The sequence below is a fragment of the Myotis daubentonii genome, chromosome 2 (assembly GCF_963259705.1).
Source record: "Myotis daubentonii chromosome 2, mMyoDau2.1, whole genome shotgun sequence".
Lineage (NCBI taxonomy): Eukaryota > Metazoa > Chordata > Mammalia > Chiroptera > Vespertilionidae > Myotis > Myotis daubentonii.
Window position 1 is genome coordinate 40,869,999 of NC_081841.1, and position 144,179 is coordinate 41,014,177.

At 37.2% G+C, this 144,179-nt stretch overlaps 1 protein-coding gene and 1 pseudogene across 1 annotated transcript; one reads left to right on the plus strand and one right to left on the minus strand.

Moving 5' to 3' along the window:
* Window positions 1-25,614: 25,614 nt before the first annotated feature.
* On the minus strand, window positions 25,615-95,404 carry SYT10 (synaptotagmin 10). The gene is made up of 7 exons (XM_059680966.1): window positions 95,158-95,404; window positions 77,676-78,036; window positions 60,353-60,920; window positions 35,306-35,426; window positions 31,999-32,170; window positions 29,182-29,311; window positions 25,615-25,978 (listed from the first exon to the last, which is right to left on the minus strand). The coding sequence occupies exons 1-7, from the start codon at window positions 95,306-95,308 to the stop codon at window positions 25,907-25,909; spliced, it is 1,575 nt and encodes a 524-aa protein (XP_059536949.1). The 5' UTR covers window positions 95,309-95,404; the 3' UTR covers window positions 25,615-25,906.
* On the plus strand, window positions 75,816-75,925 carry LOC132229096 (U2 spliceosomal RNA; annotated as a pseudogene).
* Window positions 95,405-144,179: the final 48,775 nt, after the last annotated feature.

Genomic DNA, 144,179 nt, shown 5'->3' on the forward strand with positions numbered 1-144,179 from the left:
TTTGACCAGAATTGAACCTGGGACCCTTTAGTCTGCAGGCTGACGCTCTATCCACTGAGCCAAACCGGCTAGGGCAGTGATGGCGAACCTTTTGAGCTCGGCGTGTCAGCATTTTGAAAAACCCTAACTTAACTCTGGTGCCGTGTCACATATAAAAATTTTTTGATATTTGCAACCATAGTAAAACAAAGATTTATATTTTTGATATTTATTTTATATATTTAAATTCCATTTAACAAAGAAAAATCAACCAAAAAATGAGTTCGCATGTCATAGGTTCACCATCACTGGGCTAGGGCGACTTCTATATCTTTTGAATGTGATAAGATAACATAGTTTTGTGTATTATATCTATTAAGTACATATCAGATAGCAGGCAGTCTATTTGAGGAGGCAATGTTGAATAAGGCATCCTCTGTTAAGAGGATGTTTGTTGAGTGAATGAACAATGAGTGCATGAATAAATGACCCGCGTGGAAGATGAGAAAGTTTTTCTCCTCTGGAAAATTTAAGGCAAAGTTGCATACATATGACCCTCTACCCCTAGTGTATTGTTTACTGGATCTTCTGAGAAGTTCTTCTAAATCTTAGTAGACTCTACTGGTGGCTTAGGAAACAATAGGAGGTCTAGACAGATTTAAATTGGTGTGAGCTTCCAAAGGTACCTAAAAAGAAAATTTGCAAACTCATTACTGACAGGTCAGATCCAAGATGCAAGACTGCAATTCCTTGCTGCTTATTAAAATTTTGATCCTTTCAGTTAAGTTAAATAAGTTTTTAATTGGTTACTAGCATTTGACATAGAGATTCTGGCTGCTCTTTAAAATATGGAAGAGGTCAATGGGGGAAAAAGAGACATATGTAATGCTTTCAACAATAAAGAATTAAAAAAATGATATTCATTTACAAGGCAACAATCTGCTATAGCTAATAAGCTGCTGACCTCTTTAGATGAAGTATCTGATTTGGTCCCCGCCTCACCTGTTTCAATCATTTATATTCCCTGCCTGGCTCTGGGAGGCATTTGAGTTTTTGACATCTCTTTTAAGGGCTTGGAAGCAGCCCGTTTCAGGAGGTGGAAACAGGGCCATGTCAAGGTGATAATTGCCCTCAGAGAACACACAGAACTCGGGGTGTTTCTTCTGTGGCTCCTTTGCCTTGTCCCCTGCTGTGGGTGATATTTTCTTGAAAAAATGATGGATTGACGGACTGACCTCAAGAGTCACTGTGACTCCTTAATTACAAACCCCTGAAAACCTTTCAGCCTCGTGGAGCTCACACTGTTTGTTCAACTGGCCAGGCTTCCATTTGCTGCTATTGGACTGGCCGTTTCCTAAAAGGGGACCCGTAGAGTTAAGGAATAAACATGGAAGCCACTGGGTCGATCCAAAATATAAATGCTTCATGTCATGATCTTGACTAATACTCTTTGGATTCCTGTTGCAAATGAGTAATGTCTACACCCCTCTTTAGCTGCTCCCACTGCTCCTGGCCCTCTCAGTCGTAGCTCCATTATAATCTTATGCTACTTTATCCCATTCACTTTGCTTCAGGCAACAGCTGTAGGTCTCCCGCAGGTTTTGGATGTCTGTATTAAAGGTTTGGAAGCAGTCTCTTCGGAGAGGTGGAGAACAGGGCTATTTCAGTGTAATAATTTGCTCTGAAAGGACATTGATCCCAGCGTGTCTTCTTCAGGTTCCTCCAGTCTCTTCATTGCCTATGGGATTGACTTTTACTGTTGACTTTCATCTTAGCTGTCTCTTGTTCTCTTCTTACCTTGTAGGTCTCGGCTTAAATGTGCCATCCTCTAAAAGGTCTTCTTTGATTATCATATTCAAAGTGGGTTCACTCATTTACTCTTCACCATATTGATATCTTTATATTTAACCCAGCTATTAATTAACTGGAAAGAAACAAAGGGAAACTCAAATATTATAGGCATTCCCAGTAAAATCTGGATGACTCAGGAAAGATAGTTGACTTTTGGCCACATCTAAAAGCAGGTCACTGACCAGAATGGGTGTGGCCACTGCAAGGGTGGGAAATCTGCGATACAGAAGCTCTTGAACAAAGGTCCCTCTCTTATACTCTCGCCTGCTCTTGCTGCTCAGCCTGACTGCTGGCTTGTAGTGCTCTCACACTCTGCACTCACCCACAGGGCCCACAGCCATGTGGACCCCACATACAATGGACTGATGGACTCGAACTAGCCTGGTGCTGTGCAAGGTCCTCCATGGAATGGAAACTTTGGACTCTGACTCTACTTCTAGATCTGCTCAATCCCCAGCTGCACCTTTTCCAGGACTGGTTTGAGGGAAAAGGGACTTTGCAACTTGAGGAATGTAATTCCATGCAAATAAAGCTTCCTATCATATCTCATTCTCCTGTGGGGGCCTCTAGGAATTCATATTCTAGTGGCACCCCATGAATCCTACTCCCACTAGCAACAGAGAAGGGCAATCCACCCCATTCTCTGATAACAATATCGCCTTATTTATTTTTATCTTAGCATTTATCACAATCTGGAATTATCTTTTTATTTATTTTTATTGTCTATCTCTCTACCTCAGATCTGTATGCAAACTCTCTGACCACAGCAACTTTATGTATCTTCTTACTGATATATTCTTAGCACCAAAACAGTGCCTGGCTTATAGCTGTCATTTTGAGAAAGGTAAAAGAATGAATAAATATGTACCACATGTTGAGTCTTTTTTGTTACTTTGTAATTTCTGTCTCCAATTTCTAGAAATAAACTATATTATTGGAGGACATTATATTAAATATTTTCACTCTGGGTATAAACTAAACTGAGAGTGCCAAAGTATGGAAGAAGGTTATCATTTACTCGAATTAAATATTGATTTAATGTTCTTAAAATAGAAATCAACAGTGCCATACACTTCTACTTCTCCCATGATTCCTTTTGAAGGTCATAAGTTTAAAAACACGAGAGTAAACTTTGTGGATAAGATTGTGTCAATTTAATTTGAAGCACATTTATTTGAGAGGCATGTCACATGAACACTATAATTACCAAATAGGTTTTAATATATAATTAAAATTATTTTAAGTCAAACTCTGAGATTATAACAGCCAGTACTTTATTTTCTACATTCATTGGCATTCTATAATTCTAAAATAAATTTATTCTTTTTAAAAGTCAAGTTGACTTTCAGAGGATGTTGTAGGTCTTGAAACGCTCACCTTTACATTTTCTCTAAACTGAATCTATTCAACCTCCTCTGTAGGTATAGACATACTCCATTCTTAAGGATAGAGAAATTTAGGAATCTGTGCCATTTGCATATCCACTCAGTATTGAGTCAGCTTTTGCTGTTTCCAATATAACATGAGATTCCCCAAGAGTTAGTGGTAAGATTTACCACCCCAATGCCATGGTCAGTCGGCTCCTTTTTTGGCTGTGTCCATCTTTTGGGTCATCTATCCTTTGCCTTCCCCACTATTGTTCTAGATCTTAGTTTTTACTCCAACTTATATCAGTTTTCATCTTACTCTATACCCATAGGACATGCAGTTATGTATATGGTTGGTTTTTCACACTAGTCTACTTTTATTGTGTTTCACTTGTTTTTAGTTATTATATCAAGCTTTGAATTTCTCTTACAAATAATCCCCAAATGAAAAATACTAGATATCATTATATTTATATAATGGACTCTGACTTTCAAGTTGAGTCTCATTAGAAACAGAGTGTTAATGTTTTCAGGTGTCCTTATTTTGATCATGATTCCCCTGGTGAGTTAATCTCTAGTCATCTCATTTTGATCATGGTTCCTTTGGTGAGTTACTCTGTAGTCATCTCACCTCTTATTGATTTAGCTTTCTTGTTTCTAATTCTCTTAGGTCCACAGAAATGCCATTGCCTTCCTTATTTATGCTCACAGCATTACCTGATACAAGTTCCACAGGGGATCTCATCTAAAATCAGACCAAACACCAGTGTTATTCTATCTCAAAGTATTTTCCTTCACTTCATTATTGGTTACCTTGAGTTCTAGTTTTAGCAAATCTTTATTCCCTGCAATAGTGCTTGTTGACTATCAAGCTGGGAGGGTTATTTCTGTGATTAAAATTTCATAGTTTCTTACATCTAAGTTCTTTGCTAGAGAGAACATTGAATATTCTCTGGAGGAAAAAGAAACAGCAAAATAATTTTTGTGTGTGCAGAAATTTACCATTACAAATTCTAAGGCATGCTCTTTCATTAGTTCTCTTCAGGTGAATCAGAGTAATGGTAATAAGCTGCTTAGCTAAAATCAGGTTTGACAATTTGTATTTATAATAATAAAATGCTCTGTAATAATATTTTTGATATATGCAGGATGATTTTTTTCATTCAGATTTTAATTTTCTGGACCAAATAGAAAATAAAATCGAGACAATTAAAACAAGAATATGCTATATGAAAAATTTAGTCCTACATTATGCTATTTCTAGCCTTTCTATGGTTTGTTGATTCTGCTAAAATGATCATGTTCCTCAGAATTTTTTCTTAATTAAACCAAAGATATTTTGTGCAATTAAAAATTTGGAGGAGGAACCTTAATTGAATTAAGAATTGACTATAAGGACACATATGTTTTTTTTTTTTAATTATGTTCAATTTGTTTTTTTTTGTTTTGTTTTTATTTATTTATTTTTATTTTATTGCTTAAAGTATTACAAAGGGTATTACATATGTGTCCATTTTATCCCCCCGCCCTAGACAGTCCCCTAGCCTCCCCTATTCCCCAGTGTCTTATGTCCATTGGTTATGCTTATATGCATGCATACAAGTCCTTTAGTTGATCTCTTACCCCCCTACCTCCTGCCCCCCAACCCTCCCCGGCCTTCCCGCTGCAGTTTGACAATCTGATTGAGGCAGCTCTGCCTCTGTATCTATTATTGTTCAAAAGTTTATAATGGTCTCTATTGTCCATGAATGAGTGAGATCATGTGGTATTTTTCCTTTATTGACTGGCTTATTTCACTTAGCATAATGCTCTCCAGTTCCATCCATGACGTTGCAAATGGTACGAGTTCCTTCCTTTTTACAGCAGCATAGTATTCCATCGTGTAGATGTACCACAGTTTTCTAATCCATTCATCTACTGATGGGCACTTAGGCTGTTTCCAAATCTTAGCTATGGTGAATTGTGCTGCTATGAACATAGGGGTGCATATGTCCTTTCTGATTGGTGTTTCCGGTTTCTTGGGATATATAAGAATTGACTATAAGGACACATATGTAATACCTTAATCAATAAAGAAAAAAACATTTTTTATAATCCTGACATGTGCCTAGTTCTATATTGTTTACTACAGGAGTGGGCAAAAGTAGATTTATGGTTGTGAGTACACAAAACACAGAGTTTATTCTTGTATTATTATTGTGAACAACTATAAACCTACATTTTCAAACCCCTGTATGAAGAAATTCATGGTCTTTGCTGCTGCAAATTTATTAACCATGACAAGGAAACAAGTAGAAAGTGCAATTCATTATAGATATTATTAAGTTATAACATAGAAGCTGAAAGATTTTTAAAAGCCTGCATGTTGGAATCTTAAGGGGACATTAATTAAGGGGTGTGTAATTTTGATTATCTTTAAAGGGATGTAGGAATTAAATTACTGGATGGGTGAGGAGGAAAAAAGAGAGGATGTAGTAGAAAAGAAGCCAGTTTTCATCAAAGGGTGTGCAAACTTTTTCCTTCTGGGGCTGTAAATTTTTGTCGAATCCCCAAATTTCATTCGACCAACCCTCCACAATGGGTATAGTGATTCCTTCAGAACTCTAGGATTTCCAGGTTTCTTGCTGTTCACAGGAATGAACAGGCTTCATGGGGTGATTTATACCAACTGAATTAGAACACCTTCAATGTTTTTCAATTTTGCCACATGTGTTGAGACACAGCCTTAGCTCTGGAAGTTATTTAGATTGTATTTCAATAATAGGAGGTTAACTGGTAAGGTCACATTGTGACTCAGAGAGGAAAGACAAAATGTTCTGAGCCAGATAATGAAATAAAGTGAGACATATGGTCAGGCTTGTTTCAGGTACTAGCATCTGAAACATATTTTGTATTTTGGAGAAAAACAACAACAACATTTGGTTAAATATGTCATACGAAAGAAGTAACATGTGATGCTGACAATTTTTGCATATAGCATGCATTAAATTTTAAGTAGCTCCAAACAGGAGGGTTTTTAAAAAAACATATTTTTATTGATTTCAGAGAGGAAGGGACATACAGAAACATCAATGATGAGAAAGAATCATTGATCAGTTGCCTCTTGCATGCCCCCTACTGGGGATCAAGCCCACAACCCGGGTATGTGCCCTGACCGGGAATGGAACAGTTACCTCCTGGTTCATAGTTTGACACTCAACCACTGAGCAACACTGGCTAGGCAAGGAGGGGGATTTTAATATCAAATAGAAATATTTAAGATTAGTGGCTTCTGGGAAGTTAGGGAAAATGATTTAGGACCATTTAACTTGGAATTTGTTCTCTTGTTATCAAAATTCAGAAGCTATAGGACCTTCCCAGTGCTATGTTGTATATATGAAAGAAATTGAAAATAGAAATGCAGAGGTACAAAGAGGATTAAGCTAACTAGAGACAGAGACATACATAGAGACAGGTAAACTGAGAGAGAATAAGGCAAAGGGAAAGAGAGAGACAGGATGATGAGTAAAATACGAATTATCAGCTCTTTCCTTTAATTCAATACTTATGCTATGTCCCCCCAAAAACCCAATTCATTGTTGAAGACTTAACCTCCAATGTCACTATATTTAGAGATAGAGCCTTTAAGGAGATAATTACGATTAAGTGAGGTCATAGGCTAGATCCTTAATCCAATAGGACTAGTATTCTTCTTCTAAGAAGAAGATACACCGGAAATCTCTCCCTCTTTCTCTTTCCCTCTGTGTCCACAAAGGCAAGGTCACATAAAGGACACAGTGAGAAGGTGGCCATCTTTAAGCCAGGAAGAGAAGCCTTACAGGAAACCAACCCTGGTGGCACCTTAATCTTGGACTTCCATCCCTCAGAACTGTAAGAAAATAAACGTATGTTGCTTAAGCCACCCAGTTGGTGGTATTTTCTATAGCAGCCTGACCAGACCTAAAACACCCAGTATGTCAGTAAAGAAATAGTATGCTTTGCAGAACTGGTTGCAGTATCCAGGAGTTAGGAAGGCAGGCTGGGGCATTACCTGGAGATTGGTGGCTGCACCCCTTTTCTGTTCCCTGTATTGTACTCAGCAGGCATACCTCAGAGTTTCAATCTGAGAAGTAAAGCCCAGAAGGAGCTGGGAGGTACCTTCTCCATGAAATGTATACACTACACTTTTGCTTAAACCTGCTGGGTGAGCATAAAATTCAAATATAAAACACCACTATCTGCCCCTCTCCCCTAAACAAAACCTCAAACCAAGAACTTTGTGTGAACATGTAGACATGACTGTGAATCCTGCCTTCCCTGGGTCTACGCTGTCTGAGCCATGAGGCTGAAAAACAAAGAACATAGCATTAACCTGAGATCAGACAGCATCAAGGTGCATTTAGGGTAGGAGACCAGAAGCCTTGCTTTCTAGCTCGTGAACATTGATATACCTATCAAAATCATCTTTGTTGCTGAAACCGGTTTGGCTCAGTGGATAGAGCGTCAACCTGCGGACTGAAAGGTCCCAGGTTTGATTCCAGTCAAGGGCATGTACCTGGGTTGCGGGCACATCCCCAGTAGGAGGTGTGCAGGAGGCAGCTGATCGATGTTTCTAACTCTCTATCTCTCTCCCTTCCTCTCTGTAAAAAAATCAATAAAATATATTTTTAAAAAAATCATCTTTGTCTTCCTTAATGTGACACTATCATTGCATTAGACCAGGGGTCCTCAAACTACGGCCCACGGGCCACATGCAAATACAAATATTGTATTTGTTCCCGTTTTGTTTTTTTACTTCAAAATAAGATATGTGCAGTGTGCATAGGAATTTGTTCATAGTTTTTTTTTTTTTTTTAAACTATAGTCTGGCCCTCCAACGGTCTGAGGGACAGTGAACTGGCCCTCTGTTTAAAAAGTTTGAGGACCCCTGCATCAGACAGTTCAATACAACCAAGTCTTAAAAAAAATTAAGTTTAAAACATATTATTAATAAAAGATTCTATGAATACATAGGAAGTTATTCCAGTCTTGTTCTGTTAACACATGTAATCCAGTGCCCAATGTAATGCTTACAAGTTGCTTTCAGAATCTCTTCATGTTTTCATTGGGCAGGAGGTTCTGTGTGAGGGGTTCACTCAGCCCCTTATGTTCTGACATGGGGACTTTGGAGGACCTTGGGAGGCACCCAAACTGCTGTGTTCAGGGTGGGTCCCTACTGGCAAAGTTAGATCAAAGCAAGTTTATTCTGGAACAAGAGCCACAGCAGCAACTTCTAATCTCGTATCTTTTAGAATGTAAGAAAGTTCTCAAGATGAAGACTTGGAAAGAGGAGAAAGGGAGCAAGAGGGAGGGTGAAGGGAAGTGAGGGACAATCTGGGCTAAGTGAAGCAGCCATGTCTGCCTATATCTAGTCTATCGTCCTTAGAACATAATGGCTTAGTAGTCAAGAGGAGCTCAATTTTTTTTCCACAGGGGTGCACATGTGCACATTCAGGGAAGACCCTACAGAGCATCCAGATCTGTGGAAATAAGCTGAGTCATCTGCCATAAATATCTGTGTGCTTCTAAAGCCAAACTAAAACAACAAATACAAAATAAAATAAAACAAAAAAAACCTATCACCATTTCTTCTTATACCCCTTGCTTCTTCACATCAAATAAACAAGCAAACAAACAAATCAAATCGTATCCTTGAATAGCTAAACCACTTTCTTTCCAGTATGGAGAAATGAGATGAGCATCTTCATTTGTGTCTAAGTGGAGGTGACACCACACCTGAGTTCCTTCCATTTTGCTAGCACAGTGGGTATGCATTAGGCCACTGAGCAGTTCAGAAAGATCATGAGCTGCATTCCCACCCGGTTACAGTAACATTCCCTAAATTCAGTTCTATTGCAAATCCAATCTCCACCCCTTCTTCCAAGAGATCAAAGTGAGTATTCTGTGGTTGGAATACATCAGCAAGGGTCCAAGCAGCATTACAGCATTGGAAGACTCACTCCCTGCTAGGTGACACTCAGTTTAGAGTTGGCTGTGGCGCCAGAGAAGTCTTGTAAATCAGTAGGGAGCTTAACCAATGGGAATGGGTGGTGCTTCCTCCACAGTAACTGGGGAAGGTCAGCTTTTCTGTAGCTGCCAAGTCCTTGAATAAAATGCCTCCTGAGAGTGATCCTTTGCTTCAAAATCCCTCATTCCTGTCATGTCAGGCCTTCTCATCCTGGCTCAGCTCCCCACCACCCAGCCTATAGAACTTGTTCTAGTCTCACAGGAGTGGAAGCGGCAGAAAACTCTGCCTTAATTTCACAAAGTCATCTCTGTGCCCCAATGAGTATTGGCTTTTGAAACAAAAAAGCCAAGAAGAAACTCTTTTTTTTTTCCTCCTGTCATGTTTTTCCCCTGAGAAAATGATCATGGAAAATGTAGCTGCTTTGACTGTGGCAAACAGAAGAAGAAAGAGGTGAGAAAAAGTAAACTCCAAGGAGGAAGGAAAAAGCAACAACATTGCTAAACCTCTAAAAATAGTTTCCTCTCATGCTTGTTGGGCCACTGGTTGTATTCATGTATGCATGTACAATGCTGCAAGATCCTTTCTAGTTCCTTCAGAAGGAATTTCAAGAACTGGTGAACAATTGGAGCATGTTTACGAATGTCACACAGGCTTAATTAAACCATGGAGAAAGAAGTAAAATCATTGGATCAGTAGTTGTCAATAAGAATGACATTCTCCCAGGATGTCATAGTCCTATCTTATTTAATGAGAAAAGACCAGGGGTGCTATTGTCCTGAAATATTCAGGGGCAGCCTTCACAAGAAAGAATTGTTCAGTATTCTGCATAATTTTCAATTGATCTACAGAACATCAGATAGATAAAGATCTACTCATAATTATCTAAACTTAGAACTTACCTCTGTTTTACATGTAAACCCAAAGTATTTTTGCATAGCGTTGAAATACATTTAATTTTCCAGGAATAATGCTATTGAGGGAAGATTACACTTTACTTTTAAATTTGCTGAGAGTTGTTAACCATTTGGAAAAATCATGCCTCCAAAGATAAATGGTGCTCTTTAGCTTTAGTTCTAAGTCCAAGCATCTGACTACATTATATATTGTAGTCATGCCCAGACAATTCCATGTTTAAAGATCTATTATTTTATTACAAACTAGGGGCTTGATGCTCGAAATGCATGCAAGAGGCTTGGCCCTCGCAGCTGCGGCAGCTTGCCTCAGCCCTCACAGCCCTGGCTTTGTCTGGAAGGACGTTTGGCTATCTGATCTAATTAGCATATTACGCTTTTATTATTATAGATAACTTTCTTTCATGTGTTCTTTTATCTTAAAGTAAATATTTTGTATGCTTAGAACAGAGTCCAGAGAGATCAGATTCAAGCTCATGGTTGTTGTCTCCCAGTGGAGTCACATGTTTAATTCTTCCAGCCACAACATGCATGAAGTGTTGCTAACTCACTTAGACCATGGCACCCAGGATTTTTATTGGGGGTCAGTCACATAGTTATGGAACACCTATATGGCTGACCTTACTCAGTCTCCAGCAACTCCAAGATCAAATTGACACTATGTGACCCCATAAATTACTTTGTTAACATAAACTGTCTGCTGTGACCCAAAGCCATAGATAGGTAAACAAAGACACTCTTTTCAGGCATAAGATTCTAAGGGCTTAGATATTACCTTCCTGGAGCCAGTCAAGGGCCAAACCTTTGTTTGGAATGTGCAAGGTTTGGACAACCCAGGCCTGTTGAGTTAATCCTTTACCGCGTGCTATCAATTTCATTTCAGAACATGAAATATTATATTAGGGATTATAATCACTGCGTTGAATGTAGAACGAGATAGAGAGACAATAGAACAAAATCTTATACTCTGGGAGGAAAGGAAAAGTCCCCCCCCCCCTTTCAGCCTCCTTAAGGTGGTGGAGTACAACTTTCAGAATATGCGTCTTTGGAGTTGGGCTTCTGGACTAAAAACCTGACCCTACTATTTATAACTAGTGTGATTCAGGGGAGGCTGTTGAAATGTTCCATGGCTGTTTATCTGTTAGTAAACTAGAGTTGTAAATGCTCCTACCAAAAACATAGTCAATTATGGATAAATGGTTCTTAATAAGCACTCAAAGTCTGTTAGGACTACTAATTGTATTAGCTCTCCTAAAAGAAGAAATGGGATAACCAAATTCAGAAAGCAAAGGAAGGTTCATGGTCATTTGAAGTTTGGGAAGTGGTACCTTTTCAGGTTGGGGTTTTGGAGGGCTCTTGCTCTCAGTCTTTCTCCCAAATAATGAAAGGAACACATGCTATTGGAGATGAGTTCTGAATTCTGGGGAATGAGAAGCCAAGATAATGTGTCATTTATCTTCTGAGGGTTTGCTTTGTGCTTTTGGTTAAAGAGAAGAGAAGAGGGGAGAGAGAGAGAGAGAGAGAGAGAGAGAGAGAGAGAGAGAGAGAGAGAGAGAGAGAGAGAGAGAGAGAGAGAGAGAGCTTAAAGCAAAACCTCTTTTTTAAATTCCTAAATTGTCCCAATTTATTCTCTAAGATACAAATAAGGGAGAGAGATTCAGGGCAGAAGCTCAAGTGATAAACATATTGGTGCCTCTCCCTTTGAGAGGCTTAGAACAGAGGCTGCGTATGGCACCCTCCACACACATGACAGTTAATGGACAGCCTGAACTCATAAGACTTTTCTTACTGAGGGTGAACAAATCACATTACATAGAGAGATTCTGAACTGCTTTAGTCATTGCTTTCACATTATAGACACAAGTGATAAGAGTATGAGAATGATTCATTTAGCCAAAATGGGTTACATAAATTGACTTGTCAAAAACAACTTAGAACAAGAGAATCAATTAATTGAAGACTGTATGACACCTCAGCTAAAGAGTCTCCATTGATGGAGGAGGAACATACCACTTAATCCAAAGGTAAGTGTCATCAAGCAGCAGAAAATGAAAATACCTACTTTGTGTTAGAGAGCTTGCTTTCTAGGTTAGCCCACAGGGCAAGGGGGTGGTTCTTGGGGATGAAGAGACTCATGCTCCCAACCCTCACTAAAAGCTATTAATTTTTCTTCTTTTGGGGGAAAAACTGTTAACTTTTTCAGAGAATTGAAGTTGGATAATTAAGCTGTTGGATAATGTGATTTCATAAAAGAAACATTTCCTAGGACCTTTCCACAGCTGTCACTTAAAGATATCAAGAAATCTTCTCCTCTTGCCCCATCACAAACCACAGGGCATCTTTTCCAAACTTCAGCAACCCTGGGAAGCTGAGAGCCAGCCATCCTCCAGGAACTACTGAAGTGAAATCTGCTGCTTGGCATTCCTGTGGTTCTAGACAGCCTAGTCATTCTCAACCACTTTCAAGTTCACATTCTCATGCTCTGGGGCTTCTCTGCTATTCTAGTCCCTCACACCTTTTACACTCTCCTTTCACTGTGTGTGCCATTTGCTATTCCTCATCCACGATCAGCAAAATATTGTATAGCCTCAGTGTCTTCCACATGTTTGCCTTATGCTGACCTCCTCCTGGTTGCTCATCTGCTCACATTCATCTCTAGGTCAGATCATATGAAACACTTAAGCTACTATGCCTTGGCCACCTGCCTGAAGTGGTGTTATTTTGTCCACCTGAGAGTTCACCTCCCCATGTTCATCCTGTACCTTTTGTTCAACCTTAAAATAGCTAATTTAGAAATTTCACTTAAGGCCACGACTTCTTATATTACTTGTAAGCTTATATAGCCTATTGGCATAATTGTTTTTCCCCAATTTGATTAAGATATAATTGACATATAATGTTGTTTAAGTTTGAGAAGTATACTGTACCAATTTGATTGATAGGTGTAGATATTACAAAATGATTACTACAATAGGTTAGTGAACACATGTAACTTTCTCATGTTCTTCAGTAACTATTTTAGAATTTTCCTCTATATCCTTAAACACCTTACTTCCATGTTACTCTCAGCAAATGATTTGGACTACTTGCCATAGACATTGAGATCTTTCCTTCACCTTAAACCAAGTGTGAGGAAAATATTTTTTAATCTCCCCTCCTCCATCAAAAATACTCCTCCTTCAGTGTTCTCTGTTTCACTCTTGTATCCTTACAGTCTATTTTCTCAATATTTAAAAAGTGTAAACCTGAAACTCTCCTGTCTGTGGGGATCCCATTTTCCTATTAGAAAGTCCAAATGATTAGTAGTCATACCGCTGCATAAGCTGGCTCCCACCTCGCTATCTCTCCAGCCTCACTGCTAATCTTTTTGTTCCATCCATAGTCAGCATCTTTTATTTCTTCTAATATACTCAGAGTCTTTGCACAGGCACTACTCTCTGTTTTCCATCACACCTACCACCTTTTCAGACTTCATGACTCAACTAAAATATCCCTTCTTCTAATGAAATTTCCATTGACCAAGCTCCAGCAGACTAGGTTAGGTCTAGCTGTTACACAGTATTAAAAAGTTGCATGTCTCAATTAGAAGTATTGATTAAAATCTCTTTCCCACCTCAACTTATGCTCTATAATGGTAGAGTCCGGATCAATTTTGTTTACTCATATAGATGATCAATAACATCCGTGAAAAAAGTGAATGGCCTGGTTGGCGTGGCTCAGCCGGTGAGTATTCATCTATGAACCAGGACAGGAGGTCATGGTTCAATTCTCAATCTGGACACATGCCCAGGTTGTGGGCTGGATCCCCAGTAGGGGGCATGTAGGAGGCAGCCGATCGATAATTCTCAATCATCATTGATGTGTCTATTTGTCTCTCCCCCTCCCTTCCTCTCTGTGAAGTCAATAAAAAGTATACACTTTTTAAAAAGTGAAGGAATGACTTTAAATCAGCCTGTTTACTACACTTTAAAAATTGCAAAATATTTAAAGAACTCATACAACACAACAACAAAACCCAAAAAATCTAATTAAAAAATGGGCAGAGGACCTGAACAGACATTTCTCCCAAGAAGACATACAAATGGCCAACAGATATATGAAAAGCTGCTCAACTTCCTAGATTTTAGGGAAATGCCCAGCAATCATATTATATTTCCCCCAGGCTGATCACCCTCCACTCTCAATACCACCCCACACCTGCTAGAATGGCTATTATCAACAAGATAAATAATAACAAGTGTTCAAGAGGTTGTGGAGAAAAAGGAATCCTCATTGACTGCTGGTGAGAATGTAAAATGATATAGCTGCTATGGAAAAGAGTATGGAGGTACCTCAAAAATTAAGAATACAGTTACCATATGACACGATAACCTATTTTCTGAGTATCTACATGAAACATTTGAAAACATTTATTTGTAAAGATATATGCACCCCTAGGTCATTGTGGCATTATTCACAGTGGCCAAGACATGGAAACAACTGAAGTGTTCTTTGATAGAAAGTTGGATAAAGAAGATGTGTTACATACATACAATGGAATACTATTCAGCCATAAGAAAAGATGAAATATTGCCATTTGCAACAACATGGATAAATCTTGAGACTATCATGCCAAGCAAAATAAATCAGACAGAAAGAGTAAAGAACCATATGATTTCACTATGTAGAGCAGGGGTCCTCAAACTTTTTAAACAGGGGGCCAGTTCACTGTCCTTCAGACCGTTGGAGGGCCGGACTATAGCTTTAAAAAACAAACAAACTATGAACAAATTCCTATGCACACTGCACATACCTTATTTTGAAGTAAAAAACCAAAACGGGAACAAATACAATATTTGTATTTGCATGTGGCCTGCAGGCCGTAGTTTGAGGACCCCTGATATAGAGTATAAAACTGAAAGTAACAAATGAACAAACAAGACAAACAAACAAAAAGTCATAGACAACAGTGGTTACCAGAGGGAAAGGGGAGTGAGGGGGTATTATGGGTAAAAAAGGTCAAATATATGGCTATGGAAGGGAATTTGACTTTGGGTGGTAAACAGTGCAATACACAGATGATGTATCATAGAATTGAACACTTGAAACCCATATACTTTTATTAACCAATATTGTCACAATAAATTTAATTTAAAAAACACCCCTACAATTATTTCCTTTTTATTGTGACTAACAGCAGTATAATTTTCTTTTCTCATAGAAGACATAAATAACTGCAGTCCTTCTATTTTTTCAATTTCATGCCTTGCTCTTGGGTCACTAGCTCCTATTTTTCCAGCTTACTTTCTTTGTTAATCCTATTCCATCAAATTCTGTGCCTATACCCCTGAAGCTGAGCATGACTGGAGAAAATTACACAGCCATGCTAACTGTTCCTAGTTTAAATTCATGGCCACAAACCTTGAAGTAAAGATTAATTCTACCCAGCAATCATATTACATTTCCCCCAGGCTGCTCACCCTCCACTCTCCTGGAAGATTTTCTCATCTCGTCCTTTCTCAGGATTTTAAAAAAAATCTTTACTGTTGAAAGTATTATATATGTCCCCTTTTATCTCCCATTGATCTCTTCTAGCCTTCCCTCTCCCCCACCCCCATCCCCAGACCTTCACCACCCTATTGTCAGTGACCATGGGTTATGTATATATGCATACCAGTTCTTTGGTTAGTCTCTTCCCACCTACACAACCTCCCTTCCCTTCCCTTTGGGTTTCCACAGTCTGTTCTTTGCTTCTATGTCTCTGGATCTATTTTATTCATCAGTTTATTTTGAATACTTACCTGTGGACTTCCCCCTCAACTGACATCCTTGCTTCCTTCTCCCCTGAGAACACTGAAGCATTCAAAGGAGTGCTTCCCTATGTCCCACCACCATATCTGCTAATCTACCAACACCTGTAGCTAAAAGCTCTGACAACACATTGGTGCATGAGCTGCCCCTGCACCTGATTTAGGTGGAGCCTTCCTCTGGTGCATTTGACCTCAGCTCCTCTCACTCAGGTAAAGACATTGGTCCAGAAATCTGCCCCCCCACTTCTTGTATTATGTTTTCCCGGTTTACACTGTTATTCTCAAAAGTGTGATGTTATTTTTCTCATCTGAAAAAAAATTTAAATCTTTGATCCCACTTTCCCCACCAAATACAGTTCCATTCTTCTGCTCTTTACAGAATCTCATGTTCACTGACTCAAAATCCCTCACCTCTAATTTATCTCTTAACCCCCTGCTTTCCCTCTCCCAGCCAGATGTTGGCCCTTCCATTGTCTGACTCTCTGACTAGAATTTAATTCCCTTAAGATCACAGATTTTGATTATTTTTGATCATTTACACATTTTACAACTCAAGAAAAATGGCTGACAGAGTAGCTGCTCAGTAGGTATTTATTGAATGAACTAATGACTAAAGGATTTGTGTTAAGATTTAAGCTACAGCCGAGACCGGTTTAGCTCAGTGGATAGAGCGTCGACCTGCGGACTGAAAGGTCCCAGGTTCGATTCCGGTCAAGGGCATGTATCTGGGTTGCAGGCACATCCCCAGTAGGAGATGTGCAGGAGGCAGCTGGTCGATGTTTCTCTTTCATCGATGTTTCTAACTCTCTATCTCTCTCCCTTCCTCTCTGTAAAAAGTCAATAAAATATATTAAAAAAAAAGATTTAAGCTACAGCAAGTGTAAAAATATTTTTTTAAGTTGAATAAATATTAGTTTTCATATTTCATGATATGTAGAGACTAGGATGTCAGACTTTGGAATGAGTTAACCATGTGTTCAAAGCTGTGCTCTAGTATTAACTACATGTATATCCACTCAATTAATCTGAGCCTCAATTTTCACACCTTAAAATAGTCATCATAGTACATCACAGGGATTTTGGTACAGATTAGGGATAGGTTTGCAATGAGCACAGTGCTAGGTGCATGGTACATGTTCTGTATGTTTTAGGCAATATGTCCAACTTAATAAAAATCTAATTATTGACTCTACCTTTCAATTACAGCTTCTGGGTAAGATGACTGTAGCTTTCAGTACTGCTTCTCCCTTATTATTCAGGTAATAGCATTTGTGCATTCTGGGAGGCATCATTATATAGGCTATAGTGTGATTGATGCCTCCAGGAGTTGTGCAATTTGGTGGCTTGTTTGTGTCTTGCGTTTTCATAATGATCCTTACATATTAGGTCTTTTACTTTCTGGTTTGTGTTCCCATCACTGACTCAGGTTTAGTTTCCCATTCAAAGTAACATTTTCAGTCATATATGAGCTGAAATTTATCAAAGAAAAATAGTTGATCATGAAAATACACATAAGCTAAGTAATTAGACTCACTAAATGCATTCACAGTGGGAACTGATTCTGTTTAAGCAATATACACTTGCATTTGGAACTTTGGATGATTATTTTTTTATTATTTGGGAAGAAAGTGAGTTTAAAAAACATGAAAACTGTCAAGTGTCTTATTTGTGGTTACTATTCAAATTTTTGGTTGTATTCTCTGTAGACATTAATGAACATGCCTTCCCTTTGTTCTGTATTATTTTATGTGAATAGAAGAAAAATGTTTAAATATAGCACAAAAAGGAATTTTAAACAATCCACACTAATAAAATACAAAGATGCTAATTGACTGTACCTTTGCTATGCCCACCAGCCAATCAGAAGAGTATGCAAATTAACCAAACAAAGATGGTGGTTAATTTGCATACACAGGCGCCCAGTGAAGACTGAAGACAGTGTAGAAGGAAGCCAAGCACTGCAGAAGGGAGCCAAGCGGCGGAGAAGGGAACGGATCAGAGGTAGCAGAAACGGGAGCGGAGCTGAGGCAGTGGACATGGGAGGGAGCAAAGTGGGGGAGATGGGAGGGAGACGAGGCGATGGGGAAGGGAGGGAGCTGAGGCAGTGGACATGGGAGGGAGCAAAGTGGGGGAGAAGGGAGGGAGCCGAGGCAGCGGAGACGGGAGGGAGATGAGGCGATGGGGAAGGGAGGGAGCTGAGGCAGTGGAGATGGGAGGGAGGGGAAGCAGAGGACACGGAAGGGAGCCTAGGCAGTGGGGAAGGGAGGGAGTCGAGGCAGCGGACACAGGAGAGAGCTAAGCGGCGGGGAAGGGAGGGAGCCGAGGCGATGGGGAAGGGAGGGAGCTGAGGCAGCAGACATGGGAGGGAGGCAAAGCAGTTGACATGGGAGGGAGCCGAGGTGGCCGGGAATGGAGGGAGCCGAGGCAGCAGAGACGGGAGGGAGTGAAGCCCGCCTCCGGCTTCGCTCCCTTCTCTGCTTCGCTCTGGCCTCAGGAAGCCCTGTTCTTGCAGGAATCTTCCTGCAACGGGCCTCTAGTAGCATAAATAATGACTTATCCATGAATTGGATGTTTTTCAAATTCTTTCATATACACCAGTGGTGACAGCCCAAAATTACCTAGAAAATTGTCAGTATAACAACTCATACATTTTAAGAGTTCATTAATTTTTAATTACATTTGCTTTCTACTTCTCACATGTTTTTCAATGTGTACATTTTTCATTCATATATAGTATAAATTGTCTTTACAGATTATAACCTAATATTATACCTTCTGCTTTGCAGAATGGAGATCAGTTTGAGAGGTGGTCATAGAAAGAATTTATCTCAATTAAAAAGAAAACTAGAATAAAAACCTCTATAAATCAATTAGGAAGACAATTCTAACAGAAGAATGGGAAAAAATCTTAAACAATGAAATCCAAATTGTCAATCAATATATATGAAAAAATGATCAATACCACTAGAAAAAAATTTTAAAACACTGATGAGATACCATGTTTGTCATGTGCAAATTGGCAAAGATTCAAATAATAATGTCATGTATTTATCAGAGTATTTAGAAACTCATGTATTGTTAGTGGGAATATAGATTTTTATTATAAATATATACATATATTTTATTATAAATATACACATATATTTACAATATGTATTATTGTAAATATAAATGTATACACTTCCTAAAAATTAAATATAAATGCTTCCTGGGGAAATATTTAGAAATATTAACAAGAAGTGACCATGTGTTTTCAGAAGCTTAGATTTCAATCAGGCTCCCCCATTTTTTGGAAGTAAAGACTTAAGCAAGGACTGACAAGTCAGATCATCGACTCTTCTTTACCCTGCATTCTATACAGATTTATTTATTTGCTTCTTTGAGCTATATTTCTTTCATAACAATGATTCTAGGTACAGAACATCTGCTTTTTCAACGAATATAACTTCTTTGAGCCAGTGCTGTATTGATTACCTAGTTGCTACAAACATTCCTTATGAAAATATTTTTTGAAAATTTGAGGCAGAGCAGAAACAAACAAAAAGTAACCCCAACTAATGGATCACCTGCTAAGGTATTTATAGGGACTTTTTCCAGATGAAAAAATGTAACTAATATGTGTAAGTGGTATTTACCTCTTTTAACACTTGACTAATGATTGTTTAATTACCCCTTAATGGAAATTATCCAGGACCTTAAATTAATAATTTTCTGATAAAATGTATGTATTAAGTAAAGTATTTAAGACAGTGGTTTTCAACCTTCTGGCCCTTTAAATACAGTTCCTCAAGTTGTGACCCAACCATAAAATTATTTTCGTTGTTACTTCATAACTGTTATGTTGTTACCGTTATGAATCGTAATGTAAATATCTGATATGCAGGATGGTCTTAGGCGACCCCTGTGAAAGGGTCATTCGATCACCAAAGAGGTCGCGACCCACAGGTTGAGAACCGCTGATTTAAGATACAGACAGTTGCTTGAACTGTTGAAATATTGATACATGGGTTACACTGCTCTCTCCTGAGTGCCAAAAAGATGACTAATAAAGAAACACTTAACAACACAGATGTCTCAAAATTAGATATGAAAAGTTATTTTCTTCAAAGACAGACAAAAATAATTTATATTCACTTTATTTATTTTTTCAAAATACATATGAAACAGTAAAATTATATTTCAAGTGCTTTTCCATTTTCTTTTACAAAAGTAATCATAAACTGTACACTTCATAACAGCTTTGAGGTTTCATTGTTACATAATTCATCTGAACCTGACAAATATGTTCACACATTCTAAAGAAGACATTGTAAAAATACTGAAATGTGTACATCTTTTAAAGGTGGTTGCAAAACATTTGTTCTCAGAAATACAATTATATGCTGTCAAGTTTCACAAATGGCTGGTTACTGTGTACAAAAGCCAGAAACACGAATTTCAAACGATTTTAAAATTTTTCTTCTATAATACGGAAGTCAACGATATTGATTTGAACAATGGTTACGTATTACATCACAAAATTCAGTTAAAAAGTCACCTTATGAACAATGACTGAAGGATACAAAGCAGGATTAAATATGATGGATCCAAATTATTCAATTTTCATGGTTGCTGTCAGTTTAGAATAATTGGAAAATATATTGGATTATTCATTAGTGAAATCACTACATTTACAATGTCAGGCAGTTTTTTTTCTATTTTGACTTCTTCATTCTTCATAATAAAATGAAGGTCTCACTTCATTGTAATCCATAATTTATCCCTATTTTGCAGATAAACCAAATCACATTTTTCAGTTGAAAAGGTCAATAAAAAGTTAATGCAAATGATATAAACCTGGGTTGAACTTTCTGTTTACAAAAAATTATAAATGCAAATATTTTGTGTCTGGTCTACTTGCTTCTTTCTTATACAGTTATAGAATTTATAAAGCTAGTCACACTGGGGGTTATTGTGTTTTTTAAAATAGAAAGCTTAGAGGGTCTTTTTAAAGAAAAAAAGCAAAAAGATTTATAATAAAACCCACAAACAATCTATATAAATATAAAAAAATGCAATTTTTTTATAGTAAATGATTCTATGGCCAATTTGCACATAGCTTTAGGAATGATAGGGATATTTTTGGTTCACAAACTTTATTCTACAGCAAAATTCTAGTTAAACATAATTTCATGTATTGGTGTTCAAATGGGGAAAATTTTCTTTGAAAGACAGAAAAAGACAAAAATTCAATGTATTTATCTTTCAACGTTGAGACTTCTCTTAACAATTTCGACTCATTTCTATAACATGCATTGTTTTCTAACAAATTAGTTTTTGAGGGAACAAAACATGAAATTGAATAATTGAAATCCACCAACCTGTACAGTAAATAGGGATTCTGTGCATAGCAGATGCAAATCACAACATAATTTCCAAAGAAAATGGCCTATTTTTACCCTTTCATGACAAGATCAGGCATAGTTTGCTCTTTGGAGAGGTTCTCTTGACCCAGGTGAGCTTAAAAGTTATTGTCAGTTTGAGATGAAAGTGTTTCCATATAAATACTATCTCCATCTCTAGATCAGTCAATATCAAGTCACTTCCAGTGTTTCAGCATAGATAAAAATAGGATTATTCTCATCAATTCCTCCTTGTAGGGGTATATTTAAATCATTTCAGGCAGGAAAACATCTGTTTTTCTCTTAAACATCTTCCACTTTTTCTTCCAATCACCATTTCTAGTATTTAAAATGTTGGCATTCAATAAATCATTAAATCCCATCTCAAACCTTAATTTACTGATTTTTTTAAAGTCTCTATGGCATGAAATTGTCATCCCATCAAGTCAAACCCTGGTTACCTATCTTCATGATGAACAGGGCAAAAATAAAAACAATTCTTTGATGAGAAACACTTGAACTGAAATTAGTTAAATGCCTCTGTTCAAATATACATATTTTTTGGTGAACTGTTAATGGCAGAAGACAATGCATCTTTTATTAAATTACAATTCACTCTAATTAATGTAGGATTGAGTCAATGTCGGAAATCTTTTAATGAAAGCGAAAATTCTTACTTTAAAGAGCATCACTGAATAACGTATTAGAAACAGCATTTAGTTTAATTAGCTCTGCTGCCTATGTAAAATTCAAATTCACTATTTTCTTTACATAATGGGTCATAATAGGTTCAGATGAATCATATCCTGAGCCATTTCACTAACTAATGAAATACTGTGTCATGGGTTGCTGTTTTTGGAATAATATTAGAGGATTCACTTTCCATTAAAAGTTAAAATACCAAGGAGTTTTTTGTTTTGCATTTAAATGTGTTTATTTCCATATGCTATAACGCATTCGTTTACCACTTATTTATATAGATTCTTACTTTATTTTATGTTCCTTGCTTTTGTATAATTTCTTATTGGCAGCAATACATTTTTAGCCTGGAAACTGAGTGTATCAATTGAAGTACCTTGGAATAACTGGAGTTGTTTCAAAAACAAGTTGTAAAGAAAACAGATCTCCACATTTTCACTTAGATTTAAGAGAATCTCTTTGTTACATCCTTATCAACTCTAGTTTTCTTTTTAAAATTATCGGGTTATTAAATTACCTGATCATAGTCACAATTAAGGTAGCAAAAAAAAAAAAATTCACATGGAACTCCAGTCTATGAAAACATTCATTCTGAGATAATAATATCAAGTACTCTTTTTAAAGAAGTAATTTAAGAAATTACCACGTGTTCAATGTTAAGATTTTGTATCTTTTTATTTGTAATAGTCCTTTGGCTCTTTGGATAACTCATTCTGAAATAACTTACAATTTGTTTTATGGATAGTAAAATTTGATAAAACAGCGGAAGTTTGGCTTTTTCATTTTTGAAACAGTTAATCATTAAGTGAAAGCCTTAAGACATTGATAGTTCTTTACCGAGTCTGCAAAATGTTTAAATAAGAAACATCACAGGAGAATAAACACAGGTGAAAATGTCAATTAAATATCACAACCAAACAGGTTCAAATATATTTGCTTTTATCTAAAACCTGAGTCAGTATTGATCAGTGTGATCTCCCTGCAGTAACTAGAACATGCACTCACTCCTCAAAACAGCATAAGAAAGTGGGTGCTTGGCTCTGCCTTCCTGTGTCTTATTCCCTGGCAAAAGTCTGGGTGAAATATTCACTCAACTGTGAATGTATGAATATCATGAGTTTTTCATGAAAATGAAGTATCAGAAACAGAGCTGGTCTGACCAAAAAATTAAAATTGTCAAGAAAAATATTTTTAAGGAGCCAGTGTAAAAAAAAAGTCAATTGTTGTGAATTCTGTGAGATTACATATTCCACAAACACTAATGCTCTTTTCATATTCAGTTTCCTCATTCTTCTGATCACTTAGTGAATCAGGTAAAATAAATAAATAAATGACCCCAAAAGAACATCGGTGTTGTTATGCGAACGAATCAACATTGGCTCCTTTTTCCTAGACTTAAGTTTGGCAAGTCCCTGAATAAATCCCTGAAAATTAGGTATTCATTACATACCTGAACTGCAACTTCATAATGTGTCAGTGTTATCATTAAAATGTGGTATCCCACACAAACTAGTGGAGGAAATCTGTAACATCAAACCTTATTTTAAACACATTTCACCTTCAATCACAAGTAGAAAGAGGATACATTCTGGTTGTATGAACACGTGGCTGTGTAGAGTGAGGCGGTGTTGTATTGAAAAGTGGTGGGATTACAATTTTATAATATGAACTATCATTTTAAATGATTATGCTTTATCAATATGAGTGTAAACCTCTCTCATGTATTGCATGAAAGACGACTTGTGGTGAATTTTCTCTCCTTAATCCCTCTCCCAGAATTAACAAATCCTCTGGCATCACAGATTTAACAAATCCTCTGGCATGCTGAGTTTATTTTAATCCATGGGAAATATTTCTTAAAAATTATCTTTAAAACTTACTTTAATCTACAATCCTGTTTGGCTGATGGCATCTTATTTGTCATCACAAGCACTGGCTTTTTCTTTATATGAGGCAAAGAAAAGCATGAGCTTTAAGAATGAGTATACAGTCCTGAAAATATCTTTGCAGATGAAAATAATTATTATACTCACTTAGGAAATATATTTACTAATTAATTGTAAGCTTCAGCTACATCTACTAATAAAACAAGTGCCTCCAAAAATGTCATTTTATTAAGAGGATAACTTGTCTTTCCATATGACAATTGTTATTTCCCAGTAAAATAAAGAATTCCAAAATGGGAGTGTCATATTCAGTGATTCTGTCTACAGCAATGATTCTTTTAGACTTGATAAGGTAGCCAGGTATTTTCAAACACGTTTCTTCTATAGTTTTCAATTAGAAAATTTGGCTAGAAATACTCATTTTCATTAGGATGGTAATAAGCATTTGAAAAATTTTAGGAAATTGTGTTTGCCTTTACAATGTTAAAAGTGTAAATTCCATCTTAATGAACAGTGATGCCATCATTTATGAGAGATGCCAATAAACAAAATTTCAAATCTTTTAAAACTTTTTACTTTTTAATATTTAGAAATATGGGATAAAAATTTTATAATTCCTAATACAAACTTCTCATTTTGATGAAGGTGTTTTAATATATTAAGTACAGATTTTCTTGCCTTTTTGATGTATTCTTTTAACCTCCTATCTTGGGATAAGCTTGAAATATGCACTATCCACAGGTCAAATCTCAAAACAAGGTTGGGTTGTTCAATATAGATACCTTCCAAGAGGGCTGAGAAGTACGACAATAAAAAGTTGACATGATGTCAAAGAAAGTTCTGTCTTGTAAAAACATTTGCATAGTTTTTACCGCTAGTGGCCTGATCCTTGATCCTTATTTAAGGCAAATGCCTTTTATGAAAGGACTGTGGTTCTGGGCCGTGAGAATTTATTTTTATTAAATGTTGAAATTGTATTATTTATGGTATATTTCTATAATTTGCTGAAAAATAGGTCATCCTTTTCTTTAAGAAAATACCCAATTTTAACAATTAGCTTCTGATTGGGTTTGAAAGTCACCAGTACTGTGTACAACCTAAATGACAGTGAGCACAGACATTTATTGTACCTTTGGTGTCTGTTAGTATGGTCTGTCAGAAACACAAGATCTCCACGAACGCTTCATGTCACAAAATATACATCACAGTACTTGAAAACCTTACGAACACAAAAAATGAACAAATTCTAATTCTATTCATTTAAGAATACTAGTGCTACATTTGAGATTAAGATTATTAGAATTTTAAAATATCAGTTAAACAGTGTAACAGATGTGTGAACTAATGTAACATTATGACGGTATAAAATGATAGCCCAAGTGGCTCAACCTCCACTTTCCAGTTACTAAATATTACTTTTTACATTTATATTCAAAATGTTTCTTTAAATTATAGCTTTAACTGTATGTTTTAAACAATAAGCTTGAGAGACAACGTTCTGAGTTTAGCAGAGCCAAACCTCATCAAGAAAATAATTTTTCTGAGAATGAAAGACTATCAGAAAAGTAACATTAATTTGATGGCACAAGGATTTAATCCTGTGCAAATTATGTTCAAAATTTCCATTAAAGCTTATATAGAAATATGTGCATAATGAGAAATGAACAGCTTAATAAAATCCAAACCATACATATGTGACATGCTACTTTATATAATAGCAGCATAGACTCTATTAAAATTTAGATAAGTATCGATTCTTTTTTAAAATGTATTTCTTTGCTTATTCAAAGGATTACAACCTAATAAAACACTCTGTGCTAATAGGCATGTGACAAGAAGAATAAAACGCCTCGTGGAAGTAAGGACTATCTGTTTTCAAGTAAAGTATATCAAGATGTCCAAAGTTAATACACAGACAAAAAAGTAAATGAAAAATTGCACAAGTTCGTTTACTACCAGGATATATTTTGAATGAGGAAATCAAACCTTCTGCTTTTTTTCTGATCTGATGAGCACATGTCCTGGGTCCTCATGACAATGATCTTATTTTGGAGGCATTACGGTGTGGAAGGTGGTTTGGGAGATGAACAGGATCCTTGACTATCAAAACTGTTCGCCCGGCCAGGTAACTGAAAGATAATAATTTCATAATGTATGACCTAGTATAAAAATAAAGTGGGTAATTATTGCTACCTTTTATTTATTTAAAAAATATATTTTTATTGATTTCAGGGAAAAAGGGAGAGAGAGGGAGGGAGGGAGGGAGAGAGAGGGAGAGAGAGAGAGAGAGAGACATCAATGATGAGAGAGAGAGGTAGAAACATCAATGGGCTGCCCCCTGCACTCCTCCTACTGCAGATCAAGCCTGCACCCTGGGCACGTGCCCTGACTGGGAATTGAACCTTGACCTCCTGGTTCATAGGTCAACACTCAACTATTGAGCCACACTGGCTGGGCTGTTGCTACCTTTTAACAGTGAATATTCACTCATGATATGCAAGCCTGTGAAGAGAAAATATACATAACGCCCCCTGCCCTCCACAACTCAGCTCCTCAGGGCCCATGAGAGGACACAAATATCTCACAGAGATGCAGGCAGGGTGTGGTACCCAGATGGGATGCAGAGCAGCCTGGCATGGACAACTACTCCTTTCACATTCTATGACAGGTGCCTAGTTCTTATTGTAAAGTAACTATTGGTTTACTATAATGGGGAGGGGGCAATTGCTAGGTAAATGCAATAAGAGATTCTAGACACAAGAGACTGCATTTCACTGGCTCTAAAGCAGGAAGTGACTTTTATAGGAGCAATTCATGAGATGACAGGGACTAAGTTTGGCAAATGGGAGCCACAAGTGATGAAGAATAATTTCTCTCAGTCCCCAAATATTATGTGTATTTTAAAAGTTTAGTTACAACAGAATAAATTTGTGATTATCTGGTAGAAGTAACCAGATTTTCTAAATGATGCTTTAGTCTCTGTCCCACCAACTTACCCAGCTCTCGAATTATTCCCTTCTAATTTTAATCCTTTCTCTGGCAACAAAACACATAATTACACACGCATCACTTTCACACAGTGCAAAATCTAGCCAGTTCTTAGGTCTCTAGTCCATATGTTCTGTTTGACCATTGAATGTAGGTACAGGAGTTGGAAAAAAGGTGCTGTTTGCTGGAGAAAGTATATTTACATAATATTTTAGTCCACTTGTCCTCTGATACTCCACTGCTAGAAAAATATCTGGGATCTTCTGATATCCATATTGCAGCTTATTTTTCCTGTATATCCTACAATGACTGACACAAACACATGCCTAGTCCATAGCTCCCCTTCATCAGGTACATGAATAACTGCTTATTAAATAGTCATATGTCATTATCATATGCCCTGGGTTGCACAACATATGCCCTTTCATTAAAGTTCTTGCTCACGTTACCTCATTTCTCCCTACATAATGCCTGTGAAGTCTGAGGGGCATGCATTTCCATTTTCATTAACTCTGGAGAAATGCAACTGTAGGCAGAGGGAGTGGTCTGCCCAGGATTATCCAGCCAGAGGAGCAAGGATTAGAATCCATGTCTCCCCTTCAGTGTGGTTCTCTGCCCAGCAAATTTTACTCCCATGTCTAGATTCTTAAAATTAATATATACTTTGCACCCAGCCAGTGTGAACCAGGGATCACTGGTTTGATTTCCGCTTGGGGCACATGCCCAGGTTGTGGGCATGATCCCCAGTGGAGGGTGAGCAGGAGGCAGCCCATTGATGTTTCTCCCTCTCATCAGTCTTCCTATCTCTCTATCCCCTTCCTTTCATCTCTCTCTTTCTTTAAAAAAATCAATAAAAACATATTTTAAAAAAGAAAAGAAATTAATATTCACTTTTCAATCCTTAAATAAAAACAAAGATGAAAATCAGGAAAATGATCGTAAATGTACAATAAGCAGTAGAGTATACTTTAGACAAAAACACCATTGAAATAAAATACAACCTTCCCAAGGCTCACTGAAATATTTAGAGGATATATTGTCTATCTTTCTGAACCACTCTAGGGGAAAGTGCTGTGCACATGTGCATTTGTGTAAGTGTCTGACTTTTAAATGATGATGTGAGGTAAACGTGTGAAACACACACATATAAGCAGATATCTATGATGGCAGCTCACCTCTGTTATCTGGGCATGCAATATTCATACCACATTCATCCAGTTTTCTCTATCATGTCCTGAGTAACATGGCCAAGGTCACATTTTTGTGACTAAGCTAAGATTAGAACCTGAGCCCGTTGACAGTTAATAGTTAATTACACTGCACGCAGTGCCAGAACAAGAAGCAGAATTGTAACCACAGCGAGACAACAATACATCATCTACTTACCATGTGGTTATCATAACTGTTCTTTTTATTGAACTGCATAAATTCTATCATCTGCCACAAATCCTTTTGCCAACATGCATCACCTTTCAGTTAACTAGGCCAGATCAATGACTTACTCTGTGACTCTCCCAGAGGCTCCGCAATTGTCTTTTCATCTAGCAACATTCAGTGTTTCCAGTAGACTGACAATTAACTTTACGGCTAAAAATCCGGATAGAAGCTGGTATCGATATCCATTCTGGTTAAATAACCTATTATTATAATCAAAGCTAACACTGCGTCACACTCAGGGCTAAGAATTCAACATCCAGCCTTTTATTTAGTTTTACTCTCTCAGTTTACTACTATTACAGAGTCATAGCAGAGCTTCGGTTAAAGTAACTCACCCCAAGCTTCTCCAATATGTAGTCACACAGCACAGGCACGCTTTGGTCTCAAGCAAGCTGACGCCTCTATATTTAAAAAATCTGTGAGCACTTTTACTTCCTGGCCAGAGTTGGGGTAGATATACCTGTCCTTTTACACAGATGAGTGGTATTCATTGACAGGACCTCTATTTAGGGTTTCTGGAGAAGTTTAGGTGAGGTGGCAGTTTTCACAAAAGAAAAGCACCAACATTCCTTTTCCAGTTAGGAATGAATTTACTGGAGTACCCCACCATTCAGTGATGTAAGTTTTCCCACTATGCAAAGAAAATAATAGACTTGCAGTTTTTAGGGGCTTACTGTCCAAAGGAATTTCAAACCCAGAAAGGTGAGTGTTTTTGGGGAATCCAACAAGGCACACAGAACTTTGAATACTGGATGACAGAGTCTCTGGGACAAAGCAAGAGCAACATTGGTGTGGTGTTTTTTTAAAAAATAGGTGAATATATAAAACATCAGAGAATGATTGGAGATAACATATTTAAGCAAAAGAGATTTTAAATAGAGAGTAGGTGTCAGGGAATCACGCTCACCTCCAGCAAGGGGTGCCAATGTGTTATTGGTTTTCGGTGATAGGCCAGCATTTCATTCCAGTGGTCTCGCCCAAGGCCCTCAGCATCCAGTCCTGTTCTACACACCCCTATGACCTCATTGTGTCCTACCCTGCAATTCAGAGAATGTTACATTTTCATTTCCATATTCAAAGATACATGGAATTTCACACATCTTAGCAGAATTTTAAACATATGATTAAAACACTAGATTTTGTGGCAGGTTCTAAATGATTTTGCAAATCAAATTACTTAGGGCAAGTAAAAAAAAATTAAGTAAACTAGAAGTTACTAAACAGAAGCAGCATTCGAAAATGAATTTGTAAAGGTGCACATACAAACCATTTTAGTGCTCCGTAACTTGAGCACGTTGCACAATAATAGACGTCGTGTGAATGAGGAATGCCAGCTGGTCCTTACCTATATGATGAGTTTCTTTCTTGGAAGCAATCCAATTAACATTAAGTTATGTGAATCACAATCTTGTTCTTTCCACAAGGCTTAGTGTTTTGTAATGATGCTCATATTTCTCACCAAGACCTCAATATCCACTTTTTTTGGTATAAATGATCATATTTAATTGACTAAATGATATGTCAGTGAATGTTATACTTGTACTATAATTAAACAGGGCAAGACTATGTTCAATACCACAAAACTTGATTTATCATTGCATAGCAGCAGAGCATACTGAACAACATTCCTATTTTCCATCCATGTCCTGTTTTTACAGCAACAAATCAAAATAATAATGACGGTTAATAATTTGGGAGCTTATTATATGCCAGACACTGTTCTAAATAATTTAAAGGTACTGCCTCACTAAATCCTCCCACCAAGACAATGAATATCATCACCATCATCTCATTTTACAGACAGAGACAAACACCCCGAAGTGCAGGGACCTGCCTGCCTTTACACGCTTAGTAAAAGGTCGAGGCAGCATTTGAATTGAGACAATGGACGTAAGTGTGCAAGTGGTTAGGTTGCTTCTCAAGAATGGAGTATAATTTAAAGGCATTTCTAAAGGTTATTTTGACAGACATCTCTAAGAAGACTTTGAGATGATTTTTTAGGACATTTCATTACTTTCTTCCTGTCATTGATATTGATTTTTATGTTTACTATCATTTTCCTCAATATTAAGTTTCCCAAACAAACATACTTTTTAAAAATATATTTTATTGATTTTTTACATAAAGGAAGAGAGAGAGATAGAGTTAGAAACATCGATGAGAGAGAAACATCGATCAGCCTGCCTCCTGCATACGCCCCACCGGGGATGTGCCCGCAATCAAGGTACATGCCCTTGGCCGGAATCGAACCTGGGACCATTCAGTCCCCAGGCCAATGCTCTATCCACTGAGTCAAACCGGTTAGGGCCAAACATACTTTTAAAAATAAGTTGTTTTTTTTTCATCTTCCTGTTTTGTATATTGTCAGGATCCATTTCCCTAAACTTGTCTGAATGACAAATTCTCAATTGGATCTCCCTGCAATCACTGTGGTGAGAAATCAATAGGAGTCATTTTCTTGGTAAAGCAGGACAAGGGCTACCAATGAAAACAGCACAACATATTTAGCTTTTGAAATTTCAACGGACTCAAGAGCGCTCTCTTTCTTAGGATAGCTTTCTTTGTAAACTGTGATATAATTTAATTTCAAATATTAGATGATACATGTCATTTTATTTTTCACTGCTTCATTTTGTTAGCTCTGAGCCAGAAGATAACATATTAATTTCTCGAGGTTATAGGGTCCTGGTTACTACCATTTTCATGGTCCTATACAGATGACATTCTTTTAAAATATTTATATATGTGTGTTCCATTCCACTTGTGTTATTATTAGAACAAAATAAATGTAACAAGATACTGTCTATTGCTGATAATTTTGTAGGTTAAACATACAATAGTCCTTTCCAAAAAGAATTTATAAATCTGAAAAGCAAAACAATAGAAAGAAGTATAGAGCAAGGACCAAAGAAGAGTTATGAATGTTTAAGGTGGGACAAGAGTTCAGAGGAAGGAGAGGCAGGTTAGTGGAGAAAGACACAGAAGTGGTGTCTTGAGCACGGCTGTAAGGCATGGGTGGGATGAGATACACAGAGCAAGGTGATACTATCTCAGACACGGGAAGGGTAGGAAGATAAAGGTTAGGGCTGCAGTAGGGGGAACCTTCAGAGCTGTACCTGGGAGTTTGCAATTTCTCTCATGAAAGGACAAGTGACTCCGTGTGTGTGAGCTGGAAGAGCTGTCCACAAAGCAATGTTTTAAGATAGATGTCAGAGCATCAAGGCTGCATTCCTATGGCCGCTATTCAGCTTCTCCTCTTAATGCTCACTGTTCACAGTTCCATATTATGCTGATGTTTTACAAACGGGAAAAACAAATCCCCAAGAGATTGCATAACTTTCCCTTTCACACAGCCAGTTAATGATAGAGCACTGATAAGAATCATAATATTCATATTCCAGCCCAGTTGGGAAAACAAACTCCGTTGATTTTAATTTCTGTTGTCACTGTCAAAAGGCTTCACACAGTGCTTTCTATAATGTGCTCCATACTGCGTCTGTCTGTACCCATTCTTTCACCAGCCCCAGGTGTCCCATTCTTCAACTTAACAGTGACTTCTTTTGGAGAAGAAGAAGAAAAAAAAGAAATATTATAACATGGAATAAATGAGTTTTGAAGGAATAACTTTTTCTTCTTCCAATTGACATTAAAACCGCTATAGTGGACTATGGTTTGCATATAACTAAACATGACTGTTCATCAGTGAGGACACGGATACACGTACCTGTCATAATCCATGACCGCGATGGAGAGGCTGACCTGCTCCACATTCTCCGGAGGGATGTCAAAAATAATGGCCTCATTGTACACAGGGTTTAGAGTGTTTTTCTTTGTAGTTGTTTTCCTCTTTTTTAATCTTCGACCCTCACACATCAGAGACACTTTGACATAAGGATCTAGGAGTGGGAAGGTCATTTTGTTAAAAGTAATGGTACGAAGTAGAAATAAAATTGCTGTTAGTTGTTACAAAGAAAAGTGGCATTTAAGCTAGTTAGTATTACCAGTTTTAAATTCAAATGATTTACTTGGGGGCAGTAGACTCTCTAGGACTTCTTACTTTAAATAAAAGCATTTATCTTGAACGAACTTGAAAATAATTAACTTGATCTCACTATTCGTACCGTAACAGAAAACTCACTCATTTCTCAAGAGCCAATCCAGAGCTATAATGTCACAGCTATTTAAGGACACAGCTTGTTAGAAGTGATTTCTAAGGAATGGAATCCTAACAAGTAAGATTAATTATATTAAAGTTAATTTCTTTCAAAATAATTTATAATAAGAATACTAAAACGTATGAAAGAGCAACACTATCTAGACCAGTCTATATAATCACAAGTTGAAATTAGAAAGCAACAACTACAATAGCTGGCATTTTCTTCAATCGTTGGAAAAGATACTACAATCAGAGGTCTCATTTTAATCATAGCATTAGTGCTTAATAAAGAGCTCAGATTGAAGAAATGATTACTACACATAATTATTAGGTGCTCAAGAGTATACAAAAAGAGGGCAATATGTGCCTTAAAGATGGCCACAAGGAAGGTTTCTGTTATGACATTGTTTATATGATGCCAACTGGAAAGAGAAAAATATAGTTGGGTTATATTTTTATGGGCCAAGGGATCTTAACAAGTTTTGCCCAGCTGATTGTCTCTACTGTCTTACTCCTGACACCTTCTGTAGAACAACTGCTACAGTACTATAGAAAGTTATGTAGTATTACACAAAAGTTTCTTTAAAAGCCTTTACTTTTTTATAGAAAGGAGGCATGGCTTTGGGAAGGGGTGTTGGCATGGTAGATGGTTAAAATAATACATTTCTAAGCTCTATCTTTATGTTTTTATTTTCTGGTCATCCTCCAACTATAGCACCACCACCTTTTCTCTTTCCACCAATGTAATAATACATCTTATTTCCTTAGAATAGGTCAAAATGATGGCAATATTAATTTAGTTGAGCAAATTAATGTTTTTTGAGCTCTAGAAAAATGTACCTATGTATTTTATAAGCATATCCTCCAAGGGTTAAAAACATATTTTGAGGCTAGAATTGAGGTATGGAGAAGAAAACAAGGTGAAAGGACAATGTTCAATGGCTGTTTTCCATTTATTTTTATTTATTTTGCAAAAAATAATAATATATGTGTATATATTTAGATTTTTCAATAACTGGAAATACGTTCTAAGAAAGAAGCTCATTTTTTGTGATCTATTTTTGTGTATGAGCCCATAGGCCTAGGCATTTCATTAACAATGGGAACAAGCCCTGATTTATCCTTCCATGCCCTCATCATGTCTCTGATGACATTTCTCTACTCTACTCATGACAAGGATAATTTACTGGCTCCTGAGTTGATGCACAAGCCTTTTGTGAGAATTAATGAGGTGGTGTTCTCAAAGCACGCACTCATCTCATAAAAAGCCTCATATAAATAAAAAGTAATCTTGTACTTAATTACAACTTTGATGCTGTTTGCTTGTCTCAAAATTTGATCTCTTTTGATTCATGGTAGAAAGAATAGAATAAACAATAATTTGTGAGTACACTGTTTTACTGAAGTTCTTCAACATTTGTTGACCCAATAATTTTTCTTGGGTTATTTAAAAATAAATGTGGAATTTACTTACTTTCTTTCTACATTTATATATCCACTATGTATTGCAAATTTAAAAAAAAATGCATAGGCCCCTGAACTCAGACAGTGGGCTGGTGAGGGCCTGGGGTGGGGAGCGGGAGGGGGCTGTAGGGGGTCAATGGGAGAAAAAAGGGACATATGTAGTACTTTCAACAGTAAAGATTAGAAAAAATAAAATAAACATGAACAATAAAATGGCAACAAATACAATAAATAAATAAATAAATAAATAAATAAATAAATAAATAGTAAATCATGACATAGTTCAAAATTCAAGTTGCTAGAAAAGGATGTGCAATAAGAAGTCTCCCTCCCATCTGTCTCCATACCTCTCAACTCCAACCCCAATTTTTTTTTGTGTACCCCTCCAGTACTTATTTATGCAAATTTAGCAACATGAACATATATCCTAAAAATTCCCATTCTTACATAGAAGGGAGCATGATATCCATACTTACATTTGCATCTCATTCTTTTAATTTATATACTAAATCCTGTCCCTCTTTCCACACTAGAATTTAGAGTTCCCTCAGGCTTTTTGTAATGCAAATTTAGGGGGCATTTTTGTTCTTAAGAACCACAACATTATAAATTGCCCATCCCCATGTCATACTTTACTGTATCTCCATTACTATTTGTTATTTCTGTTCATTTCAACAAGTGGTTATTGACCTCCCTACTCTGCTCTCATTTTTCCTCCCCCAGAGTATGCCAAAGGTCACATATTTAGCTATAAATAATCCTCCAGAACTGCAGTGATATAAGTGAAGGGATAAAAGTTAGCCCACACAAAAATTTCCTTCAAGAATGTTTTTAAGAAACTTCAAGAAGCATTTATTTATTTTATTATTTCTTTCCATCCCTTATAACATACTTCCAATTATTGGCAAATTTTTAGTTAGGTAGTAAGAATGCAAATGCAAATGGTGGTCTTGAAACCTGGTTATTCCTCTGCAGATCAGGTTGGGAAATAAATTCAGCCTAAATATGTTTTCAAGTGGCCCCCAGTCATAGACTAATGCAAGTTCGAAGTGCATGCCTTCAAGTCCAAGAATCTTCTTTTATAAGCAAGTGATTAGCTGAAAGTAGGGAAGTGGGTGGTAAATCACATACTTTTCAGAAAGAGTTAATCAGTAGAGGAAGAAATAAAAATAAAAACCCAAGTTCAAAGTCAATCTATTTGGTAATACCTTTTAAAAATTTTGTGATGATAATGCAAATAAAAGAGGTGATTTGGAGCACTTTAGTTGGTAATCTCTTTTTCCACTTTTATAGTACCCCAATACAGACAAATGAACTCATTAATTCCACCACTACACATACTTTTCGGTAGGTACATGTACTATTTTATTTGGGAATGTATCCTTGGCTCACTAACCACTTGTGTGCTTACCTGATGCGCCAGTAATATCCATAGCCTTCAGATTTCTGCACTTGATGACTGTCAATGTCATACGTCCAGCAGTTGGCAAATAACAAAGGGAAAACATGATTTCACCCAGGTCTACGCTTTCCTAGAAAGGCAATTGGTAATGTTAGCAATTTCAAACACCAGAGAGTGAATACAAAATGTAACTGAAGGGGTTAAGTAAAAAATCACTTTAATAGAATATTTGAATGTCAGTTTAAATTGTTTTATTGAGGATATAAATAACATTGTGAGAAAGCTGTTCCATGTGGAGAAAGAAAAGAGAATATATCCTATCTCAGATACTTACTTAACATCTCTACTTGTATTTCTTTTTTAAAAAATATATTTTTATTGGTTTCAGAGAGGAAGAGAAGGGAGAGATAGAAACATCAATGGTGAGAGAGAATCCCTGATTGGCTGCTCCTACATGCCCCCTATTGGGGATCTAGCCTGCAACTGGGAATGTGCCCCCACCAGGAACTGAACAATGAACTCCTGGTTCATAGGTTGAAGCTCAACCACTGAGGCATGCCAGCCAGGCTCCACTTGTATTTTTAACAGGAATCTCAAACTTAATAGAGTCAAAACCAGACTGTTGATTCCACTCATTCCCTATCATCTTCTGAAACCAATGCCTCTGTCAGTCTTTCCATAATCAGCAAATAGTAGCATAATTCATCCAGAAGCTGGAGCCAAAAACCTAGCAGTCACTTTTATTCTTATCTTCCCCTCATGCCTACATCCAACCGATGTCTTATCTACATTATCTACAAAATGTATCCCAAATTACTGAGTTTCTTTTCAACTATATTACTACCATTCAAGCCATTAGCACCTCTTACCAGGATTATTTCATTAGTCTCTAAAACTGATCTCCCATTTCAGGAATTAACCTTCATACAGTGGTCAATGAGGTTATTTATTAATACAAATCAAATTATTTCACTTTCGTACTTAATACCATCTAAAGGCTCATGACTATACTGTAATAAAACTAAAATTATTTACCCTGGCATAGAAGTGGGGTAACTATAAATCCTGGTGTACCTGGGAAATTCTGGCTTCCTACCTATTGTCTGGTGTAATTATTAAGAACATCCCCTTTAATTCTTATATATGTCTTTGTTTGGACAATGCATTACAAGGTTGTACATGTAGGGCCCCGTGTGATTTGGACCGTGCCTATCTCTCTAACTCTATCTCTTGCCTCTCCCCTCAGCTCACTCTGATGCAGATACAAAAGGCTTTTTGCCTTTTTTCTGTTGTTCAAATGAATTTTGTTCTTGCTTTTGGTCTTGAATTTTCTATTTTGTAAATCTTCACATGGCTGACTCTTTTTCACCATGTAGGACTCAGCTCAAATAGCATCTCTCCCATGAGGCCTTCCCCCTTCCTATCCTACGCTCACCCTACTCACAGATCCCTCACATTTTTTCCCCATAACAGTTATCATCATCAGAAATCATCCTTGAATTTCACTTTTGTTTCCCTGGTTCCCATATAAAAGAGCAGGGTTCTTGTCTGTCTTATTTTTGCATCCCACTGAAGTGGCTGGTGCATAGCTAGCTCTCAGTGCATTTTTTTTGAAGCAATGAAAAGATTATTAAGTAGGGGGTTAATGGGGGGGATGAGGACACATTTGTAATACCTTAACTAATAATAATAAAAAAAAAGATGTCAAAAAAAAAGAAAAAAAGAAAAGATTATTAAGTAACCTGGATAAAAAATGACCTACTTTGTTTCATTCATAAACTGTCCACAGTGCCCTGATACAGATATATTTGCTGTCATTGGCACATAGATTGTGGGCAAATGAAAATGAGTGTGAACAATGCACATTTAGGATGCTCCTCAAAAAGTCATTTACAGGATTTAATCACATCATTCCTAGTTAAGACAATTTGTGGTGGATTTAATTTGGGGGGAAATAGGTTGCTATGCATTTAGGTCAAAGAAGTAGGCTCCCAAAAATTGTTCAGAAGAAGCTATTATCATTTATTAGACATATTCTTACAGATCAGGTTCTGATTTAGGTATTCCCATTTCTTTATTCATGGTCTAGAAGTGGTAAAACCAAATAATTAACAGAATAAACTTTGAGTCAGTTAAACTTGGTTTTGACTCCCGTTTTCTGCTCCTCACCTGTGAGATCCTACAAAAGTTAATTAGGCTTTGACTCTCTGAAACTTAATTTTTAAACTGAGGAAAATGACCATGCCATAGGGTTTTTAATCAACATGCTCTAAACCAGTGGTTCTCAACCTTCCTAATGCCACGACCCTTTAATATAGTTCCTGATGTTGTGGTGACCCCTAATTTCATTGTTACAAATTGAACACAATTAAAACATAGTGATTAATCACAAAAACAATATGTAATTATATATGTGTTTTCCGATGGTCTTAGGTGACCCCTGTGAAAGGGTCGTTCGACCCCCAAAGGGGTTGCGACCCACAGATTGAGAACCGCTGCTCTAAACAAACCCCGTTATTTAACAGTATCTGGCATATGGTAAAAGATGCCATTCATTGCTGTATTGCTATCACATGGAGCAGTGTCTTACACATAAGTACTGGATAAATAAATAAAAATTAATAAGGTGAAGCAATTATTATTTTTCAAGAAAATTATTAAAAATAAGTATTTTATTAAAAAGTTATATCCAACTGGGTCTCCTCTGTGCTATTGGATTGTTGCAGACCCAAAGTAGTGAGCAAGACCTAATAGAGGAGGCCTGCCAAGAATTCATTCTTTTCACCACCAAGCAAGTACTGGGCTCATGGTAGGTGCTAAACACCAAGATAGACATGGCAGGATTCTGCCCTTGAAGATCTCAGTTGAAAAGGAAGAGTAGTCTGCAAAGGGCAAATAAAATAATTCTGAATTCTACCTTTATCTGATGATTCTCTCCTTGTTTCACTTTCTATCTCTTTTTCCAAATGTTCCTTTAGGCTTAGTCAAGGGGCTGAAGCTTCCTGTCGGCAGCCATCCCCCTCCTGCACTGGGTATTCCTCCTCCCAGAAACTATCAATCAGAGTCAGCATATTGCGTTGTCAGATGGTAAAAATTATGAAGGTAAAGCAAGGTATCAAGTTCCACCAAGAAACATGGGGGTGAGAGGTGGTGATGGAGGAGCAAGGAATGAAATAGGAGACATGATCTCAGACATGAAATGCTTGGAATCCAATGGGATGTGCACCAGGTGCAAGCTCGAAAAAAGTGTGAGGAGGCATCTAAAGGGATTCGTAAATAAAACATTTTCATGTGTCTCACTGACCTGGATTTACTTTTACACATTAAATAATCAGAGGGAGTAATTTTGTACTTCGCTGGGCATATCACATGCTTACTAGCTGAAACAAAGTTCATCATGTTTGGTCCTATCTCTCAAAGACCCTTTCTATGGATCCATATGCAACATAATTTTGACCATTATTAACAGGTATTAGTAAACACAGAGTCTAAAGTGAGGAGATGACCAAAGTACTAGCCCAAATATATGGAAAACAAAAAGCATGATCTCTGAGTAGCTCCAAATAACAAGCTAGCTGGCTTTATGCCTAGTACAGTAATAAGAAACCTACTTAAATATTTAAACTACATGTAGTCAGGAGTTGTTTGTTTTTTTAAAAAACTGGAATGAACTGGGTGGTAAAAATTAATTTATAATATGCATCCATAAAAATTGCACAAAAGTTTCATTCTTCAGTAGACTAAATGTTCCCGTCAGGAAATATAGCTGTAGAAGAACTAGAACTGCCTACATACTGAAAAGGGCAGAATGCTCTCTAAGGTAAATGCCATTATTCTTCAACTTTTAAAATCTGGAAGCGATCAAAGAGATAATCATGAAAAATGAACTTAATTAAGAAAAATGGCTATGGGACCTTAAAAAAGGTCCTCCAGCAGATGGAGCAGCAGAATTCTGGATTTTGGCCACAGTGCTCTGAGCTGGTGTGCACTGATTCCCACTGCCCACCACCGAGTCTGTCCTGGTTGATGGCCCAACTCCAAATTCTAATTGCTGCCTCTTCCCCCTCTGCTCCAGACCACTACGGTTTATAAGGCCACACTCAGTCTCAACAATCTGAACCCTCTGACGGCTAGCAAAGAACCAGGAAATAAGTTGAAAGGTGTTTGAAGAACCAGCAAAAATATAAAAAGTTATGCAGTAAATAAGCCTCTTATTTAACGAGATTATATCATTTCTTATTCAACACCCATTTGCTATTATTTTAGACAAAATTCTAACTAGAATGTTTACTTAGTATACCAATATATACCAGGTCAAAACTCATGCAAAATGTGGAAGTGGGGAAACATATAGCATTAGGTCTAGTGAAGATAGAAATAAATGATAGCTGCAAAGAAGCCATACATATAAAAGAGAAGCCAATATTCTGAAAAGGATAGCAATCTAGGTCATTTTGTATCATGGGGAACTAACACTAATGCCTCAGCAACTTAAAAACAAGAGTTTGTTGCAGACTTGAAAAGAAATTAATATTCAAAATGATGACTCTGAGTCATCAAGCTAAGGGAAAATATCCTAAATGTTCTATTGAAGAAGGTAGAGGCATGTACACTATTTTTTACAGTTATTTTTATCCAAAATCCTTAAAATGTTTGAAGTGGTAATTTTGGCTTATCATGAAAAGCTTTGAGTTTCTGAAATTTTTATTCATGGGTAATTTTACTTACTGCAATTCTATATAAATATGAACTTTACATAGTAAATTTTAAAACACTGGTACCTTTGGGCAAATAATCATTTGAAAGCTGGCTATAAAGTCTAGGGCATAGCATTCTAAGAAGTTTCTTTCATTTCAGACACGCTAACGTATTCGGTTGGACATTCATAGAGACAGTCTTCCGGCTGGGTCAGGGCCTGGACATTTGATTTCTTCACCCTGGCTCCACAGACAGCTGGGTGAAGGGCTATCGTCAACCTCACAAACGAAGTCGCAGTGATAAAGTTGTTTTGTTCCATGCACTGTCTCACCAAAATAAAAACCATTGGAAAAATAAATTGATATACAAATGGTTGCATTGCACATCCTATTTTAGGACTCACAGAACTAACAGCAAGATCGAACTACAGCAATTGAGTGTAAGAGACCTAGAGAAGGCACTGCGAGCTCCATACTTGAGGGTGTGATAGCCAAGAGAAGTAGTCCAGGAGGAGAATAATCATTACACTGGGGTTCGAAAAATTAAACAGATGGGATTGAGAGGGAAGGCGAGGAATCATGTTGTATGTGAGAACTACAGTTAGTAAGAATGGTAACAAAATTTGAAAAATGTTTCTTTATTTTGAGGAAGCTAGGTTAGGATGGAGAAAGATAGAAGAGAGAGGGCATTGAAGTAAACAGGTGTGGGAAGATGCTGGCTGAAGAAAGGTTTGAATTCAGTGATATATTAGAAAGTAAAAATCATTAAAACTTATTGGGAAAAAAACCCCTTTAAACAAGCAGTTGGTTGCCAAGGTGACAACAGCCATCACATCCACTTAGCACCCTAAATGCAGCCTGCCTTGTACATTTCCTGGTTGGCAAGAGAACGGATGGTTTTCCACACAACGTTAAACAATGTGTTATTAGAGCAAATGAGATCTTCATCAAATTACTTTAGTCCTTCATCCACCTGCTCGTAAAATGAAGCTAGAGTGAAATGCAGACTCAGAAAGGTCTACTGGATTCAAAATACCCTGATATTTTTATTTCTCTCTGATGCACACCTCCCATTTGCCTAAAAAACATTATGGCATTTAACCTTGAGCAATACACTTAACCTCACTTGATCTCAGTTTTTGGGGTTTTTTTTGGTGTAACGTGAGGGTGCTCAAAGAAATGAACTAATTTATCTTCCGTTCTAAAAGTTTGTCATTTTAAGCACTGGCAACATGAAGATTACTTAGCACGTATAGCTCAGGCATGTTCAAGAATGTACAGACAGGCATTTTTAAGCCCTGTTTGCTATAGAACTGGTGGAGCCTCATAAGAAAGACCACAAAGGATCAACTGGTGCTAATAACTTGATTTCAAGTTCAAGAACAGATGGTCATACAAAATGGCTATCATGCTGATTTCCAGATGACACACTAGATGAGGAGGATGCAATCCTTAAGGCAGAGTGCATCCGGGTTGATATGGTTGGTGATCATGAGGAAAGACCTTACAGGATAATGAACGTGCACTGTCATTTATATAGTCTCCTGGCTATGCTAAAAATCTCAAGGGGGTTGTTTTTTACTCTCTGAAATGTGTTGGGCATACAGGGGCTAAAATATAGAGTCCACCCTCCTCCACATTACAAATGTGGTTCCTAAGAATCTGGTCCCTACGTGTTTTTCTACATTCATCGTAGAAATTTCTCGTGAAGTTTCTGCAACTCCAAAACTCTGCACTCTAGTGATATCAAATGCCATGTCAATCTCTAAACATTTTTTTCATTCATTAGTATACTCTTGTTTATTGAGAGCATCCAGAATGCCAGGCAATGTTCTAGTTATTGGGGGGACACTGATGACCAAGAGAATTTTTTTCTCCTTATAGGGTTTATATGTGATTTTTAAATAAAGTCACGTAACCTCTCAGGATATCATGCCATTAATCAGGAAACAAGCTAGCAGAAACACATAAGTCTGCATAATTTTACAGTACATCCTCTTTTTTTGTTGTTGATTTTTTTTTTTTTGGATCCAGTGTTGCAAGGGATTTTTAGAGAAATTCTTGGGTTTTAATTATAGGAACAGAGATAAAAAGTACCCGATTCTTCCCATGAGGATCTCGGAGGACTTCAGAGTAATTAAGTGCGTGACATTTAATCTGAACCTTTAAGAATGAGTAAAGGTAAAGGGAATTAAAAACAGAGGGAGATGAATATAAAGAGGCTTTGAGGGTTGGAATGTCCCACAAGGACCAGAAGGCAAACAGAGACCACAGGCTCTGGCAATGGCAGAGTATAATTTAAATGGCAACACACTGACCGTATTCTCAGGACCCTTCAGAATACTTATTCAGGTCAACCATGATTTTCTCTGCAGTCAGGATGAGATCCATTTCCATAGCCAATAACAACTTCCTGGGTAGGTTGCATTTAGATTTAAAAGGGCTAATATAAAAACATAATGTATGTCATGGGTTTCATTTGCTGCCTGACACATAGTAGATATTCAAACATTACCATCATTTTTTTTTCTTGTTTAGAACAATTCTTCTGGGGTCAGTGACTGGCATAAGGTTGATGCTTAATACAAAGTTTATTGAGTGAAGAAGTGAATGAATAAATGGAAAAAGCATCAGCCCTGATCATGACGCCAATGGCAGCAGGGATGGCTGCTCAAAGAGTGAAAGCTACTCAGTAAGCAGGGGACAAGTGAGCAAATTGCAACACTGTGGGTGTTGTGGGCTTTGTGAGTGGGACCCCTGAGAACTGTGCAAGGGCATGCCCATATATTGTGGCCCTGAGAGTACAATAAACTAATAGTCATAACAGTTCTGAGCCATTTAAAGATATATTTATGGTTTGGGGAGCTAAAGTTAGAGGATACTTATCGATTAGTTTTACTGAACTTTATTTCTCTACAGGTCCCTCTGGTCTAGTGTGATTTGGGATGCTGTGTGCTATAATTCCATCGCACGTTGGCATTCGGAGCCAAATGTATCCCTGAGGCGTATAAATTGTTTTTTTTGTCTTTGAACATCTGGCCACCTCCTCCAAACTGCCAGCAGAAGCTGTTGAGTGACTCTGAGAGGCACAGGAGAAGGAGGACGCTGTTTGATATGCTTCCTACCTTGATATACAATTAGGAAATGTAATTAACACTATAACCCTTCCTCGCTTTCTAGCCCGCTTCCCTCCTTTTCTTCCAAAGAACTACAATTTTCACACAGCACATCCTCCCTGCCCTTTCTTCTCCCGGTGATTCTGATTAAATTAGATTTCATCGTGTTCAATGAGGGTGGGGGCAGGAAGAGGCAAAGGAGGGTCCTCTCATAAAACCTAGTTAGATTCCTGGAGTTTTCGATCACATTTTCCATCACGGAGTCTTTCCTGCCTTCTCCACGTGAAGACACAGGAAATGCTCCCAGGTCCCCTCAGTAGGACCTGCTTGTGCTTCTGCAAGAAGGAAGAGATGCACTTTGGATTAAGCACAGACTATTAGGAACTGTGCTTGGCCATGGTACACAATCCAGGTGAAATTTTCTGAACTCAGGGCAGAAAAGGGCAGAGAACATGGCAGTGTTAGAGACGGGGTAATTACAACCCCCAACGAGCATTAAGTGATTAACAGTCGCAACTCAGAGCAATTGTTGCCAGGGATGCTATTGAATCCTGCCATGTGGCTGCTCAGTGGGAGAACCATTTTCAGCTCCAATGCAAGTGGGAAATATCTCTGCCTGCCAAAACGGGTTAGCCCTTATTCTATCCTACACAGCTGTAGACTTAGCTACCACCAGCCACGAAGTGCTCAGGTTGTAGAGATAGAGCGGAGGCCTTAAAACAGCCTTTCCTGGATTTAGCAAATCAAGTCTCCTAACTCTGTAATAAAGAGCCTGAAGCGAAGAGGGGCCTGAAGCAAAGCCCAATACAGACACCTGGACAAGGGCAATCTAGGACATGAGAAGAGGACACAAATTTGATGAGAACTCTTCCCTTTATCATACTGGATAAAAGCTATCTTAAGCTTCTTGGTGAGCGGGGCTAGAGGCTTATTCTCAAACCTTAATCATTATTTATAGATAGGGGCCTAGAAACTAGTGTAATAAACTGTATGCAGCTCTCTTTAGAGTATTTGATGCTTTTGAGTGTCTTTACGAAATCCCTGACGAAAGGAATCCCTGTCAGTATTGCTGTACATAACCTTGGACTGGATGAACTTGGCTTCACAATTCTCGAGTCTACCTTAAATTGGTTCTCATGGCATCATTCCTGCTCCCCAAAGTCTATTCTTCACATAGTAGCCAGAGATTTATTGATCATGAGACGACGGCTCACTTCTGATCAAAAGTCATGAATAATCTCCAGAGGCACTCAGAATAAATTTCGAAGTTCTTTCCATGGCCTAAGGCCACTCAATAATCTGACCCTCAGCTGTCTTTCTGATCTCATCTGCTATCACTGTCATCAGAGGCCTTATCTGACCACCCTATCTAGAGTGTCCCTGCCCTACAACCACGTCCTATCCCCTACCCTGCCTCATGTTTCTTAAAGCACCTGCATTCATTGGGCATATTATATATTTCCTTTGTTATTACATGTCTCCTTTCTTACAAAGTAGGACTCAGAGAATGGGGACATTGTATGTCCTGTAACATGCAGGAGAGTGGGTGGTAAATAGAAAAACTAAACAGAAGTTGGTTGAATTGATGAATTTAAAATGCTTGTTCTACAAGTGGACAGAGCAGGTAGCAAGCCTCTATTACAAAATGTTGATTTAGCCATTATTTTCTCTGGATGAGCAAGATATAACAATTGCTTCTCTCTATACAACCAGATCACAAGTTAAAACATTTGCAGTCTACTTGGTATGATAGCAATCTATTTGGCATAATTTTCTGCTTTTGTTCTCTATGCTCTTCTGTAGACTGGTATTTGATAGGTGCCTACAACATTTGTAAAGCATCCCTTCACTTACTATGGGGTATGGGATTCTGCATAGTTTTTAAAAATTAAAAGCACCCCTGAAAACATCAATAAAATTGATGTTCGGTCAGTAAGATCTTTGGTTTACTTAGTTTGTGGAAAGACTTCATGCAATATATGCCATGGTATAATCTTTTACAACATTGTTGTAGTTTATTCAATTTCAAGATTGAGTTAAAGAGTACAGAGTAAGTATCTTTCACTCATTAAAAAATACACAAGGGTATACTTTTAAAAATTTAAATATTAGGGTGAGACATTCAAGACATGAAAGTAATTGGGATGTTAGTTATGAATTGGGTAGCAAATAGTTGTTTTCTTTATGTGCAAGATTATGACACTTGGCAACTTTAAATTTTACAAAAATTTCACATTTATTATCCCATTTTATTTTCAAAATATTCCTATGGGTTTGATATTATTATAAACCTCTTTTTTCTAATGGATGAAGTAACAAGTTCAGAAATGCTAAGCAGCTTACCCAGTAAAAAAGAGAGAGAGAGAAGGCAGCAGAGCCAGGATTCTAGTTAAAGAACATCCACTTCACTTCCTGGAGTTTTCTCTTTCCCTCTGCACCCTCCCTAATGGAAACAGTGCTTCAAATGTTACTGGTCAGGAAAACAAATAAAATTGTTTCCATGGTCTTAGATGTCAAAGCTAGCAGATGAAAAATGTTTAGAAATTAGAAAATCAATTATTTGATTTACAGGAAACTGTTTAATGCAGTCTATTATGGAGAAGATTTTGAACATTCCCACTTTTAATTGAACTGCATATTCTTTTCACTATACAATAGCATATTTATAATTAATGACTAAACTAGTTAAATGCAAGAGAGCTAGGATAACTCAACAGTACCTTTAGGAATATTCTAAACTCCTAAAACTTGCAACAGACCATATATTACTAAAACACTGCAGCTAAAAAGCTCCTCCTTAGCTCCTACAACCTCCAAGCTGTAAAACACCGCAAGATGCAAATGATCCAGTTAAATTATATCCCCAACATAAGGTTTTCACTAATTACATTTAAGAGAAAAACATTGCCTAGAAATTTCCTGAAGTAACACTGATACCAACCGCTTGTTTGAATGCTGCTCAGAATTATTGCTTAGTTCTCCATGAATTTAGATAAAAATTGTTAACAAGATGGATTTTATAAGACTGTAAGTTGTAAAGATCATGTATATATATATTTTTTGTCGTAAGTATCATTAACATTTTATTTAATTTAAACTATATAAGTATTCTGATATTTCAATTCTGTAAGTCAAAAGTTGAACTTTCATGTTAAAAAGAGTCAATTTCTTTTAGCATGGTACTACTTTGATATAAATCAAGGCAAACAACACTGAACTAAGAGTTAATTAAAGGTAGAGCCTAGTTTTTTTAATCGCCTGAGTGAATTTAAGTGATTTTTTTAAACTATAAAATGGAATGAGCACACTTGAACTCTACCAGTTCTATAATAATATGCTCATATGATCTAGACATAAGACTTCTCAAAAATTCTACTCAACTCACACCCATGAACGTTTAAGTTAATATGAAAACACTCCTGACCTGTTACAAGTCTCATGCACTTTATTCTGAGAACAAGATCTCAGGGCATTGTTTAAGATTTATTTATTTTATTTATACACAAGTCTCCCAACTTAGTGTTTTATTATACAATCTGAAAGCAACAAATTGGAGATGTAAAGAATGCAGGAAGCGTGTACCTTTATAGTGGAGATAAAACAGTGTAATAGAAGAGCAATCAACAGAAATAAAAGCCTGCCTATAAAATGTATTGTAGCCCTGACCGGTTTGGCTCAGTGGATAGAGCATTGGCCTGTGGACTCAAGGGTCCCAGGTTCGATTCCGGTCAAGGGCATGTACCATGGTTGCGGGCGCATCCCCAGTAGGCGGTGTGCAGGAGGCAGCTGATCAATGTTTCTCTCATCGATGTTTCTAACTCTCTATCTCTCTCTGTAAAAAATCAGTAAAATATATTTTAAAAAATGTATTGTAATGGTTATTGGTGCTAACGATCACCACTATTAAGAAAAGGTTAAATTATTCAGTAGATTCTACTTAAAAAGCAGGGTCGGTATATCATTTTAGAAGTAACACTGAAATTTTTATTTTAAATTTCTAAAGTAAGACATTGAATAGATAAGTCTGTGTTCTGAAACCTATAAAATTAACGTAAAATTATTTTTTCCAGATTGTTCTAAATAAATAACGTATTATTCTTGATTGAAATCTAGAGTTTAAGGGACAGGAACTCTAGCTTTTTGGAATTTTGATGAAATGTGACATTCTAGTTTAAGGAGCTCCATTGAAATTTTCTGTGTAATAAAGATTTAGAAGGTTATAGCAATGGTCAGGGTTCCCTTTCACTTTCTGTGGTGGAAGAAAAGACTTGTCTTAATATCAAGATTTTAAGGAATTAATTTGGTGCCTCCCAAGGTAATGAACACACAGGATATCACAGGTACCTGCCACAGTCCCAGGTGGTTAAAGGAAATGAACCTGATTGTAATCAAGAATATTTTTCTTTCTTCAGGGTATTAGTCAGGGATCCAGGAGGAAGCAGAAGGCATGCACAAATTAGAGTAACTCCACAGGGCCTAACCAAGGGGCCACTTACAGAGATGTGAGCAGGGAGTAGGAAACGACAAGAGTTGGTGCAAGTGTTCTGAGGCTGGTGACAGGGGAGGCTGTAAGGACCCCTAAGTCTGAAAGGACAAGGGAGGGGACAGTTACCTGGATTCAATAGAGAAGTCTACTCTGAGAAGAAGTACCTCAGGTGAAGGACATACCAGCCTGGGGTAATCTCACAGAGGAAGATCTGAAGAGAATACATCCGAATGTCATTCTCCGCCTGACCTCACAGGAGGAGGGCAGAGAATCTTGGCACCAAACAAGGCAGCCTCTTGCGGCACCAAACAGGGAAGAGAACAGTGGAGAGTGAGCTTAAAGGGAAACACTCAGAAAATACCCAGCATCCTTAGCCCCTTGAGGTTTTAAAAGGTGCACTTCATAAGAACATGTACACATTGGTAAAGGAAGACAGAGGAGGAAGTGCCTAGTAGAAAGGAAAGAGTGGGAGATAAGGGCATGCTAGGTGACAGAATGTAATCAACACTAATAAAAGAGAAAAATGGTAATTCGTGTACGAGCTACCCTTTTCATTGGCTAATCAGGGCTATATGCAAATTAACTGCCAACAAGATGGCGGTTAATTTGCATATGTAGGCACAATGCAGGGAGGCGAAAGGGAAAGCAGGAAGAAGCCCCCTGCCACTGACAGTGATCGGAAACCCAGGGGGGAGCTAAGAGCTGAGGGGCAGGGCAAAGGTGGCCCTGGGGCCGCCTCTGCCCTGCCCCCCAGCCATGATCGGAGAATCAGGTGCCTTTGCCGCCCTGGCCAGTGATAGCAAGAAGTAGGGGTGGAGCCAGCAATGGGAGCTGGGCACGGTCGAAGCTGGCAGTCCCAGGAGCTAGGGGTCCCTTGCCTGGGCCTAAAGTGGAGCCCACGATCGCAGGGCCGCTGCAGCTGCGGGTTCCCGCTGCCCGGGCCAGACGCCTCAGCCAGAGGCGTCCTGCAGGGGCAGGGGCGGAGCCCGCGAGATCGCGGCACCCCCCGCTGCCACTGCAGTTCCCCGATGCCTGGGCCGGACGCCTAGGCCAGAGGCGTCAGGCCTGGGCAAGGGGCCAATCCTGCGATTGGAGGGTGATGGGGGTCAACGCCTGAGGGCTCCCAGTATGTGACAGGGGGCAGGCTGGGCTGAGGGACACTCCCCCACACACACACACCCAGTGCACGAATTTCGTGCACCGGGCCCCTAGTCTATATAATAAAAGAGAAACATGCAAATTAACTGTCCCTCTGCTACACTCAAGCCACGCCCACAATCCACACCCATCAGCCAATCAGGAGCGAGTATGCAAATTAACCCAACTAAGATGGTGGTGGCCATGGAGCTGGAGTGAGCAGGAGTCTTGGGTTGCCCCTGGCAATGGAGGAAGCCAAGCTTCCTGCCTGCCCTGGCCGGCCCTGGGCTCCGCTCAAGGCTACAAAGTTTCAATTATAGAAGAGAATAAATCCCAGATACCTGCTTCCAGCTGGCCATGGCCTCTGCTCAAGGTTACAAAGTTTCAATTATAGAAGATAAATAAATCCCAGAAAAAAAGCAAAAAGCAAAAAAAGAGAGGCTGGGAGCTTGGGTTGCCGTAGGACTTGGCCAGCCTGAAAACGGCCATCAACCCCTCACCCAGGCTGGCCAGACACCCCAGTGGGACTCCCCCACCCTGAAGGGGCTGTGGGCAGCCTGAAAACAGCCCTTAACCCCTCACCCATGCTGGCCACACCCCCATGGGGTGAGGGTTCCTGCTGGGGGGCTTGGCCAGCCTGCAAACAGTCATCAGCCCCTCACTCAGGCTGGCCAGGCACCCCAGCGGGACCTCTACTCTGATCCGGGACACCCTTCAGGACAAACCAGCTGGCCCCTACCCATGCACCAGGCCTCTATTCTATATAATAAAAGGGTAATATGCAAATTGACCCTAACAGCAGAATGACTAGGAATGACTGGTCACTATGACACACACTGACCACCAGGGGGCAGACGCTCAATGCAGGAGCTGCTCCCTGGTGGTCAGTGTGCTCCCACAGGGGGAGCTCTGCTCAGCTACAAGCCAGGCTGATGGCTGCCAGACAGCGGTGGTGGCTGGAGCTTCTCCTGCCTCCTCAGCAGCACTAAGGATATCTGACTGCAGCTTAGGTCAGCTCCCCGCTGGCAAGTGGACATACCCCGAGGGCTCTTGGGCTGCCAGAGGGATGTCTGACTGCCAGCTTAGGCCCAATACCCTGGGGAACATGCCTAAGCCAAAAGGTGGACATCCCCCAAGGGGTCCCAGACTGCGAGAGGGCACAGGCCTGGCTGAGGGAGCCCACTGAATGCACAAATTTTTGTGCACTGGGCCTCTAGTATACATCATAAAAAGAAAAAACAAAACCAGTATCTACTCACAAAGTCACAGCATACAGTAACTAAAAAGATTTAAATTACTCCTCACACAAAACTTTCTGACCCAAGTAGACAAATACAACCTAAAGGTAGCTCCTACCCTAGTAACAGGTCAGCCATGTTTAGCACCAAGATCTACTTTCCTATTTAAAATGTAAGCTACATCAACAACTAAAAACATATCCTGAGATATCATTCTGCTAATACTTTGCAGTTAACATACAGTGAGAATTTACAAATGTCTGGTTCTGTGCTAAGGACGTATCTTGTTTAGTTTATTTAACAAATTATGGTTGGCCTTCTTGCCTTGTCATAATTCCCATTGAACAGATAAAAGAATTATAACTTAGAGATTTATTAACATGCTCAAAGCCATATAGGCTACACTGCTTCAATGGGAGAGAGAGAGAGAGAGAGAGAGAGAGAGAGAGAGAGAGAGAGAGAGAGAGAAAGTGTGTGGAGGGAGGGGTTAGATGGCAATTGTAATCTTTATAGAGGTAGAACAATGAAATTTAGATTGTAAATTATGTAGATACAAAGAATTTGGAAAAAAATCATCTTGCTTTATAATCAACCACAAATATCATGATTAAAATATTGTTACCTTTCACTACCAAGTTCTGAATGACATTCTTTCACTGAATCAAAATATCACACTGTGCTTACCTAACAATTCTGTATTTATTTAAAAAGCATGGCATCAGTGTTGAATTAAGTCTAAATTTGGTGGCACAAATTTAAGTTTTGTTTTGTGTTTTTCTAAAATATATTTTATTGATTTTTTACAGAGAGGAAGGGAAAGGGATAGAGAGTTAGAAACATAGATGAGAGAGAAACATCGATCAGCTGCCTCCTGCACACTCCCTACTGGATATGTGCCCGCAACCAAGGTACATGCCCTTGACTGGAATCAAACCTGGGACCCTTGAGTCCGCAGGTCGACACTCTATCCACTGAGCCAAACCGGTTAGGGCACAAATTTAAGTTTTAAATATGCTTAATTCTGATTTTTCATTTGGTGAAATAGAACACTGTAATCAATATTACAGAAATCTACTGCTTAAACTGATATTAGAAAGGCTAATATAATCGTTGTAGGCTATTTTAAAGCCAATTTATCTTTAGTTTTTCACTTGAAATGCAAAATATAGTCAAAACAGACTGAATGGACACTGAGCCTTGTACTCTAAATGTACACAGGTGTGTACATAAATGAAACAAAGTTTCTTTTAACAGTTGGCCTGGGTTGAGCAAATATTAACATCAAGAAGAGTCAGGCTTTAAAACTCTCATAATTTTGTGATAGTCTATGGTAGACTCTATTATTTTAAACTTAATTTAAATTTAATTGTGTATTGCAACATAGATTCTTCCTATTAATGCCTGCAAAATGGCTAAAAGACCTGACAGATAAGGTCCGGGAGTTTATTTGCATCATTTGCATTAATAATTGGTGGCAGCCCGTTAGCAGATGTGATATCTGTGACATTCCAGGGTCAGGTTTACAGCAGAGATGAAATAGGACATTAGGAATGCCCTCAGGGGAACAGATGTGGACAATCCGCAGGCCTGTGGCTACGATACTGCCGGCTGCACCCAGGAGATCTTGCAAAACAGTTCCTGATCAAAAAGATCGATTCCTTACAGCCCTGCTTTCCACCACATTGTTTTCCTTAGAATGAGGTTGGGATTTTGCCTCCCCCTTTAAAATGTTATTCCATAGTTAACAAACTTTATAAGAGAGTTCACTGATAGCTAAACGCAAAAATATACAGTATTATCCTAATCTTGAGGTTGGTCCAGGATGGTTGGGGAAAGAAAAATATTCACAGAAATAAGAAAAATTAATTTTTTAGACGTTTAAAGAAATGTTAGTAATCTCTCTATATAAAAGCCTAAGAAACCGGCCGACTGGCTGATCAGTAGCTATGATGCACACTGATCACCAGGGGGCAGACGCTCATCGCAGGAGCTATGAGCTGCAGTGACTTGGCAGCTGTGGTTCCTTGGGAAATGCACCTGGAACCAGAGAGGAAGGAGCCCAACTCCGGGGTGTGTCACTCAAGAACCGCCCTCTCACAATCCAGGACCCCTTGGGGGATGTCAGAGAGCCAGTTTTGACCCAATCCCTGCAGGCCAGGCCTAGGGACCCCACTGATGCACAAATCTGTGCACCAGGCCTTTAGCCCACTGGCTCCCCACTTCAGGTCTGGATCCCCTGGGGCTTCTAGCCTATTGCATAGATCATGGATCTGGTCCTTACAGAAATTTTTCAACTCGATTAGCTAATGATGAGATGCGCAGGACCTACTGGCTGTGGCCCCAATGTCTGGTGCCCGCGCTGGCCCATCCACTTAATATTGATTTCCAGTGGAGGTAGTGAATTTTCCCACTACCATTATCGGCTAGGAAACTGGCCATGGCTTCCCTCCTACCGGGCAGACAGTAGCACCAGCAGGCAACCTCCGGGGAGGGAAGGAAGCGGAGGAGCGGCTCAGGTGGGAAGGAGGTTCCCGCCACAGGACTTGTCCTGGGCAGAAGGGCCTGGGCGGGAGCCTGATATTGAGCAGGGTCCTGCCCTAGGCCAACTAGATTCCATGCTAAGTAAACCCTGTTTGCTAAATAATTGCATTTTGTAACTAAATGCCCACAAGTCATCAGTTACCGCCAAACTTAGGGTAAAGTGAGATGAAAGAAGCAAGACAGATACAGAGAGAAAGTGACATAATATTGGGAGAAGAGAGGAGGGAACCGGATTCCAGGGTGCGTCACCCGAGAACAGCCCTCTTGCAATCTGGGACCCCTTGGGGGATGTTGGAGAGCCGGTTTCAGCCCGATCCCCACAGGCCAGGCCGAGGGAACCTACTGGTGCATGAATCCATGCACCAGGCCTCTAGTGTGAAATAAAACACATTACTTTAAACCAAAGCTCAGCTAGTGCATTTAGTACTCTGAATGGTTGGTACAATGGACACAAGTTTCTTGTATTTGTCATGTCAAGGCCTACTCTTTCAAACAGTATTTGACAGATCCTTAGAAGGTAACACATTCAAGCATTTATAGTTGCAAACAAGGTGAATGTGGTTATACATATACACCTTCCTTTCTTGTGAGAATTCCTGAGTGTCTAAAACATGGTTGATGCTGAAAAATGTTCATTGAATGGATGAGCAAATAAATAAATAGGCAAAATAAAATTAGTACGGTTAAAAAAAGCTTTTCCTTTAATTTCAATGACTTCTTGAGTGCATGAGACTACGTTTAAATATTAAAAATACATTAGTCTTTATAATGATTGACTTTCTGAAAAAATATTTTAATAATATACTCACAGTTTTAAAATAAAATGTATATAAAGAAATATGTTGGCAAAAGCATTCCTTTTCTATATTCATTCCATTTTTACCATTATTCCAATAAGTAATTAATATTATTAAATTCTTGTGGGTTTTTACATAGATTTTTTGTATATATAATTGAATGTAAATAAATATTTCTCTTTCACATTACAGACATAGGTACACATACACACCATTCTTTAAGTGATTTTTTTTCCTAAGTTGGAGGTATTTCTGTTGTGCAAGAGGTGATAGGCTTGAAATATTTGTCCTATATAGTAAGATAATCCTAAAGTAAAAATTATTTTTTGGACATAATATTAAGACACACCTTTATTATTTCCTTTGTCATTCTATTTGAAATTTAAAAATGCTGGATAATTTCTGTTAAAAATATAAATCATCCTTATATAGAAATAATTTATTAGCAAGGGAATTATGAATATAAAATATGTGACTCTTGTTTCAATTTGATAGAATTTTTGACAATAAATTAAAAATATTCTTGGTTTATTTTACAAATAAATTTGTGCCATAGACTGACTAATAAAAAAATAACCTGTCTATAGAAAGTAGTTAATGTTAACAAATATAACTAAGCATACGTTTATTAATTTGTAATCAGACGGGTACATCACTACATTGTTTGTTTTTCCAGTGGTAGATTTGTACTTACATACATTCTTACACTTGACCTTCTATGAAAATTTGTTTTAAAATTAACCACTAAGTGCTCATATATGCCATGCAGGGTGCAAGAGATGCCTAAGATAATTGCTTCTTCCAGAAATCAGAGGCAAGTGGCAGACAATAAAACATACACTTCTAGAATGTGGACATAAGTGCAACAGATAATGCTTTCATTATCATATATTACCTTCTTTTCATTTCCATTGCTCCCAGCCTCAATCAGACTTTATTTCATCTAATTTACACTGCTGTTAAACTCCTTCCTGACGTCCTCTATTTCATAATCCTCCACTCCTATCCACTAAACACACCAAAATGCCACACAAGATAATATTTCCAGTAGTTTCACTCCTCTAATAAAAACAAAATAAATGTGAGCCCCTATGGTATTGAAGGTCCTATTGATTGTAGTTAAAAGATCACATTCTACTTTGGGTTCTCTTTTGTGCCTTCATCCCATATTCCCATTCACAGGTCTACTGTTTTTCACCCTGAAAACATTCTAGTCTCAATTTATTCTCTTTACCTCTGCTGTTTTCTCTTCAGGGAACATCTATCTCCTTTTTTTCAGAATTCTATCATCATCCAAAGGTGATCTTAAATACTATTTTCATCTGAGATACAATCTGTGCCAAAAAGTGTGTGTGTGTGTGTGTGTGAGTGTGCGCGAACGCGCGCGTGTGTTTGTGTGTGTGTGTGTAGACAACACTACGTTCACTACGTTTGTGGATATTATCAAGAAATGATTAGACAGTATTATTTATATATTGACATATACTCTATTTTTTGGTATACTGGTTCTTCCATTGATTAAATTTATTAGCCAAAATTTGTATTTTATTAGTTTTTATTTCCACTTTGAAGAAAGTATAAAATTAACTTTGCACATAGAGGATTCTCAGTAAATATTTATGTAATCAAACTGAAGTTATTTAAATCAAATGCTATAGAAAAAAATAATTTCATTTAATAAACTGGCCTAGATAGATTTTTTGAATAAGACTTTGGGCAGGCCTTTGGATATATGGAAAAATGTGACAGATTCCATGATGAAAATTTGGTGGTGTGAGACACATACAATAATTAAAAATTATTTGATAAAAAGCAGCTACTCTTATTTCCACAAAGTTCTATGTTCAATAATTATGAGAAGGAAAAAAAAGAGGTCCATAGTACTGATATTAATATGCTAGTAAAGCAGGACTTGATATTCATGATATTCATTAGAAATTAAAGATATATCAACTATTTCTTTACAAATTGATGACAAATGTTTTTTTCTACTAAATTTTGATTAAGTTTGAGATTTGTAGTTACATAAAGACACTCTTTAAAAACTCATACATGATTATTCTATATAATAAAAGGCTAATATGCAAATAGACCAAATGGCGGAACCGAACAATTGGTCGCTATGATGTGCTCTGATCACCAGGGGGCGTGTGCGGAACATGGTAGGTATTGGCTGTGGCAGGATGGTGGAGCAGATGAGCGGGGGAACCAGACCAAGGTGGGGAGCCAGTCGCTGTCATTGGGGAGAGCCTCTGGGGGTTACTGAAAATACAGTCCTGCCCAGCACTCACACCTGCTGCTGGCGCTGGGCCCCCTCGCACCTGCAGCTGGTGCCAGACCCATCACTTGCACCTGCTGCTGGTGCCCAGTGCCAGCCCCGCTCACTTGGCTCCATCAGCGGGTGTGAATGGCTACTGGTCCTGATTGCCCCTGAGGGCTTCTCCACCTCCCCCTGCTCCTGAGGGGCAATCGGGGCAGCAGCCACTACTCACAGCCACCGACAGTGCCAGTCACAATTGCTCTGCGCTGTCAGCGAGTGGGAGCAGTGGCGGCAGGAGCGGGGCTGCCGCAGACAGGGGACAGGGGAAGGGGCAGGGCGGGGTCACAGAGGATGGACCAAGACCCAGTTCTATGCCTACTGCAGCCTCACAGCCCACAGTTCCTTTTACGGTGCACGAATTCGTGCACTGGACCCCTAGTTTCAAATAAAAAAGTATAAGAATGTTTTTTTTTCAAGATCTGTGCTCAAGTAGGTAGTTATTTATACTGTCATCAGTGTCTCCTAATACATAAATAGTAAATATATTAATTCAAATATATGTTTTTATTTGGTATGTAAATTCTTTTATATCTATGTTTACATAGCTGGATAACCTAGGTTTCCACAGGATTTGGGTGAGTGAGGGCATGTTATTATATTTATTTCTTTCTTTTTTCCTTCTTCTTTGTATAAATGTCTATAATTTATGTATAAATTTATTTAAAGTTAAAGAAAGGTTACAGTTGAAAGTTTCTTAAGCAAATATCAACCTATATCATTTTTTCTCATTTTATAATCTGAATATATATAATTGTTTCACGATTTTTCAAAAGTTAAAAGAGGTGTTTTTTGTTGTTGTTGTTTTTTTTAATATATTTTATTGATTTTTTACAGAGAGGAAGGGAGAGAGATAGAGAGCCAGAAACATCAATGAGAGAGAAACATTGATCAGCTGCCTCCTGCACGCCCCCACTGGGGATGTGCCTGCAACCAAGGTACATGCCCTTGACCGGAATCGCCCCCGGGACCCTTGAGTCCACAGGCTGATGCTCTATCCACTGAGCCAAACTGCTTCTAGCTCAAAAGTTAAAAGAGGTTTTTAATTAAATACTATGCTAGCCATGAAAATGATAGTCCTGTATATTGTGGATTTTGGTCCCATAGCCAAGACATTTAGGTTTCATTATTATCTTCTCAATAAAACACTCATAAGCTGTATTTGGAACTGTGTGTTGCTCAATGTTCCAGTTAAAGGGAAATGTCATTTGACTAGAATAATATAATAATACATTTCATTATCTGCCTATTTACTTTTCTTTCTAGAATACTGAAATAAAACTGTCCTTACACGTGGTATGCAGAATAAAGGCACCCCAAAAATAGCCACATCCTGATTCCCAGAATCTGTGAATGTTACCTACATGGCAAAAGGAATGTTTCAGATGTGATTAAGATTATAAACCTTGACCCTGGCCTGTGTGGCTTAGCCTCTGAGCATGGACCCAATAACCAGGAGGTTACTGGTTCAATTCTAGGTCAGGGCACATGCCCTGGATGCAAGCTCGATAGCCAGTAGGGGGGGGGTGTAAGAGGTAGCCGATTGATGCTGTGCCTCTCTCATCAATGTTTCTCTCTATATACACCTTCTCCTTTCTTCTCGCTCTAAAAATCAATAAAAACATATTATTTAAAAATGATTATAAACCTTGGGATGGGGATATTATGCTAGATTACCCAAGTGGGCCCAGTCTAAACAAAGGAATTACTGTGGCTCCTAGAAGCAGGAGAAAAGGAAATGGATCTTCCCTAGTGACTCCCGAAAAGAACACAGACCTGATTTTTATCTAATTAGACTATGTCAGACTTATAACCTGCAGAACTGTAAGATGATAAATGTGTTGTTTTAAGACACTAAACCTGTAGTGAATTTTACAGAAGAAATAGAAAATTAATAAATCAGGCATATGGAAGAGTTGAAAATAAAACTGAAGGTGTTATTAATATTTACTGAAAACAAACATGTCCAAATTGAAGTTTCCACAAAGAATCCCTACTTTTTTAAGGACCAGTTTAAAACACAAAAACTTACAAATGTTAAAAAAAAAAATCCAGTATCAATTTCTTAAAAGGTTATACTAATTTTTAGACTTCATTTGGAGGTTACTTACCCCTGATCTTAAATATATGAACAAAACATGCTTCAAATAATTTTTGGTATCCCTAGTACTTAGACCATACCAAACACTCAAAATATTTGTTGAATGAATTAAAGAGGAAATAATATAAGATTGGGGAATCAAGAGAAATAATGTAACAATTAATTGTTACCTGTTTTTATAGAATTCTAGAAGGTATTATGTTTTTTACAACAGTAAAAATAACTGCTCACCATTTTTACCCTAGTAGAAATATAAATAATAAGGTAAAACAACATGAAATCAAGAGTCATAATATCTTTGAAATATATTCCAGGTTCAAATTTCTTCTTTGTTACTTAATATACAGATCACAATGGAGACCATAAAATAAAAACACAACTGGAAATGTTATTATTATCTAATGCAATAAACTGGCAGTATAAATTTTAAAATTAACTTATCATATAATTATAGTGAAAATATGATCCCAAATACCGATTTTAATTAGTAAAATATTGATAGGCAAAAAAACATAAAAGGAGCTACTTTGAATTTAAGTATAATGCTCTTATTTTTTTAAAAAATAATGCCTCGCCCTAACCGGTTTGGCTCAGGGGACAGAGCGTCGGCCTGAGAACTGAAAGGTCCCAGGTTTGATTCCGGTCAAGGGCATGCACCTTGGTTGCGGGCACATCCCCAGTAGGTGTGCAGGAGGCAGCTGATCAATGTTTCTCTCTCATTGATGTTTCTACCTCTCTATCCCTCTTCCTTCCTCTCTGAAAAATATCAATAAAATATATTTTAAAAAAATAATGCCTTGTCTATATTCATAACTTCTATATTTTAAGCTTATAAATTATGGCAATACTTAGACAAAAGATGGTAAATACATAAAGACAAGTTGGTAGTAAAAAATTAAATTCCTCCCTTTAAAAACCAACAAATAAAAATAATTCAGCAATCTAATCTTTGGGATCAGCTCTCTAATTCCATTTCTATAATTTTATCCTGGACAAATAATTTCAAATAAAAACAAACAAACAAATGTATAGCCCTAGCCAGTTTGGCTCAGTGGATAAAGCACCAGCCTGTGGACTGAAGGGTCCTGGGTTCAATTCTGATCAAGGGCATATATCTTGGTTGCAGGCTAGATCCTCAGCCCTGGTTGGGGCGCATACGGGAAGGCAACCAATCAATATTTCTCTTTCTCTGTTTCTCCCCCTCCTTTTCACTCTCTCTAAAAATCAATAGACAAATATCCTCGGGTGAGGATTAATAAAGAACAACAAAAAAACAGTTATATAAAAAACACAATAATTTTTAGTATAACAAAATTTATGCCTAACTCAAATGTCCAACAATAAAAGAACGGTTAGGTAAATGGATCATAAATGTAAACATCATGCATCAAAACAAATATAGCATGAAAGAAAATAAGTGGAAATATTTTAAAACTTAGTTTGATCTTAGTAATTTTAAAAATGCATTAAAAAATTTAAAAGCAATATTTCATGATATTATATATAATTGATAGCATTATAGAGACTTTAACTCTGTGCTTTTTTCCAAATTTTTCATATTAAAGTTATTTACAACCAGTAAAAGCATTTTGTAATTAAAACTCTAATGTAAAAAATCACTTGTTGACCATTCAGCATTTCAAATACTGTAAGTGTGTCTATTCCAAAAAAGTTTTTGAAGGAATGGGCTGTTTTAGACCAAACCAAAGACTTTTCAAAATATTATCAAAATACATTTTAGGCTTGATTTGAGGAACACATTCATCTTAAATAAGCCAATATTAACTATGAGGTAATGAAGTGCTGGGAATAGGTGACAAATAAGTATTTTATTTTATTTATATTTATTTTTAAAAATGTATCATTATTATTGAAAGTATTCTAGATGTCCCCTTTTAAAAACCTATTGACCCCCTCCACCCTGTATCTCCTCAGGTCTTCATTGAACTATTGTCTGTGTCCGGGGGTTATGCATATATGCATATAAATTCTTTGGTTACTCTCTTCCCACCCCCTACCTCCTCTCTTTCCTCTGAAATTCATCAGTCTGTTCCATGCTTCTATGTCTCTGGATCTATTTTTTTAGTCAGCTTATTTTGTTCATTAGATCCCACATATAAGTGAGATCATGTGATACTTGTTTTTCTCTGATTGACTTATTTTACTTAGCATAATACTCTCCAGGTATGTCCATTCTGTCTCAAAGGGTGAAATCCTCTTTTTTACTGCTACATAGTATTCCATGGCATAAATGCACTACAGCTTTTTTATCCATTCCTCAAAGGGCACTTGGGCTGTTTCCAGATCTTAGCTATTGTAAATAGACCTGCTATAAACAGCGGGGTGCATATATTCTTTCTGATTGGTGTTTTGGGATTCTTAGAAGAACTATTGTTTTTAGTAACTTGTAAGAACTTTTTTAAAATTTATCCAGTTACTAATGTTAGCTATATACTGTTAGATACCTGAGTTAATACTTGCATGTAATCAAGTCCTACCTTTGCAGGTTCTTTGCACATAAATTCCATGACTTTGTAAACTTACTTCAACAAGCTGGGTAATACTTTGTTTTATATACCACTGCAGGTCAAATAAAAAGCAATATATTAGTAGAACTATTACTTACTGCGGTCGCCCAATGGATATCTCTCCATACTGTGGCTTCCCTGGAGAGATCAGAGATGTCGAACAAATTATCAAGAATCACTTCTCCAATCATGTCATGTCTAGAAAATCTGTCAAAGTCATAAACACTGAAATGCAGTTTTCGGTTGCTTATTTGATCATATGCTACTGGAAATTGAAAAGTTTCATCAAATTGAGGATTTAAAGTCTTTCTGTGCACACGCGTCTGGAATTTCTTTTTTCTATCTGGGAGAAGATACATCTTCACATACGGGTCAGACGTTCCTGTGAAGTCTTTAGCAGGGAGATCTAAAGCTTTGATGAGTTTAACAACCAGAAGTTCATTTTCATAATCATACTGGAGGGTAAAGTTAAGTTTCCCACAGGTTTTGACATCTTCTTTCCTGTTGCCCTCAGAGTCGACTGATTTCTGTTTGTAGAGCTCTGGTTTTATCCTCCCAATGCTGGTTGTTGTTTCTCCTCTTTGTAAAACGGGTTCTGTGCCTATACTAAAATCGACACTGGACACATGCATTTGCCGTGGTAGGTGTCTCTTGAAAGAACTGTGGCTGCACACACAAACATACACACAAGATCATTTAGGTAGACTATTGGTGACAATATTTAATAGTGGCATATAAACTGTCCCCCCCCCCATGATAATGGAAGCATTATATTTATACAAATAAAAGATACACACACACACACACACACACACAGATACTTTAAAAAACCCAGATATGCAATATTCAAAGGAAAGGTCTCCTAAAATTATAGAAACACTGGAAACACACAAATGAAAATATTTATGACCTTTGCAATTTTGTAATTTTAGTTGTAAAGAAAGCAATTACCAACCAGGTTCAATATTTCACAAAATACTATGAATCATCAATTGTCTGGGCATATCTAAATGTAAGCATTGTGTAGAAAAACCATACAGATGGCTGGTTTCTTTTCATCTGGCTATTTATGTCTCATGGATTCCATGTTTCAGTGACTGAGCATTAAAATGAAAAATATAAGTCCACATTTTCTTATAGAGGGTTAATTATTTCTAATACTTAAGATAACTAGATGACTATTTACTTTTAAAAAGCATATATAGTTGTGACAGCCCAAATGAGTCCTTTTTTCAACAGAGAGTGGGCTTTAGAAATTCTAAGGATTAAAAAAAGGTAGAGTTTTAGAATTTGGGACATAATAACATAATCAAGTTTTAAAAATTCAAACTGATATTCTTATAGTTTCACCGAGTCAATATTTCCAGAACATTAGCTCCATAACCGTACTAGTGTTCTGTAAATGTGACTGACATTAAGGTCTGCTACTCTTATACTTCCTCCCTGATTTCTGGCATGAGCCATGTCAACTATGTCTCTCCTCAAAACTTGGTCCCAGGTCTTTTGTTCTTTTCTTTCTTCATCTGTCCATTAGACTAATCATCAGTTCTTGGACTACAATTATTATCTTGAATCTGATGGTTATCTAGATATACTCAGATACACACATTTCCAGTTCCATTCTCTAGTATCTCCAAGAGAGGTTTCTAAATGGATGTCCTAATTTTGTCTCAATTTCAAACAAACTCATTATTTTCTCCGATTTGCTCTCAAACTAGGTCTCTCTTCTAGTCTCTGACAATAGCGTTAACATTTTTTTTTATCAGTCACTCATGTTAGGAAACCTGCAGTATGCTTTGAATCACCTTTATCCATGGGATTTACTGAATTTTCTAAGTCCTGATGATGTTTGCATTGCAACACCACATGTAAATGCCCATTCTGTTCCATTTTTATCGCTACTCAATCCAGATCATCACCTTATACTTTGTTTTCTAGAGTAGCTTTCAGCTGACTTTCCTTTCAGCTCTCTCTTACATTTAAAACCTATCTAGCACTTACTTCAAAATCCTTTACTTACCTGTTGTCTAATTACATCAGGTCTACATATTTTACTAGTATAGCACAAATACTGATGACACTGTTTAATTAATACATGATCCATTGATGCACACATATCATTTAAGAATAATAAAAAGTTAGTAAGTATCCAGAAGTAAGATACCTAACCATGATACCATTTGAGAAGTAGTTAGAGGATCTGACACTGTTAAATCCAGAAAGAAGATTAAGAAGCAGGAGTAGAGAACGAAAATGGGATTAATGCTGGCCATCTTCTAATATCTGAAGTATTGTCATGACATACTTAATAGGATTTATGGGAGTTAAAGGTAGCCAGACTTTGGCTTATATAAAGGAACATTTAAACATATTTAGAGCTGTCTAAAATGGAGAAGTAATAAACTTCCCTGAACAGCAAATGTAGAAACAAAGTTAGATGTTGAACAAAAACATTTCTGTCTCGGGTGAGATGCTAGACCTCTAAGTGTTTTTTTAATATTTAATTTCTATGATCCTCTGTCATTCTGTGGTTCTTTGATAGTTTTATGGGTCTGAATATTTAATATATCATTATTATGTATATTAATAAAATGGAATTTTAAAAAATAAGAATTATAAACTGAGGTGTTCCAAGTTCACTCTCTTACATTTAATTAGCTTATTTTCTCTAACTGGACTGAAATACTGAACAATTAACTGAACACCATAAAAAATGCTTAAGTTGTATTGAAACAAATTCAACCTCTCAATAGTCTCCTTTTATACAGATGAAGAAGACAACCCAAAATGCGCTGTGCGAGTACCAGGGACTTTCTGCCTTTTGCTGTATTATTTATATGGGCTTCTCAAAAAGCTAGAGTGTTGTAATTGCTGGGGGTGGGGAGGTAAAGGGAGATTTAATTGGAAGAAGGTAATAGGGGAGAAAATGATGGAAAAAATAAAAGAAGAAAGAAAGAAACAAAAAAAGGAACTCTAGTTCAGCACATAGGCTGCAAATTAAGGTAATGGTTGAGGCTGGTAAAGTGAAGGAAAAGACCACAGGTGAAAACACACTGCAGCATTCTGCATGATCTTCTCCTCATGCCCAAGATAGAGGTCTTCAGTGTGATGTCTTAGAGCAGCCGTGGGCAAACTACGGCCCGCGGGCTGGATCCGGCCCGTTTGAAATGAATAAAACTAAAAAATAAAAAAGACCGTACCCTTTTATGTAATGATGTTTATTTTGAATTTATATTAGTTCACACAAACACTCCATCCATGCTTTTGTTCCGGCCCTCCGGTCCAGTTTAAGAACCCATTGTGGCCCTCGAGTCAAAAAGTTTGCCCACCCCTGTCTTAGAGACTTCTATTGAAGAGAGAAGGCTTAAGGAAAAAAATTATATTCCAGTATTTTGAAGAAATAATACTCAATGAAAATATGGATGAAATAAAAGATTATTAAAACAGGAAAAAATGAAAAGTATCCTAATATATAAAAAGCCATGGGCCGTCACGACCAAAACAACCAGACGGGTGACAGGCCATTAGGGGGATTAGTGAGGGATGACCAAATGACTCAACAGCAGGCTGCGTGGGGTGACCAGCGCGCCAGGGGGGTTAGTGAAGGATGACCAAACAACTGAATAGCAGGCTGCATGGGGCGACCAGGCTGGCAGGGGGGCAGTTGTGGGCGACCAGGCTGGCAGAGGGGGTCAGTTAGTAGTGACCAGGCTGGTGGCGGGGGGCAGTTGGGGGAAACCAGGCTGGCAGAAGGGGACAGTTGGGGGCGACCAGGCCAGTGCGGGGGGGTAAGTTAGGGGCAATCAGGCAGACAGGCAGGTAAGCAGTTGGGAGCCAGCAGTCCTCGATTGTGAGAGGGATGTCCGGATTGGAGAGGTTGCAGGCTGGGCTGAGGGGACCCTCACTCCCATTCCCCTGTGCACGAATTTCATGCACCGGGCCTCTACTATGCTATAAAATTTTCACAATGAAAAATTAAAGTGTGATCTTCCTCCTCAGATTTTGCCAGTAAAGGTTAATATAGCATTGAGTGCTTACTATGTGCAGGGTACAGCTGTAAATTCTTCATCAACTCACTTGGTCCTCATGTAACCCTATAAGATGCTTAGCATATGTTCCCCATTTTACAAATTAGGCCACTGAGGCATAAGTAATAAGTAACTTATTTAAAGTGACATAGCTAGGCAGGCGCTAAAATTGAAATTTGACCAATTTGTTTGAGGCAGTCTGAGTCTAGTAGCCATGCCCTTTAACCCTGTGCTGACATAGTGGTGGCCCATTTGACTGAATTATTTTAAGTAGCCATCTATATATATAAAAGGCTAATATGTTAAGTGTCCATCTGACCGGTCGCTATGATGTGCACTGACCACCAGGGGGCACATGTGCAACGTGCCATGATGTGCACTGGCCATTTACAGAGAAATGGTACCATGGACCTGGTGCCCACAAAGCAACACTCGACTTCCCCCAAGTGGGACACAGGCCCCACCACCACCCCGGAGTGACACCCCACCAAATCGCAGCCAACGCTGCCGAGATCCCATGGCACAAAATGCGGCCCACAGCCCAGCCCAGCCCTGAAATGGTAGCTGTGGGAGCCAGGTAATGATGTCACATAGCAACACCCAGCTTCCTCTCCATAGCGACTAGCTTCCTTCCAATTTCTTCAGCCCAGGAACACGACTTGCTTTATAGCCAGGTGCAAGCATTTTACACTTAACCAAATGTCTGTGAAGCATTTTCCTGTGCCTCATCTCATTTGATCCTCACAGAAGTCCTGGAGTAGGTAGATAGGAGACTCAGTGGAATCCTATTTTCTTTTCATTAGCCAGAAAACAGAGATTTAGAAAGCTTAGAAACTTGACCTGACTTAAAAGAATTAATAAATGGTGGACCTTGAAAATGACTTCAGGTTTCCTCACTGTGCAAAATATAGTCAAACACTGCTGCAGTTAAATACTTTACCCTTTGTTCTCTCTGCATGATCTACAATAATAATTTGCTTTGTGTTAATATTTACTGCTGTGTTGCTGACAATTACCTGAAAGAGAAGTTGGGATGCTTCACTGGGCTGGAAAAAGTTTAGGTAAATGAAAAAGCAGGTCTAATTAAGCAAGTTTATTCTTTCTATATAAAAGGCTAAGTTGACTCGTGCATGCATGATACATATAAAGCTCTTCCTGGCACCAATCTCACACGTGTGTTTCTATCTGTCATTGTCAATCATGAATTTGGTTGACACTTTTATTATAGAGAAAGGGCGAATAGTGATATTAAAATATTTCTTCTAATTAGTTTCCTTTCAATGTGCATGAATTCATGCAGTGGGCCACTAGGATAAAATAATTAACAAGATTTATAGTATATATTTTATTAAGTTTTTCTACTTACACATGAACTATGACATTATTTAATCCACTAAAGTACAAAGTTTACTTGGTTCAAATAATTTGTGATTTTTTTTTTTTAGAGCTGTTTTAAACATTTTTGGCTAGTTACCACAAATTGAAAGGAAGCAAATATGTTTAATTCATAAGTTATGATCAGACATATACAAAATTCTTATTAATTATACAGTTTTTATATTATATGAAACATGTTTTGAAAATACCAAGTACCAAAAAGAAATTTGTAAGGTAATTTATGCTGTATTATACATTGAAAACTAATTAAGATATGATGATAATAAAAAAATTATTTCTATGTAAAGAAATATAGTAAGACTATTCTATCTCATACTAGAGGCCCAGCACATGAGAATGCATGCACTGGAGGGGGGGGCCTGCCCGCTCTCACAGTCTGGGAGCCCTCAGAGGCGGGAGGCGACCCAGCAATCAGGGGACGGTGACACCCCATCACACCTCTGCTGCTGCCACTGCTGGCAGCGCAAGCCTTGGCCAACCCTGGTTACCTGAGCCTCGGGCAGCCCCAGGCGGCTGAACAGCTGACATCTGAAGCTTGCCTGTGCCTCGGGCTGGCCATAGATGGTTGGGGGGCTGAGAGGACTGGGGGACTCCAGAGGCAGGTGCACCTGCTGCCCGGTGGGGCTGAGGGGACTGGGCGCCGCCATCTTTGAGGGCATGGAGGTCAATTAGCATATTCTTTCCTTATTGGCTGTGGGCGCCACCATCTTTGAGGGTGAGCCAGTCAATTAGCATATTCCCTCATTGGCTGTGGGTGCCGCCATCTTTTGCGATGGTGTGAAGGTCAATTAGCATATTCCCTCATTATTAGATACAATGAGGGAATTAGCTCCTAATTAAAACCATACTGAGTTTAAGACCCAATATTTTAGTTTCTCCATGTATCTTTTTCTATATCTATCTAAATCTATCTATATCTATCTATATCTATATATTTATTTATTTATTTTTGCAAAGGATTTTTTTTGTTTTGTCTTATTGCTTAAAGTATTACAAAGAGTATTACATGTCTCCCCCCCCCGCCCCCTTGACATTCCCCCGGCCTCCCCTACTCCCCAGTGTCTTGTGTCCATTGGTTATTCTTATATGCATGCATACAAGTCCTTCGGTTGATCGCTTACCACCCCGCCCCCCCCCAACACTCCCCAGGCTTCCCACTATAGTTTGACAGTCTGTTCAATGCTGCTCTGCCTCTGTATCTATTTTTGTTCATCAGTTTATAATGGTCTTTATTATCCATAAATGAGTGAGATCATGTGGTATTTTTCTTTAATTGACTGGCTTATTTCACTTAGCATAATGCTCTCCAGTTCCATCCATGCTGTTACAAATGGTAAGATATATATCTATATATCTATACCTATATCTATATCTATATCTATATCTATATCTATATCTATATCATCTATATCTATATCTATATATCTATATATATCTATATATCTTATGCACCAATTTTTATCTTTGTGAGCAAAAAAAAAAACAAAAACCTAAAAATAATCCCTCATTTTTTATAGATTGGTTCCATAACTTCACATTCACTTATACTTTTCAATATAATGAAATTTTAATCTTCCATCCTCTCCCTAAAAATCAGTAATTTCTTTCTATGCTTCAGAATATAAGTGTATAGCTGTAAAGAGCCCCTTTCTAACAGGAAATCAGGGTAGTAACACTTTTGTTCTAGTAAGCCAGTGCCCTAATTATAGGGTAAATAGTGCATATTCTAAGTCACAGTTGAGCTAGTCAGCTAAGAGAAGCTTTAATTATTACAATGTTAAACTATTACCATGACAACACAGATCTTCTTGCTTGCTTTTTCTTCTCTTCTTTCTTTTGGAATGACAGAGATAAGTGGCTAATTTAGTGTCACACAAATATTCAACCAATCCAAGTGTAGGCCATTCAATTATTTCTGATCCCATCCTTACCCTTCAAATCTAGGAAAGCACCACCCAAGTACTTTTACAGATGGTGAAGGAAAAACTTTCCCCATTTTATCTGAACACCTGAAAGTTGCTAGATATAGTCAATATTACTTGATGCATGCCTCTCTCTGATCAACATCTCATCTCTTCTACTCCAACTTAGATAACTTTCCCAACTCAACAGAAACTTCAATCCACAGATCTTATTACCATTTCATAATCTCTAATGCCTTAATATAATTTCCCCTCTTTACCTAGTTTCAACCCCACGATTAATTATTAAAGCCATTCTATGCATACATCCCTAATTCCCTTATTGCTCTCTACTTTCTTAGTTCTAGAGCAAAACCACAGAACCAGTTAAATTCAATTTTCCATCATTGCTACACCTGCACATGTGCAAGTGAATTTGACTGGAGTAAAACATAAAACAACTCTGATGGTTTCACTTTATATTCAGGATCACATTTCTCATGTTGACCCTAATGCTGCACAGCAACCCATTCTCTCTCTTAAATCTCCTAGATCTCAAGAAGACTATTTCACACTTTTCCACCTTTCTTCACACATTCATCAACTTCTTGCTCAGTCCCTGTCTCCATTAATGACCAGACTTTGCACTTCACTAAGAAAACTGAGGCAAAGAGCAGAAACCTTCCAGACTCACAATACCTCATCAACCCTCCTATCTGAATCTGTACCCATATATTTTGCCTTCCAGTTGATTATTAAATTAACCACCCATGCTCCTACCTAAAGACAATCATTCCACTTGTAGACTAATTCCCATTTTTCTCTCACATTACCTTCAAGAATGCTCCTCTCTAATTCCTGTATAATTCTCCCTCTTTATTAGATTACTAGAGGCCCAGTGGACAAACTTTGTGCATGGAGGGGGGGTGTCCCTCAGCCCGGCCTGAATCCTCTCCAATCTGGGACCCCTTGGGGGATCGGGCCTATAGGGTTGGGCCTAAACCAACAGTCGAACATCCTTCTCACAACCCGGGACTGCTGGCTCCTAACCGCTCACCTGCCTGCCTGCCTGATTGCCCCTAACCACTTCTGCCCGCTAGCCTCATCACCCCCTAAACGCTCCCCTGCCAGCCTGATTGATGCCTCACCGCTCCGCTGCTGGCCTGGTGGCCCCCAACTTCCCTCCCCTGCCAGCCTGATGGCCCCCAACTGCCCTCCCCTGCCAGCCTGGTCACCACTAACTGCCCTCTCTGCTGGCCTGGTCCCCCCCAACTGCCCTCCCCTGCAGGCCTGATGGCCCACAACTGCCCTCCCCTGCTGGCCATCTTGTGTTGGCCATCTTGTGATGACATGAGGATGTTGCGCAAGGACACCCAGGCTTTTATTAGTATAGATTACCATAAACATAACAGCATACTCTGATTTCTCCTATCTGAAAGGAACCTTCTATTCCCCTCACTTTCTCTCTCTGTACTGCTCTGTTTCTCTAAAACATTTGCAGCAAACTCCTTGAAAGAGTTAAAGATGGTATGTTCACTGTCTAGTTTATCTCTTTCCCGTCTATTTAAACCCACTCTAATTAGCTTTTCACATCCCAACTCCAGCATAACTAATGAGAATGGCACCAATGTCTCCCCCATATTACTAAACTCACAGGTCAGTCCACAGTCCTCAAGCAAGCTGGGAAGATCGGAGTCACTCCTGGTTGTTCACATACTCTCTTCACTTGGCTTCTGGGTTATTTCCTCCTGGCTTCCCTCCTATCTCATGCATCTCTACTTCTCATTCTACTATGTTGTTCTTTATGTCTTAACATTAGAGTCCCTCAGAAATTCATCTTTGATTTTCTTTTTTTTAATCCATAATCACCTTTTTGATAATATCATCTCCTGATTTTGGACACTAGCTGTGTATACCTGTACCTCAAATTTATATACATATCACAGATTCTCTCCAGAATTCAAGTTATTATCCAGTTGCTTACTCAACTTCTCCACTTTGATTTCTAATAGAATTCTGAAACTCAACAGAAATAGGTCTCCCATTCTTGCCTCTCAAACTCACCCCATCTACAGTCTTGTCTATCTCAACTTGATCTTTCCAGCTGCTCAGGCTAGGGCCTTGGCATCTTCTTTGACTCCCCTCTTTTTACTCATATGCCACAGCTAGTCTGTCAAGGTATTCTGTTTAGTCCAGCCGGAGTGGCTCAGTGGTTGAGTGTGGACCTATGAACCAGGAGGTCATGGTTCGATTCCCAGTTAGGGCACATGCCGGGGTTGCAGGCTTGGTCCCCAGTGTGTGTGTGTGTGGGGGGGGGGGGTGAGGGGGAGGGGGGCGGTTAAGGGCGTTAGGAAGGCAGCTGATCAATGATTCTCATTATGATGTTTCTATCTCTCTCCCTCTCCTTTCCTCTCTGAGATCGATAAAATTATATTTAAAAAAAGATATTCTGTTTGTTCTACCTTCAAAATAGATCTTGAATCCAGCCAGTTCTCACCATCATTGATACCACCTTCCTGGTCTCACCATCACCTATGGTCTGGATTATATAGCCTCCTTAATGAACTTTCTATTTCTATCCTTGTGCCTCTGTCAATGTTCATTCTCAAAACAACAGAGTTATCTTTTCAAAGCATAAGTCAGATCATGCCACCGCTTTGAATAAAAACCCTTTAGTGGCTTCCCATTTTACTCAGAGTAAAAGCCTAAAATGTTTTAGCTCAAATGTTTCAGCTCCTGTTACCGCTCTGATTTTTCTCCCAGCATTCTTCGTCTTGCTCTCTCTGCTATAGCCACTGGCCTCCTGGCTGCAGTTGGAACACAAGTGGCAAGTTCTAGCTTCAGGGCCTTTGCATGGAGAGCTCTCCCCAGGCACTCTCATGCCCACCCTCCCACCTTTTCAAGATTTTTCCAAAACATCTCAGCATTTCATATATGATAGTCTATACAGACAGACTATCATATTTGAAATTACAATGCAGCCCCCTCTCCCATTTAGACCCACCAATATCTTTATTTTGCACTATTATTTTCTATAGAACTTATTACCTTCTAATACATCATGTAATTTACTTAGTTATGTTGTGTGGTTCTTTTTCACAAGAATGTGGGTAGGAATTTTTGGCCATTTTGTTCCCTAATATATATCAAATGTTTAGAAAAATGCCTGGTACATAACAAGTGTTCAATAAATATCACTGAATTAATAAATTCATTGAATTCTTTTTTCCCAAAAAATTTAGACATCTTATAAACAATCCAATAACAACAAGTTATTTAGAGGGAAAACTGTTTTCTTCTCAATTATGCAATATAATAATTAAAATTCATTTAAGTAATCTATTTTTATTCTGTTCAAATAATTTACCAGCAATCTATAAATAGCAATTAATAAAAATAAAGGTTCAAACAAAGGTTAGTTATTCTGAAAACACTTGCTTCCTGACCTTTCTTCATGTTAAAAAAAAAAGTATAAAAATCATAACAGGTGATAAACAATTGCTTTTGCTCTAATATATATTTACAGAAATGCCATGAAACTATGAATTAGGTTGGGAAACATATCTTGGTAGTTTTCAATCTACAAATAAAGTTCTGAGAACATATTTAATATTACTAAAAAGAAGCAATACAAAATGAAGCCTTAAACATTAAAAAAAACACCCCTCTGTAATAATAATACAGACAAACCTCTGGTCAAAATAATAAATCTAAGAACATTCTATTTAGTATAACTAATTCTTTAGAGGGTCTTTTGACCTAAACTATGTATTCTAGCTTCACATTTCCAGCTCAGTGTGTCTGCTAGTTATCAGGAGCCTCCTTCCTGGTGAGCACAGCTAGGTTTTGGAGGAGGAAAATGTGTTAGTCTTCCCACTGAGTTCACCTGCCACCCTGGGTGACACCTCTTCTATATTCCACATTTCATTGAGCATACTACAAATAGTGTATTAAAATTCCCTGTTTTCAGATTAACATTCCATTCCAAAATCCTTTTACTTGATTGTGTTCTTTATAATGGTGCAGTCAGTAGTATTCATGTTTTTATCAATTCATAATAATATATGCTGGAACTAAGGAAATGCCATTTGCAATTTGTATCAAAATAATTTAATTAACATTTCTGTGACTAATAGAATCAACCCCCCCAAACATTGTTTGTACTGTGAAGAAGGAGGGCCCAATCAATTTAAAATCAGTGGCTTTTAAAGAGATGATACTTATCAGTGCCAGAAAAACAAACTCTTCAAGTTTGAATCTACTTTGTAAGGTTTTATACCTGACTTTGATTGATTCAGAGAGGCATCCCATTTCAGAAAAAAAGTTAATGGGTACATCAAATGCATATCCTATATAATAAAACCCTAATATGCAAATCGACCAAATGGTCATTATGATGTGTACTGACCACCAGGGGGCAGATGCTCAACACAGGAGCTGCCCCCTGGTGGTCAGTGTGCTCCCACAGGGAGAGCTCCGCTCAGCAGAAGCCAGGCTCATGGCTGGCGAGTGCAGCAGCAGTGGCAGGAGCCTCTCCCACCTCCGTGGCAGCACTAAGGATGTCCAACTGATGACTTAGGCCCACTCCCCATGGATGGCATCAGTCGGACATCCCCCAAGGGCTCCTGGACTGTGAGAGGGCTCAGGCCGGGCTAAGGGACATCCCCTGACCCCCGAGTGCATGAATTTCGTGCACCAGGCCTCTAGTGTTTCATAAAGGGGATTATTTAACCACTTCAAGCATTTGTACAGCTTGATTCATGCAATTCTATTTCAAGGAGCTAGATCTCAGTTTCTCCCATTGTTGTGGACAAGTCCTGCTTCTTGATATCCTAGTTAACTATAAACTTTTTTTTAAAAAAGTATTTTTAATTCCTTTTAGAGAGAGAGGAAGGGAGGGGGAGAAACATCCATGGGAGAGCAGAACATGCATTGGTTGCCTCTTACACAACCGGGCATGTACCCTAACCAGGAATCAAACCAGCAACCTTTTGGTACATAGGACGACACCCAACCAACTGCGCTACACTGGCCAGGGCAACTATATACCTTTTAAACTCTCCCTTGGTGTTACATGTTGCTTTCCAGTCCTTACAGTGTCCTGGAATGGATAACTGCAATTTTGGCTATCTTTTGAGAGAAATTTAATTTAAAAAATATCTTAAAGAATACTATGCAATCCAGTTTTACATATTTTACATACTTCTTCACCTCTTGTTTAACAATATACATTGAGTGTTCTTTCTGACATTGCGTCTGATGATTTTAAGACTTACTTTTCTAAGCAACCAAAACTAATTATTAATCCATCAGCACATATGAGTCAATGATTTCTTTCCATGTACATTTTTCTGCTTTTGTTCATTGGGTCTGCCATTAAGTTTCCTAATTATTTTCAGTAGGTACTTAGAATCCTCTCAAATAGTGCCTAACCTATGTTACTCATCATCCTCAACAAATTATTTTGCCACTTTTTATTCACTTCACCTTAACACCACTAATGAATGCCCGGGAAATTGGTCCTCAGACTCATGCCTGGGAGTATACCACTTTTAACCTCTTTTTAATATGAGCACAATTTATATCACCACCCAATGATGCTTTTAAAGGAGAAAGTGAAGTGGAGAGATGTCAATCAAAAGTATTCACTTGGTGTTTATTATGTACCTACAAAATGATGGAAATCAGGTTTCACAGCCTTGTTCTCTGAGAATTTAGGATGTAGTTTGGCAGAACAGCAGTAGTTCAATATTAGGGCAATAAGCATCAACTGCTACATTGTAACTATGACTTTAAATAATACAGCTTATGATTGAGCAGGAAAAGTAGACTCTCAAATGCATTTTCTTTAAAGATCTTACAGAAAACAAAAAGGAGGTCATCATTCCAGACCAAGGAAACAGCAAGTGCAAAAAGCACAGAGGCAGAGTCAAGGTCTATTGGAGGATGATAAAAAAAAAACACCAGGGACCCTCCTCATTGGCAACCATGAAATATCTATTAGAAAAGATAAGATGAAGTCATTACGTTCATTTGTTGTTGATATTTTTTATTCAACAAATACTGGGTGGGGCAAAAGTAGGTTTACAGTTGTTTGTATGGAAAATATAGGTTTACTCTTGTATTATTATTTATTACTATGTTATTTTCCATACAAACAACTGTAAACCTACTTTTGCCACACCTTATTTACCCTGAGTTCCCATAGTGCTTTGTCAAGGTGTCAAGAGCAATACAGAAAAGAGTTTGGCCGATTCTCTGCCTCAGAAAGCAGTATAGTGCTATGTGTGTGGAAGTACCGAAAGTGCTATAATGGTAGTTTGGTATCATCAGATTGTAATAGTTTGAATGTCAGGCTTTTAAAATGTTTGGACTAAACTTGAAAAAACTAACATGACACTTAATTTATTTTTTATAAGGGATCTTACATTCTCCCTTTACGACTTTTCTCAGGTTTCTGTCTTTTTGTTGTTGCTTGCTACTTCCTGATTTTTATTATGCTTTAAATACTGTATTAGATACAAAATACTAGTAGATATCTTCTTCTCTAGTCTATCCTATGGACTTTTGCCAAATTTATTTTCCTAAAACACAGCTCTTACTCAAGGGAGTCTTCTGCAAATATTTTTGACAGGACAGACTTTGAATGTCTTGACTATGATTTCTCCTCACACTTTAATTCCAGCTGATTTTATTTTCTATTATTCCCCTATATTCTGATTAAGGTAATTTACCTGCTGTTTTCTTAGAGAGTTTTCTTGTTCTATGTCTTTTCACATAAAATGTTTCCATGTGGGATGCACAAACCCTCCCGATTGCCATTTATGTAAATTACTAGTTTCCTTTAGCCTCAGCTTACTGGCTGGCACTCCTCCGTGCCTCAGCTGGCAATGATTTTCCTATTATCTGAATTTTGCATTCTTCACTATACAGTTTGCACTTGTAATTCCTTATATTGAAGTTGGTATTAAGTATCTTATCTTTGCATTATGTAGCCTATTTTTTTTCCAGCTCCCTAGAATTAGCAGAGTGGAAGAGTGTGTAGAATACACTGTCTATTCCCAGAAATAAGTATGTACAAAATAAGCCTATTGGATGAAAAAAAAACAACAATCAATCAAGATGGATGCTAGAAGAATGTGTAATGAAGTTATCACATGAAAGTCCACAGGGTTGTTTGGTTGCCTAGCAGGCTGATGGGGCCAGTGTCCAGGTATTTGAACAGGGAGATGAGAAATTGGAAAAATGTGGCAGTTTCCAGCAATGCTGTTAACTTCTGAAAACTCAGAATGTTAAGTATAGAGACAATTAAAATTTGAAAGAGTATGATGTTTGTCATCTATTCCCTGAGCCAAATATAGAAGAGTAGCTGGGATGTCTTAATAAGGTGAAGAAACCAAGCATTAATGTTAAATTCATTTTGTGTGTGTATATATGGTTTCATTTTGCTACATCTCAGTGAAAAGTTAGCATTTGAGCAGAATAATCTGATTTATAATAATGTACCATTGATCTCTGTGTCTAAGTGGACTGTGTAATAAACTCAGCAACTTCCTCTTCCTCTCCATATAAAGGTAATTTCTAGCATAATAAAGTAATTTATGTAGATTGGGATTTTTGAGAACTGATATAATCAAATTTTCTGCATGGAATTCATCCCAAGGCCAAACATTAAAATCATGACTCTAGTCATTCATAATAACCATATATAATTCCTTATTTCTGAGTAGAATGAGCAGAATGATACTCTCATTCTCTAACCTCCAAAATATCTGTCCTCAGCAGACTTATAACCAATATCTTTGCAAAAAACTATACCTGCTTGGCTTTATTGCTTAAAATGTATTTCATCTAGATAAATTTAAACTCTAACTCTTCGCCAGCTGCATGACTTTGGGCAAATTTTGAAATCTCTCTAGGCTTCAGTTAACTCACAAGTAATGGGGATAATTAACAACACTTACTTCATGCAGGTTGGCAGAGGATTTGTAGGAAGGTTGCCTGGCAAAGTGACTAAATTGCAAGCAAAAAATTAATATTTTTTTCTTTCTTTACCCGCCACTCACATAAACAAGAAAATTCAAAAAGGCTGGTGAAATATTAAAGTTCTAGAAAAACTATGAATCTCTATTTCACTTTTTCTTATAGAAAATATGAGATGTGTACAATCCAATTTTATGTTTTCTAAGATTCAAAGAAAAAGTGTTTTCTGATTTATTCAATTGCACATAATTATCGCTTCTCGGCCTTTTGGCTAAGATCAAGTGTAGTATCTGTTCTTATCAGTTTAATTGCACATAATTACTGAGAAAACCAGGTCTAGAATGATGTGTCTTCACCCCTATTGTATATTGTTTCTAGAAAGTAATTCTGTAGCCAAAACCAAGTCTTCACACGTGTTCTCAGTACATACTCTTTCATTCTCCCCTAGTTAGGAATAAAAAGATAAGCCAACTCTTTATATTCAAGAGATAATACCTTGAAGATAGTATTTTTTCTGAGGTTTCCAAAAAGCTTTTGGGCAGAGAAAAACAAGCAATTTTCAAAGCTTACCTCAATTTTTCTTCATGAACTGAGTGTCCTTATGGAGGATGTACTTCTCGACTAAAAGAGTTGAATAATTCTGAATGCTAATAAGGCAGTATATATTCATGGCTGTTGTTAATATTTTTTAAATTTTTGTAATTTAATTGAATATTTTAACTGAAATTCCTGAGTGTCTTCATACTTTATTACATATAATATTTGGCCACAGTGTGCAGCAATGATAGTAGTGATTACCAAGAAACTACATGAGATCATTTTAAAGCAGCTTTTCCTATAGATATTTTAAAAAGTGGCACATGGGACAATTATTTTATAAATATCCATAATAAATGAATTTAAATAAATATATGTTGGGTCATGTTACATAAAAATCATAAAAATTTTTTTAAACATAACCTTAAGTGCCACCACTCAGGAAAACTTGTCAAAATAATAACTAAATATGAGGCATATCTTGGTTATAAAATTTAAATAGAAAAGTACAAAATTGAAAAGATACCCCTTTATATCCTCTTTATCCCAAAATTCCTTATCCCCCCAAACAATAATTATTTTCACTTATACCTTTGGAGTTTATTTGAGAAAGAAGAGGATTGATTGATAAATACAATTCTTTTTTACTTCATAAAAGATATATTGAATATATTCTTTCAATTCTAGTAGCAAACATGACCCATGCCCAGTTTGTCAACTTGATAGATTTCTAAACACACAAAAATATGTCATGTCAGAAAGCTAGGCTGCACCTTCAATTTAGAGAGGTAGAAAGGTAAGATCAGAAAGTCAGTTAGCAATTTACCTGCAGTACCATTTATTACCCCGCGCTAGGTTAAAATTAGTTACTACTTCTGGGAAATAAAGAAAAACTGCTACTAGCATGTTGTTCATTTTAAGGATTGAAGACCACTCACACTTAGTAGAAAAAAATGACTCCTCATAAGAATCTTTTTTTCCATTATAGTTAACACAATCTAAAACACACTATAACAACTTATTTTCATTCAAGCAAATTTTAAGTGATTTTTTTCCAGGCTGAGGTAAAATGTCTCTCTTTGTTCCTTTCATGTCTGTTCCTGATATTCAACAGAGCTCTTGTGGAACTTACCAATCTCTGTCCAGTATAAGAGTATGGTCTATACAAATTCAAAGAAGCAGTGAACATTTCCAGCAACTCCACGTTTATGGTGTCGTGCTAAACAACTGTAGACTAAACCTCTGTTCCTAGGCTTTGATTGTGAACTTTTAGATGATTTCATGCTATGGCTGTTTTCTTGATATTTATTGGTTGAATTCAACTAAATTGAAAGATTATAAGCAGTAATTATCAACTAATAATATTTCAAGGGAAAGAGTAAATAATAATCATCTGTCCTACCCATTCCCTCTATTCAATTATGTTTCATATGTATTTCGCATTTCTTCTGTTTATCTTTTTTCTCCTTTCCCACTGTTTTTCTCTCTTCTGAAATCACACACACACACACACACACACACACACACACACACACACACACACACAGAGTTTTAAATGTTTCAACTTCCCTTACCGGGTTGAAGATGCAGGCTCAGTAATTTGTCTTTGCACACGTGCATGCTTAATTAAATGTTCTTTTAAAGCAGTTTGAACTTCTGCTGGGATATCGGGGGAAGTGTGGCTGATTTTTATTGCAGGCTCAATAGCTTTCGGTGCTGGCTTTCCATTTTCTTTAAGCTCTTTCTTCTCTTCAGTCTCAAGCACTTCGGCAGGAGCACTCGCGGGGGCCTGCGGAAGAGCATTATTGATGTTGCAGGTCACGGGTTTGCTCTTCCAGCAAGGCCAGCACAACTTCCAGAAGACAAAAAGAGAGACCACCAACAGGGCCAGGCCACAGAAGCTGACGACGACTGCTAACAAGCTGACCGAAATATCTGGGGAGAAATTACAATGTGAAGAAATACTAGTTCATTGATACGTACATAAAAGAGCAGAAGTGGCGAGGTGATTTTACATTATAACTACTAGTAACAGCTTCCTCATTTAGAATTTCAAAAATTTAATTTTAAGTTATCTTGGTAGGGAGAAGAAATTAGTAATTATGTCAGAAAATTCTCAAAGGAGATGTTTGAAAAATTCCATCCCAGGGAAATTTTAGGTTGTATACCAAAAAAGCATGATAGATGCATATTATTTCCAAGGACATGATAAGGGGTCTAAGAGTTTGCAAAATGAAGGTTGGCTACTTGCAACCTGCCATGAAGACATGAAGTTTAAGAAACTCAGAAACTGCATAAGCAGAAAAGGCTTCTGTTTCCTTCATCTTTAATTCAACCTTCTCTCTCTCTGAGCAGGAAATAACATTAAATATTTGTATAAACCACTTTATATAGTGTAAATGAGAATAACATATTACTCATAGAGAATGTGTGCACTATTAGCTGTATGTTCAAACTCTATAGTTTGATAACCTTGCATGCTCCTAATTTCCAAAGTCCAAAACTAGTTTAGGATTTGTTATCTAAGTCCCTTTACAATATTCTTACTGAAAAATATTTACAAATTAATACATACTTATTATGTAAAATGATTCAAAGAAATATAATAAAAACATTAATAAGATCGACTAAATAAATGGGAGAGAAGTGACCCATCTCTTATGAAGAATTACAAACAATTTATGTAGATATTTTGCCTTCAGGAAGGTTGAGCACATGCCCTTACTCAAGTGTGGATTGCACAGAGTAACTTCCTGCCAAAGAATACAGTATGGAAAGGGGTAAAAAAGGCGTAACTTTACAGTGGAGAAACCTCACCCAGGTGGTCAAGTTGAACATCAAGAGTGATAAATCATATCGATAGCATGTACACTTCATATGACATGATGGAAATGACACTTTACCTCTGTGGTCTTCCTGCCTTAGACCTGTAGCCTGAGTCCAATTATGAGAAGAACATAAGACAAATTGTAGTAGTAGAGCATTCTACAAAATACCTGACTAGTACTCTTCAAAATTGTCAAGGTCATCAAAAATAAAATAAATAAAGTCTGAGAAACTGTCATAGCCAAGAGGAGACTAAGGAGACATGACAACTAAGTGCAATGTGGTATCCTAGATGGAATCCTGGAATAAAAAAGGATATTAGGTAAACACTAAGGAAATTTGAATAAAGTATACACTTCAGTTAACAATGTTCCAATACTGGTTCATTAATTGCAATAAATGTCTACTCTAACATAAAATCATAATAAAAGAAAGTTTGTATTATCTTTACAATTTTTTCTGTACATATAAAACCAGTCTAAAAACTAAAGTCTATTTTAAAAAAGTAAATATCTCCCGACCTGCTTCCATTTTCATATTCCTAGGTAATCAATGCTAGCAATCTGGTGTTCTAGTGTTCTTCAAGTTCTGAAGACCAAATAGATTTCCTATGAAGGAAAATTGTTCTAGATTCAAATAATTTTTCAATTTATCTCACAAATTTAGTTTAGCCTTCGTGTCACATATGAATCCAATTTCTTTCATTTGTTTTAAATAAAAATGTTAGGAGTATGTTATAGGCGGAATTATGTCTGTTCCTCTACCCCATCCAAATTCTTATGTTGAAGTCCTAACCCCCCAGTTCCTCAGAATGTGACTGCATTTGGAGACGGGGCCTTTAAATTAGTGATTAAGGCAAAATAAGGTCATATGGATGGACCCTAATCCAATATGACTGGTGTCTTTCTAAGAAGAGGAGACTGGGACAAAGACACTCACAGAGGGATGACCATGTGAAGACAAAGGAAGAAAGTGGTCCTCTGCAAGCCAAGACGAGAGACCTCAGAAGAAATCAACCCTTCCTGACACTTTTATCTCAGCCACTCAGTCTGTGGAACTTTGTTTTGGCAACCTTAGCAAACGAATACAGAACAAACCTAATTCCCTTTAACTGGCACTGTAAATCCAGGGGTTCTTTTCCTTCCCTGAAGCAACCACTTATCTCAGTGGGGTGTGTATCTGTCCAGGCCAACCTCTAATAAACAAAGATACCTCTTGAAAAACATAAAGACACAGAATTGTTTAATATACTCTTTACATAAATGGCTTACTCCATATTTACTTTTTACATAAATGGTTGACTCCATATTACTCTTCAATTTGCTTTATTTTTTTTATTCAGCAACACTTGCGGTCTAAGTTCATGTCACATAGCACTCCATAATACTTCATCATGGTGGATATTTAGTTTATGCCCAGCTATTACAACACAGCTATAATTACTGTCTTTGTACCTTCTTCCATGTGCATATTTGGGGATGTTTCTCTAAGGTTAATATCTAGAAATAGAATTGTAGAGTCACAGGTTATGCACATATTTAGTTTTACTAGATATTTCCAAATTGTGACTCCGGAGTGGCTGTAACAAAAACATCATATGAGTTTATCAGTTCCTATAATCTCAGAGAAATATTGTTGTACTTTAATTTTCACTGATCTGACGGGAGAAATGATACCTTGTTTTAATTTACATTTTCCTGATTAGTAAGATAAAATGGTTCTGTTTAAACTCCCAATTTGTAGCTAATGAAAATCCATTCAGGAATTAAAAATAATTCCAAGTTTTTACTGCTACTTAATTATAAGGATAAAAATTGATTTGATATGATGTGATGCAGAGACATTAATATTTTCCTTACTTTCCAGTTGATTATCAATAATTGAATATATTTCCCATTTATGTTCCCTTGGTGAAAATATTTTATATTTTGTACTTCACTTTATTTTTACTTTTGATTTTCATCAGCACCATACTTGTAGGAAAGACAAAAAGTATAAAATGAATGTGCTTCCTGAATATTAACTGTGGTTTTAAAAATGGAAGAATAAATATGACAGTTATGGCTTCCTAATCTTCATGTATTTTCAGCTCCATTTACATTGTATTTTATGAATATTTTAACCCAATTAACTTCTCCAACAGGCTAACTTCTACCCAGTTAGAGCCAAATGCCAAGATATAAGAAAACTGGGACAATGTGAGGTAGGGAAAAGGAGGGGGGTAGTTTTCAGTCTATAATGGAACACTCCTCTTTTCTTACTAATGGGGGTCAGACATTAGAGACCTTTTATTACTCCACCCACAAGGATTTTATGAAATTCTTTTATGCCCTTGTTCCTTAGTGATGGGCTGTGGCATTCATACGTTTGTTCTCATCTTAGAGAAAAGCCCTGTGGAAATCTCTGACCCCAGTTCCATCTTGCCTATTGCTGACAATTTTCTTTCTAAAATCAATATCTGGTTCTATCATTTGGGGGAGCCATGAAACATTTCAACCAAGTCACTTTTGAAAGTGAAAGGCTGTGCTATCAATAATTCCAGGGTAGCATGAAGAAAAACCAAGTTATGTCCTGGCAACTGAGTTATATACTCACTGTCTCAGCTCTCTCTTAGCCTAACATCCTTCCAGGTCACCCCTTAGCCAAAATTCGCATGGCATTCCATAGCATCTTTGTGATTTGACTCCTGGCTATTGATCCAGCTTCATTCTTCTTCCACTCTCCTACCTATACTTCTTACTCTGACTACACCATTACTCTCTCATGAATTTGTTCAGGCTGTTTCATGTAGCTCCACTATATTTTCTCCTCCTATTTGGCTGCCTGGAAAATTTCTATTCATTCTTCAATAATGAGATACAATAATGCCTCTTGCCTGAAGCTCTCTCTGCTTCTCCTATTCCTACAGGCTTTTAAAGCACACCCACCACTCTGACACTAGTATTATAATAATTGATTGGCCTATAAATCTTTAACCCACACTCTTAGAACATATATTTCAAAATTATTATTATTTTCTTTTGGATATTACAAAGGTAACATGGTACATATTATCCGGGATAACATCTAGTAATTAAACACATTAATATATCTATAATGAACTACATGAATTAGTTAACACTGAGTGGGATGATTGAAGACTGTAAATAGTTAATGCCAATTCAGTTGAGGTGTTAATACCAAATTGTCATAATTTACAAAATAATGTTCAGTTTTCAGGATTTGAGGTTTCATAATTATGGGTAAGGAATTATGGATCTGTACTTATTTTGCTTTTCTAAATGTTCCCATACTGCCAATACACTCACTCCCCTATCCTTCAGAACAAAATCCAAATTTATTCACTTTTTTATTTCTAGTGTCTGCTATATATTACAAAGTCAAAAATGTTTATGGAGCTACTGAGTATATATTTTGGGAGTTGTCTAAAAAGACAATAAAATGTCTGTGGAGTTCAAGGTGGCTACTGACCTAAAGTTGACTGATTTGGAGGGAATATGCAGAAAACCTTCTACTAGGAAGATAGTAGAACAGCTTGTACTGTGAACAATCAAGACATGGATTCAAATGTCAACCCCACCATTGCGTGATTTGGGGCAAGCTGCTTAGGTTTTAAGAACCTCAGTAAAGTGGGAATATTTATTTCAAAGAAATGTTGTGAGATTTAAATAAGAAAATGTATATAAAATATTTAAGTAATTCACATAATATGTATGAAAATGGGTTGCTATTATTATCATCAATTATCTTTTTTTTTAAACCAAGAGTAAGTACTGAGGAGAAAAGAGGCAAAGACATGGATTGGGTATAAATTGAATGGTGGGTCACAATTTGGAAAGGAGAGGAGAGACTCATCTTATGTTGATATCTGGTACTGAAGAGTGAATTTTTAATAATGGAGACCAATATTTCCAAGTAAATGTTAATGTGTAGGAAGCTAATAAATAACATTCTATTTTCCTACTTATTTGTGCAGAGCACAGCTGAGGGACAGACACAGTATTCAAGCTGGTAGCAATTAAAATACTTCGGAATATCACCTTAGGTCTATTAGAAAGTGGACTTGCTAATATATCACCTTGAATTAATTAAACTTACCCATACAGGCACAGGCCTGGCTGGACAACGACAGGTGTTCCCCATCAGGACTCAATCCTGTAAAATTCACTACATGGAGGAGCAGAGAATATTTGTTTCCAGAGCATACACCTCAAAGGAAGAGTAACAGCTAAGTCATATCTCAGAGATGGGAGTGGGGTAAGGTCCCATAAATATTCCCATCTTGGATCTCCTTCTATCCAGAAATACAATGCAAGGGGAAAAGGTATTTCCCCTCAATAGCAACAAGTGAAAGAAGGTAGATTAAATACAATTTTATTTTGAAAGATAAAACAGACTATAAAAATAAGCTACTTGCATTTTATATAATTTTACATTGCTTGCAATTATGACAAATCATTAAAAATATTTTAAAAATCTGTTTAATACTTAGATCTTTATGACATGATTTTTTAAACAAAATCTGTTTAACAAAATAAAAATAACCTATCAAAAGATTATGGGAGGATTTATAAAGTCATCAGAATGTTTTAATGACTCTTTTGTGATTGTGATTCAACAGTTAACCATGACATAAAGAATATTATGACTTTGGATTTAGTGCAGTGAAAAACAAGTAGCCCTAATAACATTTTTAAGTCAGTTACTGAAATGGTCCGGTATACATTTCAGAAATGATGCTCTGGCTAAGGAGAAGAGTGCAAGCCAGAGTAGAAGAGGAGAAACTAGGTAACAGAATTACAATAGTCATCCACATAAAAGATTATCGCAGCGCCAAATGAGGGTTTCTCAAATGGGGGAAAAGATCAGATTCCGGAGATAATTGGGAAGTCAAAGCTGTAGTGAAAGAGTGTGGACTGAAGGACAAGAATGCAACGCTTTAGGAGACAAACAGGATGATGACGTAAGGAAGACCATGACTTCAGCTTTGGCCTTACTGAGTTTCCAGGACCTGTGGTCATGCCAGTAGAAATTCTGAGCAAAATACAACTCAAGATAAAATTGAAGGACTTACTTAAATAGTGGAATCTGAATCCAAGAAAGAGAAGATAAACTCCTCCACAAAAGCCTGATTACACCAATATTTAAGAAATACAACTTTAAGGAACAAAAAGCCTGCATGAATAAAGGTTGGTAAAGAGTAAGGTATAAAAAGAATCAGATCAATGTGTTTTCATAAGTTTGGAGGAGAATAATTTGAGGGTTAAGTAACCATTAAATTTAACAACTAGGTGTTTAATGAATTCAGTGATGCCAGTGAAACAAAGGTTGTGTTAACTAGATTAATGTGGTTCAATGAGGCTAATGAAACAAAGGTTAATGGAGTGAGGATGTGAATTCTATGAGTAGATAATCCCTTCAGGAAACCAGATTTAGGAAAAGAGGAGAGTTAGAGCAACAACTAGAGTAGAATGTGGTGTTGATGAAGGTACTTTTAGTAGGATGTGTAATACTTAAGTATGTTTTAAAACTTATGGGAAGGAATGAGTAGAGATAGAATGTTAAGCAGAGTGAATAATTAATAATGAAGTCCCATAACACATGAAAATGGATGGGGCCTGACTCAAAGGTAAAATAATTGGATCACTTCTTCCTTTGTAAGCAAAGGAGGGTGGTTCTGGAATGAGTTAAGTTTATATGTCTTTGGTAGGAAGTCTAGAAAATTCTTGTTTGTATTTTCTCTCCCAAGTGGAAGTTAGGGTTAACTGCCAGTTATTTGGGAATAGTTTGGAATATTTAAGTAGAGTGTGAAAGTTCGAAATAGGAACATAGAGAACAAAAGAAAACTCAATAGGAAAAAATAGGATTTTTTGGTCAAAATTGAAGCTTCTTTTTAATTTTATACTAATAGAGTGATACTAGTCGGCCTGGTTTTAAAATCGCCTAATTATTCAGTTGCTTTGGTGTAGGGATAGAGAGACAGATGAATTTGTCCACGAATGAGGTCCCTCCCTATCCAGGAGACTGTGGTAAACCTCAAAGGAGAAAGTGATTGCAATGATGAAGGATGCCTATAAGTGTGATGCCATATTTTATTGATAGGGAATTCACAGAGAAGTAGAAAGGTGAACATTTTGAAGTTTCTACATGAGAAAGATGAAATCATAGGAGCTTTTGGTTGTAGGCTGATATACCTGAATTTATAATTCTAAGATAGTATTTTTTCAGCATAATAGCAAGGGTTTGGGCATGATCATAAAGAAAAGAGATAAGGTGGAGAAGAGACGATCACTGTAGAAAAGGTGCCACCAGGGAGTCCAGGGTGATAAGTATGAATGGCTTGCCTTTTCCATATGGACTATGAAGTTGCTCACTGCAGTGGGCCAACTTGATGAGCAGGACTTGCTGGCTAAAATTTTTAATGTCTTTGTATAATTAAAAAGAATCCACTATATAACATTCACCCTATTATATCTTGGTAAGACTAAGTGTTAATGAAATTTAAAAAAAATTAGAGTAGGCTCTAAGATAATTAGATTTAAAATTGCTCAAATTCTGGTTTGCTTACCTACACATATATAACCATTGTTCTACCACTTTCTGTCTGACTGTATATCTCTGACTCATTTTTTTTTTCTATAGGAATCATACTCTGTGATCACATCTTGGTATCTTGAAGTAAAGTGACACAGTTCTGAAAAACTGAGAAAACAGAGTAAGCCTAAAAATGCCAATTTCTCAGAAACTTTTACTAAACTCTGTATAACCAGATCATAACATCTACATGGTCCTATTCACTATGGATTGTGAAAACTGTTAACTCTAATTACCTACTCCCCATGCAGATGGCTATTACCGCACAGAAAAGCACAGACCACTGGCAAGCTCTGAATTCCCAATCACCACTGCTTTAGTTGATACTCTTATCTGCACTTTCTGTATCATATGTTTCCAAATTTTTAAATGCTAGTACATTTTCAAAATGTACAAAAATTTATTTCTCATAATTAATCAAATTCTAATTTAGTTCACAGATATTCCTAGCCTTTTGTTTTTATGGTGGTTTCCCATTGTTGCCTGACCACAGACCACATTTATGGCATCATTCTGTCAAGAAAGAGGGGGAATAAAACTTAAATCAAAGTAAAACTCCTATTCAAAAAAGCTGAAGTGTGCCTCAGGGAAGTTGAGGCAAGCTGCTGCTGCTAAGATGAAAATTTGAAATTACTTATGGTAATACTATTGTAATAGGGCATACTTCTGATTTCTATAACAAGGGACAAAATTAACAGTGGTTTAAACAAGAGAGAAGTTTCTTGCTCAGGTAACTGAGTGCCCTGGCCTAAGCAGGCCAGGGCAGTACATTAGCTTCAAGGTGTCTGGAATCCTGGTTTCTTCTGCATTTTTGCTTTGCTATGCAAAGGGTTTTGCCTTTTCCTTAAAGTCCAAGATGGCAAGACACCATGCCCACATTCCAGGCAGCTGAGTGGAGGAAGAATAACAAGGGACAAGGGATGATGAGTGACTGTCCTTTCATTTTAAGGGCACAGTCTGGAAGAAGTGCACATCACTGCTGCTAACATTCCAAGGAACAGAACTTAGTCATATGGCTGCACAAACTACAAGCAAGACTGAGAAAAGTTGTCCTTTTCAAGTTTTTGTTTTTTTTTTAAATTTAATTCTGCCTCATGCCACTTAAAGAGAAAGGATTCCAACCTGTGAAACGGAAGGGGAAAGTGAATATTGGGAAACAACTCGCAGTCTCTTCCTCATCTACAAGTTCAATACGTAATCATTCAATGTACTTAACCTTGCAGCAATGCCACTTACAGTTTCCACTTGAATAGTATTGACTTTTGCCTTGGTTTTGAATTTCAGTAAATGACAAAAAAGTCTTTACATCATACTAGATGCCCGATGCACAAAATTTGTGCAAGGGGCTCGGCACTCGCAGCCACGGCTTCATCCAGAAGGTCATCCAGAAGGTTGTCTGGAAGGTCATTCAGACCAGTCTAATAAGCATATTCCGCTTTTATTATTATAGATTTGATTACAAAATCAATATTTTTAAACATTTTCTCTTCCTGAAATCAGAGTGAATATCAGTATCCATCGCTTGTTACAATCACTAATAGCCAGGAAGTAATGGTGTCATAGCTTTCTCTATGTATGCATCACAGGAAAAGCATCATTACTGAAGGCCACTGAATGACTCTCACTGGCTGGGAAGAAAACATTGGAGAGAACAGTGAAGCATACCTTTGACCGTTTAAGCCAAACTTTTGTTGATATTAGGTGGGAAAATAGTGTGTGTCAGACGAGTTTGGCAACATTGCCTACATTCCCCATAACTGTACAGCTAGCTTAGGAGCACAACAAAAATAGCCTTTGTGTTTTTGTAAATTATTTTAAGAAAAAGCATCAATAACTTTCTTGACAGCACTCTTAATGGCATACAGTCTAATAATGAGTGGATTAACAAAGGCATCTTCAATTCTGAATCAAAAAAGCATTCAGAAAGATTAGACTCAGAACTTTAAAGTTACTTTAACCAATTTGGTTGTTTTATTTTTCTGGTACCATGTAAAAATAATGGTGCATCTCATAATCAATAACATCTTAGATTCAATAAGAATTAGATTAGGCTCTAAAACAGCAGTTCTCAACCTGTTGGTTGCCAACCTGTGGGTCGCGACCCTTTGGGGATTGAATGACCCTTTCACAGGGGTCACCTAAGATCATCGGAAAACACATATATAATTACATATTTTTTTTGTGACTAATCACTATGCTTTAATTATGTTCAATTTGTAACAATGAAAATACATCCTGCATATCAGATATTTACATTATGATTCATAACAGTAGCAAAATTACAGTTATGAAGTAGCAACGAAAATAATTTTATAGTTGGGGGTCACCACAACAAAGGGTCGCGGCATTAGGAAGCTTGAGAACCATTGCTCTAAGATAATATGATATCCCAATATGGTATTCAAATATCCAAATTTATAACAAAAGTCTTTATATATGCTCATTTCTGAGTAAATGATTTATAACCCATGATTGTATATTAATTACATATTTAAATTAATGTGTACAACTACGCACAGCATTCAATTAATGGTATCAGTACATTTTACTATCTGGAACAATGGATTTCACATAGTAAGTGCACAATAAATAGTTGTTGAATAAAAGTACAAGACTAAAACCACTTTGTGTATACATTAACAACTCATACAGAAACATATTAGGAATGATAGTAAGCTTTTTAATATTGTTATATCAATTATTCCTTAAATCTATGACTTCTGAAACAGAACTATGGGGATAATGAAGGCTGAAGAGAATACAATAGTCCTTGCTGTTCATTTAAAAAAATCCTGCCCTATGAACAAACTGACATTTATAAGATTTAAAAAATTGACTGTAATTGTTCTCTGTTTAATGATGAAATGTTAGACAGTAGATTATAACACACTTCAGGATGTACCCGAATGAAATAAATAGTTATTTATATCAGTCGCCTCCCCATCCTGTCCCAACCACCCCAAGATGATTCTACTTTTTTAGCTCTGAGGCCATCACATAACAATTCCAATTATATGTGGTGTTTTGTTTTCTAATAGTCTACATAAGTCATGTTAATGTAAGCTCTCACAGCTTCAGTGGCCACTTAGGATATTTAATGTTATGAGGAAAAGAAAAACTAATGTATGAGATAATAACAAGCAGCTATCTCTTCAGTTAGGGATTTTGTTTCTAAGCTTGGCCAGTGCTGGGTATTCCACCAACAAAACAAATTGGTATTGTACAAATTAGATACAAGTAAAATAATTTATTGATCTTTAATAACACTCCCTATTAGGAGGTCTAGTTTTCTTTGACACATTAATACCAATCATACTTTGGAATCTTTAAATAGATAACTCTCAGCTCTTTTGTAATATTCTGTCTTCAATGTTCATAATATTGAATTTTAATAATAATATGAGCTGTTAATTAGTTAGCTAAAATATGGTAGGAAAATAAACCAATGAAATTTTAATGTATTGTTTTTCTAATTAAAAATGCCTTAGCGGGCTTGGCTCAGTGGATAGAGCATTGGCTTATGGACTGAAGGGTCCCAGGTTCCATTCCAGTCAAGGGCACATGCCCAGGTTGTGGGCTTAATCCTCAGTGGGGGGCGTGAAGGAGGCAGCCAATCAATAATTCTCTCACATCACTGATGTTTCTATCTCTCTCTCTCCCTCTCTCTTCCTCTCTGAAATCAATAAAAATATATTTTAAAAAAATTAACTGGTAATTTAATATCTGCTTTCATTATGGGATTTTTTATGAACATATAAAATGAGTTATGTTTATATCAGTTCAAAGTTGTGTATTGAAACACACTAAAAGCTTTTACAAGATTTTACTGTTGAAATAAAACAATTATATTTGGAAGAAATGAGTAAACAGTTGTTATACTTAAGTGCATATGCATGCATATATTCCAGTAAAAAAATGAACATTGTATCTTATATTTGGATGACAGCAAATCTAATAAAAAAAGTTTAGGGTTTGGGTCATAACTGTACACTACGAAATCTTATTGATACCTTATGGTATACCACTAATTACAGCCAACAGTATAGTAATAGTTAAGAGTCTATCTTTGCAAACATTTCTTCCAGTGCTCTTGAGCACCATGAATGCCCCTAGGATCTCTTCTTATTCCTACTTTTTGTTGAACCTAGGATCTTAGGAGCCCTGGGTTCCTAGTTCCATCATTAACTAGTTGTGATTTGTGGGGAAATTGCCAACTTTTCCTGCATTAGTTTTCACAACTGCAAAACAATGTTTTCTAGTTCTAACTGGAATGACTAACAGCAATTTGAATAATGATATATTATTTTCAGGCTCATTTCTACTTAAGGAAACAGGCTTTCCTTTTACTACTATACATGAATATATTAAACAGACGTATACACTTTAGTAGAACTTCAATAAACTCATACATTTATTATACAACACAAATATAGTGACGCTGTCCATTGCTTTTTCATGAGGATGTTGCTCATTACATTTTAGCTTCTAAATGCCTCAAGTACTTTAATTCCTGTCATTCCAGAAAGTAAATATTTTAATGCTTATCTACATAGGATACTGTATTAGAAATTGGAGGCACAAACATACTATATACAATTTCTTTATAAAAGTGATTTGGAGATTATTAAATACCACCCATAATTTTATAAATAAGAAAGTTGAGGCTTCTTGAGGACAAGTTCATTGATTCAACTATTCATTCTTTCATTCATTGAGATTCTATTAGGAGCCACGGATTTTTCTAGGCACTAAGGACAAAACAGTAAACAAACAATTGCCCTCAAAGAGTTATATTCTATTGACGTAATGCGCACATCATTAGTAGATTAAAATGTAAATCAGGAAGAACACAATTACATTTTCAAGTATAGATCATTTTAATTGGCATTGGAAATTTTATTAAATATTTATGATGTTTGTTTTCTGCCAGAATTTTATTCAACAAATGAATGCAGATATACCCCCAAAATAACATTATTTTTTGCCATGAAACAAAATTACAATAATGATTAGGCTTTAAAGAAAATGTGATTTGAATAAAATGGGTAGCTATATACTTTGTACATAAAATCAATCTTGTAAGAATCAGATGTCAGAGACTTACTGCTTAAATAAAGAGAACTTACGGATCTTAATTTGTTACAAGAGAAAATATCCTGCTAATACTGTAAAAATATTGATGTTTTAGAATTAAGAAAATTAGATGCTTGCTGGGACCTATTTAGCCTTTGAAGGGAGTTGTCCATTTAGCTTTAGAGAAAATTAGACAAAGCACAACATGTATTGATGAGCAAGCAAAAATGAGACCAGAAATAGAAGAACCAGGTCATTCATCAGTGGAGTGACAATGGAGAGGAAGGACAAAATCCTTTTATGCATCTTCTTCAAATGGTGCATACTTCTGAATTCATTGTGGTTTACTTGCTTTTTTCCAAATCTACAAGTCACAAGGAAAAATTTCCACTGTTTCTAAATTGTAATTCTTTATACGCTGATTAGAATGTGTAAAACTCAGCAGTTTAATGATATAAAAATTATAAATAAATTAACTGAGTAATCATTGCTTTATGTCTGTAGAGAAAAACTTATGAACTCCCCTTACTCATTTTAAACTCTTTTGTTAAAATTTAAATTCCTTAATTACAAAGGAAAATCATGATGTAACTTTTAAAATTTCACGTAGCCATCTCTTTTCTTAATAATTAACTTCAATGAAATTCATTGCCATTTGCCTACTCAGCACTACACCTACACTTTTATTTTAAAATTTGTTTCAAATTAAAAGTGAAAAAATGCAAAATTAAATCATCGATGTATTAAATGTTTATTTCAACTATTTATATTAAGCCAGATCTATACAATTGTGATATGACTAAGTTATATCACAATTGGGTTTGGTTAGCTATGATTTATGAGGTCTGCCGTGCAAACAACCTAGTTTTCTAAAACTTTAAAAGCATTTGGACATGGAGCAGTAATTAAAGACTGAATGGAAATGAACCCAAATCCAGCTCAGAAAATATTACATCTATTTAGTCACAGTATATCTAAAAAAATAATATTTGAGGCTAATAGATTGTTTTGTATTTTTCCTGTGTTTTAGTATTAAATCATATTGTGCATTATGATGATTTAGTGGGTGACATATCTTTTTTATATATATACTAGAGGCCTGATGCACAAAATTTGTGCAAGAGCAGGCCTTCCATCCCCCTTCTGCCGGCACTAGTTTCCCTCTGGCACCCAGGACCCGGGCTTCCCTAGCAGCCCCGGCTATGTCCAGAAGGTCATCCGGAAGGTCGCCCAGAAGGTTATCTGGACAGTCATTCCACTGTTCGGCCGTCTGGTCTAATTAGCATATTGCACTTTTATTATTATAGCTATTTATTGATTTCAGAGAGGAAGGGTAAGGGAGAGAGAGATAGAAACATCAATGATGAGAGAGAATCATTGATTGGCTGCCTCCTGCACACCCCCTACTGAGGGTGGAACCTGCAACCTGGGCATGTGGCCTTGGCTGAAATCTAACTCAGGACCCTTCAGTCCACAGGCCAACGTTCTATCCACTGAGCCAAACCAGCTAAGGCAAACATATCTCTTTAAGGGGAGGAGAAAATCAGTGGTAAAAAGACTGTGAAAATCTGATTTTCTAAAAATTACACATAATGAACTTTATAGTGTACTAGTGATGTTGACATCAGTGATGTCTTTAACAAACTATTCCAAAAGAGTAAATTAACTAGTGTTGGCAGCTGCAGGAAGTCTAAGTCTTTACAAATTTTACTAAAATATGGAATCGGTCAACTTAATTGGTAGACCCTCAATATCAATTACTGCTACTGCTGTTACAGTGAAAGGGATGGTGAAACTTGCTCTTTATTGGCATTTTAAAAGCCAGTAGGATAATGTCTTATTTAAATATGTAATTCATGACTTCTTTAATGCAGATTGAGTTTAATTGGGATTACCTCAATTTCTCTCCCTCCACCCCATGTGAAGGCATCTAAAAATACACACAATCTGGATGCCTGCAATTGTCACTGCAACCTTAGAGTAACTGACACCATCTGGGCAGTGCTGCTTAACATTCAAAGTAAATAACCACTGTACCATTCAATGTCAATGTCCTCCTACCAGTAGTACTGTGCTTCTAATTAGGTGAACAGTGAGTAGAAGGATCACCTACTGAAAGTGTTATTTTGGGACCTATGATAAAGGGCACAGGTGCATAAGTTATAAGAAAATCCACTTTAAAACATGTGAGGCTAAGTGGATTAATACAATTAAAGATTTGGTAAATAATCCTAGAATTCACTCATCGATACCTCTTGATATTGGGAGTTTATTTGCCAATTAAGACATTTTACTTCTGTTGCCTAGATTTCCAAATGGAAAGTGTGATGAAATCTGGTGCATCTTTGTATCTCATACACATCCTAGTAGAGTGTCTTCTTTACTGACAGCCACTCAATATATATTCATATGTCAAATTAAATACCACACTTGAATAGCATATATTTTCCTGTAAGGGGAAAAACGTCCATGTATTTGTTTTAGACTAACCTCCCCTTTTTGTTCCCAAGGGAGAGTCCAAAGGAATTAGGATGACAACTACTTCTTGTAGTGCTTAGGCTAAGCTCAGAACCCCTTCTTCAATTCATAGCCAGCACTGTGTTTTACCTTAGGCTAATGGAGTTGTGCATTTACAAAGATTTAGAAGCTAGAACTATTTGGTTTCCAACCCTCACAAACTGTCCACATTATCAGCCAGCCCGAGACCCAGGAAAACACTACTTGGTGTATGATCACAAAGGGGGAAGGAAGGGAAGAAAGTACTATTTTTCTGCACAGCATCAACTGTTAAATGACCCTCCCCAAAACGGGTCTTTAGACGGGTCATTTCTTCGACTGTACACCCTTTTCTGAGTCTAATCTTTAGCATGTGAATCCCTAAAGACATTTCAGAAGAGCTTATCCAGTATCACCACAGAGAACGTTATAGTCACACGTTTCCCATGCTTAGCAACCATACAAATGACACACATATATGTGATGTTCACCCAGTCGCTTTCCTCTAACAGTTGAGTTTCATACATTCCTCGGAATTTAACACCTACTGAACAAATGGAAAAGACTTCTGTTGTGGTTACTATGGATTCATAAAACGTCTAAGTTTCCAGCACGTGGGCAGCAGCAATAATGGATCATGCTGCTCCGGGGTCCAAGGAGCAACAACTCCTCAGGTTCTGCGAAGTGCACACGGAAGCCTCTCTAGGTTTCTCTTACCTGTGATCAGAGAATTCAAAACCCCGCAGATATTCCATTTAAATCACGGTATACAAAAGCTAAACCAAATCTATTCCCACCTGCATCCCCTCTCCCTCTGTTTTGGTGGTGGTGGTGGTGTGTGTGTGTGTGGGGGGGAGGGTTGTGCACCCTTCTGGCCTCCTTTCCAGCAAGCAAGGCCCCCTGCAGTCGCGCTCCTCCCAGAGCTTAGAGGTCCAGCTCTTACTTGTTGCCCTGGCTACCTGCAACCCACAAAGCCCCCCTGGGAGGCTAAAGGGACAGGGAAGAAAAGGAGAAGAAACAAGACCCTCCAGGAGGATTGGAGACCTTTCAGCGCTATGCCCCAAATCCCATAGCCAGTGTTTATCACCCAAAGCAACAGGTGACTCTCTCGGGGGACCCTGGATAACACGCGAACCACAAACCCGGAGTCCATCTCTCCCACGTGAATAGCACAACAGGCTGACCCCATCATTGCGCAGGTGGTTAAGACCCTTGCCCCAAAGCGTGACCAAAACAGAGGTTCTGAGAAGGTCCCTCCCTCCGTCCCTCCCTCTTGAGAGAAGTCTGCCACCTGTGATTTCTTCCCATCTCCAGATCTCTGATGGCCAATGTCCTCCTTCATCCCACCCCATTTATTTCCAAGTTTCCTAAAGGGGTAGGAAGATGCCTGTATGTTGGGGTGTGTAGGAGAGCGTGTGCGAGGAAAGGATTTATAACCTTTTCCCCTCTCTTGCACTCACTCTGTATGTGTCCTGATGGGCGATCAATAATCCCTGCTGCTTTGCCAACGTTGACATGAAGCCCTGGAAAATCATATATATATGAAAGGGCTTTGGAAACTATCAAGTGCTCAACAGGTTGCAGCTTCGAGTTACCCTTTCCAAGATCCTCTCTGCCTTCCGAGGCCAAGGCAGCCCCTGGTGCAAGGCACATCCCTGCCTCCAAGCACCGACGCCTGGCCCCTTCCCCACGCCCGCGCCACGGGGCCAGGTCGGGCAGCCCGAGTCCCCCCAGCAAGCGGTCCCTGCGCCGCAGCCCGCGCCGGCCGCTCCGCTCCCGGAGGGAGACGCGGGGCGTGGGAGTGCGCGGCGAAGGGGCGCAGAAGCCGGGGAGCCAGACGGCGGGCAGGAGCGGACCGGAGAAGTGGAAGGAGCCAGGCGGGTGGAGATGGGGAGACAACACAGGAAAAGCCCACAGTCCAAGTAGCCAGCTGCCGAGTAGGAGGAAGGAGCAAGGTAGGAAGGCGCTGCGCCCTAAAGCTGCCGCCAGTGCGGCGCGGGAGGCACGGAACTGGGAGCCCCGAGGGGAGCGCGAAGACGCGAGCGGGGCCCTCCCCTTCCCGGTTACCTGTGCTGCCTCCGCCCTGGCTGCCTCGGTCCGGGGGGAAGATGCCCGAGCACTTCTCCCACTCCACCTGGCCCGCGAAACACAGCTCGGTGACGATGTGCAGCGCCTTCTGGCACAGGCTGTTCACTCCGTCCTTCTTGTGGAAACTCATCGTGCGGCTTCTTTTTGCCTCAATTGGCTGCCCTCCCCTGGCCTTGACCTCTCGGCTGGCCCCTCTGGCGTCCTAAGCCATAGCCCGCCCGCGGGGACTTGGGCCAGAGCGCGCGCGGCTGAGAGGCGGCAACTCTTAGGAGCCGCAAGTTGGCCCCATGGCGGGAGCGGAGGGCGCGGGAGCAGGCGGAGAGGCTGGGCGGGAGCCCACGCGCGGCAGCTGCGGCGAGGTGTGCGCCGACTCCCGGCCGCTGAGAGCAAGCCGAGGCGAGCTGCCTAGAGAGCCGGGGCATGGAGTGCGGAGGAGAGGGGGAGACGGAATGAACCTAAAGCCCCGGACTCCCAAGAAGGCCCCCTCCACTCCCCTCCCCAGCCCTTTTGTGTTCCTGGCGGGTGCCTGACGATGGCGCGTCCAATCGCAGCTCCGCGCGGGTCCGGACGACTCCGGGGGGAGCGCACAGCGCCCCTGGCGCACTCGGCTGGGGCGGGGTGGGCGCCCGAGGGGGCGGTCCGCGCTGGAGCTGGGCCTCCCTGCTGGGCCTCCCTGCTGAGCCCGGGGGTGCACAGGTGGGTGCGCAGCGGCGAAGAGAGATCTCAGTTTTCTCAGTCCTTTTCCCCAAGCTCAGACCCCGCCCCCCCCATCCTCCAGTCCTTTCAACTTTCCTACAGACATGTCCTCCTGTGTTCTCTCCGCTTCTCCTTTAATGAAGCATCGATCCAACGGGAGACAAATGGAAAAAGTTAAATTTTAAAAATGTATAGGTGAATAGTCTAACCAGACGTCCATAGAAAAGAGAAAGACATCCCTGGAAAGCATTTAAAAATGATTTCTAACGGTGGGTGATGGTTTAACACAGAATATTTAACCTAGAGGTCTTATTATTTATGGTAGAACAATTCAACATGAGGTGCATTTGTTTTTCACCGAGTTCAGTTTTTCTTTATGCATAAATACAGTGAATAGGCACATTTAAATAGCTTGCTTTTGATTTTTTAACCCTCTTAGAAGATCACAAAACGAAGTGTGTTATTTGTATTAATAGTCAGAATTCTGTCAATTAATCCGTAATTGGCAATTGAGAATGCACAACTTGACAAGTCCCCTTTGTCACTTTTGCAAGGGACTTAAGTATGGAAAAGACAAGGCATGTGTGTTAAAGGGGAGAAAGGTTACCCTTGAAGAAATTGCTTTCAGGTCTTTATCTCAGTCTGTAAATTGAGGGGCTTGGACTTTCCTGTTCTTATACTTCTTTAATGTAAACGGGTGCAACTTTCTTATGGCGCTAACGCTACAAAATAATGCTGATAAGCATGTACCACAAGGTTAGAGGACCATGCATTTACCTTGTTTTTAAATTGTTTTTGGGCAGAGTTTGATTCCATTTTGTAACCTGAGGATTGATTTAACCTTTAATTAGATGAGGATTCTTTACTTTTGAAGTGGAATCTTCTGAACTTGTTAGCATATTTTTTACTAGTAGAATAGATCATCTTATTTCTGGTCAGTTGATGATAAATTATTTCCTCTGTAAGGACACTATGGCAAAGCTTACTATAATTATTAGGCACAGCCTGCCAGTAGGTAAGCATTTATTAGTTGAATCATTTGACCTGATTCATAGGACAATTGCTATAACTAGGACTATTTTTATCATGAATGAAGACAAACTAAAATCTGCAGGCTTCATTTGCTTTGGTCTTTATGCACATTGATTTGGGTGTTTTTTAGATCTGATTGACTAAAAAAATAAATTCACTGTCAATTAAAATATTAAATATCTGCTGTATGTTTGAAGAGAAGTAACACACCTTAGTAAGGCCCTCTCCGATTGACCTTGCTCTCCAGTTCTCCACAATCTAGACTGAAATGCAGTGCTGTGCTTTGTTTTTACTGTATGAACAAACTGCTGTGTGGAAGGACCAAATGAGTAACTTATACTACTTGCAGACTCTAATTGCTTAACTGGAGTAATGCAGAAGGTCCGTCTGATATGACCCTCCGATGTTTGATTTCAGTGTTAAATATTAAGTAAGCACATTCAGAAAATAATTTTTCTGGTATTTGTTTATGCTGTTCCTGACCCGTTGCTGCTCTTACTACTGTTTCCACAACAAACAGAGTTAATTTCATGTGGATATTCATTAATTTTTCTGAATTTGCTTGAAAAATTTTTGTTTTCATCTAAAACTAATACCATAAGGTTTTGATGTTTTTTTCCTTTGTTCTTTAGACTATCTTACAGCTCATTAGTAGGTGAATCAAACCAGTTTTTCTTATTATGTATTAACAGCTCAGGTAAGGGTTTGGGAAAAGTAGAAATTGCATTCAAGATCATTTTTTTTTCAACGATGAAGGATAAGATGACAAGAATTTCAATTTACAATCTTTAAAAAAATCACCAATTATTTCAACTAGCAAGAGCTTGATAAGTATGCCAAACAATACAGATTTGCATATTCTTCCTCACCCACACTTTGAAGTTGCTTAAACAATAAAGAAAAGGAGAGCATGTTAGACTGATACTGAGCACCATTTGCTGTGTGAAGTGCTCTATGAGACATTGATAGTAAAAAAATATACACTGTAAGGGTGTCTGCCTCAGCTTCCTTCTGAGTGACCTCTGCATTAAGTAGAGGAAGAGTTGGTTTGGAGGGGAAGAACCTAAGAGAATCTCCTTGTGAGCTAACCTAATCTCTTGAGTGATAAACTTGAACATTCAACAACCATTTCCCTGCTTGCTCAAGCCTCTTCCCATTCTTTCTTTCTCCCCTTCCCACACCCCTGTCAAAGTCTGGAGCGGTAGGGGTTATCTCCTTAAGCAAAGATATCCCTAGGGCAGCGGTTCTCAACCTGTGGGTCGTGACCCCTTTGGGGGTTGAATGACCCTTTCACAGGGGTCGCCTAAGACCATCAGAAAACGCGTATATAATTACATATTGTTTTTGTGATTAATCACTATGCTTTAATTATGTTCAATTTGTAACAATGAAAATACATCCTGCATATCAGATATTTACATTACAATTCATAACAGTAGCAAGATTACAGTTATGAAGTAGCAATGAAAATAATTTCATGCTTGGGGTCACCACAACGTGAGGAACTGTATTAAAGGGTTGCGGCATTAGGAAGGTTGAGAACCACTGCCCTAGGGTAAGGGGAATTTGGGAATCATTTCTGAGATTATAATTTCAAACATTACTTTACCCTCAAGACAAGAACTAAGAGGTTGGGTAAATGAGGAAATCTCATAACAGCTGAGCTTGGTCTGGATGAAAATCCAAGACACATATTAAATTTCAGTTTACCTTAAAAATTCTGTAGTGAGCACATGGTGCAATATACAGGTCTTGTAACAAAGAAACCCACACCTGAAACCTGTATGTTCATGTTAACTAATGTGACCCAATTAATTTAATAAGAAAGAAAGAAAGAAAAAAAGGAAGGAAGGGAGGGAGGGAGGGAGGGAGGGAGAGAGAGAGAGAGAAAGGGAGAGAGAGAAAGAAAGAAAAGAGAAAGAAAGAAAGAAGGAAAGAAAGAAAGAAAGAAAGAAAGAAAGAAAGAAAGAAAGAAAGAAAGAAAGAAAGAAAGAAAGAAAGAAAGAAAGAAAGGAGAAAGAAAAAAGTTATAGGCCTGGGGGGAAAATATCCCTACCTTACTTCTCTGTGTTCTATAGCTAGCTCAGATTCATAAGATGCCAATTCTGACTTCCTGTACACACTTGGCCTGCTCCTGTATTCCTTAATTCAGAAAAATGAAGGATGGCCATCATTCCAAGTGGTGATGATGATCAAACTTCTGATTTGCAGGGATGGGTATTGCTCCTGAGAAGTTCAGTACTATTATAACTCAACTCTGAAGGTTTGGTGTCTTCTCACTGTGCATTGTATTCACTTTGTTCATTCATCCTGACAGGTACTAATCATTTCAGAGACTCAGTTTTGAGTTCTTCAATTTTGAGAAACTCTATCGATTTATTCCTTTAATAATTATCTGACTTGAATTTTTTTGTGCAGTCCCTCCCTGAAACTCATTTATGTTGGATTTTTTACTACCAGAATTGAATCTCCAATTTGTATTTCTCTTCTATTTCCATCTCTATCACCTTTTACTCCTTGTACTTGGATTTTGGATTTCTTTGACTTTTTCTTCTGAGCCTTCTAAATAATGATATTACTATGGTTTCATCTATTAGCTATCATAGTTTTAAAATATGAATGCTTTTTATTTATTGATTTTTTTGTTTTTTATTTTATGGATACACTAGGGGCCCAGTGCACGAATTTGTGCACCTTGAAAGGAACTGTGGGCAGCAAGGCTGCAGTGGGCACAGGGGCAGGTCTCAGCCTATCCTCTGTGTCCCCACCCGGCACCTCCCACCACGCCCCCAGTCCCCTGTCTGCCAGCAGCCCTGCTGATGGCTCTGGCCCCGCTTGCACCTGCTGACAGTGTGGAATGATTGGCTGCCCTAGTCACCCCTCAGGAGCAGAGGGAGGTGGAGAAGCCCTCATGGGCAATCAGGGTCAGCAGCTGCCACTCATACCCGCTGACAGTGCCAAGTGATCGGGACCAGCACCAAGCGCCGGTAGCGGGTGCAAGCAGGGCCCTCACCAGCAGCAGGTGCAAGCGCCTGGTGGGACCACAGCACATGGGAGCAAAGAATTTTCAGTGGCCACCAGAGGCTTGCCTTGATGACAGCAACCGGTGCCCCGCCTTGGTCTGGCACCCCTCTCACCTGCTCCACCATCCCACTGCAGCTGACACCTGCCATGTTCCGTGCTCGCCCCCTGGTGGTCAGCGCATATCATAGTGACCATTTGTTCGGTTGTTCAGTTGTTCTGCCATTCGGTCTATTTGCATATTAGGGTTTTATATATATATATATAATCTGTGCTTATTTCTCTAACCATATTAACAATGTATTTTAGTTTACTCTCCCCATTTCTGTCTTGTGTCTTTTTTCTCATCCTGTTGTTGTTTAGTTGTTCTTCACGCTGTAGGATTTGTTCAGGTGTCTGCTGATATAAATGACTAAACGTAAATACTTTCCACTTATATTTAAGAGCAATATAGTATAGAGTTGAAGCTTCAAGTGCATTAGTAAGGCTTATAACCATGGGTTTCACTGATGGGTGATTCATGGTATTTTAATTGGAGAACCCCCAAATATTGAAAAGGGACAATTTAATCATTCATTAGGGATATGGAGTAATAATTAAAACCTCCCTGCTTGTACTTAACTTTCCATTTTCAATCTGGGACCTCATTCTGCTCTCTTGTAGTTTTGGTGTCTTGAGTTGGAGCCTTTCTAGTTTAATAGTGTCAGGAATAGACTCTCTTATTTGAAAATTTGGGGAAAGGTAATTACCTGACTAAAGAGTTGTGTGATTGGAGACTTGAGCCTCAAGAGGCCTTAAGAATTACAACTCCAACCCCACCTCTTTCAGCCTCTCACCTTGCCCCATCTTTTTCAGAATCAGTACAAGGTACCTCCATTTCTGTTTTTGCCTGAGGCTCTGTGAGGTGGAGCACTAGCCTCCCATTGTTGTCTCCCAGAGGTTTAGCTCCCTCTGCTCAGCAGTTTCTACTCCTTCACCTGTTCCATCTTCTAAAACTGCTGAGATCTTTTGGCCTTTTGTTGTCTTCTGTGTCCTCTTCTATTCTTTTTTGTTCTTTTGGATTTATAGCTTTCATTGCTCTATTGTCATTTCAGTGTAATTTTAGGTGGGAAAGGAACACCTGCATGTCTCTAATCTGTCATTCTTAATTAGCTGTTTAAAGGGCAATTCTGGTTGTGTCACTTCTGGTGCCTTCCCATTGTGCTTTAGACACATCAAGCACCTTGGATGTGGCCTTCTTGACCTGGCCTCTATTTCCTCTTCTGAATTCTTTGACTTTGTGCTTTCTTTTTATTCTCTATTTCCTTTTTGTAGCACATGGACTTTAAATCAAATAATTGGATAAACTCTGTTAGGTAGAGAACATTTTTTTTCCTTTGTCTCTGTTCTTTCCCAAGTGTCTTGTACTGTGCCACCAATAATAGTCACTAAGTAAATATTTGCTAGGTGAATAATGTAGGCCATTTATTAACCCTATCTTTTCCCCTCTAGTTATCAGCAATAAAAGCCTTATCCTTGTTTCAGGAATACCAGGGTATAGTAGAAACTAAGAAATGGTTCTTTCCAGGGAAGTTGGGAGAGGAGGGAGTGAAGGAAGAGTGAGTGGTAGTAGTGGAATATGTCCTTCAAAAAAGAATAACATGGCCATTTGTATCTTAGGCACAGAGACTAACTTTGGAGCACCTGCTCTGTGTCAGGTTTATTGTTTATCTTATACATATGATTTAACAATGATAATCTATATTTGCTATATAAAACTGAGTACTTTGTGAGCTCATTGCTATAGTAACTCAGATACTAACATTTAGAACAGTGACAGGCATAGTTCTAAGCTTTTTAGTATATTAACCCACTTAATTCTTACAATAAACTTGTGAGATAGGTGCTATTCTATCCCCATTTTACAGGTTTGAAAACTGAGCCACAGAGAGCTGGAGTAGTCTTTCTTAGGCCATGCTGCATTGGTAGCAGACAGGGCCTGGATTTGGAATAAGACCTTAAGGTTATAGAATTTAGGTTCTGAACTATTGCAGTATGCTGATTTTCTTGTAACCTCATGAGATGATTATACAGTAGGCAGAATGAGATTAAAGTGTTATTCAGCCTAGCAGCTGTACTTGATAAAAACATGTTATGATAAAAGTATAGTATGGCCTTTACCTACTTCTTCATTCACATTAGCAACCAGTCCTTGCCCCCAATAATTATGCCATTTAAGAAATTTGCGTCCATCTTGTCAAATTATTCTCCTCTCTCGTATAATTAAAAAAGCAAGTAGGTAGATGTGGAGATAAATAGGTGTTGTTCTGTCATTGTCTGTTTTCCCAAAAAGTGTAGTTCATACCCAACAATAATCAATGAAATTCCTTCAGTTCAACTGGGTACCTTTAACTAGTTATTTTAAATGACTATATGTTTTTCAATGGGATGATTTACTAGAATTTATTCAACTGTTTTCCTACTCATGGGGATTCACTTTATGTTTCATTACTCACCGCTGTGGGTCCTCTGTCATGCATTCACACATGTTGTAGTAGTGCATAGAGGTAAACATCCTTGTAATATTTATTTACATCCTGAGATTTCATTTATATGATCTGGATTCCCAAGGAAGAGAATTCTGCTACAAGAAGTCACATTTAAATTCACATTTCCACCAGAAATATCTAAGAACGTATTTTCTTAACAATCCCTGCTTACAAAAATAGGTGCTACTATTTTGAATTCTTGCCATTATTTTGAGTATATTTTTCAAAGACTGCATTACAAAACTGTAAGTGATATGGCCATATGTAAATATTAATCTATACAATATGTATGTGTATAAATGAAGTTAATATGAAACTTCAAAATATTTATTCTTAATTTTTTAAAAAGGATATGGGCCCTGACCAGTTTGGCTCAGTGGATAGAGCATTGGCCTGCGACTCAAGGGTCCCAGGTTCAATTCCGGTCAAGGGCATGTACCTTGGTTGTGGGCACGTCCCCAGTGGGGAGTGTGCAGGAGGCAGCTGATCGATGTTTCTTTCTCATCAATGTTTCTCTCTATCCCTCTCCCTTCCTCTCTGTAAAAAATCAATAAAATATATTTTTTTAAAAAAGGATATGGAAGTAGGCAGAATTTCCTGGAATGCTTGTTAAAATAAAAATTCTGGGCCCATGAATAATGTATGTCATTTTTTAATTCTGGGCCCCACTTCCAGAGTTTCTGATTCAATAAGCCTGAAGTGTGGTCTGAGAATTTGCATTTTCATCAACTTCCCAGGTGATGATGCTGCTGGTCCTGGGACCACACCTAGAGAGTCACTGTTCTGTATGGCCTCCTTAAAATAAAAAAAGTATTCCTGACAATGTACACCAGAACTCAGTTCCCCAACATTCATAACTAGTCATTTCAAATAACCAATCTAAAATAGCAAAAGAGTGGGCGTGTTAGTCAAATTAGATAGAAAACCTTAGTCGTGGTCTGGGTTCCGTCATTTGCCAGCTGTGTGGTATATAACTTACCCAGACTCTTTGAACTTTGATTTACTTTTCTACTGTTAGAATAATGTTGTGTTTTACTTTTATCAAAGGATTGTCCTGAGACTAAAAAAATACAGTTAGTTTGAAAGTGCTCAAAAACCTATGGAACACTATGCCAATACAAATCATCACCATCATTCTTTGGATTAGGATCGCGTGATATATGAACCAGTTACAATTTAGCCTTGTTACTCCCTGTCAAGGCCTTTCTCAAATCAACATTTCATTCTAAAGTAAAACAGTTGAGACCCACAAAATCCTTTTAGTAGCAATGCACCTTTCTCAAGAGGCAAGAAGTGATGAATAACCTCACACAGCACACCATTAACCTCCCTAACATTATTCTTGAGGCAATGTTCTCCAGTTTCTACTCTCTGAGGAGGATGCAGTTTAGTTTTCGTGTGTTTTTTTGTTAATCCTCACCCTGAGGATATTTTCCCACTGATTTTTAGGGAGAGTGGAAGAGAGAGTGAAAGACAGACAGAAACATCAATGTGAGAGAAACACCTTGATTGGTTGCCTCCACACACGCCCTGACCAGGGCCCAGGTCTGGGAGGATCCTACAACCAAGGTACATGCACTTGGCCAGAATCGAACCTGGGACCTTTGGTCCGCAAGCTGATGCTCTATCCACTGAGCAAAACCGGCTAAAGTGAGGTTTTGAATCATACTAGGATATCTCTATAGCACTAGCCTCTTTCTGAAAAATATACTTTAAAAAAAGATGTATAATTAGCATACAATATCTTATGTCAGGTGTACCTAATATGACTTGATATTTATATATATTACAAAAGTATTCCCATGATAAGGTTAGTTGCATTTGTCCCAATACAAAGTTAATTCAGTATTATTAATTTTATTGCCCATGACTTACTATTTTATAACCGGAAGTTTGTACCTCTTGCTCGCTTGTGTATGTGTTTACATTCTATCTTCCCCATACTTGAGTACAGACTCCATGAAAGCCAGATCTCTGACTTTTTCACCCACTACATCCCCAGAACTGAGAACAATGATGGGCAGATTAGGAATAAAACAACAATTTAGGTTTTTAGTGATGAAATGAAACTGTATAATATCTTGTAAGCAGCTTTTATCTGGGACTGACAAGTTTGAACTAGGCGCTTAAGTGTGCTATACCAATTTTTAAACATCAGAAAATTTAAACATTGCTAGTTTATTTTGAGAAGTGCCATAGGGAGGATATATTGACCAAAGGCTTCGTAAATTTACTGTGATTACAATTTCTTCATTGAGCAAATATTCATATAATTTATCCATGATAAAAAAATAACATGTACATTTTCAGCAACTTTTGAATTCCAAGTCCTGTTCTTGTGAGAAAGCTAGCCTAGAAAAAAGCAATACTAACTTGGTAGACTTCAAGCGATTCTCCTAATATCAAGTGTACTTCCCATCAGAAAAGATGATGAAATTGTGTTCTGCTCTTGAGAACAGAAATAGGATAAAAGGTGTAGGTTCCAGGAAGGCAGCTTTGGGTTAACATGAGAAATGACTTTCTGAGAATGATTATTGTTCTCACAATATTTCAATTTTAATTTGTTGAAGCGTTTGTAATATTCTTGGCTCCCAACATTAAAGAATAAGTACTAAAACATAGAATGTGCCTATCAAGTAAGCACTAATTCACTACTTAATATCTACCCAAGAAAACTGGAAACATGTGTTCACACACAAAAAAATTGTACACTGATGTTAACAGCAGCTTTATTCCTAGTAATCAAGAAGTGGTAACCTCTATCAGTTGATGAATGATAAACAAAATGTGGCATATCCATGCAATGGAATATTTTTGTCAATAAAAAGGAGTAAATTATTGACAGGTGCATAGGTTAGCCACAAAAATTCGTCTTAAATGAAAGAAGCCAGTTCCAAAAGAATACCTATTGTATGATACTATTCATACAAAATGTCCTGCATGTAAATACATAGAGACAGAAAATAGATTATAGGCTTCCAGGGTCCAAAGTGGTCGGAGAATGGCTGCTAATAGAGATGGGGTTTCTTTGTGGAATGATAAAAATGTCCCAGAATTAAATAGTGGGATGTTTGCACAAGTCTGTGAATACACTAAAGCCCACTGAATCACAGACTTTTAAAGGCGACTCTTATGGTATGTGAATTCTATCTCACTGAAGTTATCTTTTTAAAGCTAATTTATCACCATAGAGCTCATTTAATTTTAAATGCCTTAAATACGTAAAATTATTTATAAAATGAAAATTTCTTTTAGAGAATCTTAAATTGTAAAAATTGAAACATATATGACAAAAATATACTGAAAAAATTCCATTAAAAACTGAACTGAGAATAATTGAACTCTTGCATGTAAGTAAAAAAGGTTAATGACAATATTAAAATAACATCTTAATAATAATTAAAGATCTCTTACAAATTAATTAAAACAAAATCCAAATTTTAATAATGAATTAGGAAACCATATTTTTAAAAAAATGCATATAAGACAAATAAACATATAAATAAGTTTAACAATATTAGAATCCTTTTAAAAAATGATAAGACCTAGAGTGGGCCAGATTTGGGGGAAACTGAAATTGTGTGCACTGCTGGTTTGAAAATAAATTGATACAATATTCTCTAAACTAACATCAGTACAGCTTTGTATACTTAGAAATCCACTTCTAACAGTTCATCTAAGGAAAATATCAAAATATCATAAATGTGTTCATTGATTTAGCAATAAAAATACTTCTTGAAACATTATTTGTAATATTAAAATGTTAGAACAATCTGCATTTTCAAAATGGGTGATTTATTACATCAATTGTTGTATATCCATAAAATTGAACAACTATTCAGCTTTTTAATTAAAAAAATCAGATTATAAAGAAGCAGGTACACATTTATTGATTTAAAGATAGTAAGAAAAAGCAACAAACTGCTCACAGTCCTTATGCTAGAAGTTGGGATTAGTGGTTATGATCACTGGTGCTCAACATCTCCTCCAAATTCTTCGCTAACCGTTTCCTATAGTGTAGAGACTAGAAAGTTAGAAATTCCACTCCTTAGACTCCTCCGAAGCTTGTGTTCTGTATGTAATTACCATCCGTGAGCCCCATGTCATTGCAAGAGTTTTGGAAGATGCCAGCAAGGCAGAAGCTATACTTTTGTTACTTCTCCGTTTCTACTGGCAAGCATGTCTCAGAAGCATTTGAATTTTTTTTTTCTGCAGCATCTTAATATCTACCAAAGTCAAGCCACTTGCACTATGATTGTCATGAAGCTGTGCATGGAATGTCCATTCTGCTGTTGTGGGTATAGCAGGCACAGGGTAGATAGCGGAACAGTTTTCTAGGCCTGGCAGTGGCGGCATGGTTTTGAATCCTAACTTCTAATCTTTGAAGAATCAATAATATGGCTGTGGGATTAATTTCTGAAAGCATAACCTGGAATCAGTCTCCTCACCCTCTACAAAAGTTCTGTAAGCCTTTTAGGACTTAGTAAAATCTTACTAAACACTGGCAGAAAGATTCTTTCCTCCTTAAATGAACAAGGGACATTGATACAAGTGGATTATTTTTGTTTTCGTTCCTTAGTTTATATGCATTATTTAAATGTTCTACAACAATTGTGTATTATTATTGTAATAGAAAAACAATATAATAGTGGTAATGACAATAGGAATAATGTTTGAAATAAATCTCAAGTTTACAAAGGGATTCCTTTTAAGATTGCAATTAAAACATTTTTAATTTAAATTTATTGGTGTGATACCTAAATAATAAAAGGGTAATAAGTAAATCAACAGCAGAACGACAGGTCGCTATGATGTGCATTGACCACCAGCGGGAGATGCTTAATGCAGGAGCTGCCCCCTGGTGGTCAGTGCACTCCCACAGGGGGAGTGTTGCTCAGCCAGAAGCTAGGCTCACAGCTGGAGAGTGCAGTGGTGGTGGCAGGAGCCTCTCCGGCCTCCATGGCAGTGGTAAGGGGGCATGCAGCAGGGGGCAGGCCTACTGCAAGGGGGTGCAGGCCGGGCCAAGGGACCCCCCCCCCAGTGCAGAATTTTGTGCACCGGGCCTCTAGTTGGTTAATAAGAGTATATATAAGAGTATATAGGTTTCAAGTGCATTTGGGACAAAGTATTATAGTTTAGTAATTAAGAGCCTGGGCTCTGAAAACATCGTAGGGTTAAATCCCAGCACTGCAACTTCCTCCCTGAGAATTCTTAAGCAATAACACTTCCAAAACTTCAAAGTTATTTTCTATAAACTAAAAGTATGTCAAAGTATGATGTGAATATTAAATGAGATAATTGTATAAAGCAAAGATCTCAATGTTTAAATTTTATAGGAATTCAGTAAATGGTGGGAGCCTTTGCTGTCTTTCTTAAACTTTCGTGGAGCTGACATTTCTCCATCATTGTCATAAGAACAACCATGCATATCTTTCTTAAATGCTTTTCTTTGAACTGCATTTCATTATACCACATCAAAATAAACCTTGGAAAATGTCCTGATTTCATTTAAATTAGATGCCAGGAGCATGAAAATATTTTTCTATGTGAGGTCATACTTCATTATCATTGGCATTACTGAAGAAAACAAATGCTACTTTGGACTCAAGTGACTTTAGGATTCTTTCAGCTCACTAATTGTCTCAAATTGAAACAAGTACTAGCCTGGTGTTCCAAGTACAGTGGCACATCAATGTCTGATAATTAAGGAGTCTTTGCTTTCATAGATACACATCACAACTCTTAGCAGAGTAAATAGCAAATGAGGGCACACAGTGAATTTCTGACAAATTTTATTTTATTGTATTTTTTTCAAAATATATTTCATTGACTTTTTACAGAGAGGAAGGGAGAGGGATAGAGAGTTAGAAACATCGATGAGAGAGAAACATGGATCAGCTGCCTCCTGCACACTCCCCACTGGGGATGTGCCCGCAACCAAGGCATATGCCCTTGACCGGAACCGAACCCAGTACCCTTGAGTCCGAAGGCCAATTCTCTATCCGCTGAGCCAAACCGGTTAGGGCTCTGACAAATTTTAAATAAGAACATGCTTTTGAGCGGTTTTTAACTCAGGTATCCAGAGTATTACGTGTACACCTAAATATTGTGTGATTATCAATAGATCTCAAAAACTGTCAATGAGCTAAAGCTCCTTGTTTAGTAGAGCTAATGGTTTCTACTGATGTAGTTGGAGTCACATTCTTTTGCAATGCTGAATTGCCTCAGGAGAAGAATGGAACATGTGGTCACAGCACAAGCAAATAGAAAACCACCTTTTATGGAATTCAAACTTATCACCTTGGTTTTACTGGCATATACTGAGCTGATCTTCTAAGTATTAATTATAAATAAATCACCATATGTCACTATTAGTTACTTTAAACATATAATTCCTGCATTCTTGAGAAAAATGATGCTCCTGAGGATTATCCCTTGAGATGTGCTCCTGAGTTGTAGGTAACTATTTGAAATTACTTCCTGTTTTAACTAATGAGAATGAGATTAGGGATGACTTCCTTGCTTACAACCTCTTCTTATAAATAATTGCCTGCAACTAATTTGTTAAAGTGAGAACTTGTTAATAAGTACTAGAACTATGTTCATTTCTTTGTTCATTCATTCTACTTATTCATTCATTGAGACCTACTAGGCAGTGTTCTAAGTGCTGGAGATACAGCAGTGAGCAAAAAAAGCAAGGAATGTAAATTGTGCAGCCATTTTAGAAAATAGGTTGGAAGTTTCTTAAAACTGTTTAATATAGGGTTATCATACAACCAGAAATTCCACTCCTAGAAATTTATTCAAAAGAGTTGAAATAATATGTTCACACACAAAAAAAATTGTGCACTAATATTCATAATATCATTATTTTTAGATATTTACTTATATCTATCAACTAAGGCAGGAAGGGAAATCGTTTTCCTGCCAAGGGCCATTTAGATATTGATAACATCATTTGTGGGCCATACAGAATTATCAAGTTAAAAGTTAGCCTGCTATATTTGGTCAAACATGTAATTAACTCACCCCTAATGCTTTGGTAGGACTGGACCAAATGATCTCATGGGCCTTATATGGCCTGTGGGCCAGACATTCCCTGCCCCTGAACTAATGAATGGATAAGCAAATGTGTTATATTTTTATACTGGACTACATTTACCAATAAAAATGAAGTATTTGTACATATTATAGCATGGATGAACCTTGTAACATTGTGCTAAGCGAAAGAAGTCAATCACAAAAGACCACATATTATCTGATTCCATTTATATGAAGTATTCAGAGAAATCCATAGCGACAGAAAGTAGATTAATCACTCTCTAGAGCAGCGGTTCTCAACCTGTGGGTCGCGACCCCTTTGGGGGTCGAACGACCCTTTCACAGGGGTCACCTAAGACCATCAGAAAACACATATATAATTACATATTGTTTTTGTGATTAATCACTATGCTTTAATTATGTTCAATTTGTAGCAATGAAATTGGGGGTCACTACAACATGAGGAACTGTATGAAAGGGTCGCAGCATTAGGAAGATTGAGAACCACTGCTCTAGAATAAGAGGGGAAAATGAGGAATGGGGAATGATTGCTAGTGGATATGAGATTTCTTTCTGGGGTGATGAAAAAATTTAAAAATTCTGTAGTGGTGATGTTAGACAACTCTGCGATTGTACTAAAAAATCCCCACCAGATTATACATCTTTAAAAGATCGAATGTTATAGTATGTGATTTATATTTCATAAAGATTGTGTGTTAAAATTGAAAAATTAATTGTGGATCCCTTTTATGCCAGGTAATGTTTCAGGATCTAGGGGCACTTTAGGTGTCAAAAAGCTAACCATTTTCAATACATTTTTTTGAAATTGAAAGACCATGCACTACGTTTGAACAAAGGTTTATCATAAATGAAATTATTACTGGGTGTTATAGTTGGAGGACTATTACCTGGAAGGGGTAGGATTCTTCCTCTTACAATATTATGTAAGGAGCTCAAAATCATTAGGATGAATTGGAGCATGACAGAAATTATCACTAAAGAAATGGAGCTTGCCCCTTCCATTTAAGATAAAGTTTAAAACACTAAGGAAGCTTTTAGAAACATATTTTTCTATACTTTTACATCAGAATTTCATGGAAGATGTTCATGACCTATAAAAAATTTTAAGAAGTGACACCAATGAACTCTGTGCCCTTGTATTGGAATATCAATGTTCCTGCTAATGACATTGTATCAAGGTTTTTGTTTTGGAATAAAATCACCAACCAATACTTATTTTTATAAAAATGAAACTGTGGAAACAGATATAAATATTAATCATACATTGGGTGTAAAATAAAAGGTTATTTAAACAGAATGGTAAATATGTGCATCAAATTACATAATGTCTATAATAATAAAAGCATAGTATGCTAATTTGACTGGACAGCCGAACGATCTTCCAGACATCATTCCAGATGTCCTTCTGGATGAAGCTACAGTGGTGGGGGCTGAGGCAGAGACTGTTAGGGGCGATCAGGCAGGCAGGCAAGCAGTTAGGGGCGATCAGGCAGGCAGAGTGGTTAGGGCCAATCAGGGAGGCAGGCAGAGGCAGTTAGGGGTGATCAGGCAGGCAAGAGAGTGGTTAGGGGCAATCAGGCAGACAGGCAAAGGGGTTAGGGGAGATTAGGCAGGCAGGCAGGCAAGAGGTTAGGAGCCAGTGGTCCTGGATTGAGAGAGGGATTGGGCCTAAACTGGCAGTCAAACATCCCCCAAGGGGCCCTGGATTGTGAGAGGGTGCAAGCTGGGCTGAGAGATACCCTTTCCTCTCCTCCCTGTGCATGAATTTTGTGCACTGGGTCTGTAATTACATAATAAAGACATAGACCTCATTCATGTTAGTTTCGCATCAACTTGACTAGGTAGTAATAATATTATTTAATTAAACACTAACCTAGTGTTCCTGTGAAGGTATTTTTATAGCTGTGGTTAGCATCTACAATCAGTTGACTTTAAGTAAAGGAGATTATCCTCCATAATCATTTGAAAGGCCTTAAGAGCTAAACAGATGAAAAAGAAATTTCACCACAAGTTTAGTTTCTGCCCATGAGTTTCCAGCTTGCCAGCCTTCCCTACAGATTTCAGACTTCCTAGCCCCCACTATTTTGGAAGCAAATTCCTTGAATAAATCTTTTTCTTTTATTGCCTATCTATCTGTCTGTCTGTCTATCATCATTCTATCCTACTGGTACTATTTCTCTGTGAGAATCCTGATGAACACATATTTTGGTACCATGAGTGGTTCTAGAAGAAGAAAAATTTCAGATGAGTTTTTAAAAATGGTTTTGAATTTTCTGGAATTGGTTCGCTGATCTCACTAGATTTAAAGACATTGATAATTCTATTTGGAGTGGTAAAGGGAACCTTGTAGTCCATGGCCCTATTGTGGCTATATAGAAATGCAAAACATTACCATTGGATAATTCAAATAAAATATTTACAAAAGGCAAGGTTCTGGGTGACCTTGCATTTGATGATTAGGACATTTTAGTCAAATTAAGGAGTATAATGAGGTTGATTGATTATTTCTAACTATACTGGATAAAGTAAGAAAGGTAAAGAATGAGTTCAGGATTTTAAATTTCCAGCTCAGTTTCACAATACATGATCTAAAAGCTTCTGTATGTCTACCTTGAAAGAAACCCTTAACTCCTATTGTCACTGGGTTAAGATTCCTGAAAACCAAACTTAAGTTCTTCTGAGCAGTTGGATTACAATGAAGATAGAATTCCAAGTTTTGCAGGTATTCTCTATTAAAGTGAAGGCATTGTTAGGAAGGAGTAGAATCCTGAAAACTGGATTGGAGACATGCGGAAAGATCTCAATGAAGTTAAGTACACTGAGTCCCTAAATTCTGCTGAGCCTCTTTTTCCAGTAGGAACATCTCTTCTGTCTCTGTCTGAGAGTATTCATTTTGCTTTGTCTTATGAGATACCACTGATTCTCCTCAGGACATACTACTAGACTTATCATTACATGCTAGTCACAGCAGGACCTAAAGGGTGAGGTACAAAGTGTGACCCACAGGAGATGCACTAGACACAAAAAGATTTTTCCAACTTATATAGACAGAAATCTGGGGAATGTGTGTAGAAATGAATATTAAGTGTAGCGGTTCTTGGAGTTCAAGTGTTCCATTGCATTTTTGCTCAGGTCTGTCTCGCAGTGGGTCCTTTAACCCATCTGGTGGATACTTTCTCAGCTCTAGAATGTATGACTGGGATAGAAGCACTCAGCAACTGGTGGAATCCCATAGTATTCCCCTATTATGGTAGGAAGAGCCAAGTGGAGGTTACTGAACTGCTTCTACCTAAGAAGATAGTAAACCAAAAGCAATATCCCATTCCTGGAGATATCATGTGACTTGGTGTCACCACTGAGGACTTGAAAGATTCAGGGATGGTGACTCCTACCATATCCTCATTCACCTTTTTGTCTGTGCAAAAAGAAGCAGATGTAGCTGTGTGTGAGTGTGTGTGTGTGTGTGTGTGTGTGTGTGCGCGCGCAAGCACATATCTCTAATTCTCACCATCATGCTGTGTGTGAGTGTGTGTGTGTGTGTGTGTGTGTGTGTGTGCGCGCGCAAGCACATATCTCTAATTCTCACCATCATGCTGAAGTATATTTATATTTATTACCAAGTTACAGAATTAGAAATAGAGCCACGGAGAGATTAGGCATCTTGCCCTTTGTCCAAAGATACCCAGCTAGGGAGTTTTGGGGCTAATAGGTAAATGTAATTTATTCAGACTTTAAAACATGTGAAGTTTCAACTGTGTGAACAATAGTTCCATTTTCTAAGAGTAATAGATACTTGTAGCCTTTCTTGGGAAACTTGCTTTTCTTGGGTGAGAAAGTATAAGGGTCACTGTTATAATCTGTTCAGAGAGTGACTCTGGCTTCATCATTGCCCTGATGCCCTTCCACACTTTTATACTTAAGGTTGTCCTTCCATCTCCAGAGTGGCTACACTCAAGCTGTTAACAGAATAAAAACTCAATTTATTATTTCATGTTTATACTCTTATTTGTTATCAGGAGGAGCAAAGGTCATGGTACTTGTAATAACATTGTACTGAAAGGTCAGAGCAAGCCACGAGAAAGGACATAGCAGACATTTTTGCTTCCATGTCAGAAATAATAGGACATGAATTAGATCAGGTTTCATTTGACTTTCTAGGCAATGATTCTGAGGATTGGGACACACAAACTTTATACTTTACATTGAGTAGTTACTGAATTTTAGGGTTTGAAGATATTTACTACTCTGCAGGGCTATAACATATTTCCCTATTTTCTACTTTCATTTGATTAAATAAAAAATTCAAGCGTCCATAAAATAAAATTTATTTAAATTTATGTATTTATTTCCATGAGAAATCCCAAAAGAGGGTAGGAATTATAATTTTGCTTAAAAAATAGGTACAGATATATAAAATAAAGTTATATATATTTACATTAAATATCCAAACGTGAATTGTCAGAATGTACCCCTGGACACTCATCAGAGTTACCTGCAGGGCTTTATACAGTGCTCATACCTGGATCATACCATGAATCAGAATTTCCAAGGGGAGATTCCAGAAACCTGCATTTTAACAAAGTCCCACAAGTGGCTTTAAATTTATGGCCATGGTGGAAAAATACAGAGGTAAAAAAAAAAGAGACATTAAAATTTGTGTCACTTAATTGAATTGATTGATCTTTCTATCCTGTTCCTCCTTTATGAGCCAAATTCCCCATTTCACACATACATCCCTAATAATTGCTTTTTTAGATTCACTTTTGCCACAACTTTAATTTTGGACTTCCTGGTTAACTCCACCCTCCGAGGCTGGCAGGAGCATGTTCTTTAATTCTGTCTTCTTGTTATGCTTAAGGATTTTGTAAAGCCTTGGCATATATCAGTTCTGGTTTGGTGAATCTATTTTTTCATTGATTTTTAAATTCACAAATGGGTTAGCCCAGATTATTTCCTTGAGTTAATTTGTTTGCTTGCTTCCTTGGAGGAAAAAGAAAAGCATTTTGAGAACAATACAAAAAGCCTATTTTCCATTAGCTGAATCCTGGAAGAGCAACAGAAATCAGTTGTGCAGAGCCATCACATTGGAAAAACATACCCATTCTGGATGTTATCATTTTAAACATGTATATAATTATTATTGCATTTTTATTTGTTGTGGATAACAAAATTCAAACAAGGGCAATATGTCTCTCTCTCTTTCTCTCTCTCTCTCTCTTTTGTAATGAATGTTGGTAAATAGACAACATTGTGTTGCTATATATGTGCATTTTTCTAATTAACATTTGAATAGCAGTATAAACAAAAATGGAATTAAAATTTTGAAACGTTATTGAGCTTATTTCATTTGAATTGAAATGAAACAAAGAACTAAATGAAATCAGGATACTAATGTCTTATAAGACAGAGAATACCAATAAGGGCATAGAAATTATAAAAAGGAACAAAGTAGAAAATTTGGAGCTAAAAAAAATACACTTAGCTGAAATAAAAGATCCTTTAGGAAGGGGATAAGTGTATATTTGAGAAGGCAGAAAAAAATCAATAAACTTAAATATAGGACAGTTGAAATTACCTGTTCTGAGTAATAGGGAAGGAAAAAAGTGAAGTAAAATAAACAGATACTATAGAATTATGGGAGCCCCAGAAAGACAAGAGAGAGAGTTAAAGAGGAAGAAAGAAAATAAGACATATAGCTGGAGAAACCTTACGAATTTGATGACATACATAAAGCTACAAATCCAAAAGTTCATCAAACTCTAATAGGATAAAGTAAAAGAGATTCACATTCAGACACATTATAATTAACCTGTCAAAAGTCAAAGAGAGAATCTTGAAAGTAGCAAGAGAGAAGTGATTCATCACCTACAAATGATCCTCAGTAAGATTAGTAACTGATTTCCCATTAGACATCATATAGGCCAGAAGACAGTGGAAAGAAAAAAGTTATCAATCCCAAATTGTATATCTGGGGAAACTATCCTTCAAAAATGAAAGGGTAATTAAGACACTCAGAGAAAAACAAAAGCCATATAAGAAATGTTAAAGTTCTTTATGGTGTAAGTAAAATATATTAGACTAAGGTAAAGACATACATGAAGTAAAGAACTCCCGTCAAACTTTTAATAGAGCAAATAAATGAGTTCAGCAAAATTGCTCTGTGCAGTTGTTTTTCAACAATGACATACACACCTAAACCAATACAAAATGAAATTAAAAGAAAAAACTTTAAAAAAGAAAAATTAAATACATAAAAAATCAGCTGTATTTCTATACAATTAATAATCTGAAAAGAAAATTGAGAAAACGATTCCATTTACATTACCCAAAGAATAAAACACTAAATTTAACCAATAAAGTAAAAGACTTATACACTAAAAATTATAAAATGTTACTGAAAGAATTTAAAGACCTAAATTCTAAATGGAAAGAGATCCCGTGTTAATGGGTTGGAAGACAATATTATGAAGATGGTAATATTACCCTAAAAAGACTAGGGTTTTAATGCAATTCCTATTAAAATTCTAACATCCTTTATTATAGATTTAGAAATGCCAATTCTCAAATTCATATGAAATTTCAAGGAGCTCTGAATAGCCAAAACAATAATAAAAAAGAATAAAATAGTTGGAGAACTCACATTTTTTTATTTCAAACTTAATACAAAGCTGCAGTTAATAGAAGTGTGGTACCAACATAAGAACAAACATACAAAAAGATGGAATACAATTGAAAGTCCAGAAACAAACCCATACATCATCCACTTGATTTTCAATAAGAGTGCCAAATCCAATCAATGGGGGAAATAATGGTCTCTAAACAATAATGATGTCACAATTGGATATCCGCATGAAAAAGAATAAAATGATTCTTACCTCATACTAGATATAATAATTAACGCAAACTGGATCAATGGCCTAAATATAAATGTCAAAATCACTATATTGTACACCTGAAATTAATATAATATTATATACCAACTATCCTATACAATAAAAGCTTAATATGCAAATCGACCAAATGGCAGAATGACCGGTCGCCATGATGTGCACTGACCACCAGGGGGGCAGATGTTCATCGCAGGAGCTGCTCCTAGCCTTCAGGCCCCAGGCCAGCCAAGGCAGGTGCCAACGGGGGTCCCCCGATCTCCTGGCCAGTTGCCCCACAGAGGGAGACGACTGGCAGCCGCAGCGGGGGGTGGGGCTGGCAAGCCGGCAGTGTCAGGCCGGCCAAGGCGGGTGCCAGCAGGGGCCCTCGATCACCCCACTGGTCGCTCCTCAGATTGGCCTGATCACCAACCAGGCCTAGGGACCCTACCCAGGCACTAATTTCATGCACCAGGCTTCTAGTGCTTAAATAAAAAATAAAGATAAAAAGAATAAAGTACCAAGCAATACATTTAACCAAGGAGTTGAAAGGCCTGCATATTGAAAACTACAAGACATTAATGTAAGAAATTAAAGAACACGTAAATCAAAATACATTTCATGCTACAGGTTGGAAAAATTAATATTGTTAAAAAGTCTATATTACCCAAAGCAATATACAGATTTAGTGCAATTGTATTAAAATTACAATGACATTTTCCCAAGAAATAGAACAAATTTTAACATTTTTATGGAATCACAACTCCCCCCTAATTGCCAAAGCAATTTTGAGAAAGAAGAAGAAATCTGGAGGCACCCTGATTCTAAACTATATTACAGAGCTATAATCATTAAAACAGTATGTTACTGGCATAAAAAACAGACATATAGATCAATGGAACAGAATAGAGAACCCCAATCAATTGATTTATAATACAGGAGAGAAGAATATACAATGGGAAAAGGACAGTCTCTTCAATAAGTAGAGTTGGGACAACTAGACAGCCACATGCAAAAGAATGGAAATGGACCACTATCTTTTTTTAAAATTCTTTATTGTTTAAAGTATTACATATAGTAGTACATATGTCTCCCTTTTCCCCCATTGACCTCTCCCCAGCCACTCCCACCCCCTGCACATGCCCTCACCCACTAGTGTCTGTGTCCATTGGTTATGCTTATATGCATGCATACAAGTCCTTTGGTGGATCTCTTATCCTCTCCCCCCACCCTCCCCTGCCTTCCCTCTGAAGTTTGATGGCCTCTTTGATGCTTCTCTGTCTCTGGATCTGTTTTTGTCCATCAATTTATGTTGTTCATTATATTCCACAAATGAGTGAGATCATGTGATACTTATCTTTCTCTGACTGGCTTATTTTGTTTAGCATAATGCTCTCCATGTCCATCCATACTGTTGTGAATGGTAAGAGTTCTTTCTTTTTTACAGCAGTGTAGTATTCCATTGTGTAGATGCACCACAGTTTTTTAATCACTCATCTGCTGATGGGCACTTAGGCTGTTTCCAAATCTTAGCTATTGTAAATTTTGCTGCTATGAACATAGGGGTGCATATGTCCTTTCTGATTGGCGTTTATGATTTCTTGTGATATATTCCTAGAAGTGGGATCACTGGGTCAAATGGGAGTTCCATTTTTAATTCTTTGAGGGAACTCCATACTGTTTCCACAGTGGCTGCACCAGTCTGCATTCCCACCAGCAGTACACGAGTGGGCCATTATCTTAATCATACACAAAAATTAACTCCAAATTGATTAAAGACTTGAATGTAAGACCTGAAACTATAAAAGTCCTAGAAAAAAAAACATAGGTGGTAAGCCCTGTGACATAGGTTTTGGCAATGATGCTTTAAATTTGACACCAAAAGCAAAAGTAAGCTGGACAACATCAAATTAAAAGGCCTCTGCACATCAAAGGAAACCATCAATGAAATAAAAAGGCAACCTACTAAATGGGAGAAAATATTTGCAAATCATATATCTGATAAGGGGCTAATATCCAAATTATAGTATAAAGAACTAGTACAACTCAATAGCAAAAATAATCACAACTGATTAAAAAATGAGCAGAGGATCTGAGCAAACATTTTTCTAAAGAAGACCTATAGAGGTCTAAGAGGTACATGAAAAGATATCAACATTACTAATCATCAGGGAAATACAAACCAAAACTACAATGAGATATCACCTCACACCTGTTAGAATGGCTATTATAGAAAGGACAAGGAATAATATGTGCTGTCAAGGATGTAGAAAAGGGAAACCCTGGTGCACTATTGTTAAGACTGTAATTGGTGCTGTCACTATGAAAAACAGTATAGAAGTTCTTCCAAAAATTAAAAACAGAACTACCATACAATCTAGCAATTCTACTTCTGGGTATGTATTCAAACAAAATGAAAAATACTAAGTGGATAAGATATATGCACCCCCATGTTTGTTGCAGCATTATCTATCAAGATATGGAAACAACCTAAGTGCCTTTCAATGGGTAAATGGGTAAAGAATATAAATATAAATATGAATATAAATATAAAGAATATAAATATAAAGAATATAAATGTAAATATGAATATAAATATAAAGAATATATATAATGGAATATTATTCAGCCATAAAAAGGAATGGAATCTTGCCATTTCTGACAACATGAATGGACCTCAGGGGAATTATAAGTGAAATAAATCAGAAAGACATATGTCATATTATCTCTCTTATATGTGAAATCTAAAAAAAATGCTCTTAGATCAGAGAACAGATTGTTAGGAGTAGTGGTGGAGTAATGGTGAAGGGATCAATAAAAAAAGAAAAACAAACAAAAGATATGTAATTGGGAAACATGTAGGTATAATACTTATGACATGGTGTCACTGAAATAATTATGTGAGATAATTCATGTAGCATATATAATCCAGTGCTTGGCAAATAGTAAGCTCTCAATAACCATTATATTATTATCCACTGCGATAAAAGTAAATCATGAACACTAATCTTCATTTTTTTTTCATGAAAAGCACTTCTTGGAAATCTTTTCAAAACAGTACATAGCCTGTGCTTTTTGTGAGATTACTTTTATAATTACAAAAACAGAAAACAATAATCTTAAGGGGGGGTAATCTGCATGTCATCTGCTGATGACTCACACTTTAATTAATTCACGTTGCTAATGGATACCTCTGGTTGAACAAGGCATAATTGTATTTTAATAGCAGTTCTTTAGTGGAGACAATAAGAAAAACATATTCAGCATCAAATTTACGGACACATGGATAGTCACATTAATTTTTTCTACTTTTGTAAAGCTCTGGATCAAAAGCACTGTGTAATTAAAGCCAGTGTCAAATCTCTTTTCTTCAACCTATGGACAAATCCCTACTTGAAGACTGACATGCCCAGAAACTGAGCATATGTCAGGGAGGCAGCAGTGAACGAGATAGAGTCCCTGCCCTCACAGGGCTCTCTCATTTTAGTGGTGGGGAGACAGATAATAAACACCCAGGCTTATATGATGCATCAGTTAATGGTAGATTACAAAGAGAAAAGGAATGAAGTACTGATACATACTATAATATTGATGAAGCTGGAAAACATTATTATATTATTATGTGAATGAAGGCAGATACAAAAGGTTACAATATATGGTTCCATGTATATGAAATAACCACAATAGGCAAACCTATAAAGACAAAAAGCAGATTGGTGATGCTCAAGAACTGAGGCAAAGGGGAAATGGGAAGCGACCACATAATGAAAACAGGGTGCTCTTTGGGGGTGATGAAAATGTCTTGGAACTAGCTGGAGGTAAGTGGTGGTGGTGAAACAACATTGGGAATGTACAAATGCACGGAATTATACACTTTTCAGTGGTTAATTTTATATTAAGTACATTTTACCTCAAAAAGGAAGTGAAGAACTCACTACATTTTTTTACAGAAACCCATGGGATGAAACTGAAAGTATACTAATCAGGATCCAATCGAGAGACAGAAACCACAGCGTAATTTAACAGTGAAAATTTAATATGAAGAATTATTAATTATAACGGGTTACCTACTAATGGGAAAAGAGAACTCTGAAGAATACAAGAAGAGCAGATATGAGATGTCCCTGTCTTTTTGGCTGAGACAGAACACCCAAGGAAGGAATGCACAGGGAGAGCCTCCCTCCAGGGCTGAGATCCAGACCGTAGGGAATGTTTGCCGAGGTGCTGCACTGTGAACTCACTGGTAACGTCCTGCAAGGGTGATGACCTGGGGAAGCTGCCTTCTGGGGGAGGCTGTCCAAGGCCAAGTGCTGCTGGCTGCTGTCCAGTGCAGGTCTTTACTAAGAGGAGCACCCAGAAACCGGGAAGGAAACACCGTTCCTCCTGGTGGGTCCCTCCAGCACTCCGCACTAGCAAAGCTGAACATTGTGCCACCTGGCAAAGGGGAAATGTTTACAAGATCACATTATGATTTCCATTATCGCATAGCAAGACATAAAGGAGTGTCTTTAGCTGAGAAACAATAAAATTGATAACTGGAACAAAATGAATTTAACAAAGTAAGTTTAGATGAAATGTTATACAAAGGTCTCTAATTTTGGCAATAGCCTTCAATATTGATTCAGGAGGCATGTAAAAATCATCATTGTGATTGCATTGCTGTCACTTGGGTTTCTGTTATTACCTTTAATCATCTGGAAGTTGAAAAGATAAATTCCTCAGTGTGTGTGTGTGGGGGGGGATGTAAGTTTGTTTTTAAAAATAGGCATATTAAACTATAATGTTCCATTGAAGGTATTAAGTAAATGTCACAAATGAATTTAAAAACATCATCAATTAATATATGCTTATTGATAATAAAAGGCATGGTCTGCCATTCAGACACTCAGGTGCTAATCATTATTTCAAGTAGAGCTTGTACAAGGTAACTGTATAATGAGTAAGATGATAACTAGCTGTCCTAGTGGACTAGACACTAAAATAAATATTTCTAAATGGTTAAAAATTTTTAAAAGCCCAGTTATGATCAAGTTGAATAACTGTAACATTGAATATGATAACAAATAACTGTTAGGACACAGTGATAGCATTCTTATAAAATAACTTTTCTAGCATTTTTAGAGCAAGTTATGATCTATGAGAAATAAATTATTTCAATAGGAGATTGTTTAAAGGTTATTATTTTATGGCATAATAATTTTCATGTCAACTTGGATGTATGTTTTTGAAAAATGGGCTTCACTTCAATATTTATAGAGCGGCAGGAGGCCATTATCTGTGACAACACTTCACTGCATTGACATTATCTGTTAATTATCTTTGCCACCACTAATCTTGAACCTGGTGTGCTGTGTATGCTGGCTCCTATGAGTTGATGATTGTTCTTTCCTTCTTCATTGATGAGTCTGGAAAATATACAAACCTTAATTACAAGTGAAACTCAGACAAAGGTTATACTTTGCACAAAGATTTCTGGAGACACTATGATCACACAGAGTGTTTAAAAAATAACCTTCAGGTATTCAAAATTGCCTCTGATAGTCACTATCTTTATTGGTATGGCCAGAATGGCCTACAGAGTTTCTCTCTCCTGGTTACATCCATCCCTTTCAAATAACTTTTGAATGTAGTTCTATAGTCTTTACCTAAGTGTCTCCACTCATAAATACCTTGTATAGATATTTAATAGGCATTTATTAAAATCATACTCACTCATAGGTCCTTTGGGGGGAACAACAGAAGGAGTAAGAAGAAGAACTGATCAAAAATAGAAAATGAATAAGAAAGACCCTGTCCCCAGGGGAATTATGGCCTTGTAGAAGAATACACCTTTCCCCAACTATGTAAAGAAATATATGTTTTCTTTAGGTTTTTCATCTTGCTTCTGGCAGCCTCTGTTTTAATTGCCCTGACTTTGTCTTCCTATCTTCTTACTGAGAGCTTTCATAAACTTCCCCAGTCTGTTAGCTAAGATCTTGTGCTCCTTGGGGGATGATATACTACCTCTCTTCACCTTTCATGCTTTCCAAAATGGAAAATATTGTACTGTTCCCCTCTGAACCACTGCCTTTTCCACTCCTTCTGCCATAGATTATTATTCTTGGTGCTCCAGTTCCCAAATAAAGGGCCAGGAATGTGGTTCTGAGCCTCGGCCTTTCTATTGCCTGGCAGTCTATCCTGCCCCTTTTTACATGGTTTTCTCATACTTCCATTCAGATGAACCTTCTTGAAAGAACATATAACTACTGATATATAAGAATATTTAGGTAAAGAGGAAAATTATATAAATACGGTAATAAAACAAATTAGTGTGTAAGGAAATTTATTTTTGTAGACAAGTATATCAATGGAATTCTAGCAATGAGCCCATCAGTTATTGTTGTTATTAAATTGCCCTTTTATCACTGTCCTCACTACTTAGAAACATTTATAGAGAGGTAATTATTATTCCTGTCTATGTGTGAGTGCATGCACAATTTGTTTTTAAATTAAAAAGTCACCTATTGAAGGCTTACTTTTTTCTCTTTATTGATTCAAATGTATTAACTATAGGAATACAAGACTTAGGAGTTTTCTTTCTTTAAAATTTACAAAAGCTTCCCCTCTGCCCCTCAGGAACTGTGTATCTCCCATAAATTTATAACACTAAAAAGCAATTGAACAGTTGATATTACTGTGTTCTTTTAAAGATGAGGAGATTGGTACAAAGGTTAAATCAAATGAACTGCCCATGTGTACACACTTATTGAGATTATACATACACAATGCATAGTTTAGTGCCTGATACATGTTAAATAGTCAACCCATTGCAGGTGGTATTGCAAATAACCAAATACATACAAATATGTCAAATATTTGATCACAAATGTGAAATATTCTCTGATATTAAGCCAAAATATGAATGGATCCTTTTTTTCTTATTTGAGATATTTTCATAGTGTTTTTATGTGTCTTAGTCGCTGTGTGTCTATTTCTGTAATTTCCTATATAAATATTCTTTGGGCAATATCAAGGTGGAACATACAAAAAAGTCTGACATTTAAGGATATAATATTTTTCAGTGAAAAAGTGTTCTATTTTCTACTCTTAATAAAACACAGGACTAGTCTCTCCAAATCAGGCTTTAAATAAGACTTGAACAGGTAAATAGGTGGGAATAAGTCGATAGCACTTAAAAATTTCTGTTTTTACTCACTCAAATAATATTTATATTACTATGTCAATATAAAATATATTTTATAGGAAAAGCTATAAAAGAAGGATCAAACTATAATTTAACAGGTCAGGACTCCATGAACATAATTTACTTCTGACATTAAGCTTGTAATAGCCTACTCTCAGAATATATTAGAAAAACATTGAAATCGTTACAAACATTGGTGGGTAAATTTACCATCACCATGTGGTATTTCAACATATCTATTAAATAATTGACAGATCAAACACACATTAATAAGGATATATAACAAAATTAATAAGCTTAAAAAAGTAGGTAAAATGAAATACAAAATTGAACAATTAATGTCCTTCTTAGACATTCATGGAATATTTACCAAAATTGGAAATGAGTATGCCATAAATGAAGACTCAAAATTTTCAAGTAACTGGGAACCATACAGATAATATGCTCTGAGAACAATTCAGTTAAAAAGTAATATGTTAAAGATAATATATTTGTAAATGTCTTGCAGAACAAAGAATAGTATTTTATGTGCATGATAATATAGTTAAAAGTATATTGAAAATACCACCTATTAAAATGTGGGTACAGCCTTTTGAAATTGTACAGTGAAAGAAATGCATAGTCTTAAATGTAAGAGAAAGGAAGAAATGTAAATATCTATGGTATTCCTATATAAGTGAAGTAAAAAGCTAAAAGTTTAAAATTAGGGGGGATAAATGTGATGGAAGAAGACTTGACTTGGGGTGGTGAACACACAATATAATGGACAGATGATGTATGGTGGAATTGTGCACCTGAAACCTCTATAATTTGGTTAACCAGTGTCACCCCAATAAATGCACTAAAAAGGGAAAAATATAATTTGTTACCAGGAAGGCAAGGTGGATTAAAAGCTGTCCAAATTTATAATGATAACAACTACAGAGTGACAAGACACTCATTTCCTGAGAACATTGAGGTGCCTCATCAGTCTTTTCCAACAGTCTTTTCCGGGACCATGAATCACTGTATGTTTTCTATCCACGTACTTTCCTGTTCACAAAAGGAAATACGAGAATGCAATTGTCAGTTAGAACTAGAAATGACAGTTCATTTTCTTTGTGGTCCTCTGTCTCATTGTTAATATTAAAGATGTATTTAGAAGTGGTAGGTGAGCAGGACTTTCATTTTGCATACTGCACTCTTGGGAATAATTTGAACTTTTCTTAGGCACGAGAAAAATATATAATTTATAAATATGCATTAAAAGTGATTACTGAAGCCCTAACCGGTTTGGCTTAGTGGAGAGAGCATTGGCCTGTGGACTCAAGGGTCCCAGGTTCGATTCTGGTCAAGGGCATGTACCTTGATTGCGGGCACATACCTAGTAGGGAGTGTGCAGGAGGCAGCTGATGGATGTTTCTAACTCTCTATCCCTCTCCCTTCCTCTCTGTAAAAAAATCAATAAAATATATATATTTTTAAAAAGTGATTACTGAAAAAATAAATAAAATTTAAAATAAACCATTAATAATAGCATTAAAAATTGATTTATTCCAATAGAGTAATGTTTATTAAATATTGCCTTTCTGTATAAAAATGTAACCTACTACCTAAAAATATATAGCATATATAACACTAATAAGAACAATCTGGAAGATCTAACATTTTCCTTTTTTATAACCAAACTATATTGAGCACCTTTTATTTATAAGAAATGTGGCAGAAAGTATTGCTTTCATTACCAGATATATACCTTGCAATGAAATGCAGTAACTCTGGCTGAACTTTTGTGAACTATTATCCTCTGTGTTCCTATGAATTTTTTTAAGCTGAAAATTGGTATAGTGGTTCCTTTTTAGGAGAAGACCTAGTTTTTAAACACCCATGTAACTTATATTTATAGAAAAAATTTAAATTTAACAGTTTCTATAGTTTTGTCATTATTTTAATGATGCATCAAAGAATGTGTATACTATATTTTAAGTGGAAACAACACCATTTTTTTTTGTACTTGACATAATGCAGTAGCATTTCTCAGGCAAACAATGAGGCAGGCAGGCTCCAGGATTATACAAGTCCAAAGTATAGTATTTTATATCAAGCTCAAGATTTGTTACCTTATCTGAAACTGGCAATATCACTTTGGTATTCAGATTGAATAACCTGTGCTATGTATTTTAAAGTTGACATATGATTATACAGGAATTGCTGACAGGGTCATGAATGATAACATTAAGGAGCTTGTTCAACAAATCTTGCTTCTATAGGAACTGAATTTCTATATTTGTGTGAATTTGGAATGTTATATATTATGCATTCATTATTTCATTGATACCTTTATTCATGTATTCACTTATTTCCTCAACAAAATTTATTGATCGCCTGGTAGGAGCTACATTCATTTTGATAAATGACGAGTAGAATTAAAGACCTGCATTCAAGGTCTAACCGCAACACATGGCATCAGGGTTTGGATTTTGGAAATCTTTAAGGCCCCTTTTTGTTCTGTAATTCCATCTATGCTATACATTTTTACAAGCAAGTATCTTACCTCCTGTCATTTACAATCTAGTAGGAGATGAGAAAATGGCATATTATGTTAGGAAATCAGGAAAACAGCTTTAAAGTGTTAAAGTTTAAAGCAATTCATTTTGGAAGTAAAGGTGTTTGAATGCAGAGGCAGGCAACAAGTGTAGGAATACCCAGGGAACATTATGACAGACGTTCAAGTAGAGAACTTTGATCTTGAATATCCCGGCGACTCACCTTAACCAAAATCATGAGACTTTACAGTGTGTAATGTGGAATGCCAACTTGTTCATTCATTTTAATTGTCAATAACACAGATAGAAAATCATCTTGAGTAGTAGATTACTTACACCAGGAAAACTACGGAGGAAGCTGAGCTATCAGTGGGACTTTTAGTGGATACATAAAGTCTTAAACAATGGGAGCTACAAATAGTGTTTTATGTTTAACTAGAGGCCCGTTGCATGAAATTCATGCATGAGAGGGGGTCCCCTCAGCCCAGCCTGCACCCTCTCCAATTGGGACCCCTCGCTCCTAACCACTCACCTGCCTGCTGGCCTGGTCACTCCCAACTGGCCCCCCTGCCAGCCTGGTTGCCCCTAACTGCCCCCTTTGTTGGCCTGGTCGCCCCTCATGGCCCCCCCGCCGGTCTGGTCGCCCCACGCAGCCTGCTTGTTCAGTCGTTTGGTCATCCCTCACTAATCCCCCTGCCAACCTGGATGTAGGCATCCATCTTATGAGGGTGTGAGGATTAATTTGCTTATTACCTCTTTATATAGGATAGCATCAGATTTTATGGCCTATATACTCCAGTCAATGAGATCAGGCAGTCTCATAGTGAGTTAAAACGTTTGCAAGAGCCAACTCCAACTACTTTACTAAATCTCATTATCTAGATTCCTGGCAGATCAACCTCAGTTCAGCATAATATATTACCTCTAAAGGTTTATCAATATATTCAACTAAGGAATAGTGAAGTGAGAGTTATATCTTTTTTACTGTCTCTACTAGCATGTGTAGAATTTAGAGCATGTATCAGTAAAGGCAGTGTTAATCATTTATGTCCAGGGACATGTGGTGAGGGTGGGGCTCTTTAATTGTTCAGTATATATATCTGTTTAGGAAATGATAATGTCCTTTAAACTTTCTAAAGTCGAATATTGAAATAATTATTATTTTGGTTAGTTATGTACTATTTTACTTTTTGAGACATTGAGATAAATGTTCTATGTTCTCTTTAGGGTGGTATGCTAATTTCTACAGTTGTTATCTTTGAGTTATCCTAGCATCTCCCTTTTGTTCTTTCAATACTCTGAAAGTTATGTAACCAATTTTCTATATTAAAGTTCTTTGGTGGAAATATGTAGATGTTTTCTATTTTCCTGGATGGATCCAACTGCACCTGAACTTTTTCTTAACTATTTCAATTTTATGGCTCTAACAGTCAGATTAAATGGGAAATTCAAAGATATTAACAGGTGTCCTTAGATTATTAAATTAGAATTATGGGGAGATTTTCTCCATATCTTTATCTATACCTATATCTATATCTATTTCTACCTATAAATATACATCTATACATATATTTATGGAAGTAGTTGAAAGAGAAACTTTACCTTAGAACCTGATTATAACTTGTAACATCAAGTACTGCTATTATGGTATGTGAACAGAGGTATATGTGGTATCTTATTAGTAAAAAATAAATACATTATTGTTTTATTATTATACTTTGAGAGAACAATCAGAAGATACTTAAGAGATGGACTAAAGTTACAAATACTGTTTTTAAGTCTAGCATTAAGGGAAATAATGTGACAGTGTTTTAAATATTCTAATCTAGACATTATATTTAAATAGATCAGAAGTAGTTCATTTCCATGTGAGTAACTGCAATTACAAATATTTTACTATTTTTTTCCTATGGTAGCTACTTAGGATTCATGTAGGAAATAATCGATCATTCTGATATGATCTGTGCATTTTCTGCTTTCCTTCCTTTATGTTTAGCACAAATGTAATATGCGCGAAAACAATGACTGGTAATCCATAATAGTATCCAATACAATACAGAATCATCCCCTTTCAAGGGAAATGGATAATTGTATCCAGTATACTGTAGTATTATGGTATGATTTATAAGAGGTGTTTAACTTTTTTTTTTGCGGATTTATTTAATACTATTTTTAAGCTAATCCCTTAAATCTAGAAAACCCTGCTTTCCTTAGACTAAGGACAATTAAAGGTTATATGTTCCCTCCCTAAACAAAAGTTATGTCAAAGTCTTTAAAAGGGACTAATAGCAGTAATCCAATTTCTAAAGTAAAGTACGATTATTTTAGGTAGAAACTGTGGTTTCATACTGATCTTAGAGGGCACATTTTTCCTTTGCCTGGGTCGGAGGGCTCCAGTTCAGTGTTCTGGAGACCTAGGACATGCCTAAGTTTAACCTATGTTACCCAAGGACTCTAGATAATACATTTACCCAAAACTGTGGTTTGGATTGCATGCTGTCTCTGCTTCTGTAAATTGATCTGTCTTTATTGCTTAAATATGTATCTTTGTTGTTTAAAATTGTTTAGCTAGTGAAATTTCTGTGTCTCTTAAAAAATTTGAATGTATTGCTAATCTGAGAAATGTTAATTATTTACATGTCACCTAAAAATTAAGACTAAGAGTTCTAACTAACTGGAAAGTATGGCTTTGGTGTGATGGGAGGAAAGAGAAATGTTGAATGGCAAGAGGTGTTTAACTTTTAAAAACATAACACTTACCGCATGTTTTCCACCAAGAAAACTTGGTTGGTATGGCAGATATTCGTGAACTGCATCCTTGCTTTATAATATGAGATATTAGAGACATTTTGTCATTAGATGCAGAACTAAATAAGGCACATGTCATGTCTATTTTCTAGATGGAACATCAGAGTTTACTATGAAATAACCACTAAAATAAAAATACTCAGTATATAACTATTTGAAAAAAAATGCATTAAAAATAGAGATTTATGCTAATGGATTCAGAAAACAGGCACAAAATTATAAGAGTTTAGGAGAACAAATTTCTGTAAGTAAAATAATTTAAGGTAACTTGTAGTTATGTATATCATGAAAAATGTACATAGTTGAAAATTTTGTGCAGATGGGTAATAATACATAGTCACAGAGACCAAAGTTTTTTGGAGAAAAAAGACAATAAAATAAATAAGTAAAACACACACACACACACACACACACACACACACAGACACACACATATATGAGCCTAGTGCACAAATTTATGCACCTTGAAAGGAACTGTGGGCCACGAGGCTGCAGTGGGCACAGGGGCTGGTCTCGGCCCATCCTCCGCACCCCTGCCTAGCCCCTCCTGCTGTGGCCCCCCCACTTCCTGTCCCCTGTCCCCTGTCTGCTGGCAGCCTTGTTCCCACCACTGCCACTCCCACGCACTGACAGTGCTGGCCCCGTTCACACCCGCTGACAGTGCAGAGCAGTTGGGGCCAGCGCCAGCAGTGGGTGCCAGTGGGCCTGACACCATCAGTGGTTGTGTGCAAGTGGTGGCTCCTGTCCTGATTGCCCCTCAGGAGCAGGGGGAGGTGGAGAAACCCTGGGGAGCGATTGGGGCCCCACAGCCACTGCTTGCACCTGCTGATGGCGCTGAGCAATTGGAGTTGGTGCCAGGTGCCAGCAGCAGGTGCGAGCAGGGCTGGCTCCGGCAGCAGGTGTGAGCACGGGGTGGGACCACAGCATGTGGGAGCAAATAATATTCAGAGGCTCTCCCCAATGACAGCGACTGGTGCCCTGCCTTGGTCTGGTGCCCCTGCTCACCTGCTCCACCATCCCGCCAAGGCCAGTGCCTGCCATGTTCCACACTCTGCTGCCTGCTGCTGATGCCTGCCATGTTCTGCGCATGCCCCCTGGTGGTCAGCACACTTCATAAGGACCAGTTGTTTGGTTGTTCCGCCGTTTGATCTATTTGCATATTAGCCTTTTATTATATAGGATATAGAGACAAGTGCTTCTTGTATGATGATTTACACCTCCTTCCTAATAAAACTCTTTAAGGCACCAACAGTATTTGTGTTATTATCTATACTATAAGATCTTTAAAAAATCGATTTCCTGTAGAAGTTATAATTTATTTTATTGTGAATAATTTTTACCATTGCATATGAAATACATAGCAGCTACATCTTAGTTTTCAGCAGAGGGCACTGGATCACATCATAGAAGAAAATAATCTAATGGAAAAAGTGATCAACACATGGAAAACAGTTTTTAAAGTGTCCTGCATTTTAAATAAGATAATTATAAAAGGACAAATAATAAACAGTGACAGTTTTTCCAATTCAATATTTTACACTATAAGGAATTTGTGGAAACTTTTGCTTCTGTTGCAATCCTCAAAATACCTACTTTGTTCTTGCACAGCATGATGCAAGTAACCTATTATAATTTGGACAATGTAGCTTGCTCATTTATATGGGTTAGGATCTAGATATGCTAAAAATTGAATAGCTCTTTAATAAACTGAGTCTTTCTGTCTCTTACACATAAATGGAGCCTGACAATCTTTTTTGTTCTGTGCAAGTTCATTAAAATATCTATGATATGGATGCATTCTAGCTTTATTTCTGCCATAAGGCAGATGATAAATATAAAGCTTCTTGATATCATTACACTTAGTAGAGATAGCAAGACCTCTAGTGGCTTTAATAACAAGCATTTATGAGTATTCACTACAGAGGTAACCTTTTCACTTCAGCAGGGCCATTGTAATAGTTTCATAGCATTATACAACTGAAACTAAAGTTCTTTGGATGACTACAACTTCAAATTAAAATAAAGTGCATGAATATAAAAAACAAAATAAGAATACTGAATATTTATTGTGATTCCCTTACCTTTCTAATGAAATACTTTAAGTGAAAGCAAACTGTATACTTATTTTAATTATTTATTTTTTGTATGAAATTGTACTACATGTAAGAATTAGTGATCTTGGGAAATAATAATCTATAGTAGAAGTTTTCATCTAGTTTCCTGTCCATTCTCATGATTCCATTGAAGAAATGATATTTAAATTTTGAATGTTATTTATGTTGTACCATCAGTGTACATTTCACAATGTACTGCCTTTCAGCAGGGGAAAAGAACATCTTTGAGGCACACTCTCAGTGCTCAAAAAGGTGGCATTTACAAATGTAGAATTATGAGTCACACATTTAATTAAAGTTCTTTATATATTTTAAACTCAGACAGATTTCCTTATTTAAGGAGTGATTCATTTTATGCAGAATGTACAGCAGGAAAAACTATGCAGCCACAAATTTTAAATGTTATTTTTGCTTTGCATAATGGATGTGCTACAATCAAAATAGAGCAAAACATAATAATAAGCCAGACTGCTCACATATTTCTTACTCTACTCCATGGGAACAAATTGCTATAAGACTGAAGATGTTTTCTGGCACTTTAGGGCATTATGGAATTTTAAAAAGTCCCCGATTTTTTTAAGCAAAGATGACTCTACATTGACACGTCATAGTTACTCAAAATTGAGAGTGTACCTTAGGTTTCACTCTTGGTGTTGTACATTATATGAGTTTGGACAAATGTATAATGACAGACATTCATCAACTGCCCTAAAAATATCCTGTGACCTCTGCCTAGGAAAACATGCTCAAAGTCACTAATCATCCCAGAGATGCAAATCAAAACAACAATGAGGTACCACCTCACACCTGTCAGAATGGCTATCATCAACAAATAAGAAGTGCTGGAGAGGATGCGGAGAAAAAGGGACCCTCCTTCACTGTTGGTGGGAATGCAGACTGGTGCAGCCACTGTGGATGACAGTATGGAGTTTCCTCAAAATTAGAAATGGAACTCCCATTTGACCCAGTAATCCCACTTCTAGGAATATATCCCAAGAAACCAGAAACACCAATCAGAAAAGATATATGCACCCCTATGTTCATAGCAGCACAATTCACCATAGCTAAGATCTGGAAACAGCCTAAGTGCCCATCAGTAGATGAATGGATTAGAAAACTGTGGTACATCTACACGATGGAATACTATGCTGCTGTAAAAACGAAGGAACTCTTACCATTTGCAACAGCATGGATGGAACTGGAGAGCATTATGCTAAGTGAGATAAACCAGTCAATGAAGGAAAAACACCACATGATCTCACTCACTCATGGATAATAAAGACCATTATAAACTGATGAACAAAAATAGATACAGAGGCAGAGCAACATCGAACAGACTGTCAAACTACAGCGGGAAGGCCGGGGAGGGTTGTGGGGGGTGGGTAAGAGATCCACCGAAGGACTTGTATGCATGCATATAAGCATAACCAGTGGACACAAGACACTGGGTGGTACGGGAGGCTAGGGGAAGGTCAAGGGGAGAAAAAGAAAGGAGACATCTATAATACTCTTTGTAATACTTTAAGCAATAAAACAATTAAAAAATAAAATTCAAATTCTGTTAGTCAATTGTAAGTACATAGAAAATGAATTAACTTTTGTATATTAACCTTGCATCCTGCAACCTTGCTCTAATTGCTTATTAGTTTCAGGACATTATTTTTGTGTGTGTCAATTCTTTCAGATTTTCTACATAGATGATCATGTCATCTCTGAAGAAATACAGTTTTATATCTTTATAATGTTGAAAAGAGTGGTGAGAGGGGGCATCATTTCCTGTATCAGATATTAGTGGAAAAGCTTCAAGTTTCTCATCATTGCATATGATGTCAGCTGTAGGTTTTTTGTAGATATTCTTTACCAGATTCAGAAAGTTCCTTTATATTCCTGAGAATTTTTATCATGAATAGGTGTTGGGTTTTGTCAAAGGCTTTTTCTGCATCTATTGATATGATCATGTGATTGTTTTTTAGTCTATCATGGATTACATTAATTGATTTTTTAATGTTGAACCAATCTTACATACCTGAGATAAAGCCCACCTGGTCATGGTGTATAATTCTTTTTGGAATTGCTGGGTTCAATTTTCTAGTATATTGTTGAGGAATTTTGGATATATGACATGACAGATATTGGTCTTTAGTTTTCTTTTCTTGTAATGTCTTTGTCTTGTTTTGGCCTTAGGGTAATATTGGCCTCAGAAAATGAAAAAAAATTTCTTAAAATTCATGATTGTGTTGGAAATTTTGGGGTCAAGCATAATTATAGTCTAGTACTTTGACCTTTCTAACTTCAACTAAGTGCAGTTACAATTTTCCTTCTTCACATAAGTCATGTTTTCAAATGACATTGGGTATGAATAATTGTTAGCAGTATTATTTATGTTCATTTTTCTATTTGCTCAGATATTATATTTGGTGCAGAGCATAGTAAATACTTCCACAATATTCTTGAACATCAATTTTTCACTTTTAGAAATGTGGAAACTGAGGCATGAAAAAAAAAACAGAACAAAAATCAGTAAGAAATCAGTAACAGACTTAGAACTAGTTAGATCCTTTGTTTTCTCTATTTGTTCACACACACACACACACACACACACACACACACACGATAAAACAAAACCATAAACAATCTATAGAAGTAATTGAAGTGTAATAATATACAACCCAGATAATGCTATTGTTGATTTAACTTTTTTTTTAACCTGGCCAGTGATTGAGCTATATTAGAAATAAGTGAAAGTTATTTCTGTAGTAAGGTTATAGCTCAGGCTTATAGAAAAATAAGTCTTTGACCTTTTTATAATTTCCCCTGCACAGATAGTAATGTCAACATCTTTAAAAGAATATACATATGCCTGGGGAAAAAGTTTTTATTTCCTCAATTTCTATCATTCTTTTCTTCTTTCCCAGCTCAATATACAGAAAACTAAAATTTTGCTTAGAGCTCATAAACTCTAAATTGTCTTCAAAACATAGAGCAATGCACAAAAAATATCAAGCCAAAATGAGATGAAAAAGAGATCATGGAGCTTTTAAAATTTCTTTTTAGGCCTGCTGACTCATTCTCATTAAGACTCTCTTTTGATTCTTAATAAGACCACTGTAATTTTCTTTTAAGCTCTGCACAAGTGGGATCATGCTTATTTTTATAGCTAATGTTTAGTGTTCCTTTAATAAGACTCTCAAACCAGGTTTTAAAGTTTTTGGTAACTTAAAAAATTTTACATATGAAGAAAAAGTTGGCATTACTAGGATTTGTTTTATTGTATATTTGCTTATTTTAACTTTATTTCAATCGAATTGAGGGGTGAGCAATAGCAAAGGGGGATTGTTATTAAATTGTAAGTTTCTTCAGCAAATGATTTAATAGATTTATTTCACTCTTCAGGAAAATTTATTTATTTCCAAAGTATAGATTTCAATAGAAAGCTATGAAACAAATCACCAGTGTTATTCATTTTCTTCACCTATTAAACTTTCCTTTCCAGTGAATTGGGTTATCATCAAATCAGAGAAGGATAAATGTATTCAGGAATTAAAAGAAGAATCATTTTAATCTCCTGCTCCTTATCTGATGGTGATGACTATTGCTCACTCATCATTTTACCTAAAGGAGAAACCTTTTTATTGTCAAATGCATTCAGCAGAAGAAAAAATCTTTATTCTGTGATCACCTGTGTGTCTTATTGGCTAAGCACAAAATAAGTGTAGGAGATAAGGTGTTGGTTCTCTAAGACTTATGTTTGAAAAATGGTCATAGGCAGAATGCAGTGTTAAGAACTGTTCTTGTTTCTTATAGTCTTTTCCTTTTGATGCTTGCAGAGTCAAATTAAGCTTAGCACCAGGTGGGAAACAAAAGGCACCGCTGCCTCCATAAAGAAGTCGCTCCATGGTTGTATTCCATTCTTGTTGTGGGTTCTTTCTAATCCCTTCCATGTCTTGCTGCACTGTTCCTACTGATATACCTGACAGCTGACCTTGTTGGAGTGAAAGTTCTATCTTAACTTTTCTTCTTTTACTTTGTTTCTCTTTGTTCTTTTTTGTCAAAATCTCAGCATAACTTCAGATAAAAAAGAAATTAATGATAATTAAGGTTTAAACTTTAAGGAAAATTCCTGAGAACATACTAAAGAAGTGAATATATATTATATGATTTACTTATCTTACCTATAACGCAGTATTGTTAACTAGAGACACATTCTACAGAGATCCCTAGAACTTATTTATCTTGCATAAATAAAATTTTATATCCACGGAATAGCTAATTGTTAACCTATGTACTTCACTCAATAGACATTTATGGAGTAAGCTACTAGGTATAATGAACTCAACTATATATTGTAGACAATACAAGAAGAATAAATACTTTATTCCAAGGAGCCCAGTAAAAATTCCATTTACTTAGGACTTAAAACTTTTAAAAATTTTAAGAAATTAAATCTGTAAAGATTTAAACATATTTTGTGATATTGATAGGCTTTCAGAATTTTAGTTCCTGTTGATAGTTTAGATAGTGGTGATCTTAGTGAAGCTAAGAAACTCTGGAGAAGAAGTGGGTTTCAAAGAAGGTGAATTTTATTTTAAGAATGTTAAGTTTATAATCTGTGCAAAAGGTCTATCTAGAGAGGGCCACTAGGTACTTGGGAATGTGAGTTTGTAACTCAAAAGAAAATTATAAGCTGGTGAAAGAAAAATTAACTGGAGCTACAGACTTAAAAGTATTTGGTGAATATATGAAATTAAAAATTATGAATTGGCTTGGGTAGATCTTAGGCAGGAGAGAACTTGAGAAACATATACTTGGGAACATTAGCATTTAGGAAGTGGAAGAGACTGAGACAGAGTGGATGGATATAAGGAAAAATTTAGAAGAGAATAGTGTCATGGATGCAAGGAAATAAAAGTTCAGAAGACATGACCAAAAATAAGCAACATTACAGGGATGTGATAAGCTATGTGGTGAAGGGAAACATTATAAAAGCAGTTTCAGATTAGAATGCCATGAGTGACAAGACAAATAACTTCAACGGCATGGTGAGAGTAGGAACTACATGTGTAATAAGATTCAGAAGTGAGAGTTTAAAAATCCAAACAGAATATAGATTTATCTTTTAAAAAATTATTGTAGAAACATGAATGGAGAGAAATGGGGCTGGAGCTGGAGAAGGAAAAAGAGTCAAAGGAAAGGTATTTAAGGACTATGTGAACTTGAACCTTTCTGTAGATGGAATTTAAGAAATTGTAATGAGAAAGATTAAAGATGCAGAAGAAAAGGCAACTGATGGAAAATCTTTGAGGTAGAGTTGGGGGATAGAGTCAGGCGGTGAGGAATAGGTTCAGCTTGGGAAGATACTCACTTTAGCAGGCAGTAAGACTATTTGGAAATGTCAAGGTGAGGTGGGCAGTTGAGGGAATATTATGGTATTTATTTCCTTACTTAAACTTCCAGTGAAATCATCTGCTGAGAATGAAGAGAATGTGATGGGCTGGAGCTAGTGGCATGGAAAAGGTGATTGTGATTAGGACAGAATGGGAAGGAAACTAGAGAACAGTAAAAAGATTAGAGAGGGCCCAGCTGGTGTCCACACAGTGATTGAACAGGGATTCCTGAACCTGGAGATCAGGGTTCCATTCCTCATCAGGGCACATGCCTGGATTGCGGGTTCTATCCCCAGTAAGGGGAATGCAGGAGGCAGCTGATCAATGATCCTGTCATCAGTGATGTTTCTATCCCTCTCTCCCTCTCCCTTCCTCTCTCTAAAATTAATTAAAAAATATATAAAAAAGATTAGATAGGAATATTGAGATGAGCTGCTCATAGCTGTTAGCAGAAAATAACTAAATCTCAGTTTTTGAATCTATTTTGATTGCTTGCAAGTAAAGTGAATTTAGACTCTTACTCTTAATTTTTCTTCTTGATTACATAAAATGAAAACATGATAATATTTAAAGGTTTACAACAAATAGATTTTCCTGTAGACATAACAGATTTTATAGCTTAATTATACTAGAGAAAAGTAATATTCTAACGATAATAAATTTTAGTTACATGCCTCTAAAATTTATTATTTAAGATGATTTAAGTGAAACTATGTAAATATATTTAAACTACCTAGATGAATACCTGGAGATAATTAAATCGTGACAAGAATCTACATAATTATAAATTTTACACTCACAGCATCTATTTGACATCTAGTTTCTTCTATTCTAACTAAAAATAATGTTAGATATGCAAAAGAGAGGAGCTCTAATCCACAACGCTTTATTGAAAATTTAATAAATGTTCATATCAATGGGACCTTACACGAGAGTGGGGAAAATGGATACATGTTAATTACAATAATCCTATATCATAAAATAGAAACATGTAAATTGACCGTCCCACCACTACACTCACCAGCCAATCAGGAGTGAGTATGCAAATTAACTCCAAAAAGCTGGCAGGTTAATTTGCATAAGCAGGCACCAAGCAGCCTGGGTCCCGGGAACATCCTTGGGACCCAGGCTGCTCCTAGCCTGTAGGCTCTCACTTAGGCCCTGAGCAGCCAGGGTCCCAGAACGTCCCCGGCCACTCTGGGCCTACAGGTGCAGGATGTTCCTGTCCCATGGCTGCTTGCGCTTGCTCTGGCACCAAGCGGCTGCCCAGGTCCACTCCTCACAGCCTGGCTCCCACAACGCGGGGCTGCTGGTCTGGGAGGTATGCCCCCGGTGGCGGCGGCAGCTGCCTCGCGGCCTGGGTCTGCACACCCACAATGCAGGGCTGCTGGCCTCAGGGGTGTGCCCTCCTGGTGGTGAGGGACATGCCCTAGCCCAGTGGACACAACACAGGGGGTCCTCTGTGCATGAGCTGCAGAGGAAACACCTTTTCTATTCTTTTCTTTTTTTAAATATATTTTTTTGATTTTTTTACAGATAAGAGGGGAGAGGGATAGGCAATTGGAAACATCGATGAGAGAGAAACATTGATTAGCTGCCTCCTGCACACTCCCCACTGGGGATGTGCCCCCAAGAAAGGTACATGCCCTAAACAGGAATCAAACTTGGGACCCTTCAGTCTGCAGGCCAACGCTCTATCCACTGAGCCAAAACAGTTCGAGCATAAACACCTTTTCTGACTGCTTATTGGCTAAGCTCCCTGCAGTGTTCTTGATAACTTGGGTTATAAAAATCCAAGAAAGTGATCTAGGGTTTTTCCACCACACTCCTGGAGGAAAAAAACAAAGGTCCACTCCTGGAGGGGCTAAGAAATGTCATATCCTGCCCTAGCCGGTTTGGCTCAGTGGATAGAGCCTCGGCCTGCCAACTGCAGGGTCCAGGTTCGATTATGATCAAGGACATGTACCTAGGTTACAGGCTCCTCCCTGGCTGGGGCCCAGGTCAGGGCTCATGCAGGAGGCAACCAATCAAAGTATCCCTCTCACATTGATGTTTCACTGTCTCTCCCTCTCTCTTCCACACTCTCTAAAAATCAATGGAAACATATCCTCAGGTGAGGATAAAAAAAGAAAGAAAGAAAGAAATGTCATATCCTATGAAAGACACAGCTTGAAAATGCCTAAAGAAAGTTGTCATTTTTCCATGGTGAAGGGACTGGAGTCCATGTTGATGAAAACACCTTGGCAGCTGCGGTGACTGGCAGTGGGTGCAGCAGTGGGGTGATGGGGCTGGCACCTTCCCCTGATCAGCCTGGTCGCCTCCTGCAGAGGGACGCCAGACTGTACCTTAGGCCTGCTCCCCATGGACCCCATGGGGAGCGGGCCTAAGCCGTCAGTAGGACATCCCCTGAGGGCTCTCAGTCTGTGAGAGGGGGCAGGCTGGGCTGAGGGACACCCCGCCACTACCAGTGCACGAATTTCGTGCACCGGGCCCTAGTGATGATGATGATGATAATAATAGCAACTATGAGGCTTCAACTCACTCATTCTTTTTAATTTCATGACATGGGCAATATTTCTATTTCTAAAATAGATATATGAGGACACTAAAACTTAAGAAGGTTAAGTGAGTGATTTAACTGAGGTCCCAGCAGAAATTAAGAAAAAAAATTAGGTCTTGGAACATGGGAGTTTTGACACTGGCCCAGCTTTATGTTTTTTCTTTGTGTATAGATTTGGTAGTCCAGAAGAAGGCATTTAGTCTGATGTGGGGTGGAGAAGTGCTCCCTACAGTAGTCAATTTATGAGTAGTATCTAGACAGAGTGAAATTTAACTGGATAAAGGTGATAGAGGGAAAGGAATTGGTGCATGAAGGCATAAAAACAAGAGAACATTCCTGTTTTCTCAAAGGAGCAAGGCAGGGATTGAAGAACATTAGAGACCAGGTCATAGCTTTGAATGTTATTCTATGGAGCCTGGACATCTTATGGCTGATGGAGAATCGTTGAGGTCATTTAGGCAGCGATGTGACATGACCAGGTTTGTGTTTGAAATTTTTCTGGAAGCAGTTCTAAACCATAAAATCAAGAAAAAAAATTCATAGAAATATATCTTTTAAAGTTTTTGTTCAAATAATTGTGCTGGATGTAAAAATTTAGCAAATTGGATGTTAAATAATTCTGTTTTTATTTAAAAAGTTGTAATTTTCTCCAACTTTGGTAGATCACTACAATACAATTACCCACCCCAGCCTCATTTTGCCATTGGTTGGTAATTTGAATCATCTCATGTTTTTGAGGTAAAATACATTACTTTTTTTTGGTTTATTTTAGGGAAAGATGAAAACTTATATTTGGCAAAGAACTTCATAAAAATCTTATTGGTTATAAGTTAATAATATTTCTATTTCTAAAGGTTTTCTCAACCATAATTAATGAAAATCCTATTGGGGGGCAGAAATCATGGATTTATCTTGACTCATCTATTTCTCTTATACAATCATTCACATCAGCAAATTCTGGACTTTGATAACTTCTTACCATCTCCTATGTTGCCATTCTATTTCAAGCCCATGAATTGTTTGTGTTTTTTACTTATAATCATATTTGCCTTAATTTACATAGTGATTTTAGTTCTTATTTTTCCCTCTCTTGGGCATACTTTTCCCCTACAATCTTTAAATCATATATGGCCTGGGCATTCAGCTCTCTTTATTGTCCTTCTTCGGTCATTCTACTAGTAGTGATGCTAAATAAATATCTTACCTTCATTGCCTGAACCCTTGTACTGCATCAGACCATCGCCCAGGCATAGCAAAACACTTCAATATTTGTCCATCCACATGTGTTAAACTAGGCAATCAAAGAATTCTTTTAAAGCATAACCTATTATGTAGGTAAACTGAATTAGTGGAAAATTGAAAATTTGTGCTTATTACACAACTGAAGTTTCAGAAAAGGAACCAGTGTTTCTGTCTTTTTATTTACACATACACTAATAAAAGGTCAGGTCTACAAAAACTGTTCCACTGTTTGCTGATCTCATAAATTTCGATAGATGTGAGAATTCTGCAGCTCCTGCTGTCTTCTGTTGCCAACAGCCTCCCTCCTGCACTACATGAACTTCCTGTCTTGTGCCAGAGCATCAATTACCTCTCTCTCACCATGGTTCTGACTTACAGTCTTCTTAGCCCTAAAAATAAAACTCAAGATGAGGCAATGAAATGATAGCCTTGACATATGTGAAAAAGTGAATATTTAGCCTCAATGTTCTTATGACTGAATTTTTGACATGGAAAATTTTAGCTAATCTTTTTATCAGTAGGTATTGAGCCAGAACTATACTTATATAGTTAAATACAAGGAAATCTGTTTATAACAATGGCAACTGTTTTAAAGAAAATGGTGGTGTCAGGAGAGAGGAAAAGAAGTGACAGGAAAAGTACTTCCATAAAAGATATACAAAAAACATAATTTGGATTTTTCAGTATTTTTGCTGTTAATCAGTAAGCTGGGGCAACAGGCAGAAATTGGGGACTGTGCAGGGAAAACAAGGGCATATGATTGTCCTAGCTATTTCATGAGGTCTTGCACCAATAAGAAGCAAGACAGTATCTGCTTACCAGGAGCTTAACAAAATCCCTTTGGAAGAATACATGTTACAACTGTGTTTTGGTGTCTTAAAAGAGACAGAGTTTAGAAGCTTATTCCCATTAACTGTTGCTAAAAATAGATATCAACACTATCAGTGCCACTTGTAAAAAGCTCTATTACATGTGATGAACTCTTAGAAATTTATACTGATAAAATATTTCTCTCTTGTAAATTTGATGTCTACTTTCATTATGTAATGAATTTAAATTATCTTAATTTTTTTGTGATTTCCAGTGTCAGAAAACAGAGGTAAGTCTTATATTCAATAATTCAATCTAGTAATGTTTTCTTCATTCTTTTTTTCTAATTTATTGAATTAAAATTTTATCTTCTAGAGTGAGTTGCCTCTGCTTTATTTTGGAAATCAGTAGGTTATAAATTATAGGTATGTTAAGATTTGAGTAGTTTCTATGTAGTGTATATACCAAGGTACAAAATAATTGTAATGTCAAGTTCTGATTTATAAGTCTGTGCACTGTAACTGAATCTGCTTAACATACAAAAAGTGCCAAGTTTCAACAAAATTGTGTCTGGACCAATGGGTAGATATGTGGAGGCAGAAGTTGTTAAAATGAACAGAAGGCTACACACACACACACACACACACACACACACACACACACACGCACAATCTACTATACATTTTCAAGGTTTTTTTTAAAATAAATCTTCAGTTGGTTTTACATGAAATAATATATAGCAACATTGTTAAGTCAATCCATCTTGGAACAACCCTAAAAAATATATCAAATGACACATCAGAATTAAATTAGTTTTCTTGTCTTCTACTCATGCACTTACAGTCTCTTTTCCCTTGTTGTCATCCTTGACACACAATTCCTTCTAGTCCCTGATGTCCTAAATTACTGCCCTGGAGTTGCAGTTTTAGGGGCCTGTATGCCCTATTCTAATGTCTTCATATGTCCTAGTTTATTTTAGTTGATTTGCTCAACCTATCTCTTTTCTTAATTATTATTCTTATTCCCAATGCCCATCCATGACTAAAAATATTGTTTTTATCTTAACTCCTGAGTCTGTTTGTTTTCCTAAAATACTAATAAAATAATGACTGAATTATACCTTTACATTGGCTAATTAGAAGGCTAGGCCTATCGTGTGTTATGATTTTTTACATTACCTTTGCAACATCTATATTTTAAAAGTTGCTCCTAGTTTCTTACAGAAAGGACCCAGATTTTTATTATTTTTTATTAGAATAGTCTATATATTTTATTTATTATAATTAGTGGTTTTAAAACAGTTTTATTGAGGCATAAATGACATATGATAGACTGTCTAAATTTAAATGTTCAATTTTATATGTATACACCTATGATATCACAAGAAAAATCTGAAGATAAATATATATCACCCCCCCTCAAATTCCTTCATATTTCTATCAATTCCCCCACCATTCATTCTTTTAACCCAACCCCAGATAAACACGAATCTGCTTTTAGTCACTATGGATTAGTTTGCATTTTATAGAATTTTATCACATGGAATTATACGGTATGTATTCTGATTGTCTGGCTTCTTTCACTCTATAATTATTTAGAAATTTATTCATGTTATGTATATCAATAGTTTATTCCTTTTTATTGCTGAATAATATGAGTGTTGAGGACTGAATGTTTATGTACCCCAACCCTCAAATTCATACATTGAAACACTACCCCCATTCTCTTATTTGATGGCATTAGGAGGTGGGGACTTTGGGAACTTATTAGGATTAGATGAGACCATGGGGGATGGGGTTAGTATCCTAATAAAAGTCAGGAAGGAACCTGTTTCCCCTCTCTGCCTTCCACCACACAATGAAAAGATGGCATTCTGCAACCCACATAAGGCCTTGGCCAGAGCAGGTTCATGCTGGCACTCTGATTGCAGACTTCTAGCCTCCAGCACGGTCAGAAGTAAATGCCTGTTGTTTATAAGTCCCCCAGTCTATGGTATTTTGCCTACTGCCCTATCTAAAAAGATTAATAAAAAAGTAAAGGACCTTTGAATACAAGTAATATAGAATGGTGAATATTAAAAAAAAAAAGGATTTAAAGTCAGACAGACCTCTGTTTTATGGAATGCTATAATACATGTCAAATCTCAGTACGTCAGGAAAATTTAAATACAGAAATAATGCTCACATTTAAATATTTAATAAATACATAAGATTGCAGGCTTCAAATTGGACTAGATTTTGCCTCATAGCCCCAAAATCTGTGATTCCATGAATTCTTAGAGAAAACCCTTGTGTTAATATAATAGGAATTCTAGAATCTCTCTATATGACAAGGATGTTAATTAGGAAATTATTACTAAGGGTTTATTCTATGACATCATAACTTTCAGGACTTTTTTTAATAGGCATAATTTTGCATAGAATTTTGTTCATACTAGAAGCTATATTCATTGGCTTTTTACAATGGAAGTTTATATAGGCAGAACCAATACTGTTTTAGTAAGGAAACAGATTGTTACCTAATACATGGTCCAGTTTTAAATGGCCATGATTATTTAATTTTCTTTATTTAATTTTCTTTAATTTAATTTTGCTGCTCTTTCATATTCACTGGAATTATTGCATGTGAGTCCAAAGTGATGACAAGTAAAATTCATCGGATAAAACACTATGAGACACTAGAGTGGTGCATGCTTCACAAGGGAATTCCCATCAGAAATCAAAGACACAAAGATAGTTTGTCTTCGAAATAGACAATAGAGCATCAAATGAGATTGTAAGCAGTTTTCCTTCTTTTTTTTTTAAGTCACAGAATTAAAATTAAAAATGTGAACAACTTTTCTTTTTGGAAATTTTTTCTCTTTTGGCCCACTTTCTGCACAATGCTGTGTGCATTTCCTTTTGCAGTTATGTGTTTTGTACTTAAAGCAGATGTCTGAGCCTTTGCAATGCCAAAAACAAAAATTATAGAAGGACAGACTGGAATGACTATCCCCTGGATTATCATACTAAATTGAAGCCATTATATTGATCATACAGTTATATAATTATCCCATATTTGAAAATAAGATGTAAGCAATTTAGAGTATCTTTAATTTTGTTGAGAAGGAATTTAAACAATACTTATCAAAAATAATAATACATTAGGTATAAATTTATAATTAGTGTTCC

Bases quoted from the DNA above. Each gene is read 5' to 3' on its own strand.
- SYT10 (XM_059680966.1), bottom strand. From the start codon at position 95,308: ATGAGTTTCCACAAGAAGGACGGAGTGAACAGCCTGTGCCAGAAGGCG. The intron at 60,921-77,675 runs GTAAGGGAAGTT...TTGTGTGTGCAG, and splicing joins GAGCCTGCATCTTCAACCCG to CCACAGTTCTTTCAAGAGAC. The intron at 29,312-31,998 runs GTACGTGTATCC...TCTGAATTGCAG, and splicing joins GCGGTCATGGATTATGACAG to GGTAGGACACAATGAGGTCA.